General features: G+C 43.6%; 1 protein-coding gene across 1 annotated transcript; it reads right to left on the bottom strand.

Annotated features, from left to right (window-relative positions):
* Nucleotides 1-32,690: 32,690 nt before the first annotated feature.
* LOC135250247 (ephrin-B1-like) lies at nt 32,691-122,430 on the bottom strand. Its single transcript, XM_064326345.1, has 5 exons — nt 121,241-122,430; nt 76,234-76,511; nt 45,856-45,948; nt 40,693-40,818; nt 32,691-36,279 (listed from the first exon to the last, which is right to left on the bottom strand). The coding sequence occupies exons 1-5, from the start codon at nt 121,357-121,359 to the stop codon at nt 35,903-35,905; spliced, it is 993 nt and encodes a 330-aa protein (XP_064182415.1). The 5' UTR covers nt 121,360-122,430; the 3' UTR covers nt 32,691-35,902.
* Nucleotides 122,431-144,179: the final 21,749 nt, after the last annotated feature.

Genomic DNA, 144,179 nt, shown 5'->3' with positions numbered 1-144,179 from the left:
ATATTCCAGTTAAGTAAGGGATTTGGGTTTAAGTACTTTGCTCAGGAGTACAATGTCAGTGTCCCACCTGGGAATCAAACCTATAACCTGAGAGTTGCAAGCCCAGTTCCCAAGCTGCTGCCCAGCTCTCCCCAACTGCACTGTCAGAAGGCGATATATTTATGATGCATGGCATTGCACAAAATCAAGCTTGGGGTGCTTGTGCTTGGCTCAGATAGAAAAAAATATATATTTTCATGTGATTTTTTTGTTGTTTTTGGGTTTTTTTTGTTGAATCCTGGCCTATGGAGCCATGATGGGTCACTTTAAATAGACTCTTCTTACAGAATTGTGTTGTTGGCTTGGTATGCTGTTTATTCCTGGGCATCATTCCTCAGCCAGTTTTGCACAGTTCAACTCATCTTCATATCATCTGTATGGAATAATAGTCCGCCACATAAAAGAACAATTACTGGATCTGTGCAGTCTGCAAAGAACGGAGACCCATGAGAAGACTGTTAATGGTGTGCTGTAATTTACATTCAACGGCATGACAGTGTTATTATATTAGCTCAGATATGTTTCTGCCTGCCAAGACCAGGGATCTTTAACTATTTCAGTTTCCAGCATGTGGCCCCCCTTTCACTTAGTACCTGCATGGACTTGTTTCTTCTGTATTCTTAGATCATTCAAAAAAGTCAAAAGTCTCTGTTCACCTCTTTCCATGAAAGGACATAGCTAGGATAGTTTGTGTACTTTGTTTTCAGTATGATCTGGGATAAATTGTTTGAATGCAGCCAATAATTTTTTCCTTCCTGAACAAGGATTATACTATTTCATATTTCATATAATTTGGTCACATAAGCAAATAACTATAATTTAGAAACTGGTCTCATATACTGACAACATTTCCATTCTTTTTAACAGTGACATTACCCAACCTCTCACAATCAGTTGCAAAAATGTGACAGGATTCATACAATAGCAGTACTTGAGAACCTTGCTTTTTTAGCATTTAGCAATGTGTGAAACCTGGTCCTCATGACCCGCAACCCAATGAGCAAACGCTTGAATCTATTTATCTAGAGGGATGGAAATCTAAATCTGAGATATATTGGAGCTAACCTGGACTAACGTAGTCCGTTAATGTCAAACCATCTCTCAACCTTTTGCTCACTGGGAAGGGTCTCTGTACAACCAGATTCTGGCGAAAACGTTTTTCCACCTATGTGCTCCATTTATTCTGATCAAACTCAGCATATTATTCTTTTTAAATTCTAACAAACATCAAACATCGTCTTAGTCTCCTTCTCACAAGACTGAACACGTATCCACATGTATCCTCATAATCGGTCTTGTTGCCCTTCTCTTTTTTCTTCATAGTGTTTCTTTCTGTTTGGTACCAAGAAATTGACCCAGAAACTAATGCAGTTTTCATTTGGAGTAGGAATCGTATAATATATATATGTTGGCATTTATATTATGTAATAAATTATGTACTTTTTGTCACTTATCTTAGAATCATATCCATCCTTATGGCGTGCATGCTACTTTATTTAATGGCAAGGATTGGAGGAGTGGGGGGCGGAGCCCCCTGGGGAAAGGTCAGCTGGTTAAGCTGAATGCTCACCAGAAGAACGGAAGATAGCAGTTTGCGGAGCATGAGTTCTGCTCACGTGGAATTTAGGTCACATCTGCCACGACACAATGAGCAGCAAGCGCGGTGGGTGCGCTGGAGCAGCGCGCGATACGCTGTCGGCGAAACTCCGGCAAAACCGAGGTTTACCGCCAAGCAGAGTGGCAGACAAAAAAAACAAATAAGGGTTTGTCACAGCCGTCTCCTCAAACAGCCGTTCTGCTGATGCGCTCCGTCGACCATGTCCCCCAGATTAGAGGGGTCCCCAAAGAAACATTTCACAAGCCGCTGGGTTCGGGTACGAGCTGACATCATGCACCTCATTTGTTACCGGTGGCCCACAGAGCTGGGAGTCTAAGCTAGCCTTGCCTGGAAACAATGGAATAACCCCCCACCCCCCCCCACCCCCCCTCCAAAACACACCTGCGCACTTCTGTCTCTCCCCAAAAATCACTTTCTCTGCGTGAGACACTAGCCCTCTCCTCTCTCTGCAGGTATTCCTTTCAAAGCTTCACGGTACTCTGATATTTTTTACACAAAGTCACCGACAAGATATATGTTTCCTTCAGAAAGAGCAACTTGCCATCTGTTATCCTCCTGCACACTGAACAATGTATTACAGTATCTCAGCAGTACATCAGTTAAATTTCATTTTAATGGGGCTGCTGTTAGTCTCTGGTTTTTGGGTTAAAAAAAAAAAAAAAACAGCAAAAGCCTCAACTACGTCAACCAAAAAAAGGATAGTGCTAAATTGCAATCATCTGAGATTAAGGAAATAGCTACCTGCATTCCTGCTGCAAAAACCTGCAAACATTTCAGCTTTCGCAGAATGGAGAAATCTCCTTCCACATTACAGATTCCTAAACTGCCGCACCACACATGTGGGCTAAAGCACGATAAAATAAAAGGAAGATACTGAACAAACACTTTTCATCTCCGACTTAGGATCCATCTGCCAACGCAGGCGCTGTGAGCTGTGAATGCCAGGTCTATCCTGGAAGACCGCCAAAAAATAAATAAATAAATAAATCATGCCAGCGGACAAAGATTGGTTAGGCATGTTCCCAGTTCTACCTTTCTCTTTGAGAGTTAAAAAAGAGGCTGTTTTTCAGTACCCACAACAGCTTGGCACAGGTCTGATTGACAGATGGAACCCAGTAAACAGTGGACAGGGCATGCCAGTTGGGTGAGGGAGCTGGGCACTGTTCACCTATAATTGGAGGAATTGGAGGGGCTGTTATCAGCTACCAAGAACAGGGAGCCTCTGCCCACAGAATTCAAAACAATTGGAAGCACCCAAGAGCCTGAAATCCAATTTTGCCATTCATGTGAAAACAATCAAATCGCACAATCTCATATATCTATGATGTTGTGTGTGTGTGTGTGGGTGTGTGCTTGTGTGTAGACACACACATACGTAATATGCCTGTACACACACACGCAATTGCCCACACACTTACACACACACATACACATACACACATGCACACACATACACACACACAAGCACACAAAAAAGGAAGAAAATAGAGGCCTCTACAGTGCTTGTTTGTATGCTTAGAATTACGTGATGCCTTTACTAGGTTGCCTTTAGTTTTAGATTGCTCATCAAAGTATTTTTTGCATTTGCTGGTTTCATGGGGTCATGCTTGGTACAGTTATGCAGTTATGTTTCTCACTGTAATTCAAACGATTCTGTGAACAGATGACGCCTCTCTCAGTATGGTACTCCCAATGTGTTCAAAACCATTAAAATATGTATTTTTTTTATTCTGGATCAAGATGAGCCATATGGGATCCTGAGATGTGGTTTGGTGTCCAAAATAAGCTTCTGACTTCCAGCAGCCTTGTAAATGTGTTTTCTTGTGACAAAGCACAGTCTTGGGTCTAGTAAATCATGTTCATTAAGTCCTGTGCCCTTTGGTTTAGTATTTTACTATTTTATTCATTTATTTCTCTTTTTTCTCCTCTGGCAGACCAATAGTCTTGCGAGCCAAGGCAAGTGGCACTGCCAGCTAGCTTTTGCTTACTTTACCGTTACACCCTCTTTGACTCAGGAGGTGGACATATTAATTCACTGGCTTGGTGCTATTTTTCAAAAATCTTGGGCCTCTGTGGTCAGCTTTTACATTTCTTCAGGGGTTTTCAAATGAGATATTAACACACTTTATCTTAATAACACTGCATGCATCGGCCCACACAAATACAAAAAAATTATCACCATTACATGTTGTTTGAAATATAACTTTGTGACTCCATTACGGTGAGATCATAAGCATGTGAAAGTTCATTGCTGTCTGTTGATGGAGGTCATAGCTGTGTGCAACGGTCATGTAACTGCTACACCTTAGCGGTAGTACGCCTATCTCACATTTTGCAGAGATCGTTTCATGTTCCAACTCCCTGGTCCATACCTTTTTTGATAGTCTTTGAGGAAGGAATGACAAGCTCCAGTCCAGGAGGGCCACAGTGTCCTCACAGTGTTTTGAGTTTCCCTTTCAATCAGCAGTCTTGGAAACAAGGGGTGTGGACTCCTTAGCCAATCATGCACAGTAGACACGTCAATGGTGTAATGTGTTATAACATGTACAATTTACAACTTTATAGAGTGACACTAGTCAAAATGGCAGGCTGTGCTGGTTGGGTTTGTTTATTGTTCCCTTCTGGAACATTTAGAATTTAATTTTGTATTTTTATTATTTTCTCAATAGTGGCTAAGTGAGGTATTTTTCAATATTGTCGAATTAAAAACAGACCTGTATCATTCGTGCTGATATGTACCAGCTACCATTTTTTTGATGACATCATTCATGTTAATATTTAACAGCGCAAATTAATTTCCTGATAAATGCTAAAATTAGGGATTCGCCTTTTAAGTCAGAGAGGAAATGAGCCTGAAAGAGGGTGTGGTGAACATGGACGCCTGGTTCACAGTTGAACGGGTGTGTTTGTGAGGGGGGTTTGGCTCGCTGACCGATTTCAGTGCCCCGGTGGAGTGGGTTAATCGTGTGTGTACGAGACTCCCGGCCTCTCTGGAGAGACAGTCTCCCCTCCCTGCGTGGCGGCGTGACCTCGGCCTTCTCCTGCCCCGTTAAACGTCTGTTTCGAAAGCGGACCGCTGCAGGGACGTCCATTTCATAAAGCACCTTTTGTCCCCGCGACCTACTCCACGCCACCGAAGGAAAAAAAAAAAACGTTCCAGACCGTGAGGTATTTACTAGAGTCAACCTCCCATGGCTAGTGGCCATCAGCTTGGGACAAATGGTCCAGGTTTAACTTTCAGAGGTTGTTCCTGGGGTGCCTGGAGCCGTAACCCGATGAGGTAATGGCTTTACCAGGCCTCTGTGAGCAGCATGCCCCCAACTCCTGCGGCGAGGGACACAAGATGACAAAAGACTCTGCGAACTGTTCACCCTTCTTTCCACCAATCAAAATCCAGTGCAGATGTTACTGTAAAAAAAAAGGGTGGAAAAAAGTATAGATTTAGCAAGGAGGGGTTGGGGTATGAACTGATGTTCAGGTTCGGTGATAATAAACTCAGTGCATATTTTATCCCAGCTGAAGTCATATCAGCTGTTTTAAATGATTTCGATGTTATAACACAAGCGGTTGGTTTCAGACCTGTATCACGCGAGGGTATTGTATTTTTATCATTGAGTTATTGCAACACATAAATGCATTGTTGATGTTACAAAAACTTTATGTGCAAAAACAAAACGTAAAACAAATCAAATTTTCAGGAGCAGCAATGAAAAATAAACAAATAACTTATGGCTTAGTCACATGGGGCTTTGTCTTTTATTGCTTCCTTTAGTCATGAGATATTTACATTGCACGTAGCTGGAGATCTTTCCATTTTTGGCATCCAGAAAAAAAAATGCATAGTACCGAAAGCACATAGAAAATTAACCATTTGTCTTCCACTGTGACCTTGATTCAGCCTCTAAATAACAGTCCAGAAGAAACAGCCAATGGGTGATTTGACTGAAAGGCCACTTAGCTCCCTGCCCTTTGGAAATCTTTCATGGGCATTCAACCTATATTACTTTTCAGCTGGCTGTTAGGAAAGAATTTTTGCCACCGCAGGATCTCGCCACAGATATCTCACATGCAGACGGGCCAGTTGTTCGGGTCCATCGCTCCACACGGAGCAGGCATCTCAGATAAATGATATGTACACTTTTCTCATTTTTTTTTCTCAGACTTCCACACCCCCGGTTCCACCTCGCAGTCTCGTGTGTTCTTCTGACAGATCCCCTCGCCTCACGATTATGGCTTCCACATGTCTCCTCGTATGTGCTTCTCATAGCAGGATTCCACCCCAAAAAAAAAAATGAAGTTGACGTAAAAATGATGAATTGCCTTGCGGCCTCCTCGTGTCCACATTGGCATCCCTTTAAGGCCCCGTCTGGACAGACCAGCGTGTCGCGTGATTGGTGGCCCAACTCCTGCGGTCCATATTACGCATGTAATTGATTAATCAACTGCATGAGGTTTTTTATTTTTCTTCTTTTTTTGAAAGTCTGCTAAACTTTTTTATTCCAAAAATCACTGAAAGGGAAAACTAAATATGATCATATATTGCCATGTAAAGTTTTTATTTTATTTTATTTTATTTTTTCTGACAGAGTATTGCAGTCTTAAAAAACCCTAATAATAATGGATGCCTGAAGAGGTGCCCGCTCTTGTTTTACTAGAGTCCACTGTTTGTGGAGGAAATTAATAGTGCATTACAGCGAGGCCCCAGGCTGTGTTAGCACGGTGGGTTGTACCGTAGCATAGTGTCAATTTTAAAACACGCAGAGTGCAAGTGCTGGGCAAACAGACGCCGTCTGTGGCTGGGGTGCTTATCCCAGTCTGAGGGGCCAGCAGGTAAGAGGTGATGACTGAGGTTTAAAGAGCTCTGTGGACCACCAGCGCGAGGGAAGCATTATATAGCGTAGAGGAAGCGTATATCTGACATCCAAGATTGATTGGGGTCAGACGATGCAACAGGAGAAGAGAGGATTTTCTTTTCAAGATCCACCGCGGTAATCAGAGCTCTTGGCTCGTGGCCAAGAAGGTGTCGGTTACTAATTAAGGAATTCATACTTTAAATGCAGCTTTCTTTGAGCTGACAGTATCGGCCAATCAGCTGGATAAACTGCTGCTGCAGAATTATTCAAATGCGTGATCTGTGGCTTCCACGTCTTAAGCTGGAGAGAGCAAGCAAGCAACAGGAATTGTTACTTTAAAAAATAAATAAATAAAATATTTTAAAAAATTTAAAAAATGTCAGCCTGTCATCCTGAGATCCATAGAGTGTGAGCTATTTGAAAAGGAAAGCTTAAAAACCCAGGTTCTGGATTCCATTCCTATTTTAATGAGGCAAGGTGTTCCGGGATAAGAGATTTACAACGGTCACGTCTTAGCTGCTGTTTTAAGGGGGGGGGGGTGTCTTGATCAAGTGGGGCCTGTGTACGGCAAAGCACAGCACGACACCCGATATCACTTCAGTTTCAATACAGAAATACCAATTGTGCAATTGATATCACGTTGTCTCAAACTAATGGAGCACGTAATAATTTAATTTATTGCTGGGCCGCTTGGCCGTTGTCCTGGAGGGCCACAGCAGAGCAGGATTTCCACTTCTTTGGCCAGGAATCCCAAACTCCTGTCCTGGAGGATTGCATTGGCTGCAGGTTTTTGGAGGTTTACTTTCAATCAGAGCCAATGTAGGCCTTGGAGACAAGGTGAGTCAACTCTTTCGGTCAATCAATGTCTATAATTATGTGCTTGATTGGTTGAAGGCATCAAAAACCAGCAGACGCTCTGGCTCAGGCCTGTTTAAGAGTTTGAGATCCCTATCTTAGATCTCAAAGAATTTCTTTTTTTGTGGTGGGGGGTGGGGGGGAGGTGGTGGGGGGGGGGGACTTTATGGACTCTATCAAAACAATGAATCAGTCTGCTCAATCAAATAGCTAAGTAGTGTTTTCCCCAAGTTCCATTTTGCTTCAATCAGCCTGAGAGAGAGAGGCAAATGAGCTCCAATGAATTCTTCTCCATTCCTCCCTTCCTTTTCTCCCTCAAGGCCCTTGTACTGCACTGTCTGTATCTGCCTGCAGCAAGCCCAGTGAATTTGAATTTTCCACGTGGGGGTAGCCGGGTCATTTTCATATGTCTGCAATATTTCTATACAGAGGCTGTTTTTTTTACTGTCGTTCTTGTCTTAATTTTTGTTGTGATTTTTAAAACTGATCGTGTTGCGCGGCCAATTCCTAAGCTCGGGTAATGTTTGTTTATTTGTGGAGATTTTATATTTGTGTTGTGGGGACTCGGGAAAGTTGCGTACCTGCTGTTTTTAATAAGTTATAATAGCATTGTTGACCCCTGCCCCGCCCAACTTTCACAGAAGAACATTGGCAGGGATCAGGAAAACAAGTCCCAGCTGACATAACCCCATGTTTTAAAACCGCAGCATATAAACAAGGTGTGTGTGTGTGTGTGTGTGTGTGTGTGTGTGTGTGTGACAGTTTCATAAAATAATTACCAGTATGACTATCAATGAACTATATCAAATTAGATTATTTTAACAGGCTTTCATTTCAGGACTGTAGGGAGCGGAACAGCCAACAAGGCAATTTCAGTAATAGTGGAGGTTATTGCTGTGCTGTATGAGAGTCTTCCATGCTGTATGGCTTGTAGCCACAGAGGAAATAATGGGACTTAATAGGGCATCTTTGATAAATATGTCAAATTAATTTCTTCTACAACATGGACAAAGCTATTATCATTTTGATATGAAATATTCATATTTCATATGACAAAAAATAGGCCTAGATATTTATTTATTTATTTATTTATTACTTTTTCAGTATTCCCATATACCTCTGTTTTATATTGTCTCATTTTTAATTAAAAATTGATTAAACTGGTTCAATTCCTCCATGTAAATAAATCACTTTTTGTTTAATAGTTGCAAGAATTATTTTTGTTATAACAAACAAGGTTTTTGTGTGACGCGCAATATTTTATTTTTATTTTTTATTTTTATTTTATTTATTTTTAAAGTCAGTTACTGCTGAGTTTAAAGATGTGCTGTTCAGTACACTATGAACAGGTATTATGTGACAGGAATAATGTACAATTTTCAACATTGCAAAAGTAGTTCAAAGCACAGTTAGCACATAGGCTAATTTTCATCTGTAGTCCCTGCATAGATACCTATAACATATAATTAAAAAAAAAAAAAAACATTGATATACTACTAGACGTAATGCTCAAATGAATAAAGTTATGACAATGAGGTTATTTGATGCTTGGATGCACCAATCATTGTGAATAATCTGCATAAGCTCCTTGTACTCTGTGTTTGTCAGTTTAGTGTGTCCATCACAAAGACCTTCCTAAATATTTGTCAGCTAATTGCGGCAAATTCAAAAGTAAACAAGCTCTAATTGAAAGAATATTGCACATAAAGCATTTTCACATAACAAATATACTCATAAATATGAACATAAGTCATATGCCTGTACACACACGTGTGCTCACATACACAGACACACACACACACACACATACACACACACACACACACAAAATTCCAGTATTCTGCCTACACAGTAGCAGTCCACTGTTGAAAACACTAAACACTGTGTATTTTTTATGCCCCTCCAAATGTAACCCAGGTGTCGTTCAAGGCACATCTACGTCATCATATCTGCACTCCCCAGTCGGAACAATGCACTCATTGTTCCTTCAGAACTATTGGTGAACCTGCCAATAGAGAAAGCCGCTGAATAGCTATACCTGCTGATTATCCTGTATATTTAGCCTCAGCTTGTCCGCAATGGCCGCTCGTGCTCGCACAGCTCTCTCTGTCTGCCCACAAGCGGATGCATGTGGGAAACCAGCTCGGGCCCCATGCATCCAGCCTACTAAAGCGGGGCGCAATAGGGCCAAACTGGGGAAAGGCCAGGGTCAGAGGAACACGCTGTAGCACCCCGCCCTTTAAAAAAACAACCCCAAAAAATGTGCCTCATCTTGACATCTGATTCCTTTGTTCTACACTGTCTGGGTTTTTGTTTGTTGCTTTCTTTCTTCCTTTTTTGCAATAATTTCCGTTTTGGCAATTTCTGTTTATTTTCTTTTTTTCATCAGTGCCAAAGGGGCTGAGAAGGCTGAGCAGTCATCGCAGGCTTTTCTAAATATACACTGACCACTGAAATGCCACTGGCCATAGAAGCACTGTCCAGCATCCTGGGCTGGGTTTCAGTTCTCTCAGGCTGCATGCATATTATATTAAATATTATATGGAAAGAGGTTTCTGGCTTCCTCATGAGGTCCTTTCCATGTACGCTGTTTTGTTTGTGTGATAAATTATCATACATATTGCAGGTTTGCACATTATTATTCAACAATAAATTCAGTTCAAATGTGTCACATGGTAAGTATTGAGTTATGTGCATCATTGGCAGATTTTTATAAAATTCTTTATTTTATATATACTTTTTTTTAAATTTTGCAGCTATTGTCTCCCATTTTGGAAAGGCCAATTCGGGAGGGCACACACTAGCCTCTGATGCCACACCACTGTTTCTCTTCACTCCAAAGTCTACAGATTAAGCTGGCACAGACAAGGAGCTGCAGGGGGAAGATTCATACGCAGCTTGTGCTGGCAAACCGAGAGAGCCTAGAGGACATCGCTGATGCATGATTAGCCATGGACATCCCACCGACTGAAATCCTTCCCCCCCTGATTAGTGCCAATTATGGGCTGCTCTGCAGAGCTTCTGGCCACAGCCAGCGCTGGTTCTGTCTTGATTCAACACCAGAGCACAGACAGAACCCAAACACTAAGGACCACCCCGCAGACCCCTGTCAGAAATAGTTTAATATTAATAGTAACGATAATGCAGAAAATTTGTGTTGCTGTAATAATTTGTACATCTTTTAAAACATTCTGTTGTTGCGGTTAGGACCTTGTTTTTTTATAGCCTGAGGACACTGACTAATGATCAAAATTATTTTCTTCTTTTTGAAGGTACTAAGGTTGCATTTGAAGTGTCTTACTGGGGAAAAAACAATTATTCTAAAATAAAGGTGATTCAGGATTTATACTAGTATTGTACTATGATTGCATGGTGTGATAAAAAAGTACTAGCATAAGGAAACTAAGCTAATCAGATTTTTTGTGATTCATGCATTGGGTTTAATACTAATTAAATGAGACCCAACAGGCCTTGTATTCAAGTAAAATCAGGACTATGCGACAGAAATATTGTTATTGTCATATAATATCAATTTTAGGCTTATTTTTCCTATTGTGAAGTAAATTCAATGCTGAGACCTCTATTCAGGTCATGAGCAATCTAAATAATATGTTTTTTCCTTTCTTTTCTTTTCCTCATCCAGTCATTATTTAATGTTCAGTAATTCATTGTGACTCACTCACAGAGTTGTTTTCTTTTCATCCCAGACTCCTTTCATTGCATTAGTAGCACAAGTTTTCTGTAGTTTTTTTTTTTTTTTTGTCCTTCCACTTGTAAGGAACTTGTTTTCCAGCAGAGAGAGAAGGTGGGTGGTGTGAACAGCAGGAATCCTCCAGCTTTTCTGAATCCCCACACCACCCCACCCCACCCGCCTGTGGCTGGAATGCTATCAGAACCGCGAGGAACAAGGAGGATGGTTATTGCTGCCGCCCAGTGGGTTGCCTGGCAGACCCTGTCGTCTGAAACGTGAGCTTCGGCTTGCCCTCCGCTAAAAGCTCTGGTCTAGCACTGATAGTCTGATTCAAAGTGACAATGGTTTCATCCCATATGACACTGGAGGTTTGCAGCTGCTGGTTTTAAGTGTGTTTCCACGCTTAAGTGATTCAATAAAATCGTTGATTGGCAAAAAGGTCCAAACACCAATACTTCCAAGCCCTAAATTGACGTCTGATTAAAAGGAACCCACAAAAATGTCTTGGACTGAAGTCTGAGATCCCTGAAATCAGATTTGGGGAAGATGCCGGACTCTTCCATTGAACCTGTCATCCTCTTTTCCACTTTCACTTACCAATGAAAACATAGGCCTGGCTTCAATTGTTCAATTCTAAATTATTTGTCCTGAACTTTGAATTGCAAGTGTTAGTTTTAATATCAATATCAGAATTTGGAGAGTTCTCAATCTCCAAAAACTGGTCCCCATACAGTGTGTGAAGGAAAATGAGTCAATATTTTTTCCCTGCTTGGACGGGCATATATATGTGACCCAGAAGCCTTGGAGAGTTGCTTTGAAGGCCTGAAGTATTACCTCACATGGCCTTGCTCGAGCCCCGGGTGGCTCTGGATGTGTGAACTCCTATTTTAGAGAAACAATAAAGAGGTCCCTGTTTCCGTCGTGTGAACTGAGATCAGTCACTTGAAGGGACAATATTTTGTAATAGGCTTCATGTTTTGTCAGTGTTTTGCCTAGCACACTCTAACTAAAAACACATGGTGTGAAAAAGCAATAAGTTAAACCATAACCATAAATTTTATGTTGAATAGCTGTTTGCCTCTTTTTGGTGGGTGGGGAGGGGAGTCAAGGCTTACTCTGGCAGCTCTAGCCTGAGGCTGAAAGAGAATACTGTTAGCTCAACATTTTGGCACATTTGTGCCTAAGTATCATCCTCAACCCCCTGGCCATTATAACCAGCATAAAATTACACACCATTTCTTCATTTCTTCACAGCTATATTTTTGCCCTTCATTGGGTTGTCAGCAGTGTGTTCTCTAAAGTGAAGCTCAAAATCTCTAATTTTATTATGATTTATGTTATCTACATATATTTATATAGCCATTTTCTGGCATGCTGGTGTATGAGAAAAATGGGGTGAAGACTGCGGCAGGCTCTTGGCCAGCATTGATGATGTCACTGGATCATTAGTGCTCTTTGCGCATTGCTGGGATCCAGTGTCTCTTTCCTCCTTTTGCCATGTGACTGACTCTGATTGGTCAAACACACTGAGAATGTGATAATGGCACTGCTACCACATTCTCTGTGCATGTAAGTAAATCATGGGACCGTTACATGCAGAGACTACACATGGTTCCCATTTTCTCATCAAATCCAGCGAAAGCCGTTGTGGCAGCAAACTGTCTATCTGCGGAAAATCCTGTGTGCGCCAGAACATTGCCAAATACTTCATTTGAAATATTTTAGCCCTTTAAACACTCTGGACACTCTGATCTCTTAATTCCTGACCATTTTTAAGGGAAATAAATTCAATAAAATTCAGAACAAAATATTTTGCTGTGATTGCATGTTTGGTTAGTAACATGTTTTATTAAAGATTCCTAGAGATGTCTAGTGCAAATCTGATGTTATCATAATAATAGAGTTAAAATAATTTCAAATATATGTCGGCAGAAAACAAAGATCTTACTGAAACTATGCCTTTAATTTCATTTCAGTGGTCACTTCTTGTTTATTTTTTTAAATTCATGCATTATTCTGTCAAATTATTAAACGGGAAAGCACAAATACCCAGTCGTTACCTGCAGAACCTCCATTACTGCTTCTGGATTTGTTTAAAAGCATTGGCTCACATGCTGTTTGTTCAATGCTATGTGCACTGTCATTTGGTAAAGGCCAAGATTTAATGGAGACTAATTACACTTTCCTAATTTGTGAATAAATGTGACCAATGCTCGTCTAATTAATGCTCCACACGCCCTAACCTTGAAATAACAATTAATTGTCTGTTGACAAAACCCCCTGTGCTGGATGCTTATATTGTAAACACGATCATTACTCACATCTAAAAATAAGATAATAACATATTAAAGAAACATGAATATCATTGCCTGAGCATGGATATTTGTTATTTTAGTTTAAAGGCATGAAGTGCATGCATAACCTTAAAGCTGAACATTTTTTAACAGTAAGGTCAATTAACCCAGTGGTAAATCTCTCATTATATATTACCGTACTATATTAGAAAAGCTGGCCTTTCTCTACTTATATATTATAAATGACATGTGAAGTATCTGGTGAATGCCAGGATAAGCATCTTACCTTGATTAGAAACTGCAGTATAGTTAAACACAGGTTAAGGTGACTGCCTATCCTGTCAAACGTGTGCAATTGAGTGCCTGTGTCCATGTGGAATCTGGTGGGGTGAGGACATTCAGGGTGAAGTCACAGTGAATGTATTGAGGAGGATTCAGTGTGCTGATGTGCTCAGAGACGAATTTCTAACTTTGAGCCAATGGCAATCAGTCAAGCTCTCCTCGTAAACTCTTTCGTTTTTCTTCAAGGTCGTCTGAGTAGAATCTCGCACAATTTCTGGGTGAAGTACTGCTTTATCTAGAGACACGTGCCTTGGATTTGGTAATAGGCTACGTGGTGTACTGGTTAAGGAAATGGGCTTGTCAGTCAGGATGCAGGAAATCACAATTATTAAAAATGATGGGTTTTTTTCTAAAACACATTTGAATCGAGATTACCTAAACAGTAGAGCATGTGCCCCTCTGATCTTCACCCTGGTCTGGTGTCTCTTATTTTTTATTAATCTTCTTTTTTATGTTTCTTTAGTGCCACCTCTATAGCTTTTCGAAAGTTACAGTATATGACGGACATTTTAAATAGGAATTGATTGCACTCTTATTTCAGCCTTTGGGTAGAAACTAGAGGTGTATAGATCAAAAGAACTCTGTAATTACATTCCTGAAAGGTTCACACTTGACATTTCTCATTTAAGATGAGGCAGAAGATTGAAATGTTTTGGCATACCAGTGAAATAGTGCTATGTCTCATAATATTGTACATGTTATATATGGTTGGGTTCATCTGAAACAAAACAGTTTGAGTGTGAGAGCAGGAATGAGAATGAGAATTGACATTTTCAAACTTGTTTCTATCAAATTCACCTCACCTTATGTGAGTCTGCGTGTGTGTGTGTGCGCATCTCACTATTGAAATGGTTAGGAGAGCAGACATGAAGACCACTAACTTCCTTGGTATTTCAGATAGTCCCAGGGGAGTGTGAGAGTAGAGGAGGCAGGTGGATGACCTGTGAGATGGAGTTTAGGCCCAAGAGAGAATCTGGCTCTGCAGGAACAGAGGCGATGGTTCCATTCCATCCTGAGATCAACAGACACGTTTCCCACGGTGAGAAACGCTGTTTACAGGAGATCAGTCCACACATTGCAAATACAGCCCCTACCTGTCAGCTCCTTAACTTTTCCAAGATGGATTTTTTTTGAAGATATATTTAAAGGGTGTACTCTAAAAATAAATGCTTTAGAAACTGGACAAACTAAATTTGTCCTCTGGCTTGTTTTTTCAATATTCCATCAAACGCAAGATCATATTGGAAAAAACAGCGCAATGATTATGTGACTAGGAGTAAAATGGCAACAAAAAAAATCATGAGCTAGTCAGGTAGCACAAGTGTCTACTCCAAAACACAGAGGCAGTGTGTATGTGGAGTCTGCAGTGGGTTTCTGCTGAGTGCTGTGGCGTGTCACAGATCTGTCCTGACAGCCCGCCATTCACAAGGCGGAGGCGGAATGTGTGGACCGCACAGAACACATGCAGAGATATCTCTCCCTCTCTCTCTCCCTCTCTCTTTCTCTTTCCCTCTTTCTCTCTCTCTCCCTCTCTCTTTCTCTCCCCCCCTCTCTCTCTCTCTCTCTCACACTCACACACTCTCACGCACTCTCTCTCTCTCTCTCTCTCTCTCGACATGAATAATTACACCGCCTTCTGTGTTCTGCTGTCCAGTGGAGTGATTTCAGATCTTGTCTCTGTGGTGGTTAGAAGGTAAGGTTGCCACAGTGACCCATTTAAACTGTTGGTGGTGATGGCTGGAGTTAAAAAAAGAGAAGAATTTCTAATGAAAGAGGTGGATCGGTGCCTCTTTCGGGGTGCCGAAGAGATAAAGCAAGCCTGAAAGAACACCATGCCGGATTCTTAAGCACTTCTGCTGTGCAAGTTGTTAAAAATGTTGAAAAAAAGACCTATTTGAACGCCCATTTCACTCCAGTTCTGAGGCTCAGTGGGGTACAAATGCCTTTCCATGCCATTCAATAAGCCATTCCCTAAACCGTATCACCCCCCTGATGCCTCCGGGATATACTGCATAAGAATGTACTTCATCCACAAATGTGCCTCTTCTTCTCAAGGGAACTGAGACACACAAAACAATCAAGAGTAATGACTGGAAGATCAACCGGGAGGACTTACAGCGCACAAGAAGCTTTGCCATTTTTCACCAGAAAGTTTCAGAGCAAATGTACGTTCATAGTTTGGAGTTGTATTGATATGAATGTTTCATTTCCGTCTTTCAAGAAGCTACTTTCAAAGACCTTGGGATTTTCCGTGTGGTCAAATTGGAAAATACCTTTCGGTCTGGCTTAACTCCCACTAAATAAGTAACAGCACAGTGCTGAACTGAGAAAAACAGTTTGTAAATGGAAAGCTTGCTGCTGCAGGGTATTCTGCCGACCTGGGTCAAATACAAATACTTATTTGTATTTGTATTTGAAAATGTAGTTAAATACATATTTGAAGTATTTTCAAATACATTTACACATGAAATACTTTGTATTTGATGTATTTCAATTATTTTCATGGAAAACCGAATAATATTTTTCAGTGCATGCTTTGGTACCAATAAACCTTCAAGGTGAATGTATATTTCTGCACTGAAATAACTTTGACATTCTATGTTCTACACTTATCATTGGCAGCTGGCTCTCTCTTGTGGTTAAAATTAATATATAGCCAATTTTAGTACATAGCCTAAGGTTACGAAAGACACTTTATAAGAACGTTGCATAGTTTCATTGTTGCTAAGTTTATTAAAAGCTTTCTGATGAGACCGATAAAGAGTTTTATTTTTAGGATAAGATGATTGATGTTAATGTCTCAGCTGTTCTGTCTTCATTGGCCTTTAGAGATATGTAGCTGTAAGTAGTATGATTGTTAAATTGAACAAAATAATTATCCGTGTTTAATGTGTATTAATGTAGGGAAATCAGAATATGTATCATGCCTACCATCTTCAGACGACCGCTAGTCTTTATGAATGCTAGCAATAATCTGATCATTCCGATATATTGCACCGTAAGTGTAGATATACAAACAAAAAAAAGAAATGAACAATGCAAGTTCAAAACAATATTTATTTATATCATTTCTGTGCATTTTTACAAAAAATGATTGTGACATTCATTTCTTGTGGTATGGTAACACTGAGAAAATTCAGTTTCCTAGAATTTGTGATATATAAACTCTGCTATCATGTTTGATGGTGTTCTCCTAAAGTTCCCATAAAGTTTAAAGACCTGCTGAAGTGCAGCTCCATCTTTGTCCCCATCTGTACATATGAAAATCTTGCAAGCATGGAATTTTCTCACATTCCTGTGCTCTCTCTAATCAAACAGTTCTTTTTTCAGGAGCCTGTTTCTTTTTGCTGAAGTATATTAAAAAAGTGCAGTATAGCAACCGGTTCTCTAGAGGTTGTAGAATAGAAATGAATATATGAAAAAGAGGATACAGTAGAGGCTGTGAAAACCAGTCCTTGTTCTAAGAGAAAATATTTCTGTGTACTTAAAGTGACACCGAGAAGACTAAGTAACTCACTGTTCAAGGTTGTTCAAGTTTGTAGAGCACATTCATTAAGCATACAGACTGTTAAAGTGATTCACTTTTCTTGGCAGAACTTCTTGACACAACTCAAAATATGCTCCTGTATCTCCTCCTGAAAATTGCACCGTGACTCTTAATACACTAAGTTAATTAATATACAGCTGAATGTAAAAATTTCATATGATCCACTAAAAAAATAAATATATAAATAAAAAATACAAATAATATGACCAATTTCATGGTACCTTTCATTAAAGTGAAAATACAAGGATTCTTTTAATTAAACAGCTGGGCTGTAAGAAAGAAACAGAATAGAAATATACTGAAGCCAACTGTACCAATATGTAAAAGTCCCAAACGTTCAAAGAGGCTTTCTTACCTACTTACAGTATCAACCATATTGGTTTGTGTGTCTTAACAATACATACATACATACATACATACATATAATACTTTTTGTGGAGAATAACCAGCCAGATGCATATGCGTGCATGTATGTGCAATGCATGTGTACAGTATGTGTGTATATGTATACATATTCCCATGTATATGTATTTACAGCACACGTGTATCTGTGAGCAGATCTAGGAATGCATCACAGCAGAGGCCTGAGATAAAGATTTCTGTAAATCCAGTTAAGACACCCTCTTGGAAAATCAGATTAACGGGCTGAGAGACAGATCAGGCTCCCTGTGAGCTAATCTCCAAAGGAAGGCATCTGTGTTAATAGCGCCAAAGCTTCCCGTGCGTATTGGCTAATGGAATCTCACAGCACTTGACCTGACTTTTCAACATACAGTACCCAGCGATCATCATCTCTCTCTCTCTCTCTCTCTCTCTCTCTTCACTTTCTCTATCTCACTCTCTCTCACCTGAAAGGACAGCTCATCAGTTCATTCACAGAGCTGCTCTACGCTACCTGCTCAATGTGCCTCTTCACTGCCCTAATCCTGTCTGACCAATTAGAGCCCTTGCTTTGCCGTGTCCAAACTGCTCCTCCTCTCTGTGTGTATTTGCTTTCTGTCGATCCCTCTCAATAACACACATGCTCGTGCACACACACACACACACACAAGCACACACACACTTGGACACTTCCTCTTAACAACAGCATCACCAATGATAATAATAATTGTCCACTAAATAAATGTAATCTCCCTTGTGGACAATAAAGAACATATATCTAATGTAATGTCTGCATTATTATCTACCTCTCCATTTCAACTATTTTTCCATTGTGAGTTCAGTTTAAATCTCGGATAGTGTGCTAAATTATCTCCCATTAAAAGAGGCTAAAAGAGGATGAGGAATGTATGGGAGATCTTCATTGCTGATGTGACAGTGCTGTAGTTCCTCTGCAAGAGGTGCAATATACTGAAGCTTAGGGTGTTATTAACTCCATGTAGCATAGTTTATTACTGATTATCAATGTGTAAATGTGCAAAAGTGCGCTGTGCATTCATCAAATGGCCGTTGTGACAGCGCACTCTGATTGAATGTGCAAAGAGGACCATGTATAATGAACACAGCTATTTTAAGTTTGACCTTTGGAATTTTTCATCGCCAACATATTTAATCATCTTCTAATGTCGTTTTATTAAAAATGAATAGGCCTTGTTTTAATTGCAACTCATAAAAAATTCATGTCCGCATAATAAAATGGTGAAATGCAGGGGACGCCATGTCCACCTCCGGGCCCATTTATTCTACGCGGTACGCGACCTCCGTGGTGACCCCTGGGAAATTTACTAGGGCGGGGACCCTTCAGTCTCGAAACGTGAAGGCATAAATATGATTAAAACCCTAGCGTAATGCTTAGACTGAATGATGTTACTTTGCAAAATAACCTGGTTTAAAGTTGTATACATATTTTTTTTTCTTCTACTGGCCATTCAATAGCCAGTTGTAAGTTACAGAAATAACAGCAGTAATAATAAGTGGGGGGGGGGGGGGACACAGGTCCCTAAGACATGTAAACACAGGCATAAATTTGATATGTTTCAGATGGGGTAGTCCATGGGTACTACAGCAGTACTGCACTTGGGTAGCGAACCGTAATGTTCAAATTTGAATGCCCGCCTTCCTGACCTTCACACTAGGATACATTTTATGTACACTGTCGTGCTGGCTGAATGTCTCGAACCCAAACCCCAGCTCAGTGTTTTATGTCTGAATTAGACTCTGTGATCCCCTCCCTAAAGAGTCTCTCAGTCATGTCTGTTCTCTACTCAGTACCACTGAAAACCCAGTACAGACGGGACAGCCAAGTCATTGTCTATTTTCTGCCACAGACTGAAAACATACATGCTTACACAGCATCTTGGCTCAGCAAACACTGATGATTTATTATGAGTTCACGAGCCTTACCTATGTTTCGTCTAACACTATAAACACCATATCTTAAAAGCTGTTTTCTTCTGTTCTTGCAGGTTTATTTTTAGTTGTGACACATTGATCGACATTCTCTGCTCTTTGCTGAAATCTTTTGTTTGCATCTTTGCAAGGCACTCTGGATAAACAAAGGTTAGTTTCTCTCTCACACAAATACACATACACACACACACACACACAAACACACACACATACATACAGCATGGCACCTGCACAAATACATGTACAGATGGGAACATGCACACACAGCATTTCATATAATTAGAATCTGTATATGGAGTTATATGGATGCATCCTAATACTGTCTGCATGATGGAATGTGGGGCCTTGTGAAAGTGAAAGCTAATGTTTTAGGGATGATGTATATTGGGGCCGTGTGCCGGTTCATAACTCCTCATACAATTCAAGCATTTCCCTGAGATGATGCTAAGGAGAGCATTTTATGAATACACACACTGAAATGAAAGCCTGATCAATCAAATTTGGTATAGTTCATTGATAGTCACACAGGAAATAATTTGATGAAACACACACACATACACATGCACATTTATATTATAATAATAATAATAATAATAATAATAATAATAATAATAACTAAACAATTCCTGCAGAAATTGTGATGTGTGGTTGCCGCCAATGCAAAGTTGACTTTGTGCTGAACAGAGTGAACAGTGTCTGTAGTATGAGCAGAAACAGAGTATTGTGTATGTGCTATAATATCACGGCAACGAGGTGATTTGTGACACATATATACAGAGCTAAATTAACTCTTCATCAAAACTTGATGTGTGCTATGGTGTTCAAAGTGGTTGCTAGGGTGTTGCTAGGTGGTTGCTATGATGTTGTATGCAGTTGCTAGGGTGTTCTGGTGGTTGCTAGGGTGTTGCTAGATAGTTGCTAAGGTGTTTTACATGGTTGCTAGGTGTTCTAGATGGTTGCTAGGTGGTTGCTAGGGTATGCTAGGTGGTTGCTAGGGTGTTGATAGATGGTTGCTATGGAGTTCTAGGTGGTTGCTATGGTGTTGCTAGATTGTTGCTATGGAGTTCTTGTTTGTTGAAAGGATGTGGCTAGGTGGTTGCTATGGAGTTGGAGGCAGTTACTATGGAGTTCTAGAAGGTTGCTAGGGTGTTGTTAGATAGTTGCTATGGAGATCTAGGTGGTTGCTAGGGTGTTCCTAGGTAGTTGATATGGAGATCTAGGTGGTTGCTAGGGTGTTGCTTGGCTTGGCTTGGTTGCTTGGCTCCTAGGTAGTTGATATGGAGATCTAGGTGGTTGCTAGGGTGTTGCTTGGTAGGTGATATGGAGATCTAGGCAATTGCTAGGTGGTTGCTAGGGTGTTGTATGCGGTTGCTAGGGTGTTGCTTGGTAGGTGATATGGAGATCTAGGCAATTGCTAGGTGGTTGCTAGGGTGTTGTATGCGGTTGCTAGGGTGTTCTAGGAGGCTAGGGTTACGGTTACAGCTAGGGTTAGGCTTAGGTTTACAGCTAGTGTTAAAGTTAGGTTTACAGCTACTGTTAGGCTTAGGGTTAGGGTTACAGACAGGGTTAGGGTTAACGTTACAGCTAGGGTTATGGTAGGGGTTAGGGGTAGGGTAACAGCTAAAGTTAGGGTTAGAGTTACTGTTAGAGTTAGGTTTAGGGTTACAGTTAGGGTTACAGGTATGGCTAGGGTTAGACTTAGGGTTACAGTTCGGGTTAGGGTTAGAGCTAGTATTAGGGTTACAGCTAGGGTTAGGGTTAGGGTTAGAGCTAGGGTTAGGGCTAGGGCTAGGGCTAGGGTTAGAGTTACGGTTACAGCTCGGGATAGGGTTGGGGTTATAGCTAGGGTTAGGGTTACAGCTAGGGTTAGGGTTAGAGCTAGGGTTAGGGATAGGGTTACAGCTAGGGTTAGGGTTAGGGTTACAGCTAGGGTTAGGGTTACGGTTATAGCTAGGGTTAGGGTTAGGGTTACAGCTACGGTTAGGGTTAGGGTTACAGCTAGGGTTATGGTTACAGCTAGGGTTTGGGTTAGGGTTACAGTTACTGTTAGAGTTATAGTTATAGCTAGGGTTCGGGTTAGGGTTAGGGCTACAGCTAGGGTTGTGGTTACAGTTAGGGTTAGGGTTATAGCTAAGGTTAGGGTTAGGGTTACAGCTGGGGTTAGGGTTAGGGTTACAGCTAAGGTTAGGGTTAGGTTCATAGCTAGGGTTAGGGTTCGGGTTATAGCTAGGGTTAGGTTTAGGGTTACAGCTAGGGTTAGGGTTAGGGTTACAGCTAGGGTTAGGGTTAGGGTTACAGCTAGGGTTAGGGTTAGGGTTACAGCTAGGGTTAGGGTTACGGTTATAGCTAGGGTTAGGGTTACAGCTAGGGTTAGGGTTAGAGCTAGGGTTAGGGTTGGAGTTACAGCTAGGGTTAGGGTTGGGGTTACAGCTAGGGTTAGGGTTACGGTTATAGCTAGGGTTAGGGTTAGGGTTACAGCTACGGTTAGGGTTAGGGTTACAGCTAGGGTTATGGTTACAGCTAGGGTTTGGGTTAGGGTTACAGTTACTGTTAGAGTTATAGTTATAGCTAGGGTTCGGGTTAGGGTTAGGGCTACAGCTAGGGTTGTGGTTACAGTTAGGGTTAGGGTTATAGCTAAGGTTAGGGTTAGGGTTACAGCTGGGGTTAGGGTTAGGGTTACAGCTAAGGTTAGGGTTAGGTTCATAGCTAGGGTTAGGGTTCGGGTTATAGCTAGGGTTAGGTTTAGGGTTACAGCTAGGGTTAGGGTTAGGGTTACAGCTAGGGTTAGGGTTAGGGTTCCAGCATGGGTTAGGGTTAGGGTTGCAGCTAGGGTTAGGGTTAGTGTAACAGCTCAAGTTAGGCCAAAGGTTCTTCACCCTTCAACAAAAAGCTCTCTACCAAGTCCAATGAGGCATCCCGCAACTCTCTATGGCAAGCAGTTCAAAAGCTCTGAATTGCCCACAATAAATTCGATTTTTTCATAGACCGTGCACTGAAACTTTCCACAAAGTAATAGCACACCATTCCCGATGTTTAAATTAACCCTCCTGTTATGTTGCGGGTCAAATTGACCCTTTTTAAAGTTTGAAAATCTAGGAAAAATACTTAAAATTATTTTTTCAGTATGAAACTTCTTCTACTGGCCTTAATTAGTGTAATCAACATTTTAAATGAAAATGGTTCATTTCATGTATTTGCAAACCCCCCCTGTGTGGGGATTGACCCGGGAACATTTTTGCTGTACCTAAAAAATGAACAGAACAGGAGGGTTAAAGCTAAATTGGAGTTATTGTACACTGAAGGCATGTGTAACGCATGTGAGTCCCACAGGCCTCTCTGCCTCAGTGGCCACAGCTAAGCTAGCTAATGCACTCCATCATAGCGCGTTGTCCCCGTAAGGGCAGCTTTGAGAGAGACAAATGTGTTTATAGCGCGGGAGCGCACCATGCAGAACTGCTCCCGATCATCATCCGAAAACGATTTTTTAAAAATATATATATTGTTTTTTGAGGCAACTTAAAAGAAATGAGAAGCGGTTGCCGGCGGGAACGGGGCGTCGGGCAGAGCCTCGTGGCAGACGACACGCGCGCGGGGCGCGCGCGGCGCTCGGCGTCCGCGTGTGTTCGGCAGACAGCGGCGCGGCGGCGGCGGAGCGGAGCCGCTGCATGCTAATTGAACGAGCGATGTCTGGCGGAGACGGCGGGTCATGAATGGGCCCCTTTTAACGCGGCGGAGATAGCGCGAGGGGCATTATTTTTCACTCTGCCGACGTCACGAACGTTTTGTGATATGCATGGGAAATGCCCTGGGATGAGAGAGCTTGAACATGCACTCCATGCAGGGAGAGAGAGAGAGGGGGAGAGGGAGAGAGGGAGGGAGGGGGAGAGAGAGAGAGAGGGAGAGAGGGAGAGAGAGAGAGAGAGAGAGAGGAGCAGAAAGATTGCGTGAGCCTACACCTTCCCCTCTGTGACAATATGATACAGCGCAGAGTTTATAAAATTCAAAGTTGGCAACAAAAAAGTAATTTCACCGCAAATTTAAGCAGCAGTCTGACAGCACGTTGCTGATAAGCAGAATTTAGAGAGAGCCTTGTTATTCCTCTTCTTATTTATCTCTGTGTGCAGTGTAAGGATGGTCACTGCTGGAAAAAATCTTGCAGTTATGCCCTAGCTACTTCCAAGCCGTTTATTAAAACGATTTATTTTTCACAGGCAGCCCTGGCACTGCGCTCATTCAACTTGCATTAGTAAAAATCTGAAGCTGGATGGTCATAATTACAATTCCAAAAAAAGGGTAAAACTAAAAACATACACACAAACACGTGTGTGTGTGTTTCCTACTGCTTCTACTGTACCACACAATTGTTAAACTTCAATCCACAAGCCTCCCAACAAGCTTGTACTAACATCTGTTTTTTTGTTCTTGTTTTTTCCCCATACACAGGTTCTTTTTTTGCTGTTTAAAGTAAGGCTGAAAAAAAGCTTTAAGCACAACAATGCTGAGAAAACACTTGCAGGTAGTTTTCTGGAATCAGAAGTCAGCTTTGATTGCTACATCATGCATAAGAGTAAACACCAAACACAAACAGTATGATCTGGGCGCATTTATGGCATCATTAGCTGGGGTGATTTTTATGTTTGTAAATGCCCCTCTGCCCCTTTCCTCGCGTTTTTTTTTTTTTTCTTGTAGCTTTCTTTGCCTCGTGTTTGTTGTTCTTGATGAGTAGATGCTCTGTTTATGCCTAGTAATTAATCAAGAAAAAGCAATCTGACTCACACAGAAGAAAGTATACACAATGCATCTATAAAATAAATAAATAAATAAATCTGTGCGGATACTGAATTCTTAGATATCAAAGCAGTTCCAATTGCAATAGCTTCATTCATTCAAGCAAGTTTTTTCGTGTAACAGAAAATGGGTATTCATTGTCTCAATAAAATTGAGTCTCAGCATTATGCCATTTCATAAACAATCGGGACTCGTGCTTAGCTTTCAACAAATGAATAAAGTCATGTGATTTGTGCACCGAAAATGGGGAGCAAGTCAGCAGAATTGCCAGCCAGATAAGGCATCATCAGTCGCAATTAAGGAATGTGTGTTTTGTCATAGCTTATATAGAATCTGTAATGTAATCATAATGGGTATGTACTGTGTGGCAGCCTGGGGCAAGGACGCACAACAGAATTTATTGTGCCCTGCCGGCATGAACTTACTGCTTGAATGACATTTTTAGAGACCCCACTCTGCAGAATAGAAAACACTGGTTTGACGAGCATACAGTAGAAGTACAGCAAGATTGACTTCACCTTGCCTTCTAAGGTCATGACTAAGTCCAAACCATGACTGTAAAATGCAGCCCACATCATTATGGAACCAAAAAGAATCCGCTGGATCACTGTGTTTCCCTGTTTTATGGTCACTTCCTCCAAGAAGGGAATAATAAAGTTTGTTCGCAAATGAATAGAGTATTCAGAGTATGAAAGCAGAATGCACGCAGAAGTAAAACATATTCTGAATATGCTCTGCATGTAAACTTGCTTGGAGCCAGGCCTTGCCAGAGCCTTAATCATCCCTGATCAATTTTCGCCTCATAATCTCGGGCGTTTCTTACATTCCTGTGGTTGCATCACGTCTATTTCACGTCCAATTACCCGCACCTCAGATCTTCGCGAAAAAGAGAGCAAAGTTTATCACCGGCACCAAGATGCTTCGGAATACAGAGCAGCAGTGCGCATCTTTTATGCACAAGCCAGAAAACAAATGTTCTGGGACTCATATTCAAAATTAATATTAATGTTTTTTTTTTCCCCCCTCTCCTGATACCTCCCCTGAAAGTCTGAAAACACCTTTGGTGTAAATCATTCGGCATTCTGCTTTAATGGGAGGCGCATCAGCCATGCGAAATTAGGCGGGGGGGTCCTCCCTGGGAATTTAATTTCCGAGCCGGGGACGGTGTTTTTAAGAGCCTCGGAATGGTTTGTGACCAGGATGAGAAAATGATTTGAAGGGGCAACAACTCATTGGGTCCCCAGATGGCTTCCGGAGATATGTAGTTTTTACTGAGCCCAATCCTGGTGGAGCAAATTAAAGCGCGGGGGCTCAAAGTAAGAGAGAGCTAAGTAAGTTATCCACGCTGTCATCCACTCCACTCTCTCGCTCTCTCCTGGGGAGGGGGCGCGTGAGGGTATTTCGGCACAGGTGGAAGGCTTAGAAATCACGAATCCGGAGATGTTTCCTTTTCAGCTTTTACATCTCTGCTGTTTGCTGACGCTGCCCAATCTTATACTCTCCATGTGCACACACTTTAAATGTATACTGTAGGCAAGTTTGCAATCAAGCCCTGCCTTTTCAAGCAAACCAATGGACTTCAAAATCCAGGTATGTAGACTGATTATGCCTCTTCAAACAACATTTGGTGAAGAAGAAGAGTGATGCTTACCGTTTGTTTTTGCCTCATTTCTCCAATGAAAATAATGTGAAAAAAATAAGCTGCACCTTTTTTTCTAATATGATGAAGCATAGTCTGTCACTGTCAATTTCCCTTGCAGGCTTCATGTGACAATGAACAATTCTCTATTTGGAAGTAATTCAGTAATTTGACCTTACGGTATGTCCCTTCAGTAGAATAGACATGTGTGATGGAGTATTATATGACAATAGCACTGAGTTCTGAATAAATATGTGATCCTGTTTTTTTGGGATAATCAGATCACAAAGTGTCTGTTCTTTAGATTATAATATAGTTCAGCCTCCAGTTTCATTTGATTCAAAAGCTCGAGAACTCCGCTTTGGGTTGGCTCCTGTGCATTTGAGAAGAAAATATTGATTAGCTACTTCAAATACTTTTCAGTAGATTATTCCATTGTGGCTACTGAACTGATTTTGTGGCAGGAAAACATATTCTCTGGCTGCATATCTGAGCTCTGCATGTTCCATTAAAACCAGTCTACTGCCTTGCTGATTTTGTGTTCAGTTCAGCCTGAATCCAGGCTCTGATTTCCCCCTCAGAGCTCTCAAAGCGTTCTGTCACAGCCTCATCCACGGACATCTGGCCTCAGATGAAGTTTGAGCCAGACCTGTCTCTGTTAGGCCAGACAGAATTTGTGTGAAACATACATTCTGTCCATTATTATTATGGGAGGCTGAGCAGAGATTGCTCGATGGCTCAGGAAAAAAGAGAGACAAAAAAGCATTCAAACCGAGTTTGCTTTTACTGAGAGTGAGGCACTGCAGGCAGATTGGCTCAAATAGTTGCATCTGGCGGCAAAGTTATAGCCCTGAACTTTCCAACCTTGGTCCTGGAAGACCACAAGTTGTGTTACTTTTTTACTGATTGCTAATTTATCTGGTTTCTTAGGTCTGAGCTGGCTGTTGATTTTAATGGGAAAAGTGTATTCTTCTGAATCATGCCTGTGCAAGCCCGACTTGTGAAGTGGGGTGTGAAAAGAAGTCGTGGTGACATCACCGACTGTGGAGGAGAGCACATGCCTGTCTGTACTCTCCCATATCTATAACAGAGGCTGTGATGAACTTTTAACAGCCTAGAGCCCTGATAGGGTGGAGGAGTGATGGCGACTTGCTGGGAGCGATGTCTGGCGGAGACACCACTAACAATCACTCCTCTCCTCTATGCTCTTACAAGGAGCATTACCCACAATCCTCCTGCAATTGCTGTTGCTGTACAACACCACAATTAGGACAAGCTGCCACTATATAAAGAACTCTTCTACGTAGAGGTATTTCAGAAAAGTCCTTTCACAAAGGGTGAGGAAAATCTAGGCTCGTCAGAGCCACATGTTGTGTCAATAAGTCAATATCCGAGATATAATTTGTTATAATTTCTGAGCATGTCACATTTTATTCTTTTTTATTATTGCCTCGCAAGAGGAAAGTCCTGGGTTCACTCGGCGTGGAGTTTCTCCTTGTGTTCGCATGGGTTTCCTGAGGGAACTCCGGTTTCCTCCCACACTGAAAGACATGCATGTCAGGTTAGATAAACTCCCACAATTGCCGTTGACCTAGGCACTGGCCTCAGAACTGGAGTTGGCCCCTGGGTGCTGCACTGTGGCTGCCCACAGCTCCAAAGTAGCTTGAAAGTAGCTAGAATGAGTTAAATGCTGTAGAAAAATTACTAAGTAAATCCTATTTTTTTAATTTGAGCAGTTTCACTTTTCAGAGATTCCATGCATCCCTCTTGTGTTCCCACCTTGCCGGCAGCACAGTGGCCTCAATTATACACGTTTTACACCTGAAAAACACTTCTATGGAAATATACTCTTAGCGACAGGCATTCATCATTTAATAGTCGAGGCAGGTTAATGTGGCGTTCGTTCATTCATCTGGAAAATATGCCTTTGTTCCCTCTCTTCCTTCTCCAAGGAAACTTTGAATGCGCCGAGAAATCACTGCAGGGAATTTAAGGTGCCGTTTTGTTCAGGCTTCAGGTTCATTGTTGTGGTCCGTCTGGCTGTATGGCAGGGTTCACAGGCGCCGGCTCGGAGCACCGGAATCAGCCAGACAGTGGAATGTTCACATCATCTTAGCCTTGTTTCCTATAGCCCAGGGCTCAGGGTGGGGGAAACCTCAGACATTGGACTGTCAGGAGATACCCCAAAAAAATCTGTGGTTGTGGTTAAACGGGTGTTAAACTGTGCTCGAATGGTGTTAAAACCGCACTGGAACCACATGAACCATGATTCGATTTGATGATGTATTCCATGTCAGAGAGTAGGCATGCGGGGGTTCTATCCTCACTCTAGCATCAAAGATCGCCAAACCTACAGTAATTATTTTAATTATTCAACACCTGCATCATGATTCAGTTAGCCTGAGCTTGATTAAAGATAAATCATATGCTTTTACTGTTTTATGTAATGAAATGTATTAGTCATGGAACACACAGACATACGCACACATGAACACATACACACACACACACACACACACACACACACACACACACACACAGGGCTCTCTTGCAGTCCCCAAGCCCAAAGCAATAATGAGGTGCAGTTAGTTTAATGATTCATTTCACATTGGAGCTGCCAGGTGGGCCGGACCAGACAGAGGTTAATTACATCACTTCTAGGTTCAGTGATTGGTTGCTTTGTGCTTGGATTTCATTTACAGTGATCTCATTTCTAGATTCTTGGGAAGTCATCATTTTCAAGACCCCCTATCTGCTTGGAAAAACACTGTTATTTAGTACGTACATGACACAGATCGCACGTCAGTCATGAAGGCCAAGGGGAATACGCATTCTGACCCTTCTGGACCACAGATGAACTTCTGTAATCCCCAACACACTAATACAACTCGGGAGCGTTTCGTTGAAAAGACGGCGCCTGTTACCCCATCCCTCGTAGTGAGGATGCTCATTTTCCCCTGCCTCGCAGGATTTCACAGGCGGCGAGAAATGACAACAGTATGTTCTTGTAAAAACTAATTTCCCATTTTGTGAGTCCTCACAGAGATGAAACAATGAAAGCACAGCCCATTTTTAAAGCACCCGAGAAATATTAAAATCAGGAATACGCTACGCCCAGTCCCTCCACCCTCGGAAAAAAAAAACAAAAAAAAAACACCCACTCTTCCTCACAGCCCCACACTTCAGAATTGATGCAGAGCAACAACATCACAGATTCTACAGAGGCACCAGATAATCGGCTCAGAAGATTAAAAGCTCTCTACCGTTGATGCCAAAACATTCAGGGGCATCTGCTGAAAATTCATTAAGGGGCATGACCAAGAATCTATAAATTCTTTAATAACATCGCTCGGAGGTGTTGAGCAAACGCAGCACCTCAGGTGTGAAGCGAGCAGGAGGACGTTTTGAGGGTTGGGGGGGGGGGGGGGTGTTTACTGGCGGCGTTGAAAATGCAGGTACACTTCCCTGATGCTGCTTTTGTTGCTGGTCACATCGTTTTAAGATAGCGGTGGAACATCTGATTCCGAAAAGCCTCAGGCAACCACTGCTACCACTGCTTTAAAGTCCCAGGCAGTCTGAGCTTATTCCTCAATTACTTTATCAGCCAGACTGGACCCCACAGTGCAAGGGTTTTCCTATCTCAAGGTCTCAATCATCTCTCTTTCTTTGTTTTTCTTTCTTTCTTTCACTCTCTTTCTCTCTCTTATTCTTTTTTTTTATCAAACTGCTTTGTCCAATCAACTTTTACATTTCGTTCCAGACAGAATCTCGAAACAGCAACCGCAAATGACAACGTAAAATTAATTAGCGTAGAACACAAACCGATGTGTTGATGTACGAACGCAATCCATGTAGCTGCAGGCGTTTCTCAAACGGCTCGAGCAAAAAAACATGCTCGCCAACAGGGACCCTTTCTTCCGAGGGATATACTCATCATTTTGATTGGCATATTTAATTTCCCTGTGCATGGGACGCAAAAAATGAGAGAGGACACTGAACCGAGATGCACATTCAATAGAATATGGGGCACAATGATTTCTGTGAAGCTTTTTTTCCTTTCCCATAATTGAGGCTGTGCTAAAAATTTGTTAATGATTTCTTTGTTAGTCAACAAGGACTTTGACAGGCACTTGAGTTTTCAGAAGCTCCATGGAGAGTGAAGTGGCAGGCTTATACTGGCTTACTTACAATACCCTCAGTAATAATAATTTATTTCTATGGTACAATCAGCAAGAGCACTCTTTTATGCTTCCATGTGTCTGATGAGAGGTACACTCACATAATGCATTATAAAAAATAAATTAATTAATAAAAATACATACAGGTACACTCTTCAAAGCAGATACTCGCCGCCGTACAAACCCTGAACAAAAACCTGCACTGAAAACCACAATTCAATAAGCACGGCGCTTGGAAACACTGCCGGATGTGCTCATTGAACAGACTCCAGATATTGCTTTGTGTCAAATTTGTGGCTCTCTCTCTCTCTCTTTCTCGCTGTCTCTTACTCTCTCTCTCTCTTGCTCACTTTCTCTTTCCCAGAAACAGGCAGAGCTGTTGCTGATGTGTCAGGGATTTTCTGCCAACACAACACAACACAGCTGCAGAACTCAAGCCCGCATATTATACTGTGTGACGGCCCCCATGTGATCCATTCACACCGCCATCCCTGCTTTCGGGGGCCACATCGCCCATTCGTTGATTTCTGGTCCTGCTCCGGTCTAACGTTTCTGGCTGACCCTAATTCTGGCTGACCCTTGTTCTTGCAGAGGGTCACGAAGACTCTGGATAGGAGTAGCAATGGCTCGGAACCCCCCACTTCGACTCACTCGTTTATGGAAAGTTAATTGTTGTGCACAAGGCCTGATGGGAGAGGTCCTTTCCAGTTTGAGGGCAGGCCGTTTGGACTCAGTGATGCTGGTTCTCTTATGAAATTGTTCTGAATGGTTGCTTGTATGTGTGTGGTATCCGATTCTCTCCATGCTCGAACAGATCTGCACTGTCAAGCCAGATGAAATAACAACTGGGAAAACAAAAGAGCCATTCTCAGTTCATCGAAAAGAATGAGACATCATACTAAAAGCCCTTTCTCATGATACTGAATAGTTTTGTGGATCAATTGGTTTTGCATTGCTCTCTGTGGACTCAAATAATGCATTCAGCGCTTTCTTCTATCCAATTAATGATTAATGTAATTTAAATCATTTTTATTTCAGTATTTATGTTATTGCATAAAAAATAAATGTGCGCTATGATTATCTAACTTCATTGATGTTAAAATGATAATTGTTGCAATTAACTTCTAGCTATTGTGCAATAACGTTGGAGATTAATTAAATTGAATTTACAGATGCACATGTACACGTAGGAAATATTTTTTCAAAATGGTACAGACATCCCTTGAAGTACAATAAACACATTTCACTCATTGAATAAAAGCAAAAGAAATGACGACCATTTGACAAAGAATTCCATAGGAAAAAAATGTATTTATCAATATGTAATATCAGGTCCCCGTACGTGGCCAACGGAACGCTGATTCCATAGAAACTGGTTATGCTGAATTGGGAAAAGCTGCATTGTGAATGGCAAAAGTAAATGAACAGACATTTATGAAGCAAAATACAAAGAGACACAAATCCACTGGGTTTGTATACAGGTACATCAAACATAAAACTGTGTCTTCTGACATAAAGAAAAATCTAATTAACACAGGCGCATTGTGGAGACCAGAAGTGGACTGGGGAGAAGGGGGTATGCTTTCATTTGGCTTTAATTATGCTTTAAAGCCATTCTTCTTAGCTTCATTTGAACCACTCTATGTAACCACAAAGAGGTGTAAAAAATATGTGGTACAGTTATGCAGATTTTCTGTATTGAAAGTTCACTTCAAGCTGCCATTTTGGATCTCCACATTTCCACCCTCAGGTGGCCACTGAGGGTCTTCTGGTTCACAGCACGTCAACAGGACTGTCTCTCTCCCCTGCAGTCAGGTGCTGGCACTGTTCGTTACAGCGAGCTTGCGATAACACCGTGGCAATCTGTTAGAGGTCGAGAGGTCGTCCACCGCCGAACTTCAGGGGCTGATCATGGTGCAAGATAGCGCTTTCAAACTGGATTTTTTTTAAATCGGCAAAGCCACCAGCTTTGTAGGATCTGAAGGACACTGAGTCAGCTCCATCTTGGCATGTCTGGTCCCACTGTGGAATGCGATAAGAGACGACTGGAGCCAACCTCTGCCGTTAGGCAGCGGCCCCACAAATGAGCAACTAGAGGGTCCAGAGAGCTTCAAAGAGCAGTGACACATCAGCAGAAATAATACACAAGCTCGAAGGTAAGGGGGGAGAAACTTGCCCCCCATTTGAAATAGTGGTATGAAAATAATAAAATGGCCGCTACCACCATGGCAGCCCTCTTTCTGTTTACGTTTCCAAGGCAACAAGTGTTCTAAGCTGGTTTTTCACTTCTAAGAGTTTTACTATGGTTTCACTCGTATCAAGAGAATCCCCTGTGCCACAAGTGTCTCAGTTTAATCAAACGCACAGAAAAATGGAATAAACATGTTTTTTTTCTCTCAAACTTTTCTTCCCATGTGCCCCCCATCCTCACAACAAAAGTTGTGTCACTGAAACCATGTAAATAACATTAAAAAAAGAAAGTAAACAAACAAAAATCTCATATGCTGTGAACTTTAATGTACAGTTCTGTTAAGATACCTGGCACTTTAGACAGCTCATGTGTGACGCTCGGCCTCAGAGATTTTTTTCCTTATCTTTATTTTTATTAACAAAAAAATCAAACAAGAAAATAATTAAAGTTTATACAAAATGCCTTTTTAAAAAGACAGCTATTTACAAAAAATTCTGCATTAAAAAAATCTAATTTTATATTTTTTTCATAAAAGGGGTTCTAATAAATTCAGCTTTTAAATTCATCTTTTTCCCCACATATTTACACCATTTCAATTGTTTTTTTGCTGGATTGTAATCAATGGGATGAACAACATACCACTCAAAAAAAAAAAAAAAAAAATGAAATGCATGTTGAATCACCTTTAAGCCACAGTATTCCATTACAAGTATTTCAGAATGCATTTTAGAGGGAGAAAACCCAAAACGTGCAGATTAAATCAAACTATGAATGACTTTAATCTAGGCCAGTGCAGTACATTTTCAGTTGAGTAATCTGCCTTTCACTGAATAATCTATTCCAGAGATTTCTAGAACAGTCTAGATGTGCTATAAACAGACCCTCCATTGTGGTAGCATACATACGGCCAATTGATACCATATTTTGAAAAAAATGATGGGTGAAGCCTTATAAGCAGATAAATGTAGGTCGACTGTCACTAGTCCAACAGGCAAACCAAACAGCAGATCCAAAGCGCTGTTTCTTTCCCACATTGCGAATACTGTTGATGTATCTTCAAGGTAAGCACTAGGTTTTCTCTTTGTTAATTGAATCTAACTTTTGAAAGTCTGTAAGTATGTAAATTGGTAGTGGCGTAGGTAATGGCAGGCTGCAATGGCTCAAACCCAGGGCACAGAAGGCCTCGTTCCAGGCTTACTTCATAGATTTGGTAAGCTGTGGGCAACATCTATAGTGAGAGCTACCACATTATTTGATTTCAAAAGCCAGACACTGACAGGAAAAGCAAAGATGGTTGCAATTTCTCAGCCATTACAAAGATGTGGCAGCTAGAGTGAAACAGTCAGTCTTTTAATCTTTCTATTTTTCCATAAACACAAGATGGTCAAATAAGGGCAAAAATAAAGAACAGCAAACTGGAAGGTCATGTTAAGAAGGCTGACATTGATAGAGGATTCTGGGGGGTCATGTGCGCTTCCTAAGATCAAACCTGAGGCGAAACAGACTCATGTTTACACAAGAAATTTGGATATTTTGGTAGTATAAAAGTTCTTCTTTTGAACAACCTCCTTGTAGTAAAGAAATGAATGGTCTGTATTTCATTTATATGATCTATGTAGTCCATAATAATAATAATAATAATGATAATAATAATAATAATAATAATAATAAAACTATTGAGATTAATAATAGTAGAGCAATACAGATTTGTTGCAGGGTGGATTATGAGTAACATATGTTTATTTCTTGACTCTGGATTTACAACTTGAAATTGTACTCTCATGACTGTTTAATGCATCAGGAATATGGTTTGACCATTATCTGTCATTTTTCTGACATCTATCACCAAGAACCTGCTGAGAACCGAGCTAAAGCAGGTCTGTGGAGTGTTTCACCTTCGCACGCTCTTCTCCTGAGTGTATTTTAGGGAGACACACCCAATAAAGAATGTTGCACAATTTTAAACCCCCCCCCCCCCCCCCCCAAACCCCCAAGCCCCTCCAGCTGTGTATGGGTCATGGCTGATCACTGACGCAGGCTTACTGAGGGTGGGGGGAGTGTGATTGCCCAGCTCAATACCTTCCAACATATCAATGAGAATCATTCCTAGCCAATCAGCTTCCATAGAACAGGGAGTAAATGAATGTCCAGCCGCCATAAACGATTCCCACTGCATCTTGTCCCGTTCCAGGTCGACCTGTCCTTCTATAGCTCAAACAAGGAAACGTGCCCAATAAATGTGCTAGTCTTTCCCCAGATAACACCCTAATTGCTTCCACACTGGTGTTGTTTTTGCAGGACAAATTTGATCTTGTTATTGTTTCTTGCCACCAGGAGGACCCCTGGGGTCGGCAGCGGTAGAGGTGTGGAATTGCGGATCGATTTCGGTGCAGGGACGCACGTGACCCCGCCCCGGGTTTTATTTACGTTTCAGTGGCTTTGGAGTTCGCCCCTCATAGCCCGCCATCGTTTGCTGTTTTAATTAATAACACCTGCCGGCTTTTCTGCGGGAAGCCATGCGAGCGCCTTGAGGCTCCTCAGATTTTAACCGGTCAAATTCCTGAGCGAGCGTGACCGAGAAAGCCACTCAAACGGCTGCGACTAGCGGCCAGCGGCGGCTCGAAATACCCGAAGCGTGGACGTGCTCTGCCTGCAGCCGTAAGGAAAATAACATTTGCGTTTGCGTGACGAGTGAAGACAGCCTGTCCTCTGTTTAGATACTTGTCTGCTTAAATACGTGACCTTCTACGTAACAAACCTCCACTGCTAACGAATGAGATGAAGTGAAAAATATACCATTATATTGTATACTGTAAACATGAGAAGAGGAGGAAAAAAAAGCAACAACAATCAATCAACCAACAATAAATGTCTTACAAGCAAAGAAACTATTTTGTGAAGAAGGGAACAAGGTAACTTGCAATGAGGAAGTAGAGTGGTGAACACAACGTGAAATAGTATGGTCTTCAGCTGTTTGTCATCGCATCGTCCCCGGTTACCTGAGCAATCTCCCAACAGGGTCACCTTGGCGACGGAGCCCTCACATCAGTCTGCTTAAGCGGGGGGGTCCTTGTTACTTTTCAAATACACCGCACCCCCCTTCATTGACGCACTGCATACACATACAGACACTGTCCTGCATCAAAAGACCTGACCAAAATAAGATGGCACCTTTTTCCTAAGAGTGATACAGAACAGAGAAACTGTGGAAAACAAGAGGGAGAGGACCTGTGCCTTGTGTCCAAAAAAACAAGTTCATGGGGGATAAAGGTGCTGGGAGGGGGAGGGGGGTGAAGCAAGAGGTTGACCTCCGGGTTGGTTTGTTGACAACCTCTGCTCTGTTTCCCCCACACTTTCTCTCTCGGTGTCTCTGTGTGTTAAACACTGAAAGCGTCCTCTCAAGCCACAAGGTCAAGGTAGTTAAAAAAAGGTAGGCCAGAATTCCTTTAAAAAAGCAAACGTCCAATAAGCTATCGACACACGCTCTCTCTCTCTCTCCTTCTCGGATTTCTTCTTCCTCACACTTTGTAGTAGATGTTGGCGGGGCTCTGAGGAGGCATCTCCTGCACGATGTAGACGGGGTGCCCGTAGTCCCCGCTCACCTTCTCGTAATGGGGGCAGTAGTTGTTCTCTGTAGTCCGTAGAGGGATGATGATGTCGCTGGGCTCCGACCCGGCGTTCCCCGAGCCCTTGGGGCTGGCCAGCGTGCTGAGCGTGAGCGCCGGGGCCCGGGGCTGGCTGTGCTTCCGAGCCCGCTTCCGGATCTTGATCAGCAGGATGATCAGGAGGATGATGATGATGATGAAGATGACGCAGCCCGCCCCGATGGCCGCGAACAAGGCCGCCTTGGAGCTGAAGATCCCCTCGCCGATGTCGGACCTGTCGTTGATGGATTCTGTTGCGGAGAGGGATACAAAAATAAATCAGTGCCGGATATGAAAAATAGCATCGGAAAATACATGGAGTACAGTATCCACAGACACAGTTCCAGCAGAGACCACTCTCTCTGAATTCCATATGGTTCATAAAGCAGACATAATACCATATACATACAACATAAATATACAACATAAATAATTTGTAAGTGCACATTACTGTATATACATACACGCATACACACACTGGGCTCTGTCTGTGAGTAGGATTAAAGCCTGATTACTTTACACCATGTGTTAGAGATTTCCAGACGCGGAAGGGAGGGGGTGTGCGGAGGAAGAGAAGGCAGCAGTCTCTCATTAGATGGAGAGGGCCCACAGACGAGCTCCAATTAGAGACGACAGGACGGTTTCCCTTGCAGTACCCCTGCCTCCCGCGCGACCGTGACAGACGCATCACTTCCTGTCCTGTGCCGTGCCGTCAAATTACGCGCTAACACTCCTCCTGAAAGTGACAGAAAGATGGCTTCCCCTCCCCGTCTCGCTCGAACCCCGAACAGAACCAGGGCTCCACAGTGCTCCCATTTTAGCAGCATTTGCTCCTGAAAACTTGTGTGTGCCAACTGGAAAAATGATTTAGGAGCACATCTACTAATTGGGAATGCATTATTGCGCTTCAAAATTTTTCAACTTTGGATCAAATGTGCTCCTTGGAAAATAAATGTTAGCGTAGAGCCCTGGGAACTAAATCAAGTTCACCCAAATCCAGGAATACGAAAAAAGCGAATATGGTGGGAAACTCCTGTGAAGCTTTGAAAGTGGGCTGATTTTATGCAGTCACCTGCGACTGAACTCTGGATGAAACTATAAAACTATGAACTGAATCCTTGTTCAGAGCCATGCCTTCCTCTCCCCCCGTCTTTATTTCCAACTTTTCTCCTTTATTAACCTTGCATCATAAGCCCACTAAATTATTGTCTTTGAAACGCATGTAGATTTTCTCACACTGGGAATTCTGCCTGCACAAATACCATTTGTACATACATAGAAAAACGTTATATATATTTTTCCCCTCTCTCAGCAGTTAATGCAGTTAGGCCACCTGCAGGTAAATGAGGAGCAGATTGCAATGGTGATATTGCAAATTAGCTTCCAAACACATGACCACGAGCGATTCTTTGTGTTCCTCTAACACTTTGACGCAGTTTCGGGTGTCAAATTACCCATTTATGCAAACGCTTTTGTTTTCTGCTGGTGCTGGACTCTCGGGGAATTTCCCCCCAAAAGAAAACTGGTTGTACGTGAGCTCTCTCTCATTTAAAATTGGTCACACTGGAGGATTTCAGTGAGTTTTCATTGCACTGGAAAGGGTAGATGAGGACTTAAAACATACTGCATGAACCAAGCTTTTGTCAGTTAGACTAGAAAGGGTGTGTTTCAAAATTAATCACCTATAAGATCCCCTTCAGTGACACTTCAGTGACAGAGGAACCTCATATAAGGGGAGGAGCCACTGATCCACAAGAACCAATCAAAAATTATTAGTAGAACATCGGCTGAGGGAGTAGTTTGGATATGCAGACAGCCAAATGATACGTCAATTCATTGTCCGCTAGATCGGGGTGTCTAATAATGTACAAAAATTAAAAACATAAAAATTTGTGAAAAGTGTTCTACTTAGTTATGAATTTCCATGTGAACTTTTATACCATTTTGATGTTGAGCACAACACTACCACATGAAGCTCTGTCACACAGAACACTGCATTTTGCTAATGCTGCAAGCTGAGCTCGAACAAAAAATAATGTAACCTAATTTAAATTTTAAAAATTGGCCTCCATTAGGAGCCCACTAGGTACACTGGCTGAATTCCCCTGAATCATCATTCCTTGTTGAACTAGATTAATATAATAAATTATTTTGTGATATTTTGTTAAGTATTCTGGGTCTGACCGTCTGCCCAGAGTGCAGTCCTACATGTCAGTGCTGGATGAAGTCAGTTCCCTTCCCCGGAGAGGGCTGTAGACGCCAATGCAATTTTCTTTATTTCCTTATTATAATTGTTATGAATGCAGGCATTCCGCAGCTGTGAAAGTTGTTTACAGCGATCTGCCTTGGCTCGCCCCTGCTCCAGCGGCCTCGGTGCTTTTCCCCGTGATTTGTGGATCCGGTCGACCGCGGCTCCCATTAAACACGCGTCTCACCTCTCCGATCCGATCACTCAATCGCTAACCGCCGTAGCGCTGCGGCGGGAAGGAAACGGCCGGGGCTCCGCGCTCGGAACGCGGGGCCCCGTCACGCCTCGGACGCGCTCGCCGTCCCTCCCGACTTCCCACAATGCACCATGACTCGCTTTTCCCCCTCCCCCCTTAAATTCCCCAAGCGAGTAAATGGTAGTCTTTAATAAAAAAAGAAAATGTCACTTAGATGGAGCTGGAGTCATTTTGAGATGTTTCTTGCGTGTGTTTGACTGAGCTTCCTGGCTGGCTACACTGGCTTTTGTGTGGCTTCGTGCTGCTGTGAAGGTGTAGACCGGCTGCAGACAGCCATGATCGAATGCACACTTTTATTGCATTCCTCTCTGCTCCGGGGCACGGTGAGGGAGGGGGGGTGGAGTTGTCGGGCTCATTCTGCCTTGCAGGTTGTTATGGGAGCTTGTCTGGATTTTTGTGTCCTTAGGAACATGATGTTAATGATAGCATTAAGGGCTTAAACTGGTGGCCTTTAAAAGGCCTTCAGATTTAACATAGCAGGCCTACGGCACTGTGTCTGTGTTAGTTAGGGGAAGGGAGTAAGGGCAGAAAGGGAGGGGCTAATTGGCTATGGGCCGTAGTATGGATGGAGAGGGAGGGGCCTATTGGCTATGGGTAGTAGTATAGATGGAGAGGGACAGACCTATTGGCTATGGGCCACAGTATGGACAAGAAGGAGGTGCTTATTGGCTATGGACAGTAGTATGGATGAGAGGATGGGGCTTATTGGCTATAGACAGTAGTATGGATGAGAGGGAGGAGCTTATTGGCTATGGACAGTAGTATGGATGCAGAGAGAGGGCTGTGGGAGAAGTCTACTCCATTTGTAGAGAAGAGAAAGTCCTTTTAGGCACATCTGATCTTGATTTGTCTCTCAGTAGGCCAAAATCTCAGAGGGGGGGGGGGGGACTCAATATTTGTGAGCTTAGATTTTTCTTTACTTGGCTCAGTAAAAAGAAAGAAAAAATTACAGTGTAGCTTTAGTGAGCCACATCTCAGCTTCCCCCCACAAAAAAACAAAACAGAAATGAACACGTCTACCATGCAGATTTCAGAGAGCCCCCCTGGACTGCTTCGAGCTCGACGAGGGATTCTAACAGCCTCTCAAAATCTTATCCGCCACTCTATCGCCGTGCCACAGCCACGCTTTTAATTTTTCATTATCACACTTGAGTTGCATGTCTATCTGCACAAGCGCTCCGCATAATTAAAAACTAGGGCAGACCAAGTATCCCCCGACCAGATAATAAGGAGAAGTTTTTGAAAAAAAAAAAACAAAAAAAAAAAAGCGAGGGAAAATGGGGAGGGTAAGAGGCGAGGAGAAAGAGCAGGGGGGGAGAGAAAGAAGTAAACTATTTAATGATTATTTGCTTCAAGTGCTTATTACAATCACATCGGAGCAATTTGGGACTGCATTGATGTGCGTAATGGACTCAGTCATAAATACAGCCACAGAGGGAAAATTAAAGCCTGGATTGAAGTGCGGATCAAGTCTGAAAAATCAGATAATTAAAAAAAGGAATCACTCGGATTCAGATGAGTCATTTTGTTATTAAAGATAGCCGAGGCATCAGTGCTATTGTTTCTTTTTTCTTTTCCAAGAATGATTTCTTTTTTCCCCTCTGCATTAAAAAAACTACCCAAGTAAGTACAGGGGGAAAAAAAGTGAATTAAATTTCAAAGACCACCTCCTGGTCCTAATTTTGAATGTTTCCCTTCAGCATGAAAAATTTATGTTGCCCGTATGATCTGCATAAATGCATTCATCACAATCTTACAGTACCTGGTTACTTACTGTGTGTGTGTACAGTATGTGTGTGTGTGTGTGTGTGTGCGCGCGCATGCATGACTGTGTGTGTTTGTGTATGTGTGCGTGTGTACATGTGTATATGTGTGTGCATGCGTGTGTGTGTGTGTGTGTGTGTTTGTGTGCTTGTGCATGTGTGTACATCTGTACGTGTGTGTGTGTGTGCGTGCTCAAGTTTGTAAGTCTGCTTGTGTGCATGTGTGTGTGTGTGCGCGTACGTGCATGTGTGCCTATGTGAGCCCAGACATCATAGTGTGACACACTGGTTATGAATCACCCCCTCTCGCCGCTATTTCAGCTGAAGCAGCTGTTCCCCCAAACCCCAGCAAACTGGGCCAAAGCCAGGAAACTGGGGCGTGTCCAGGTGCACTCACCTGTGTTCCCTGGCTCCACAGGCCCCTCTTTCTTGGCAGGGCTGGTGGTGGGGGCTTTCACAGACTCGTCCTTCCCGTTTCCTGGATCCTCTGTAACCACTGGATCGTGAACCACTGCATTTGGGTCTGAACCAGCATAAAATGCCAGACAAAAAAAGGACAGCAGAAGATACCTGGTTAGCATACGGCACGCAAACATTCAGCTGTTATCCCTGTAGCCATTAGCCCTGGTAATGCTACTAATTAGCAAATCGCTAGTGTCTTAATTGTCTTCTTCACTGACAATTTTATCCACAGGTACTAGGCTGCCAGGCTGGGAAGAGTATTTTTTTCAAACCCAATATTTAGACACCTTTATGAATTTCATAAAATTAAAAATGAGACATTACCTTAGTAAAATGTACAGGAGAGAAGAAAAAAAAAGTCTTGCAAGCTTGAATGCCATTTCACAAAAGCTTTAACGAAGAGCATAAGAAATAGTTACGGCTACTTGTCACTGCCACTAAAACTCCCTGATTGTTACAACGTTAAAATATTTTACGGCGCATCTCTAGGGTGCTGTATACTGAGTCGAGAGCAACACTTACAGACATTGGCTAATAAGAGAAACCGACTCTTGGAAAATGGTCATTAGTGCAGGTATGTTTCACCATTTACTCTCTCGACTGGGGACTCCAGGATCCCAAAGGAAATGAATTTAATTTGTCATAAAAAAGGGAAGCCATATTGAATAAAGTGCTGACTGCACACCTCTCCAGGCGTTTACATTCCAAGCATGACATTTAAGAGCATACACTATAATCTTTAATTCAGCCCCTTTTTCGCCAAACTAATGTCAGTTCTGTGAAAGATTTAGCAGCATCTTGGGGTTTATGGTTAAGGGAATCGCAGCAGCAATTTTTTTCACGACGGCCATTTTCTGCTGGCGGCCATTCCGTGTTATCACACACATGCCCCCATCTGGATACTTTGGTTTCATTTACCCTGCAAAGTCTTCAAAATTGCAGTCCAGAAGCCGTGAGCAGAAACAACCTTCTCTCTCTCTCTCTCTCTTAGTGGAATAAAGAAAGATTCAATTCGCATATCTAAGTAAGAAGAAATTCCTATTTTTTCTTCTGCTTTGCACAAATATTGTATTACTTTGCAACTTTATTATAAAAAAGTGAGACCAATGTAAAAAGTAGCGATTCCTCATGTACTGTAAGTGGGATGGTTGAACTGGACTCTCTCCATAGTATCAGTATGAAGCCAGTCAGCCAGAGAGATGTAGTAACCCATGATTTATGTGCGCTGTGGGTTCTGGGCTGAAACCGGAGCGTATTTTTGTGCTCCGTCAGGAGGAACAAGCTACGCGCCGGGGAGACGACACACTCCAGTGTGTCCTCGCGCTGCTAAATAAGCCGTCCTTTCCGTGCCGATAATCCGCGACGTTTGGCCGCCTCTCACGCCTAGCGGCTTTATTAGCGCACATCTGCGCTTCGCCCGGACGCAAAGCGCAGGACGTTCTGGGAGAACGGGCGAGAAAACTGCCACCGCTTCCAACGGATATAAGCTCCATTCCACTCGCGGAATGCACAAATACACAGACCACAGACTGCTTCTCCCTTTGTGATTAGAGTATGAAGAATCTGTGATTATTATGTGTAATTATAGGCGTTCAAACAAAATAAAAAATGAGTCCACAACCAACATAGTAGTTGATTTCCCTAGTAATAAAAATGCACATTTTGCATTTTTGAAAAAAAAAATCAATTTCTATAGTTGTCTTTTGCATTTAGCTTTGACCTCTGTCCAAGACGTCCTTCTGTCTCCCTTTTTGCCATGGTTCTGATGGCCATGCACACAGGGAAAAGAAAAGAAAATGTAACCGATTTCACACACTGTTACCATGTAGCCTCCACTGTAAATAGCTTTGTTTTCGTGTTTGGGCAGCGGCTCAATCCTTAATGAACTAGATTAGACAAAAATGGTGGCAAAATCAAAGCCTGCCAAATGGCTGGATGTTTATTGGCTTTCCATCACACAGGTAACCACAGGGACGTGGGTAATCTTTCGACTGTGGCTGGATATCCGTTTTAAAATGCAGTTTCCTGTTTTTGAAAATAGTCCCTATAAAAACACACATGTTTACTTGCCTTATATAAATATGTCGGGGTGGAAGTTTAACAGCTCGACGGTTTGTTTCATGACCGGGTGCGCCACTGAACTAAAATGTCTTCTGGCATTTTACTACCGTACCACTTCCCCAGGACATTTCTTGGAAATTCACACCCTGATGTTTTTTATACAGATATATAATATTTCTGCTCATTTAGTGGAAAGCCCATAATATTGATGTATGAGATTGTTGCCTGTGATAAAAAAACGAATGGTGATAGAGTCAGCGTTTCGGCTGTAACTCAGCGATTCCTGTTTGACTGCATGGCCCGCCAGCATAGTAGCCCAACAGTAAGTCAACACTGAGGGTTGTCCGATCGCTTGGCTTGCCTGTCAGTGCGGTGCATACGTTAACTCTGATTTTGATAGGCCTGCCAGAACAATCAATGTCTGATGTCCACTGGGGCTCAGTTAAGAACAACCTTGTTTCCCTTCCGGTTCTCTCTGTCTCCAATGCGCAGGGCTAATTATCTTCGAGGACATCTTGTTTCCTTTTTTGTTACCGGGTTTATCTTTCCTTGATAAATGTGGGAGGAACAAATTCCGCCTTTTACAGATCCAGTGTGAAATATGTCTGCGGCTTAATGAGGCCCCTACTCTGCCAGATTTCTGGGCCGTCTCACAAAATACGTCTGCCCTCCCGGCGGCAGGAGGAATCGTTTAAAAAACAGTTAATTTTCTCCTCTCCGCCGTCTCCGCGTCCTGTGCAATGCATCACGGTCGCCATGGAAAGCGAAAAGGGGGCTCGCGTTCTTCGCCGGGATACCTCAACGTCTCCCCAAAAGGGTGCGCAGCGGGGCGTTTCCCAGCGAGCCGCGCGTCGCCGGAGCCGAGGGCCCGTGAGAACGGGCCGCATTCCGCGGCTGAGATACGGAGCCCGCTCACAGCCGTGGCAGAATGGGGTTAAAGCGATCATACATTCACTTTTTTCCCATTGTTTTTCATTATTCATGCAGTTAATGGGGCCAAATGGCTTGTATCCCCCGCCCCCTCCCCCCCTCCCCCCACCACCACCACTCCACCACCCAAGAGGGGGGAGAAAGAAAAAAAAAACCTCACTCCAGCAACTGAAAGGGAAAAGGCTACTCTGGGGGGAGAGAGTTAAGGGGGGACAGTAAATTACAGTTAGTGTGATTTGAGGCAGTCGGATAGTTTTTGCTCTTTATGGGTTTTGGTGGTTTTTTCCAGCTATCTGGCCCCCGTCTGGACCTGAGGACGGCAGCGGGAGCTGGAGCGATGGTCGCCCTCCTCTCACGCAGCAGAGAGACCGCAGAAGGTTATCGGCTCGGATCAGACCACCCTACACTGCGGTCAGCGGCAGGGCCTGTGACTGCGCTCTGTGGTCAGCGGCGCGTGTCAGTATCCCTCCAAGGCTCGGCCAGCTCCCCTTCCTGTTTCCCTTGCCCTGGGTTGGCTTGCCGTGTATCTGGGAGAGGACCTCGGAGGATGTGGAAGTCCATATGAGCAAAGCGCTGAGGGGGGTGGGGGGGGGCAGGACACGTGCGGAGAAATGATGTCCCCCCCCCCCGCTCCTCCTGACCTCGCCCTACTCCTTCTGCTCCTCCTGACCTCCAATCAGCTCCCTGAAGCAGAGGACACAGCCGTTCTGCTTTTGTTTCTGATCCTGTCTGGGAGGAGGAGTAGACCGGCAGCCGCGGATGGCGTAAGCACAGGGACCGGCGTGCACTCTGAACACCTGAGAAACGAGCAGAGCCGCTGCGGTCCGTATGGAAGAGGGCACGGAACGCCAGCGCGGATCAGACAGCAGCCATCACCGCGCGCATCACGTCCTGACCCACTTTACGCCCAGCGCTGACACCTCCCCCTCCCCCGCCCCACCGGGGACCGCTGGGTAATCAGAGACCCAGTTCCAAAGGCGGCGTCGGAGCCCGTGCCGACTGCCAGGTGGCAGGGGCGTGACGGAGGCCCCTATCAGGCAACCGGGACAGTCCGGAGGCGCCCCTGCACGCACCAACTCCCAGAAACAACAGGCCCACCTCCCAGAGTGCAACAAGTGAATCTGGCTGCCCACATTTTAACAGCTCTGGGAAACAAAAACCCAATATGTATACAGTGGACAAGAAAATGGCACATAACATGAAAAAGGCAAATGCGGCCTCCAAAACCTTGTTTTAAATGTACGGAGAGATTATATAAAAATAATAAATCTCTTTTTGAAAATAAGAGCTCTTTTTTTCTCATCCGACAGATTGTAAATAGAATTCTTCCAAAAACAAAGCTAAAGATTAAAAAGCGAGTTTTTATATGAAATGAAGTCATTGGGCTACCTTCCACCATCAGTAAGGGGAGATGGGGGGGTGGAGTATGCACTGTGAATTCCAGACCCTTGGGTGACTACTTTAGGAACAATAGCTTGTGAAGTCCATGGCTTTCAGTCCACAAAGCTCACATTATCAGCCAGGCGTTCACACACTCCGGAGAGCTCCCATTACGGTGCACACCATTTCAGCGTCCCTCCTGGTTCAGATGAAGACCTCAGCGTGCGATTGGACACTCATTGGACACAGATGTTATCACGCGGTTCAGAGCCAAGGTCTTCGCGCTTTGCCGCGGCCCACAGTAAATCAAAAAGACCCACGCAAAGTCTAAAATGAAAACTGGTTTCGCAAATATCAAGTGGGCCTATCATCCTAAGATTTTCGGTGTCATACATGCACAATTCTGAATTTGTATTTTCAAATAAATATATGTTATTAAGTTATTGTTTGCAGTCGTTGTATGGTACAGTACGTGATATATTAATTTAGGGACAGCTATTTTTAAATACCACCCTATGGATTCTATGCATAGTTATATCTGATAAAAATCTCACCAAAAGAATATGTATCTAGCGATTCATACTTTGCAATAATAATAATAACAATAATCAGCAACAACTATACACTCTCAATGGCTGACTAGATGGAGTTAACTGTTATTACTCCTTCCTTAACAATTAGTGAACATGCTGTGAATCAATGACTGCTAATTAAAACTGTACGTTACCCTGTCCAACTTTCATGATGATTTTCATGGTGAGGGTGTTGCAGACTCCGCCCTCTCGGTTCTCCAGCCCCTCTAGGGTCCCATTGGATGTAGCTGCAGAAGACAAGTCACATGACCCAGAGTTAGAGAAACGCACACAAATCCGCATTGCTTCCAGCTTCCAACAATTTTTATCAAAAAAAAGAAAAAAAGACAATTGAAAATGTACAAGGGAAAGCTTGAACTGATATGATGTGTCAGAAAAGTGGGGTTCACAAGCTAAAGACCTAAAAATATGGACCGCAATATGTTGCTTGTTTATGCGCAGCTGAAGCAGTGGCATTAACAAGGTTTCGAGGACACCGCTAAGTAACGACAAAGCGAACGAGGGAATTTCCTGCAGTTCGTAATGAAAAAAAAAGAGTCAAGCTGAACCAAAAATGATTTCAACCATTCGCTGCGTTATGCTCAAGAGAAAACCGTATCGCTGGATCAGACGAGTCAGCGATAAACAGCTCATTACCGCCGCGCCCATTATAGGGGTTCCTGAAGCATCGGATGGGAAGCTGGGGCGCCTCCATCTCGCAGGTACGAGGGGCTCCCCGGGGGCCCGCGTGTTTACGCTCACGCGTGCACAGGCAGCGCGCAAAGCAGCAATCAGGGCTGATAAAAGCGCGCGGAGCCTCCTCGCGGGGGCCGCACGCAGGTATCGACTCTGATCGTGATCTCATCCCCGGGGGGGCGTGCCCTCCCCCCCCCAGCTGCTGTAATTATGATTCAGGCCAGAGCGACAGCCCTGCTCCTAGCTCTGTGTTAGCGTGAAGCTCTCTCTATCTCTTTCTCTCTCTATCTAGCTCTCTCTCAGGCTCTCTCTTTCTCTCTCTCTTTGTTTCTCTCAGGCTCTCTCTCTCTCTCTCTCTCTCTCTGTCTCTCTCAGCCTCACTCTCCTCCATCTGCGACAAGCTTAAACACTTAAACTACGGTTTTTTTTTTGGTCTTCCTTTCGCTGAGTGAATTTTACTGAGCATTCTGCAAGGTGAGTCATGCCAGCAGCAATTATAGCAAGCTGCAAATGCCTGTAGCTTAGCGCTGCTCCGTCTGTACGGTCTGTAATTAGTGACTGGGTGGCACAGCAGGCTAAAACCCTTACTTTACAGAGACGCCCCCCCACACACCCACCCAGACCCCTTCCCTCTCACAACTCAAAGCTCAATGTAATGGACAATGTCTCTCAATTGGGAGTCTGTTCGAAGTGGGCTGGGGGGGCCCGGGGGGGTTGGGGGTCTTGGCAAGATCTCAGTAATACCCCCAGGCCCAAACACAAGGAGCACCCACAACCCCACCCTCCCCGTCAGCCTGAAATTTGCTGTGCTCCATTATTGTGAACCTCCCCCCCATGTTGAATATTTTCACCTTCAATCCCCTCATTTTCCCAGCCTTGTCCACCATTCATTGCCTCGCATCCATCCCTCTCTTAAAACCACCCCAAAACCCCATTCCAAAAAAATAAGAAAACACCCCTTACCCTGCCCCGCCCCTCTCCCTCTCCCTCCACTCGAGCTCCGTCTGCCTTATTAACTTGTCCAGATTCCATCCCCAATTAAAGTGTCGTGACAGAGAAGCCATTTAGAAAAGTGGTCAGCTAATTAGATCCCACTCCAGGAGAATCAAAGCCCTCTCTTTGTGGCTCTCACACAATAGCTCAGGGAGATGAGAACCGGGAGAGCCGGGTATCGCCACAGACAAGTGGCCACAATCCCCCCGCCGCCTCGGCCCCGGGAGAAAGGAACGCTCGTTAACCTCGTGTTTCTTTTTCTTCCCTTGACCCCCCTCTACCCCCCCGGCCGCCCCCAAGCCTTGCCTCCGATAAATCCACCCGCCTCCCCCCCCACCACCCCCGACACACAGACACCACCACCGCCGCCGCCGCCAACAAGCTCCCAGCATTCCTCTTTCTTAGGTTTTCATTTAATGAACCTTTCAAGAGTGGGATTATACAAAACAGGGGCTTTGAAGATCAAGTGCATTTTCGACGTGTTCTTTCATAGCTCCCGCTAATAGGAGACATGTCACGCTCCGAGTTTCTGAGTTCAGGCATCTTTTGCTTTATCTGCTTCTTATGCGCGATGCTATTTCTGCATCATTTTCAATAGCCGCCTTTTCACCACCTAAAACACTCTCAGTCGAGACACAGAGGGAGCGCGGCGATATATACTGCATGATAATATCGCTGTTTTTTTAAATAAAAAAAATCACTACTTTAAGAGAACGAAGTATAGGGTCTCGGCATTTATACAAATGGAAGGTGAATGGCAGCTCCTGTAACTATGGAAATGGACATTCTGGAACCCTTCCACGTTCGCCTCACTCTCTCTGCACAGGGTTCTCAGTTCTCTAAACAATGTGGTTAAATACGGTGGCTACAATGCAAAAAGGACTACGCGGTGAAACCAGCCAATGTTGTGAATCAGCGGAGTTCACTCTTGCCCCTGGAGAGCCCCCGGGCGTAAAGCTTTGCGTTGTTACTCAGCACTTAATTGGTCAATTTAAGCAGCTGATTACACAACTTAACTCACCTCTTGTGGTTTCTTTGGTCAGAACTGGTTGCTGATTTTACAGCGAAGACAAAAACCGCGCTTTGACCAAGAGGGCTAGGCCAGGGTTTATTTTTGTTTCATTTATACACTCAAACTCAGTGCCGGTGTCAGCACTTGCTTGTGTTACTTAAAATTGAAATCAAAGGGCACCACACCATATCATAGCTTCCCTGATGTTTACATCCATGACATCAAAATGATCCAATAATTTTTTTTTTTAAGTCATCAGGAAACTAGTCACAACTACATTGATACAGCACACCCACAGCGCAGTTTAGGGTTAGTAGTGTCTTTTAGATGGAAGACCATGTTGCACGTTATTGGGCTAATTTTACAGTTCAGGGACAGTAAATACAAAAAAAAAAAAACACCTCTAGTTTTTCTGGTGAGCCAGGCTGCCAGGTGCCAAGAGGGATTTTTAGGATTCTCCATGGATGAACCTGAATTTCATCACATCGCACTAGACCTGCACATTAACATGGGAGGATACGCCTCAAAAAACCTTCAGACCTTCAACCGCCGGTGGTCACGAAGGGGAAAACCGGGGAGCCCAGCGTCAGGTAAACGGACGCAAGCAGCGACGCCGACCCGACGCGGAAAAACCCGCTGCTTGGCGCTCGGGGCTCAGGATTCCGGCCCGGTCCCGTCCACAGCCTCAGATTTACGGCTTAAAATCAGCAAACGTGCATTAATGAGAGAGGGAGTAAGAGAGAGAGAGAGAGTGAGAGAGAGAGACAGTGAAAGCAGTAAACAGCACAATGATTCATGATGAAGGAAATGAAGCAGTGGGGTAAAAAAATAAAACATAAAAAAATCACCTGGGTGACCTAATTTTCGCAGACAGGGGGGGAATAAATATAGAACGGGCCGGGACGAGCGAGCGGCGTACCCACACGCCTGCTCCAGCCTGCCAGCCGCCTCTATTCCCAAAGGCCTGTGCCTCCTCCCCCCCCCCCCGCCCCAACGGCCAACTTCACCCACTCCCCCTCCACAGCTCGGGAGGAGAACCCGAGAGGGGGGGGGGCTGAGACGGAAGCCAAAGTGACATCTCGCTTTCCGCGGGGTCCGACAGAGCGGAGGAAGAAACTCCTTTTTTTTAAATTCATGGATGGCGTCCGGCTGCTGGTGCCTCCCCGGCAACGCGCGTAGCGAACCCGCTAACCCCACGGTTCCGCCTCATTCCACATGTAGAACCGCACACCTGCTTCTCACTATTACGTTTTCCACCTTTTTTTATTCAGCGCTGAATCTACACTTACTGGGAAACAAACATGCAGAATGATATTTTATTTTTATTATTATTATTATTACTATTATTATTATTTATTTTTTTTTAGTAGTCAGAAGGACAGCAAAAATGTAGAGGGGTGAACGGAGGGGGAGGAAGAAACGAGGAAAGAAGGAAATCAATAGCTAGCAGCAATTACCCACTGAGCCCGTCATGTCGTATTTGTCGTTTTCCAAATGGCTCTTTAATGGTCTATTAGCAGATGGGTGGGTGGTGTCGAGAAGGGGGGGTGGGGGTGTGGCCTTCCCCCTAAATGATGTCATCACTATTAAGAGGCAATGGGTCTGGGAAAGGTGCCAAGACATCCCCATCCCCCCCACCCCCTCAAAACTCAACCATATTGTGATGCACAAAGCGAGGAAGCCACAGATCTTCCCAGCAGTAAGGCTAGTGGAGATGATGACTCTATTGATTCAGAAGCCCCGACGCCCCCGCCCCCCACCGCCCCCAGAAACGCAGCGATGGGATTCTCTCGCTTCTCACACCCGCCGCTGTCGCTGCCGGGTAGAGGCCGGCGCCATCTTTCTCTCCCGTCCGCCTAAACACAGCAGTAATTATGTGGGAGGAAGACGCTGGAGAAAAAAAGAGCTGGTAATCCTGTAAAGTGTGTCTAAAATGCGGTTTTATCTCGTCTCCGAGCGTGTGGTGCTCCTCCTCGCCCAGGGAGTCGCGCTCCGCTCTGCTCCGCTCGCTCGCTCGCCCGCCCGCTCGCCGCGTGTTATCCATATTACTCAGCGGGGGGGCGGGGGGCGGGGGGCGGGGGGCGGGAGGAAGGCCAGAGCTGCGTAACATGTTTCCATCGGAACCATCTGGGATCTGAACCCGCAATCTCCCCATTTTGAGTCCATCCCCCGTGCTATCTCATTTTTCCGGAAGGGGGGGGGGGGGGGTTCGAACCCCGCATCCCCTGAAGCTCGTTTTTAAAATCAGGAGGCATCTCAGGAGACTGGGTGTGAGAGAGGTCCTGATATAGGGCTGGTAGAGCCCCATGCCTTCTTGCCTGCCTGTGACCAAACAAGAAGAGCAGAGACTGGGTTCCTTAGACCGTGGGTGCATGCGTGCACGTTGCATTGCATTTACGTCATGGCATTTAGCAGATGCTCTTTTCCGGAGGGAATTTTCTTTTTCTTTTTCTACCATATGCTGAGTGAGGGAAGAACCTTTCTTGACACTGATGATGGCTTGAGTGCTAAAATGGCCGTCTTTCTCCTGCTTAAGTGAATTAATAAGGAGTATTTGATGATGTAAAACATTTTCTTTTGCATGTGAGATCTATGCCAGGTTTTATTTTAGGGTCTGTTGTTGCCAACATTTTTTAAATGCCAACTATACTGTTGAGTGCAGAGGATTTCTGCTCTTTCCGGGCTGTTTAAATTAAATTTAAGCATTTACCATTTGGATAGACTTATCCAGGGGAACTTACACAACATTTTTTTAAATATGCGATTCATTTATAAGGCTGAATATTTACTGAAGGTTAAGGTTTCACCATTGCTCAAGGGTAAAATGGCAGTTTTCGATTACCAGTGTCCCAACTGGTATTCGAATCCGCGACCTCAGACGTCCCAGTTCCTTCCCAGTTCCCTAAACGTTGCTCCCAGCCGTTACCCCGGCAACACCCAACGCTCGTGGCGTTCCGCCCCAGTAGCCGCACGGCCCAAACCGGGAGGCTGTGGTCTCAGCCGGCTCCCGAGGTCCTGCAGGCACACGTGCAAACGCTCTCTTCCAATCTGTTTCCCCCGGCAACATCCACGCCATTTACGCGGTCGAATCCCACCCCAATAAAGAAAAATAAAAGGTGTTAAATATCAGGGCAAGGCTGCGTTTACAGGCCTTGGCGAGAGCTGCGAGTTAAAAAGCGCCTTTCGGCGGGCGATGCGGTCTGAGGGTGACGTGCGCTGCTCGCAGCTGGGAGGAAAACGGCCAGGAACAGCCCTGTGGGAACTGCAATCGCCCCAAAAAAACTTGGACTCTTCATCTCTATGTTTGGTGCTGCTCTCAAAATATCAGCGAAATTCAAACCACGGGAGACCCTCAGTATTCTTGTATTACTTTACGCACATTTTGTCTTTGGACTGGAAACATTCCTGCTTCCCTACATTAAACAACGTACCTTTGGTGCAAATCACTCAAAACACAATTAAAACAGTCATAATAGTGGAATGCGACCAGACGGTTGCAATTTTCACACTGATGCTAGGCCATTGAGCAGGGTGAAGAATTTAGCAAGGAATGCTTTCAGACATTTTCAGCCTCGCAAATAGATGTAATGTAACCTATGGCAATGCAATTGGCCCTGGAAAGGAGCCTGAATTGAGCAAATAGAAGCTTCAATGGCAGTTAAACAATGCTACACATGGGGAGGGTGGTATTTCCCAGGGTGCACCGCTCTCCGTGTGGCCCCTCTCCTCTTGTTAGTGGCGAGACACTCCCATAACAGCTCGTTAAGTCTACTGACGCCTTCCCCTGGATCAACTAGAAAGGAGCCGTCAAACCAAGACATGCAGAATTGGAAAGACCACCAACCGGTAAGGCTTTGGGACCGACGCACATAAATACATACACAGACACACGCACACACAAATACACACACAATTATTGAGATGAGGCAGACCAATCGAGCTTTGGTAACAATGCACATATTTAAGTACACGCAAGTGTATTCACACAGATGGGGCAATATGCTCTACATTTTGTCCAATTCTGTATACATTCCCAATTAATAACCATGGCAAAGATATACGTGAGGCACTAAAATCCCCAGTTAAGGGGCCTCTGGAAGACCCAGGAACTCTTGCATACGTGAAAGCAGTCTGCAGCTCCTGAACTGAGGGGGCAGCAAAAGAACTGAACTTCCTTTCAAAAAAAAAAAGCAAAAGCCAGAATGCAGTACCTTGTGACACCCTGACACATTTATTCTATTACGATTCAGAAATGAGCATGTTCCTCTCCCAATCTTGCACGTCTTCGCACCTTTAATTAAGCAAAAACCTGTTCCCTCATGTTCTCCCTGTCTATTCCTCTGGCAGACAATCCCTTAGCAGGCAAGCACAGTCTTGTCACAGTAAGGTCTTTATCCTCCATTAAAAGAGAGCTGAAACTGGGGGCCTGCTCACAGCCTGCCATGGCATTGCATTGATGAGCCCTTTTTCCTGCTCTCTAGTGGTGAAAGGTCACTACTGCAGGAGCTGCTTGACCCACTGACTCACGACTCACTGTGCGAGACAAGGGGGGACTCTCTAATTTGGTGGAGGAAGGAAGGTGGTTTGGGTGAATGTGAAATTAATATGTGATTCAAGCAGGGACACAAAGACAAGACAGCTTCATTTCTCGCCCACCATAAACGGCTGCATGCAAGGCTGATGTTATTTCCTGTGGCTTTGTTTTCCACGAATGCAAATCAAAACACGCATCCAGCGTGAGTTCATTCCTGCCACCACAGGAATGGTGACAGGAATGAATACGGGGAGGTGAATCAACAGCAAGATTCTATGAATGTGTTAGAAATTGCAGCCTGAAAGTTCTGCTAAATAGACCTGGCATTTTCTAAAAGCAAGGTGTGCCATTAAAAATAAACGCGCTTCCAAAGACGATATCCCAGCATTAATCTCTAAAGAGAAAAAAAAAAGCATTTCAGACTAAACCTAGTAGCAGCTAGATTGTCTTGGGGGATAAACAGCTTAATTATCTGAAAGTCAAGGCATTACAGGATTTTAATGCCAACCAAGCAATCATGCCTTTGAGAGAACCTGTGTTAATGGTGTTCATTGATGTGAATCATGTGTGCAGAAAGCCGGTAATTACATGCATATGTAATTGCCAAAGATTGCATGAGCATACGTGCAAGTAAGTGACTCAGTCAGTCGCCAGAAGTTAAAGTGCCAAAGGGCCTAATTTGTGTCTCCCATGTGATTGGAAAATCAGCGTTTCCTGTCCGTGAACGGCATCGTCATACCGTCTTTGTTTCCATTATGGATACGGCGGTAGACTCTTAAAGATTCAATGTGGAAAAACCGTGACAGGTTCAATGGAAACAGGTGAAGTTCCATTCCCACACTTTTCTACTATGGAAGAAACATTGCTCATGTCTGACATCCCAGAATACCCTTGCACACCTTTGAGGTAAAAAAAAAAAAAGAACTTTCATTAAGCATGTGCATCATTCACGCTCCCAAGAGTGACATGAGAGTTTCCTTCATGGAAAGATGGACATTACTTTGGCAGTGACAAGTCCATAGGTCATCAACACTCTAAAGGTCCAGCCAATCCAATAACAGCAAGCACTTCGAAGCATCTTGACAAGAACCGCGATGAGCAGCAGGCTTTATACGAGCGAAAGGGTTGCTGTGAACTAAACTCCCAGAATCCCTCTGACAAGGAAGGGCTGGGTGGAGCCCGATTTCTCCTGAAGAGAGAAGGTGGGTGTGTGTGTGTGTGTGTGTGTGTGTGTGTGTGCATGCTTGAGTAAAATAGTGTGTGAAAGAGAGCAAGAGAACAAGAGACACAGACAAAGTAAGCTTGATGCACAAATAAAACAGGGCATGCTCTTCTGATGCGCACACAGAACACGCCAAACTGATTTCTTTCCCCCTCTAAACTGTAGCTACAGCAGAGAAGCAAGAGTCCATTCCAACAAGACTCTGTTTGTCTCCACGGTCTGCACCCTAGTTTTAAAAACAAACAAGCCAAGACGATCTGGCCCAACATTCTGAGCAGAGAGACATCTGCTGTGGCATGGCCCGGCCCGGAGTGAAGGAGGGGGGTGAGGGGGGGTGTTCACTACTGCCCTGGAGCCTTGGCGTCACAGAGTTAGGGCGGATCTCTCTTCAGCCCACGCCTTGGGAGAAGGGGGGGGGGGGGGGGGCTTGTGGGGTGAGGGGTGCTATAACTCCTGGCCGCCCTCCATTAGCTGTAATCAACAGCAGATCCCACATTTTTTAGGGTCGACAGTGAAAACTCCGGCCCGTCCGCAATTCCCCCAACGTACCGTCGACCCGCTCCGCAAGCGACATTATCACCCAGCCCCCACCTCGCGGTGCTAACGAGCACTTATTCAAAGCACATGGCGGCACCCCCCCCCAACTGACCGCGGCAGGTGTGATCCGCCCGCGGCTCCTGGGGCCGCGTTTATTTTTATTTGCTCCAATCGTTTACGTTTTAAAAGTATTATCCGGTTAAATGACTGAATACTTTGCTGACTTAATTCAGGTTAAGTACCTTCCTCGAGGGTATTGCCACTGGGAAAGTATTCCAGTGTTTTGGGGGACGTATCCAGGGTTTTTGTCTTTCGCCTCGCCATTTGTCACGGTTTCCTGGTGTTCATTCAGATTAACTTGCATTTGTGAGCATTCAGACATTTTTCTGTAAGCTACTTGTTTGCCAGGAACATTTACTAAAATAAAATTAGAGTGAAAATTCAGTGAAATAAAAATGGTATCAACACATTTATAGAAAATGAGCAGATGGGAAGGAGTTTTATTTTCAGTTTAAAATACAAAGATGTCAACGAGGTGGTAAAAACTGATGAGTAGTATCTAGCTGTTTATGCTTAGATTGTCCACATAGAGCGCTGTAGTTACACGTATTTATATGAAGTCTGTGTCTTTCCTTAATCTCCTCTTTCTCCATTAGTAAGCTAGCCAAGCGCACGTAGGTCCAGCTAAAACCATCTGTCATGCCGGGGCTCAATTAACATTTGCCCTTAACTTTGATTCAAAATGCCAAATCCGAGCTTTAGCTGACATCTTCACAAATGTGCTTTGACATGTTCAGTGATTGACTAACTTAATTTGTTTCCAGTGAAACAGAACTACAGTCAGGTCCAGAAATATTAGCACCCTTGATAAAGATTACTAAAAAAAAAACCCTGTACAATATAAACTTAAAATGAAAAAGGGAAACGTATGTTATATTGTACTAATACAATTGTTTGGAGAAAGTGTTCTGTTTTAAGTTATAATTTTCCTTCCCCTTTCAAAATCTTCAATTCAAACCAAGTTTTTGACCAAAATGTCCTTGCTAATTATTGCAAAGTTAGAGCTTGGGAAAAAATGTAGATTGAGTCCCAGCCAAACTGAATGTGTTGCTGTAAGGCCTCCCAGCCATTCTCCGTGTTTGTGACAGTCTTAGCAGGAGTCTCATTGTGCGAGAGGCTTGACTACCCCTTTCTTCACAGAGGACACAGAACACAGTTTGTAGTAAGTGACCATTTGTGGATGGACATTTAGTTTTTTTTTAATTCGCTCAGGATGCGAATCTCTTCAGTTTTGGCACCCTCCGGGTAGCCTGCCGCGGGACTACCACAGACGGCTGCGAGCGCTCGGCCGCCAGCGGCACAAAGACGAGTCGTTAAACGCCGCCGCGAGGCCCGGGTTCAGAGAGCGGCCATCGCGGCACGGGAGAACTTTTCCGCGACAGTGGCGAGAAGCCCAGCCCGCCTCAAGAAAAAGGGAGAAAAAAAAAACGGTGAATGAAAAAAGAGAGTAGCTGGAGACTGACTAGCTCGGTAATGCATTTTAACGATTTTTTTTTTCCACCTGATGCGTTCGCTGACCCCAACCACCCCCCCCCCCCCCCAACCACCCCGACGCTGCCGAAAAGCTGAAGCCAAGACAGCAGGTGAGCCTTAGGACACGGTTGGACAGAAATGACTTCAGAAATAAAAAATGTTTTAAAAACATAAAAATGCATAGTTAAAATATAATTTATACACTCATTCAAAACCCCAGCAACTAAATCTCACAGTCTTTCACTTTAAACTGTTGAGATTATGTTTGTATGTATTTTTTCACCAATATTACACCGATGCACTTGACATGGTCAGCAATAGTATGACAATGTGGGATGCTTTCTGACATCTCGAACACAAACAACATAAAATCTGTCAGCCCGATACTTAATTGAGCAGAGCAACATTTAATAGATAAAGACATAAATACGAATTAGTAAACAATTCATACGAAATGTCTTTTCAAAATGGATTACCTTAACTCAAACGATAATACTTTATGGCAGAAAAACAGAAGTCATGAAAGGAAATAACACAATAAATCAAGACTAATATGCAACTTAATGGGTTTGAATTCTGAATAATCTTAAACTAGAGAGAATTTAATTACGGGGAAGGTCTGGCTGTGTTTTTTGAGGTACAGGCAGGATGATGGGTGGGGTTGGAGAGAGACAGAGAGAGTTCAGACTGGGGGGTGGGGGGATTGGGGGGGGGTTGTGTCGGGCTCCCCGGCTGCCTCATGAGATCAGGAACAGTTGTCCAACCCCCTGCCAAATTAAGCCGAGGTTTTGGAGAGATTTCAGCACTGCAGCGAGATTACAGCTCTCTTCAGCTCCAGCAGTAATATTGAAGGTGACCTTTAAATCCCGGGATTGAGCCGTACCATGGGATCTGGGAGCCGCAGAGCCGTGGGCGGCAGTTCGGGGGTCTAAGCAGGGCAGGAAATTCCGCTGTCTGGTCTTACCGGACTCCGCGAGATGGGGGGGGGGGGGCACACTTGCAGAACCAGAACAAATCTAGTACAGTGGCGCCTCCACTACTGCTACCACTATCAGTTTTAAAATATTTTTATATTATATTTCTTAGCTTGCAGATGTCCATATCCAGAGCCATTTACACTGCTTAAATTATTATTTTTTCATACATTCAATGACAGGATATAGATAATAGAGTTCAGGTTAATTACTGTACCTTGCTAGAGGTTTCAGTGGCACTGCCCCCACAGGTGATCTAAACATGCAAACTCTACAAACCCAGTCCCTTAACCGCAATACAACACCGCCAGACAATTGGATGGAGGATTTGGATGAGATACAAAGAAAATTGGTAAAAATGCCATCTTAAATATTTTAGCGAGAGCTCTCTTCTTCTTTTTCTGCGCCGAAGAGTAGATGTCCTAATGCGATTTTAATCCCCACTAATTTCAGATCAGCATTTGTCTTGGCGTGGCAGCTTGAAAAGGTAAACAAGCCTTCTCCACAGCTGTCCGACTCTCTCCCCGATGAAAGATGAGAGAACGTCTTCGGGGCCGTTCGGACCAGAACCTCTCATCTGTCTCAAAGCCTAACACAGCAAATCCTTTCTTTTTTTTTTAACGACATAAAATGATAAACAGAAATTCCGTTGGCCTCTGCTCACATCCAACCCCTATTTCATCATTCTGAATAACCCGCGGATGTGCTCGGTAAATGATTAATGATGGAAAACAAACACGGGGGAAAAAAATGCAGGTCATTTTTTTTTTTCCTCCCGCATTGTCAAATCTGAAACACCTAATTTCTTAAAGGTGACCCCCTCCGCTGCTACGCTCATGTGCACGACAGCTGATCAAACTCACACCTTCTCCAGGTATTTATTTTTAGTTTTTCCTTTTTGTAGCGAGCTTTAATAACACACCAAAGCCGCGCCCCACCCCGCCCCCCACCCCCCACCCCCCCTCGTCTACATCCCGGAGTAAAAAATGGTGTGCGAGCAGAGAGCTGGGGCTCAGGAGCGGTTGGGAAACGGGATGCTGGACGGGATTCCTGTGAAGCCCGCGTCAGTGTGTTTTCAGATGAAAAGCATGCGGCGAGCACGCCCCTGCAGATTGACTTTGGCTGCCTCTCCTCTCCCGCTCCTCGACCCCGAAGGCTCTGTGCAGCCGAGAGACGAGTCGTCGGGGGAGACGCCGTCTTTTCTCCGTGACCCTCCGCCGGGGGTTCCTCCCACGGAGCCGGGGAGTATCTGCTTTCGCTTCAGAGGAAACGTTCGGGCAGAGTTTCCCATCATGCATCGGGAGCCGCGGGGGAATTGAGTGGCGAAAACGGCAATTTTGGGAGAACAAAGAATTTGTTCAGGACTGTCCTTTAGAATGCATTTGTTTTCCTCAAGGTTACGGTACCGGATTTACAAAAAAAAAAAAAAAAAAAAAAAGGAGACATGGAAAATTACTTCATACTTTCCTTCCACAAACATAAAAACAAAACAAAAAATGCTACAAAGCTATTGCAGTGTTTTTGTTTGAACAGTTTGGCAAGGTCTATGCCCTGACCCATAAACAAACAGCGTAGTCAGGAGCAAGAGATTCCAGCTGAGATAACTTCAAATTCAGTATAACTCAAGCAAGTTGAGTCAGTTTATATTCTTTCACATTAAATATTTAGGATAATGTGTGTATATGTGTATATACGGGTGCATGTATGCATGCATGTTTGTGTGCAAACCACGCTGAAGCCTTTTAAATAGTAATCCCCCCTTTGGAGTATGTGTGTGGCATCTACCCGAAGAAAGCTAATTGAATTGGTCGCTTTGTATTCCACAACAGGCAATTAACAGAAGATATGCTTTCTGCTCCTTCCAGTTCCAGCTAGGTACTGGATATAAATTCCAGGGGGGCCAAAACTACCTAATAAAGAGACAACCCTTTTCAAATAATTGCTACTATGGTTTTTTAAGTGCTGTTTTGGAAAAGAACAGCCTGCAGCATTAGACGTATCTTTTTGCATACCTTCACACATGAAAAGAGTATTAATGAAAGCCTTTCTCACTGGATAAATTCCATAGTTTCTCAGTTTTCCTCCAGGAAATATCTGGTATCCAACATCATAATTTGACTGATAAAAAAGCCACACAGGTATACAGCATTTAATGCATTTGTCACCAAGGAGACAGCCAGGAAATAAGAACTGTGCCATACTGAAGCTGTACTCTAAACATAAGCACCTCGTACCATCTGTCCAATCTCGGAATTTGTGTCATTCTCATAAATAACAGAGTGGGCTATCAGGGGAACATAGTTTCTCCGTCCTTCTTCAGACTGAGACCTAGGTATCCTCCATCTTATGTTTTCTTTTGATCTGTTTACAATCTTTTTTCATCTGACAGTAATAATCTATTAAGAAGGTCGGGGGTGGGGGGGTGGGGGGGGGTCATTTTCTTCCCACATCGACAGAGTGAGAGAGGACCCAAATGGAATTCTTCCCTTCCGTGGATAAATACAGCCCGTGTGACCCGTGAAGTCCGCCCATACATCACGGTCAGTTTAGCGTGTTCGTGGGAAGTCACGGCCAGCGGCGACTGACCCCCTCCCCGCGGCGGAGTTTAAGGTCGCGGCGGAGCGCGCCCTTGGAGCGGGCCGCATGAATAAAACATGGCGGCCGGCCCCCGTCTCTGACATCAGCGGAGCGGCGGGCTGGCGCGGGCCGAGGCGGCCGATCGGTAAATCCCGGCAGGAATCCAATCAGCGGCGGGGTAAGCCAAGCAGAAAGACAGAGGACAGTGCATTAGGGACGAGCGGCGGGGGAAAAGAGACTCTTCAGCTCTCAGCCCTCTTTCAGAGTTCAAAAAAATAAACGTGCGCGTACACGCACACACACACACACTCACGGACGTGCACACACACACACACACACTGGCAATAGTGCAACCCCTAATAGGTCCTAAGACTCAGATTTTATGCACATATCACAGTAAGGGAACGGCAGGGAACTGTCCTTGGTCAGGTGGTCAGTAAGCAAGCAGGAAAACCAGTGTAGAGATTGTAACAGTAGTGCTAACGTGCTAAATCAGACCATCAACTAACACAAATGGCCTCCCAAACATGGAATCACTGCAACACACAGAACCTTGTAAATGACTCGATGTATTTTCTGCGACCCGTCACACAACGTAATGTAACCAGTGTGTTTAAACATGGAATAAAACAGTAATTTTGAATAGATGATAACATAACTGCATATACTTCTACAGGCACCATGTTTACTTTACTAAATTAAGCAAATGTCTAAATTGAAGTTTGTCCGGTTGCACTGTAGGCGGGGAAGAGCATGCCAGCATATCAATCAAATTCTATGCTGAGCATCAAGAGAACCTGAATGAATGATAGATCATAGGGCTGGTTGTACATAATGCTGGATATTGCTAGGCAGCTGAAAAGAAAAAAAAAACTTGACAGATGGCCTATTGAAGAGAGAGAAAGTGAGCAAGAGGGAGTGAGAGAATATGTGTGGTGTGTGTGTATGCATGTTGAGAGAGAGAGAGAGAGAGAGAGGCAGAGAAAGGGGTGAGAGAGAGCAATGTGTGGTGTGTGCGTGTGTGTGCTGAGAGAGAGAGTGAGAGAGAAAGAGAGCGAGAGAGAGATAAATCTTCCCTTGTGTTTCTCCAGGAGGCATCTGTAATGTCCTCAGTGACAGCAATATGAGTGTCTGTAATTTGATATTTCAATCAGAGCTGAATAGTGTTTGATGGTGAACACATGAGAGTGTAACTCCAGGGCTTTGGAAGGGGGGAATGGTGTGTGTGCGTGTGTGTGTGCGTGTGTGTGAGTATGGGGGGGGGGGGGTTGGGTGTTCAGCTGAGCCAACTGACTTCACTCATCTCTCATGACATATGAAAGTGTGCCCCCAGACTCTCTATCCTTTTCATGTTATGAATTAATAAGTGATGGATCCTTGAAGAAGCCTCTTCACTGTGTGCTAGGCACTCCTGGCATCGCACGCCCCCAGGTCGGCCACACCACATCCAGGCCTAAACCCACAGCTATATGCTTCTCACGCAAGCAGCATTACATCAATCAAAGAGCCCTTGCCTCCATTTCACAAGTTTGTCCTAAATCAGAGCACCGGCAGAGAAAGCTCCATGGTGGGCCACCCCACCACCCCCACCACCACTGGCTCCAGCTGCAATCTCCCAGCATCCAGCATCAAATCAGCCATCTCTTCACACCAAATCATTTCCTTAAAGGAAAATTTTATTTGCCGATTGTTATGGCGGTGATTCATAACGTGTCATCGCCGATTTTATTATCGAATAACGTTTCTGCCTCTTTCGTGCGTTCGCAGACCGAGCTACAAATTGAACCGACGCTCGCTCTCTGACGAGCGGCAGTTGGACAGACGCATGTTTTGCAAACCGCGGTGGGCGCGGAAGTAGCCTCCTCATAACTACCTCCACGCGGGATGCCTCCGATCTGGCAGGGAACGGAGAGCGGAGGAAATGGGGTAAACGAGGGGCGGCTCGTTAAACTCCGCACCGAAACGGCCCCGCCCGCTTGGCCTCGGCAAGCGTCCATATTGTAAAAATATAATACGGGCACTTGCTAAACTATTACCTATTCGTTTATGATCAATGTTATAAAAGCAAAACATTACAGGGATGAAGTGCTCTGTACCTCCGTTGGCTGGTCCAGGTCCCTGGGCTGACTGTGCTAGCACAGGGTGAGTGCCAACCGCTGTGCCTGCTGTGTATCAGATATAGATAACTGTGTGTGTGTGTCTGTGTGTGTGTGTCTGTGTGTGTACTGCATGTATGTGTGCGTGTGTGTGTGTCTGTATGCGTGTGTGAGTGTGTACTGTATGTGTGTGTGTGTGTGTGTGTGTGTGTGTGCATTTGTACTGTGAGTATGCGTGTGTGAGTGTGGTTGTGTGTGTCAGTGTATGTATGTGTGTGTGTGTGTGTGTGTGTGGGTGTGCGTGGACGTGGTTGTGTGGGTCGGTGTGTGTGTGGTTGTGTGAGTCAGCGTGTGTGTACTGTGTGTATGTGGTTGTGTGAGTCTGTGTGTGTGTGTTCTGTTTTTCCTTTCCCATGTCTCTCACTACTTACACACCTCTGTCCTTCTCACAGCACTTCATACTCACGACCAATCAAGCGCAGCCTGCCTCCAGCCAACAATGAGTTATGAACGAGCCCCTGCCATGACAAGCATTTTCCCAAGAATTATTCTTATCGAGGACACAGACCAGCTGGTTTACTGCCATGATTTACACATCAAATACCGGTTAAACATCAGTAATAGCACTCAAATATATTTTTCCATAGTCTTCTAAGGAAATGATTGACAGCAGTGGCATTACAGGTCATTTTCTCATTTCAGATCTTAATCTAATGACATTTAGAATAATGCATTCCTCTGCCAAACAAGTGCATTCTTGTTTTGTTAGAGATACAATCTGTTATTTTTCTTTTTTTTACAACATTTCCAATGATTTATTGTAAATCATTTTGTTCCGCAAAGGTGGATTACTGTGAGCCATGGGCTCCAAAAAGCCACAGCACCAGCCTCTGATTGGCTCAGCTGTCGCAAGGCCAGCCAGCCAAGGCCCAAGGCAGCGCAGGGATTGGCTCTCATTTTGTTTTCTGCTCATCAGCCAATGGCCATCAGGTAAAAACCATTGCTCTCCCCCGTCATACATTATATTACATTACATTACTGGCATTTAACAGACGCTCTTATTCGAAGCGGCTTTACACGCAACTTTTTGTATTTTTACATAGCAGCCATTTTGGATGTTCCCTGAAGCAATTTAGGTTAAGTACCTCGCTCAAGGGTACAACAGCAGTGTCATACCTGCAAATTGCACCAGCAACCTCCAAGGTTACAAGCCCAATTCCCATTATCCCATACTGCTGTCCCATCATGCCTTCACCTGTCCGTCACACATATGCGTGCACACACATTCACACACACACACACACATGCACCCACACACACACACACACACACACACAAAGTTAAGTGCTCGCATAAGGGTTTGAAATTCGAAAAAATCCTGCATAGTTCCAAACAAACTTTCTCCCTAGGTCTCTGGTAGCTCAAAGGCGACCTGTGGGGCGCTTTTTAAACAGACAGAAAAGGGAGCGTTCTACATGCTTCTGCCCCACAGATTTCGCCTCAGGCTAAACGCGCTCCCTTTATTTTCCCTTCAGCTCCTACGCGGACATGCTAAACTCACGCTGCTCGCCGCCTCTGCTCCGGCTTTCACTGAACCCATCGGACCCACATGAAGAGCGATGCGGCTGGAGCGAGAGCCTCGCAGATGGGGCCATCAGATCACCATCATAATCTCCAGTCCAAAAGGAGAGCTTGGCCTCCAGTCATAAGCCATGTTTACAATTAGATTAAAAATGGAAAGCACATGTCTAACCCCCGAGTGTTGGCGTGAACGAAGAACCAAGAAAACCGTAGTTTGGGGGAAAGGCAAAAGTAAATATGCTTCCGCTAACCGAAACAGCCATTAACAGTGCCAGGGGAGGGGACGCCATCAGCGACCGACAGAATTAGCCGCTTGTACCATAGAAGTTTATGCGTTCTACCGACACTGCCAACATGTGAAATTGATTGAAACAGAGCATCTGTGATTCACCAATAGCATGCAGAGATCCACAGTAACTACCAAAATAGTACAGGAGTTAACCCTGCCCAACTGTTAAACAAAGTGCTATCTAAATCCTCCTTTAGTCCAGCTGAAAAATCATCAGATTCAAATACTGCAAGTTTATTTTTAAAAATAATATACAATGGACTCCTCCGTTATAAATAATAACAAATATGTGCATGTGCCCGCAGTGTAAACAAATGAAGGCATTTACTCATTAAGGAATTAATAAAAGCGTGTACAACCAATGTACATTAATACACCAGTTTTAACCACCTATTATTGACGCTGCAATTGATCCCACAATCTCACTTAAGCCTCCTGGCGAAAAGCCACATGATAGATCACCTCTGAAGAGTGCAATCACTTACAGGATACATGCAAGTACTGCATATCTGCATACGAAAACGAATTCTGGAAAAAAAACCTGATTGACATTGGAATGTAATGCAGATAAACTGTAATTTGCGTTATCTCCTCTAAATGGATTTGTGTGGAATATAAACGCACACAGAGAGGTTTATCATGCCAGCTGTTTCGGGGGCTGCTTCTCCACGGTCCACGGTCCACGGTCCACATTAACAGCAGATTGGCACAAACGCGTTCGCTTTTCATTCCTCTTCAAACTTAATAGAGGTTAATAAACATGGAGTCATGGAGGCAAATGAAGTAAATGAATTAGCAGGAATCCAATGGTGTGCTTGGTTCCTCTTTAAGATCACAGGAGCGCTCAACCTTAACAGGGCTTATGCAAGTTTTTTTCTTCTTTCTTTTTTTTTTGCTTATGCTTTTCATTTTTGTTTACTGAACGAAGAGGCTAAATAAATGGAAATGTGTTCCTTCTGTCGCCTGTTCAGTGAACACGATTTAAAATAGCATTCTTGGCTTCAATTCAATCATACCGCTAAAACCTATGGGGGACCGAGGATCTTGCCCCTGAAGGAGCTGGAGTCTAGACATCTCTGTGCACTCAGGAACCACTTTAGAATCTGTGTGTGTTTCGGAGCAGCGCGCACAAATTAGCATTTGTATGTTGTGCGACCGCTTAATAAGGTTTGTTTTAGATCCCACGAGCTGAATATTAATGACCTTTCTCTTTTTCTCATTTCACAAAATCAGACTGTGTGGGAACACAGAAGTGTGTGTGTGTGTGTGTGTGTGTGTGTGTGTGTGTGTGTGTGTCCATTTGTGAGACCGTGCATGTGTGTGTGTGTGCGCGTGTGTGTGCGTGTGTGTGTGTGTGTGTGAGAAGGGAGTGTGTGTGTGTGTGTGTGTGTGAGAAGGGAGTGTGTGCGTGTGTGTGTGTGTGCATGTGTGTTGCATGTCTGTGTGTGTGAGAAGGGAGCGTGTGCATGTGTGCGTTTGTATGTTTCTTTCCTTTTCCTGTAAAGTATACGGTATTTCTCATCTGTGACCTCAACAGAAAACTTTTGAGAGTGGAGTCAAACTCTGACCTTTAAACAGGCCTAGCCTTTGAGTCTTGAGACAGAGTTCAACATTTCACTCCATGACTCCAGGTGTCTGAGCGTCTGATTTTTTTTTACAGAGATGGTGGCTTTAATCTGCCAAGCTTCAACTCGCCAAAATTACTCATTAAGAAAATGCTTGTCTCTTTCTCTCTCTCCCTATCTCTCCCTTGCACGCTCTCTCTTTCTCTCCCTCTCTCTCTCTCTCTCTCTCTCTCTCTCTCTCTGCCCCTCCCTCACTCACAGTGTTGAAGGTATAATTTTTCCTTTGTATTGATTAAAAGGTGTTTATGGATGCTGGCTCATGGATGCTGGTCAGGCTTCCAGATAAACCAGCATTGATTAAGCAGGGAAGGCGAAAAGATTATGATAAATCCTGAGTAGAGCCGTAATGAATGAACAAACACTTTGAGACAATTCCAGTTATATAAACCCGGAATGCCCCCCAAAACCGCCAGCCCCGCCCTCACCTCCTCTCCCTCCCCGTCCGAACGAAACAGCAAGCTGGCCCTTTAAGAGTGCTGCTGTTTTCAATTTACAGTAAACACGCCAGCCCGATTCCCCCAGCTAGCGCACTGCAGTGCCACGGTTCAGCCACAATATTGTCCCAAGAGAGAGGAGGAGACTTCAGTTTTTTTTTTTTTTTTTTTTTTAACAGAGCTGCTATTCATGGAACTATCTGCCTGGGGTTATTGTCTGGCTGTGACAAGACGTGACTGACTGGAAGACTACCCCCCCTCCTCCCCACCCCCCCTCCACCTCACCTGTTCATTACTGCCAGAGGTGTCAAAACAGGCAGCTCCTGTTAGATCACGAATCAATTTCTCTTGCAGACAGAGAGAACCTGGTAACCCATCTGATCTGTCTCCTTCACATACAGGGCCGCCGCCGCTGCTACTGCTATTACTGCTACTGCTGCTTAGCTGCTAAATTATCTCGGCTTTGCAGGAAGGTGTCTGTCCAAAAAACTCCACCGTCACACACAACCAGTTTTACTTCTGCGTGCAATGGCTCGACAAGACAGCAAAGTCAAACTAATAAATAAGCAAAGCTAAAAAATGAGGATAAGGCAACCGTTGCTGCAAGGACCGGAGACTGCAAGTATCTTTCACTGGCTTTGCATATATCTGGAGAGGGGGGGGAAACTGCAAAACTCTGCAGTGCGAAGCAGAGACACAGAGGAGCGCTATATTCTGAGGAGTGTGTTTACGGTCGAGTAGCACCGGCACACGGGCCATTTAGACCCCGGAGCTGAATTCACAGAAATGGATTGTGCCCCTGGCAGCAGAGGGATACGTTACCCTTCTGTACATGTGGAACGACCGCAAGCAGTTCTGCTTCTTTCTTCTCTCTTTCCCCTCTATGATTCATGGTGTTTTGCCCCTTTATTGTTCATCTACCACTCATCGCTCAGGAGAACAAACTCACAGCACTTGTCTCAAATTCCCCAAACTGCCACCGCAAAAGTTTTATTCAGTGTTCGATGCCCTGCCCAGGCCATTTTTAATTAGATTTTTTAAAACTTCTCTTACATAAGAATGTTGGCCACATACCGCTTATACGGAACATTATAACGCTGACAGGTGAACCCCCATTTCCCTGTACCACAAACACACACATCACCTCCCCGCTGCCCACACCTACACCCCCGAACCTATGACCTCACCCCCTCCCCACCTCACCCTCGCATCCCCCCGAGACGAATGAATCCCTGTGGCTTTTGCATTCCTCGTCTACGGCATTATGAAAAACTTCAACAAGAACCACGTCCAAATCAGGCAGCCAGGGCGGGAGGGCTTCAAAGTGACAGCAACATGCTGTAGATTAGAATCAGATGTCCGTGCTTTAATGCGACCCCATTGCTCAACTCCCACAAGCACCATGCCCCCCCCCCCCCTCCCGCCCCCACCCCATGGAAGGGTCAAGCTCAAACCTCTAAGTGAGGCATCTTCTGCAGCCTTGCCCCCAGTACATTTACTCACATACCTCATAAGGAATTAATGTTTACAGAACTACAACTTCATTACGCCAGTCTTTGTTTTTTTTTTTCCAAAACAATTTATTTTTATAAATTTATAAAAAATATATTAATATATGTATTTTGGCAGCTGGTTATTGCCAACGATGAAACACTTGAGTGCTGGAAGCACACCTAAACAGTGTGGGGGGGGACACACAGTCACCGCTGCACCCCACCCACACGTACACCCACCCCAGACGCTTTGACAGTCTCTGATAACGAACTCAACACTCTCTCAACATTGAGTGCGGCAGAACATTTAGCCCTATGAGCACATCAACCTATTTCTCAGAGGTGCTCACGTAACAAGCCTGTTTTGTGCTTTCAGACCTGGAACAAATAATTACTTTAAATTATTAACTCTTTACACACCAGTGAAGGTCCTGCAAATTACTGGCAGTTTTAAATCTTTTTTTTTCCCAATAATCAAAAAAACAATTTGTTTCCTTTTATGTTTGGTTGATAACGTGTTTCATAAAGCATTCTCAGCAGTAAAGTGGGCTGACAGGACAGTGGTCTATTATTCTGACAGGAAAAAAGTCCTGCTTTCCTACTATCATTTTTTAAAAATTCTAATAAAGTGTTCTACAGTGTTGTCTCCAGGATGACAGGTTTCAGACTCACAGCTAATACTTTGATGCCCACACATTTCTCAAGAGCTGATTTCTCTGAAAACAGTGAGCGGAAATCTCACATCGTTTTCTACTAAAGACGAAGGCGAATGTGTGAAGCCGCGTGATAAAGGACACACAGAGTTCCGAAAGACGAGTCCCAGCTTTCCACGCGCGCGAGGGACACAGACCGCCCCAATCTCCCGCTTTCAGTCTGTTTGCCATTTAGCAGCTTCCCCAAATCCAACTTTGGATGTTCACACCGCTCTCCAAACAAACCATTCTGTGCTCGGGAAACACAAATCCCATCTCCGCCCAGCCCTGAGCAAACTCGGTGACAGTGATTGGGGCTTTGGGCCGCGTTTAGCGCCTTCCCGAACGGATGACATCACCGGCCGGCCTGGCGTCTCCACAGATTTCCATGACGATGCCCCATTTCCACGCGGAGCGTTCCGGGGGGGAGGGGGGGGGGGGGATTTTCTGGGCCCCATCTGGGCCAGATGCGGTGGGATCCCGTCCATGAATGTGACAAGGCCCGCCGCTGCCAACTAATGCTTCTCCTCCCCGTTAATCTGTAAATAGGGATCTGCAAACCTGGCATGAGTTTCAGCGCCGCGTATGGCGAGGAATAAATCAGAACAGCCCGGAGAGATGGGGGGAAAACACTTCAACAGCTCTGCGTCATCACACGAGAGCATGATCCGCAAGGCCATTCCACTCCTTACCACCTCACAGATGAGATAAAGGAGACAGGGTCTGCACGCAGGCAGCTATTTGGAACAGAAAGTCACCAGTTCACCCTCCAGAAGTTTCTCTGAGTTAGACTGAGCCGGCTCGGCTTGGAGGATGCAGGACGTTTACCAAGTTTGCTACATTTACCAATAAACACACATAAAGCTGCATTTGCATTGTGTTTATGTTGGTAACTGGGACAGTACTACATCTTGTGCATACAAATATCATCCAGTGACTTTAAATGGTTTCTACACCAGGTCACAAATATTAAAAGATAACTGCAGAATCTCTACACTGGGGGCAGTATACTACCTATACTACTACTTTGACTACTACTACTACTACTACTACTAGAACTACTACTACTGCTACTGCTACTGCTACTGCTACTACTACTACTACTACTACTACTACTAATAATAATAATAATAATAATAATAATAATAATAAGAAGAAGAAGAAGAAGAAGAAGAAGATATTCTTACATATACCATATGTATTTATTTAATGCTTTTCTTGCACATGTGAAAACTGCTTTAAAAAAATGAAAAAATGCCTACAGGTCACAAAATATATGAAAAATACAGTAAATGCATTTGATTCGCATTGCAAACTGGGCCTATCGTGGCATCTAGAAAAGGTGATGTCACCCCCTTAATCGATGTGACCGCCAAAGAGCTCCAAGCTGAACTCCAACACTGCAGGAGGCGTACCGGAGGGTGCAGAACGAGTTTAATTGCAACCAGCCTGGGATTCTAGGTCATTGGAGAAGCATAAAATTCAGCCTTCAGTCCTGTTTTATGAACTGGAATACTGCAGTTTTGACAGTTTTGACTCTTTGCAAAGTGGGGCACGTGTAATAAAAAACATATCAGGGATCCTGGTTTTTATAGCAAGTGCGATGATCGACAATGTAGCACAAGTGTGTTTGCAAAGCAAGGTTTGATATAATTATGTTAGCCACCATTTTAATGTCCACCTAACTCAATGAGATAACATGATAACTTCAAAATTTGTCCAAAAAGGTGTGTGTGTGTGCGCGTGGATATGCATGCACGTGCGTGTGTGTGTGTCAGCGTGTGTGTGCATGTGCGCGCGTGTGTGTGTGTGCGCGCGTGTGCTTAAAATTACTATTGCATTTCCAGGTGAAGACAGAGCACAATTTAAAGGGAATTGAGTCTCCTCGTTTTAAGGACCTCATTAATCGCAGGGCTAACTGCAAAGCCCGTTTCGCCTGCTGCCAATTTATATTTAATTTGATCTATATGTTCATTAAACTACCGACTGTAAGCCCAGAAAGCGCACCGCGTCTAAGAGTGGAGAGTTAAAACATCTTCAAAGGCATAGGAGGCAGAAACACAGCCTCTCGATGGGAGGCAGAAGCGCCCCCCCCCCCCCCCCCCCCCCCCCACCCCCGGACTCACCGACAGGCTTTGCTCCAATGCGCCTCCATGTTCCTGAACGCTCGGGCGGGCGAAACGGCTCCCACAAAAGGGGGCCTTCATGCAGCCGCCACTCCCGGCGTGCGGGGGGAGGGGGTGGGATCAAACAGAATCCTCTCCTGCTCGCGGTCGCGCGCTACAGGGGGGCTAGGCCCAAGCAAAGGTGCGTCATAATTGACTGCCATTTTCGTTTTCTTTTTGTGGTTTTTTTGGTCAGGGAGGGGGTGCTTGCCGAAAGAGCCACGAGCGCCAATGAAAGAGGAACAAGCTCCGGGGTGGGGGGGGGGGGGCGGGCACCGGACCGTCTCAGCATCTGTCCTCGCGATATTGTTCTGGGGCCCTGGCTCGTCCTGTCTGCTTCACAGTTGAGTCCCCAACATTACGTACTGGACTGCTGCAGCTCGACCGAAACATTAAAATCCTTTGTGATTCAAACTGGAAGAGGTAGAGACGACCATGAAGGAAGCGTGCGTGCAGATGTACATGTGTGGGTGTTGCGTGCAAGAGTGAGAGTGTGTGTATGCATGTGTTTATGCGAGTGTGTTTGTGTGAGAGTGCACTTAGTTGTGCGTGTGAGTGTATGCGTGGCCTAGAAGGAGATTTAACTCGACACACTGCTTTGAGGAACATCAAGTTTGAATGCGGAGAAACAAACACATTGATGCAATGAGATGCTATTTTTAGCAAGGCGGGGGAAATATCCAGGAATTCTCCAAACATAGAGAAACCAAATGCTACGAAAACAGATGTCCTCACGAAGTAGCCTAATAGCGAGCTTCCATGCTGTATACAGTGCATTATGATAATGATGATTCTAACGATAATCGCATATGACCTCACGAGGACAGCTATAAATGGGCCATACCCTAGGAAGCTTCAGCGGTTTACAGTTACGCTGGATGTCATCTGCGATATGCAAAGCATGAATTGATACAGGGGGTGAGCTGGCACTTCTGAGATGCGCAGATGGGATTCGTTCACATATTATTTGGAAAAGGAGAATGAGCTCATGAGAAATCACAGGCACTGCAGGCTCAGGGAATTAGGACCAGGCCGGAAAACTAGGATGGATGGATGCAAAATTTCAACACTAGCCTAGTCATCGTGTATTCTTTGCAAACACGGAATTTAAATACCATAAAATAATTCTGTGATGTAAAGCCCAAGCTGGAATAAGACTGGGAAATGTATGATTTTTTTCATTCACGTTTACTTGCATCTGATATAGGCAAGCGCATATCGGTGTCTGCACAAAGACAAGCGGGTCAAACTGCATTGATTGAATCAACCACGAGGCTGCAGCTGGAAAAGCAGAGGATATCCTCCGGGCTCATGGGGCTAATTGAAATAAGAGCAGCATTTGATCAGATGACCCACTGTTCTGGTGGGAGTTTTAACCTTGACCTTTAATCCTCTAACGCTCATTATGCAGACCGTCCTGGTTTCCTCCACACGCCGCAGCCGTCCCTACATCACAAGAGCCTCGGGGCGCTGTGCGCGCTGCCCGGGCGATGACGCCTTCGCCGCCTGGCCAGAGAGGCGTCCGTCACTTCACGTCATTTTCAGCGGTGGAGCCGGCGGAAAAGATCGGCTGAGGCCGGGGCTCAACGGGGTGGCGGGGGGGTGGGGGGTGGTCGGGGGCAGGTTGCCGGTGGGGCTTAACGGGGTAGCGGGGGGGGGGGGCAGGTTGCCGGTGGGGCTTTAGGGGTAGCGGGGGGGGAGGGCAGGTTGCCAGTGGGGCTTAGCGGGGTAGCGGAGGGGGGGGGCAGTTGGGTGGGGCTCAGTGGGGTAGCGGAGGGGGGGGCAGGTTGCCAGTGGGGCTCAGTGGGGTAGCGTGGGGGTAGGAGGGGGGAGGCTGTGGGTGTGTTCGCCCACTCCCTCGCCTGTCTGAGGGCCAGCTGCATTGGGAAGGTCCTGACAGCATGGTTCCCCCTCCGTGCCTTTCCAGAAGAAGTAAACGGCAGAAGTAAAGACAAGTAAAGATAAAAAAAGAACTGAAAAAACAGAGCAGTAACACAGCAGGTGAGTAAGGAAAGTGAAGTGGAAACGTGAAGGGTACACACTCAAATCCAGCATAAGGACTCACACCCTCATCTTTTTACCCTTCAGCAGAAGACACTTAACCTGAATGCGCTTCAGCTAATATCCAGCCGAATAAATGGATGTTACATTTTTAAAAGTGTGCGCTGCGCAATTCACCATGCATAATGCCATCTGCCGTAGTCAGTAACCTCAAGCAGAAGAATGTTTGAAAAGCGGTTTTTGAAAGAACAGCGCACGACCAGGCAGGGAAAACACAGACCAGGGAGAGCATTTTGTTCCCAGGAGCATCAGACTTTTTAACAGGACCGATTCTTCAATCAGGCCTGACACTGGTTCCTTGATCCCAACTGCCCCCCCCCCCTCCCCCACATCCCAACCCTAAATGGGCCAGCCACAGTTAAGATTAGTGGGTAACAACCACTCCCCACACACACACACAAACTGATAAAGGATGAGGGGAATATAAAAAAGAGTAAAGAACATCTTTGGCACACCCTGGAGAAAATAAGTATAAGGAAAGGATGGGAGAGAGGAACTTTGAAGGGACAGAGAGAGAGACCAGCCATCCCTAAAAGGAAGTGAATCACGGACAGCGCTGGCCAGCCCAGGCGTCAATCCCAGCATTCGCAAGCTCAACCATCGGGAGATAATCTGGCAGAAATAGCAACGAGGTCAGTCATCGCCCCCTTCCCGCCCCTCACCCGCTAAAACCGCGTTTATGGGGCCCGTCTGCGGCCGCGGCGCGTTCTCCCGCTGCCTCGCGGAAACAGCTCCAGCCGCGGTCACAATCACTTCAGACCGCTCCGCGGCACCCATAAAAGATCGACTGTCTGTGTCGATTTGCCCTGACGTGTGAGCAATGCCCTTAAAAATCTAGTATTTTTCTCCTCTTTTTTTTTTTTTTTTTCTAAACATCGATTTCATCATGCAAAGCCATCTTCGGGAACTGACGCATGACTTGTTTTTCTTTGCTGACTTTCCTATCAAGGTCAGTACGAAAATTGCCACAGGGCTTTTCATCCTGCGTTTCTCCCTTCCTCCATTCTGACCTTATCATAACAAAGTCATGTGACCTTAAAACGACAGGCTATGCAAAATGTGATGACTAAGTGTCATCATTTTTTATGTTATTTTTTACAAAGCCACATGAGAATTGAGAAAGTGTATACAACCCTGTGTATGAATTAAAAGAGTTTTCAGGACTTGTGATCTTGTGTAGTTGACAATTAATAATAAACTGAATATAAACATACACAGCTCATATACACATACAAACATACATGATTACGAAATAAAGTACTATAAAAATATCTGACGCGAAAGGGTTGATACAATTAAAACTTGATATTACTGGTTTTTCCGCATAAGTTGAGGCTTTCAGTAACAGAGCACAAAAAGATTCCACATTTTTTTTTTAAAAGAACACGTAGAAGAGGTGCCAAATCCAGTAGCCTGCAATCCTCAATCACCAGCCGATGCAGTGAACACAACTGAGCAGCACACATATTAAAGAGCTGGAAGACTTGTGGTGCCTGGACCAGCTGAGGGTCAAAGGTCAACAGCCAAAGGTCAGGGTGGCCTGTCTTCATACTTCATACTGACATATCTGTCACAACACCGCAGTAACGGTTTCGCATTATTTTCTACTTATTTAGTAATCACTTCAATAATGACATCCGCACACATAGTGTAATTAAATGATTGCAGTTAAGCTGCATATCTCCGTAGCGCACGCACATCATTACTGTTTCCAAGATTTTTATTGCAGTTTTATGATAAGTGTTATTTCATTCATTTGATTAACACGTTTTGCACACCAAACTCTGAATTATCTGATTTCGTCAATTTGATTAAACACAATCATCAGTTAGTGTCATGTCAGTAATATTAAACAGACACTGCACACTGTATGTGACAGGTCCTCGTTAACAACTTGCATTCCGAAACCAGAAGCCAAACAAGGAAGCTGATTGATACAATTAATCAGACCCAGAGAGTCTCTCAAGCAAAGTACAAGTGTGTTGCTTTGAGTATTGCATATAAACAGGTGGGAATAGGTTGAATTGTAGAGAACATCACAGATAAGTATATCATCCTTTCACATTTACTCAAGTTTCCAAAAGACAAACATTTTTCAATGTGTGGAGCTACACGAGGCTTAAGTATGCCGGGTAAAAAGCAAACAAGCCCTTTGTGACAGGCTTGATATCCCAGCTCAGCTAATGAATAAAACCAACACGGTTTATACATTTTCCGAATGTTTCTAATCAAGGCACTCTTTTTTCTGGGGACCCTGCTCTGTTTATTCTGTTCAGGAGAAAATTCAGGAGTGGAAAAATGGCTCCTTCATTTAAAATAAGTCACGTCTGAAATGCTCTCTCAACAGGAAGGCTAAAGGGTTGGCGCCGCATGCTTATATCCTAAAAGAATCCTGAGCCCCCAGCATACAGGCTGCAGAAAATAGGCCCAGGTCCTCGGGGCTACAGAGGAACCGAGCACACGTGACAGGGCTAACGTTCGACACCAGCGCGCTTTGAGTTTCCCGAAACACCCGAATGACTAGAGCCATTATGCGCCGCGAAACACTCCAGCAAGCACAGAGCTTTTCGCACCTTCGACTCGCAGGGCGCTTCTGATTAGTCGCAAGAGCCCAAAGCCACAAATTATTTATATTAAGTTTCCACAGCGGTACCAATAGCATTAGCACTGTCACATTCATCATTTTTGGTGGAATGGTCAAACTTTGTACTCGAAAGGGGAAGGTGGGAAGTTTTGAGAAACCCCAGCATGTTGAGAAATGTATCTGTCCGATGGAAGAGCCTCAGATCAAAAAGGCAAAAGATTAAGAAAAGAAATGACAAAACTAGTCAGAAACCGTCTGAAGTCAGCCTGAGGCACCCCATACACAGAGGCAGCCAACATCGTCACATGACATGGGATCACAGTCCCTGATCTTGCCTTATGATGTCATGATGTGTCACAGAGAGGCCCTTGGGACTGGATTAGATGGGGGTATGGGTAATCAGCCCTGTCACCTGCCCTGGCTGCCATGCAACACAGAGAATCAGGACAGCTCAACCTGTGTTGACCTATTTGTACCACGATCTCAGCAATGGAGAAACTGATTGAGCCTTGAAAATATGTTTATTTTATTCTTTTTTTACAGCTGAACAAGAGACAGGACCTGGCCTGAAATATTTACCAAATAGGGCACATAATTTCACATATAAATATGTCACACATTTCTAAATTTCAGAGATATTTATATATTTTTATATCTACCATTTCAATAAGATATTTGCCTTAATATTTGCAAATATTTACAAAGAAAATTGCAGAAAAGAGCAACACATACAAATGTTTGGTGTTTGCAGAGATAATGAAGATTTGTCATTCAAAGCCCAGACTCGGTTTCTTGTTTCTCACTCACAATTGTGTTCTTATAATCTCATGAGAAAATAAACAGCAAAACTGTTTTTACATGCTGTATTTATGTTTAACATGATGGGGCAAAAAAAGCACCAATTAAAAAAAAAGCCCCAGGACAACATTTCAATGTCTAACGTGTTATTGCAATATCAATGTAGATTAACCGCGTTTGATCGTCTGTACGGTAAGTGAGGTGGCCTACAGCCGGCACAGGTGACGCATGCTGCCAATAAACACCACCCTTGCCTTTCCCCCAGGGGACAGTGGCTGAGCTGATTCCAAATTTTTCAGCGTTACACACATACAGTAAAGAAAGGCAGAAATGCACTTACGCACCTGCTCATTAAACACGCCAATGAGATTCCGTGAGTTCCCAGTTGTGTTAGCACTAGCATCCTGTTTGGACGCTTCATAACTACACATTCACTGTCACTGTGTGTGCACTGACCTGATAAGCAAATCAGGATGAGTATATTCACCAAATAAAGGAATAAATAACAAAATAGGTTGATCACATACAGACAGACAGACAGACAGACAGACAGACAGACAGACAGACAGACAGACAGACAGACAGATAGATAGATATATAGATAGATAGATAGATAGATAGATAGATGGTGACTCACAGGTGATGTAGTAGTTGATGTTCTTCTTGAACTCCAGACCCATGTAGTTCGGACTGAACTCCTGGAATTTGATGGTGAACTTGATGTCCTTCTCGGGCTTGTTGCAGTTGACCAACACGTTGGGGTCCATGATGGTACTGCAGGCATCAGCCTGGTTCTTCTTCACCAGGTACAGCTTGTAGTACTCGTACGGCCGACCCACGTCCGCCTTGGGGCAGATAATGTCCAGCTTGTCCCCGATCTCTGGGTAGATCACTAGGCCCTTCCCCGCCTGGAACCTGTAGCACACATAAGGGAGAGGAGGAGTGGTTAGGCCAACAGAAATCATGTCATCAAACCTTGTTTTTCTATCATCATGGAAATATGGACAGTCTACCATCTCCCAGACTGATTTAGCTTTCTCCGGTGATGTGACAAGTGCCATCTTTCTGATTCAATACTTATGAAACAGGACAAAGGATCAACAGAGAAGCAGACCTTGGTAGAACCGCAGTGGAACAACAGGGGATGGGGTGATGGGGAACTTCAGTGGAAAGGTCAAGAGGTAGAGACCGTAAAGAGATAAGCAGGTAAGCGGTGCGCACTGAAGGATGAACCTTATCAAATATATTATTCATGACGATAACTGTAACCATAAATAATGCAACAGCCTGCATGCTCAGCATAAATGGCAAACGGAGTGGCGTGGCTGATGTACGGTATGCATCAGATCTGCAGATCTGCTGTCGTGTCCATGCACTTTCTAAAATGCATTCACGGAGGCTCCTGTGACAAAGACAACTGCCAGGGGCGAGACGTGTGGCACAGCCCATAGGAGAGCCTACTCTCAGCCATACATGATGTAGCACCCCTAACCACCGCCCACCCCCCACCCTCCCGGCACCAGATCCCTGCCATGGCAATTTCTCAGCTGCGGTCCCTTTTCTACCTGTTACCCTCTCTGCCTCTTTCTGCCTGTCTGAATAAAGCAAAACAAAAAAAACAAACAAAAGGAGGGTGGACTCTCTTGCTTTCCTTCTTAAAGAAAATAAATAAATAAATGACTGCCAGTGAGAGTCTAAGGTTTGACATGCAGGTCGTAGCCGAGTGCCTGTAAATCATCCTTTAAAAGGGCCACAGACAAGCAACCCCACTCGGCACGGACAACTGAATAGATTCCAGAGGACTGTTCAGAGGATAGGACAAGTAGCTGTTGACATTAGGCATTCCTCGGAACAGTTTCACACCACAGTTTTGGGAATACACACTGGATGGCCCCATGCTAATGGTTACTCGGCTATCATGCAGTAAATTACCCAAATTGTTCATCTTAGAACATACCTAGCTGCCCTAATCCCAGACTTGCTTTGAGGAACTCCCATGTTGTGCATTATTCAGAGGACTAACATGTGAGTTTCTCAAAGCAAGTCTGGGGGTCAAAGCACTGGGGGAATTGGGGTGTGTTTTTTTATTTTATTTTACAGAATCCTCTGGGCTGCAGCTTCACAAAAGGATAATGTTTGGTCTTGGCACTGGTCTTTCAATTTCTCCTTCGTGTGATTTCTTGAGTGCCATGCCTCAAATAGCTTTAAAATGTAACATAAATGCAGGCCTTGCAATCAAACCCAAGCCTGGCTCCAAGATACAAGCCTAAGCCTGTGAAACTGACCAGAGCTGACTGCCTGCAGTGCACTGCTGTTAGTCCAGCTATGAAGGAAGATGGTTTACCCACTCCTTACACCAAAACATTAATTGCTTCCTTGAATTTCAAGGCCTTGAATTCACAATATCAGTTCCTAATGTAAATGTGCTGCTGGCAAGGCTCTTGTAAAGCTGACACAAGCCTGGGTTACTGTGGCAAAACAAGTCTGAGTTACTGTGGCAAAACATGACTCATCAAAGATGCAATCCAATGTCAGTGTCAGCCACATCAATGCCAGATCCCTTTAATTAGCCACTTCACTTTTCTTTTAACTGATTATTTCAAACTGTTCATGTTTGAATGAAAGGATTATGCATACACATCCAAACAGACGCAGAGTAATAAAAAATAAATGCAGTGACGGAAAAAAAACTATCATACAACAACTGTCCAACAACTAAACTGTCCGTGTTTCCTATTCACACAGAGTCATTTTCAATTTAACATTTGTAACACCATTGTGGAAAAAATACTGAAACCTGCCAGCAGCACACACACAAAAACACACACACAGTACTAGCAATGAAACAGACATGCATTCCTCCATTGTCTGTGTGTGTGTGTATGTGTGTGTGCGTGTGTTTGGGATAAAACCAAACTAGCAAATGCTGGACTCGTCATCAGAAAAAGAGCACTTTGGCCCATGAGTAATGATTCTGGAAGACATACTGAAAATGCTTGATTAGAATACTTTCATTTGGAAATTTGCACCCACCAACACAGCACCACAAACCCAGGCCTGCAAGTTAGTCAGCCTGCCCTGACATGCAGAGTGAAGTCTCTCTTTGACAAGTTTTACTTTCTTCCTGGCTTACTCTACTGGTTCAATTGCCAGCTTTTATAATTTGTTTGTTTAAGAAAAAAATACTTTGTGTGTGTGTATGTGTGTGTGTGTGTGTGTGCATATCTTACTTGTGTATTCTAAATAGCCCTGCATGTTCCCCTTGTGGTATATTCTCAGAAGAAAAAAACTGATTTAATGGGGATGACATACAAAACACATCCACAAATTAGAGCCTGGCTGGTCTTTTTCCAATATTGTGTTCTGGAATGTTCTCTTTAAATATACTTCTCAGGAGGGGCTTGCTTGTTTCAGTAAACAACTGTGTTTGGAAAAAGAAATCAACAAAAAAGCTTATTATTGCTCCTCTGTTTCTCTCTGTTTAGGCTATATCTCAAAATTCACCTCTCCTCCATCAACTTTATTAACATTTTAGTTCATGCTGCAACAAAAACAAGAACAGGAACAATAAAAAAATCCATAACAGTAACAGCAGCGACAGAAAACAACAAAAATCCTTAAAAAATGTATCTTATCAAACACATGATATCTAAGCAGATGTCGAACAGTCAACAAATCTACTGCAGCAGAATTGTTCTGCCCCTGATAATGTTTAATCTGAGCTTATCGAGCAGAAAATGGATGATGAAAAGTCCGCCCTTGAACACAGATGGCATTCTGTGCTTCATCTCTAAAAGTCTGTGTTCACATTTTTCCATCCAATCCACAGCAACGTGATTTTGAAACATTGTAATTAAGGATTCAAAAAAAACTGTGCACTTCACAGTTCTCTGGGCTTCTCGGCACTTTAGGGAGTTTCCTTGGAGAAAGAGAATGAGAAAGAGAAAGAGAAGATATTGCTGAAAAGTGGTACAAACGTTTTTGTTCCGGTAGAGGCGAGGCAGAATTCTCGGTTTTGGTATTCAGCCCAGGTTCAGATATCAACCAGGTATGATGCTGGCTGCCGTAGTTACCCGGGCGACTAACCCAGACAGGTTGATGCCATCAGTTTGATTACAGCAGAGAGGACATTGTGAATGCTATGTGCTTCTATTAGCATGCGTGCAGCTGTATCGCATGAATCTAGTTTAATGCTGTACACGGCTCTTCGGTGGCTTTAGTTCAAACTGCACCCTTTATTACTCATTCATCCTTAGCACAGTACCAGCCTCTAACAGATGGAGTTCAGATCACATCTTTTCCATGTGTGATCTCATACCACGGTACGACACTAATACTTAGGGAGAAAAACATTTGTTCCGAAAATAATCTCTTGCGTCTGGTCTGAAGAACATAAGAACAGTAATATTTCTGCAGCCTGATAAGTCAACCAGTTTCCACAACCCCATGTTTCACAATAATGTTATTTTGTGCCCCGTATTAACTTGCATTTCACGGTCGATTCCCTTAGAATTAGGTCACACTGCTGTGGTAGCAGAACTTGATGAAGCTGCTTTAAGCTTTGTACACTAGTTAAAAAAAAAAAAAAAAGACTTTTAATAACACGTATTGGAACAAACGCAACACAGCTTTTAGGGCTTTTGGAAAATCGGCTGTCATTCTTCAGAAATGACACTGCAGGGATTGTGGCTTTGGATTGGGAAAGTGGAGAGGAAATAAAGAGTTATCTCGTGGGCCAAAGTTCGCTGAGTGCAATTCTAAATGACACAAGTTCCCAGAGGAGCGGTGCTCTGCATCGGCACAATTACTATCGACTAGCTTCCAGAAATTTCATACGAACAGCGCTGTCCCTCGGCCCATTACAACCAGAAGAGCAGGGCATCCAAACTCTGTAGCCAGCACAAGCAGGGATATTGACAATCACAAATGTTCCCTTTGCCCAGGGAAAGTTGAGCAGAATCCATTTTTTTTTCTTTCCTTACCATCAATTTTCTTATTTGGTAATAAAAAAGCAAACTCATTATATACTAAACATCCTTCATGCGCCAAAACTAGCACCATGTTAAAACACACCCAGTCACGCAAGACTGTACACAAACACACACACACACACACACACACACACACACGAACACGAGGACAACAAATTTTCCTGGGCTGCTCTAACATCACAGCTGATTGATCCAGACTTTTCCCCCTTATCACGGAGAGCAGAGCCCAGGAATCCCGGCAGACGCAATCTCAAATTCCCGCAAGAGGCTCTCCAAAAAACCACCGCGAACCTCTGTCACTTAAGCCCCCTCTGATCTTTCATGTCTCCTTTAATTAAATAGACCGTCCCCTCGGGAAGCCCGGGACAGACGCACGCCAGGCCTCCTCCGGTATCTCCTCTTCAGCGCGCAGCACTGCTTCCCAAACCCGTGGACTGTGAGAGGGGCTGGAGATGGGTCAGAAGATGCACTTGCAGCAGATGCTGTAAATCCTACACTTTCCATTTATATTCACACTAAACAAATTGAACAACCTACTTGCGACATGCATGGAGTTTTACCACATGCTGAAGATATCTTAATTCCGTGTTTGAACATGGCGGGCACCGTTTTTAATGAGGCGAGGAGTCACATAAGATGTTTCTAACCACGGCACTAAAGATGAATTCACCAAGGCATGAGATGCTTCTGCTCATTACGTGAGTCGTAGGTTCGGAAAGATTGGGAATAATTCTACGACGGCCAACGTCCTCTTCGAGGCTTGTCAAAGACTACAGTGATGCTGGAAAAAACAGCCAGAGCCCCGATTCCTTTTATAGTGTCCTGCGATGCAGATTATTGAAAAAACAGACATATGAGCTTTGAGGCTCAGTCCTGGTTATTGCTTTCTATTTGAAGGTCATCTTATCCCCTTCTCCTTTTGGGCTCTCTGTAGTGTTTGGAGCCATGTACCAAATCCTGCCTCTTTCACAAAAACACAAGTTTCACAAGTAAGTGGATTGACATGAACTATCAACACAGTGACATTATCAAGGCTAGAGACATTTAGCCCAATTTCTCCATGTCATCAAAGAAGTATCCAAACAAATACTAACTAAATACAAAAAAAAAATCTAAATAAACTCATTACCACATCTTATGCAGCCCACAAATTTTCTTTTTTGAATTCATGAATATTTATTTCTGCTCAAAGACACCAAACTTCCACATGTTTACCGTATACTTTTGATGTAAAAGCTCAGACACGAAGACCAAAAAAAAAAAAAAAAAAAAAACATCCAGAAAGTGAAGCCGGCTTTGACTATAAAACATGCAACTCTCTAAAAGACTTTAAAAGCCCTGCAGTGAGAACCTGTGGCTTGTATAATGTCGCTGAGGAAGCTGGGACCGTAGGAGTGTAAATAAAATGTCAGCAGTAAAGCATTAAATATTTAAGATGCAGAGTGCATTGGCTTGTGCCCCTGTGCTTTATCCTAGGCCGGATGTACTCTCTCCGGCAACAAATTTACCGGCCCCCCACCCTTCTCACAGACTCAGAGCACACGCCTACTTTGCCCAGCATTTACCCGCACAGTCTTACAGTCTTACCGAGCACATACTTAAGTGAGATTAAATTAAGACGGTATCGGTTCAAAGGCTCCTCGTTCGGGTAGCGATTTGCTCTAGGATGGGATAACGAGCGAGCCGCGATATTTCCTTTCACGACACGCAATTTTTCGGCTTGCCCGTCTTTCTGCCCCACCGGTGGACAGGGGGGTGACATGTCTCCACTGTGAAACAGAAAACCCGCAATTAGCTTGTCTCAAATACCAGAGCAGACAGCCAGATGAGAGGCTGTAGGAGGGATTCGCCACATTATCGCTGTTATTTCTCTTTCATTAGACAGTACGTCTTGTTAACTACAGTTTAAAACCAGGAACAATCAACATCAGGACTTAGTGACCTGAATTAAATATGTGTCTGATGGACATCCAAGCAAATACGTTCATGCCAGTGGCTCAATTAATGGTGTACGTATAGTTTTCGATTTTTTTTCTTCTTTTTTTGCTTTCTTGCCTTTGAATTTCTTAAATGTCTCAGTTTCTCAGACAAGTAATATAGCCTTCAGCCAAGCTGCCATAGATTTAAGTGCAATTTAAAAAAGGATACAGATACGTGAGAGGGTAACCAGTCTGACCACATTGTTATTATGAACAATATTTGTCTATCACGCGTACTACCCTAAAACACCTGTCCAAGTCTCAGGAAAGTAGAAATCTGAGTTTATCCATGAAACATAACTGTGTCATGCAAGTTTGCAGCAAACTAACAGCAACTGTTTGGATATTGTAACTGCTTCCTTTCAGAGAAACTCCACACCTGTGCTGGAAGGTTGGAAAGAAAATGTTATGCCCTGCTGTGCCATCAGTTGTCAATTGTTGATAGAGCAACTAGCTAAGTGGAACATTACTTTAGGCATAATAGCCAAGAAAGCTTTCAGATAACCCGCATAGCCTGAAATGAATCACGATAAGAAAGCCAAGCTGTAATGCTTCACATCCAGAGTCACTTCAAAGCTTGTTTACTCATCTACTGGTACAACCCCAATTCTGACTCTTTCCTTGGGGTTTTTATTCTGAAATTCCTTTCAGCAGCGTGTGCCCCCATCTTACACAGTTCCCCCCAATCTCTCCCACCAGGAGGGGTAGGCATTCTGCTCTTTGGGACACTCTCTCGCCTCGGTCATACCCCCTCCGTTGCCTCTCTCTCCCGTATTGCCCTAGAGCCCCTGATGTGTAGTGTTGCCTCCATAGCCTGACTCCTGTTTTCTTTGCAGGTCCTGGTCTCCGCCTCTCTTTAGAACGCTATCAGGTAACTGCGCTGTAAGTTTCTTTATTGTTTCCAAACCTTGCTTTTTCTTCTCCTTTTATCATTTCTCCCCCAATGGGAAAGGTGCAGAGGCCACCGTAAACATTCCTCTTCACAGTTGGCAAATAGCACAGTTTTCTGGTCAAATTTTCCAAAAGCACAAAAAAAACTTCATCTCTCATCTCTCCCATGAGAATATTTTAACTGGGACGACCTGAAATGCTGATCATCAAAGAAAAGAAAGCAACAACAACAACAACAAAAACAAACAAAAAAAAACACCTGGGGCCTCTCTCATGTTTTAAGTCTAAACAGGTACAGTGTGTTGAAACAATAGACCCACGTAGTGTGTGTCTGAGTGACTGGCCTTCGTTTGAACTTTTGTTTGTTTGTTTCTTAGGTTAGAGTTCAACACCCTCATGCAAAAATTGTGTTTGTGGTATACACCCTGGCCACACCCATTTACTCACTGCTGAGCTTGTCCCGCGTAACTACCGCTCTCCCTCCCTAGCCCCCCCTATTGGTGACCCGCGTGCGCTGCCCTTTGTGTGAGGGCACGGAGGAAACCGGGTGCCAAACTCACAAGGGTGTGTAAAGTAAAGTGTATTTGCCTGGCTTCCACCTGTGTCCATAGACAGATTACAGAAATGCAAATGTATGCAATATGAAGAGAGAAAAGGGTTTCCCCTGGGGCTGCCGTGATAATATTGTTTATGGCTCCCAGCTGCGTGGGGTTAGCCTATCTGCTGATATCTTATCAATAAAGTACCCTGCCCCCTGATTACAGCCCGGCTTAAACTTTTGCCTCCCAACGGGCCAGTCAAACAGAATTGTGTTTGAATGCGTTTCAAACAGAACAACTAATTGTCTGATTAGCAAAAGAGGGTGAGGGGATGGGGGCAAGGGGGAGGGGTTGTTATTCCTTCCCTCAGTCCATGGTCATTCTCCATACCAAACTGGGCTTGATTATCTCACGTCGCCTCCCCACACAATCTTCATGGAAACAGCCCGAAAGCGCCAGAAAAGATTAGTCGCTTTTATTAATTTAGAAAGAAAAGAGCAGACAAAGTAGGGTATACAGCATGTTTTGGAAAGTAATGAATATTAATTAGGAAAATTAACATATTCATCAAGCACATTCAACAGAAGCCATCTGATTCACTGTGCCATCTAACAAATCCTCTCATGTATTTTTTTTTTGTTCAACCACAATTTCTGCTTTGCAGGAAATGAAAACAAAAATGTTTATCAGTCATCTTTTGTCTGTGGGGTTAATCTTGCCCATGTAAGTACAGTAAATCTCCTTTCTGTTAAATGTAGTTATTAAGTATATCTCCACTTCAAACACAGCCTCTTCCCACAGTCCCAAAACACGCTGTCTAGGATATAGGCGTCGCTAAAATTGTCCCCTTCTTTTGTGAGCGCCTGCGCCTGTATGTGCGTGCATGCTTGTGTGTGTGTGTGTGTGTGTGTGTGTGGTGTGTATGCCCTGAGGTGCAGCAGCTCCAAATGAAAATAGATCTGCCTCGTGTCAATTTGCGAGCGCAATCTCTGATCCGGGGTTTCTGGATCGAGGAACCAACTTTAGCATAAAAACCGTTTGCGCAACAAGCAAAAAAGGGTGGGGGTGGGGGTGGAGGGCAATGATGTAATGTTATTAAATTAAGGAGCGTACTCCCCCGTGGCACCACAGGTTGTCTCTCACATCTCCGAGCCACTCGGCGTCTCTTCGCTGGGGATTGGGCCTTTGCATACTGAAGTATCGAGCCTTATCTCCACGGCACACGCAGTCGCATAATCACCCAAGAGACCAACTGCGGTCCTCAAGACGTGCAGCGACACCAGCGTTCCCACTGACTCTCATCTCTCAGTTTATCAATACAGAAACGAGACCACTCACAACTGCAAATTTTCCAGCACACTGGAGTTAAAGTATTTTCTATTTTAATCTTTTTTTTTTTTTTTTTTTTTAATCAAACCTAATTAATCCAAGTCATGTTACTTATAAAAATGAGAGTCTAAAATAGTATACACCAGCTTTGTGTTTTTATTTTATTTATTAATTTTAATGCTACAGACATTATCCTCCTGCTGGGGTAATTGGAGCCACTTGAGATGGAATATCTACCCTTCACTGTGCGAAATGGAGGTAATAAAACTACCACGTAAATATTTCATTTGACGCTGTTACAATTTGAAATGAGCCAGCTATTCCAACTCCTTCCAGATTTGCACAAGAGTGCACATTTCAAGATATTTCACTAGTTGCATCACTCTTTTTCTTTTTTTTTGAAAGTCCAAGAAAAAGAAAAAGAAAAAAAAGAAAGATTTGAAAAATGTTAAAAAGGGAAACGGCGTTGGTGATTGATGTTAAATGTACCAGGTGCTAAGACCAAGCTGCTGCAATATGTGTGCACTCTTTGGCCTCAAGAGAAAGTCTGCCTCGAATGTGCAGGGGGTTAAGGGCCCCATTAATAAACTCCGGAGAGATAAGAAGAAACCAGCCATCCTTTGTTCCCACCTCTTCACTTATTGGGGCCTCCGACACACTTTAAACTTTAAACCCACTTTTTTCTCTCGCGAGGCTATTCAGGCCAAACAGGACACAAGGCCTCATTCTCCCCCCCGCCCAATTGGAATTACAAGATGCACCAGTCAGGCATAAACAAGTTGCCATGGAAACGCCGAGCTTCTCGGCTGATCCCCCTTCTCTCCTGCCCTCCCTCTCTCTCCCGCTCGCTCACTCTCCCTCTCACTCACACGCAAACACTCTTGCTTGCTCGCACACACATGTACGCTAAATAAGTGCACACAGTGCACTTGAGCAGGATGACTTAATCAGCTAAGGTTTGTGTGTAGATGTTACTTTTAGTGACCGAAAAGAATCATAAAAATTTTCATAAATGTTGGTATTAAATGTTCCTTGCCGTAATACAACAGAAAAGTAATAAAGTAACAATTTAGTATTTGTATTATCAGAATTAATTACATTGCTCATACATGCACCTGCATTTTCAAAACATGAAATAATCATGTAAGTTGCAAATATACAAAGCCCTATTGGCACATAAAACATAAAATGATGATCATGATGATGATAATTATAATAATAATTATTATTATTATGGTGTTTTTTTGTCTGTCTATATTGTAGTGGTGAAAATTTTTTCCACGTTTCTCAGGTCTCAGGTTTGTACAGCTGTACAGTGTTGTGTAGTGTGTTATGGTTTTTCTTTTTTTTCTTTTTTTTAGCTCAAAAGTACCAATGGAAATTTCAATAGAAATACACCCACCAAACACATAAAGCAACAGGCATGCAGTTCATGCTCACCCCCCACCCACCCCCCCCCCTACTCCACCAAGCTTCCCCTTTCCCCTTAAAAATGCCCAGTGGGTGACCACATCACTCGGTACATTGGTCAGACCTATAGCCGCGTTTCCACCAAAATTACCCGGAACTTTCAGTCCCAGGAACGACTTTACCAGGAACTAAAAGGTTCCTTCAGCCAATGGTTGTCTGCGTTTCCACCGGGGTCTAAAGTACCGCGAAGAATAGGCAAATTAGCCCACTGACGTATGAAAAAGCGACGTTGTCGTCGGTCCATCTGTCATATGATTTCTTCTGTAACCCCATTCTACCACCGAAGTAGCCTACATTATTTTCTAATAACCGGGACAGCCCGGAGGGGTTTATTCCACTTATATACAACGAGTTACCAACAATGACTATATATGGTTACTTTTGTATTTATTGATTTTCATATATCCTCTCAAACACATTCATTATGTTTTTATACGAACATTCGCTTTCATGTCTTGAAATCCGAAGCGACAGAATGCATTCACATTTATATGTATAACTGGCAACAACAGGAGAAAACATGCACACGTTGCAAACAATTTGCTGTTTGATTACTTTCTCGTCGTCAATTCCATATAGGCTAATGGCAAAATGAAACGAAAACTCGGACTTGCGTGAAAATGTAAATTAGTAGTGGTACAGCCACCGTTTGCTTTTCTTCGAAGTTACTGCTAGCCGAGCAGCTAAGTGTGCCCTCCAGATGCGAATCATGCACCATAAATTAGTCCATAGTCTTCCTGGTCTTTTCGTGGAATTGAAAAATGGCAGTAAAATTGAGTAAAATTACGGCAGTCTGAAAAAGCTAAAGGGAAGATTACTAGAATTAACCTGTTATTTTACCCTAATAAAAAAAGTGCGGAAGGTGATTTCCAGTTTGCTTGTACTGTATCACCAATGTTAATTATGCAGAACTACCGCATACCTCACATAACTGTATCAAACGTTTTGAGTCAATTACAACGGGCTAACAAAGAAAATCCGGAAGAAAATATTCAGCAACCGAATTAATCCGTTTGAATGTTTTGGTAGCCTACGTAATATGCTGTCCCAGCACGAATGCTTAGCATTTTATAAAACGAATACTAAAGCAAGAAAAGAACAGAAGAGCACACGTTATAATTCCAAGACGTTGGCAGGCTATAACCAAAACTAGGCTACTGCGCCGCATAACATACAAGTTTGATTTGAAGTTATTATGAAAATAAATTGGTTTGCCGCTGCATATTTTCAAACATGGCGGGTAATGGCGGAAAATAAATACAACACAAATGCTACGAGTACTCGACCAATCAGAAATGTTCAGCGCTGCAAGCTCCACCCAAAAGGTTCCTGTACTTTCGGAAAGTACTACCCCCCGAGCAGGAACGTTTTGGGGGGTAAAACAAAGCCCCCAGAACTAAATTTAGACCCTAGTTCCTGCGGTGGAAACGCACTGAGTTCCTCAAAAGGTTCCTAGTTCCGGGGTATAGTTCCTGCGGTGGAAACGCGGCTTATGTCTCTCTCTACCTCCCAGCCCCACCCGTGTTTGTTTACAGTACACTGGATGTTTATGTTACTGTAATTCAGAAGGACTCCATCTCGCTGACGGGCCATCCAGAGGAGACTAGGGCCACTTGCAGATGGCATATGAGTGCACATTATAGTAACACACTGGGGGTTCGAAGATGCGGCTTGTGTGGGGGATCCACCCTGAGATTGCAATGGAAAATATAAGTATGTCCATGACCCAGACTCCAACAGATCGATCAATGATTGAATGCACATTTCCTTCGTTTTACACATGGAGCCAAGTCTAGCAAATAAAGGTGTATTTTACATTCTGTACAACGTCCATGAAATGCCCTACAAAAGAAATATATCAAAGTTTGTTTAACTATCACCATACATGCATACCAAATCTATAGCTGACACCCAGGAACATCTTAATCCTAAAGCCCAAAGCTGTGTGATCTTAATTATTTAAATGACAAAAGTGACCCGAAAAACAGCCTCCTTTTATTCCCTTTTTTTTCTTTTTTTTTTTGCAATTAAACAGTAAGCCCTCCCCCATGCCTCCTTCCTGCATGATTTCTTATTAACTTCACAGCGAATCATTACTGCAGCATTATGCATTTCCCATCTCGACGCAAACCACTCTGTGAAAATAGCAGGGGGGTGGGTATTTCCAGCCTTCTCCGCCCCCTTCTTTTTTCCTACAACAGAACACGGGATTTAGACTGACTTGAATACAACCAATTAAAGTGTGCGTTTTACTCCCCTTTTGTTCGGCCCATGCAAATGAACTTCATTCACACTTTTTTTTTTTCGTTCATCCCGGCCACAATGCTCTTGAATTTGCTGCGGGAAAAAAAAAAAAGAAAATAAAGAGGGAAAGAAAGAAAACTCTCGAGCGAGAGGGATGGGGACGGTCCTCCATGCCCGGCCCAGATATGTGCGCCCCTTCGCCCTCCCCCCTTCATACATTCCAAGAAAGAATATAAGCACATGATTTGGCAACCAATGCCACCCCCCCTCCACCCCACAGAACTGCTGTGTCGATACAATGGAGCTACGGGGTGCGGTGGCAGCCCCCCGGTGCCCGGCTCGGCTAGGCCTCAACCCCCGCCAACCGCCGGCATTCACACCGCCCTCCCCAGGCCTCACGCTGGCCCGGCGGCGAGGAAACACTCAAAGCCGGGTTTTTGTGAACCCAGATACGTCCCCCCCCGACAAGCGTGCGGAGGATACCGCTGAATGGATGAAAGAATAAAAGAAGAAGAAAAAAAAAACCATATGGTGCAAATTGTAATAAACTGATTTCTGCATCTCGAAAGCAGCGTGAACAGACCCCTTTTATTTCAATTAGAATTAATAACTTTTTTTCTTTCTTTTTTCTCACAGACAAGCTAATTTGTCCCCGCTGGATTACAGCACAAGCCGGTGAATTGAATACCTCACGCTTAATATTCCCTTTATTTTTTTGCGTACAAATAATTAGCACCGGTGTTGGAAAGTTCTCCTCTGTGCCAAGTCAGGGAGTTTGAGGGGTGTGTTCCCTTTCTGCACTCGTGACAGCTCACAGCACTCACAGAAGCACAGACGCACACGCACACCAACTTTGTGGGGACACTTGGGGTTCTCTGAGGACCTCAAACACAGAGAGAGACAAGTTTTTATTATTATTTCAAGCAGAACAGACAGTCCACCCTCCTTTCATGTTTTTGGCTTTATTCAGACAGATAGAAAGCAGAGACGGGATCACAGCTCAGAAGAAACTAACCCCCACCCGTGCATGGAGGCCCGTATAAGCTATTCCAGAGTGTGTCACTCTACAGACAGCACCACACATCTTGCCAGGAAAGTGACTTCTAAATCAACAACACTGTTTTAAAAGTCTGTAAATTTGGTACTAATAACCTAATAACCTAAATGCAAATAAATCTCATATTGGTACAGGCCATCCCCTTCGAACCAGCGGACCCACCCTCCTGCCCCTGTTCTGACTGCTGGCTGCAGGCTCTGTGTAACAGCGACCCCGTGTCGAGCATCCCCTTCAGATGAAGCACTTGCCTCTTTTCAGCGTTGGAGTGCCTTAGACACGCAGCAATTATCCCCCGTAACCCGGGGACATGGGGCAGCGGCTAATTTATGGCCCTCTGTTCAAACACCTAAGAGTCAGTATTCGGTGCAGCCCACTCAAATCTCCGATTCAGCGGGAAAGTGCGTAAGTCTGCACTCGCTTCACGCGCGTCTCTCCAAGGTACCCAGTGAACACGAAGCTCCATGGAGCTCCCTGACCTCAGTCCCATAACAGCGATAGACATGGCAAGCCTACACCCAGAAAAGCTACAAGAACAGTTCACCAAATATGTGAGTCGACCAACAGAAGGTGGGCAGTGGGGAAAGGGGCTGGAGCCAATCCATCATGGGGCCAACACACCATTCACTCACACATTCATACCTACAGGCAATTTACAGCCTCAAATTAGCCTACTGCATGTCTTTGGACTGTGGCAACAAAAAAAAAACAGAAGTACCCAACAGAAGCCCACGCAGACACTGTAAGAACACGTAAACTCCAAACAGAAAGGCCATTGGTCAGGATTCAAACAACATTTTAATGATGCTAAAGTTGCACACACCAGACTAGAGTTAGCCTGTCACTCAAAAGTGGCTACATGTTGTTTCCCAGAACAGGAAGTGCTGCAACTAATCAGCCTGAAGTAAAAAACGGTAAATGAGAGAAAAGTTTTCCCATTCATTACTGACGTTCAAAAGAAATCAGCAGACAGTTGATAACAAAACTGCAACAAAGTATAAAACGGTGTACGTGCAGTGTTTTACCAATTCTGAACAGATACACACATATGCACGCACACACACACGCACACGCACACAGCTACACTCCTCTCCCCCCACCCCCCTCCATCACATCTGTCGTTATGCGCTGGAGAAAAAACAGGACTGACATCTTCCATCTCAACAGAGCGATAGCCATCTAATCCCATATTCCATCCGGATTAGTCCAACCACTGATGGAATGAGAGGGGAGGTAAAGCAGCTACTGAGTCCAGCTGTGCTGGACAAGTGACACCCTTCACACAGTTTAACTGGAACTTCGGCCTGACTTTTTACAAATGGTTTATTTTTATTTATTTATTTATTTTGTTATTGTCTGGGAGGCAGCAGAAGATAAATTCGCTTCTGCCATCTGTTAAAGAAATCACTTCATATCTTGACACAAAGTTATTGCTTTAACAGTTGAATCATAGATTTTACCGTCACTGACGTCAGCAAAAAGCATAACTTCTGCACGACAGTTTGAGACCAATCCCCCCCGATTCCCACTGTTTTTCTTCGTTACTGTAGCCATCTGCAATGCTTGAAAAATGAAAAGTCAATTTGAAAATGGTAAATGAGAGAAAACAGGTGTAAATGACTAATTTACACAATTAGCATAGTCACAGGTCCAATGTGACTTGAATGATTAGGGTGTAATGTTATTACACTGCATCAGTGAAACAGGGCCAAAATTTGTACACATGGCAACTCTGAGCCAATGACTTATGCACTGTAAGGGTCAGGGAACTGGAGCTGCAGGTTCAAACCCGGGGTGGGGCCTTGAGCAAAGGTACTTAACGTGAATGGCTTCAGTAAATACTCAGCTTTGGAATCTGAATGCGATATATAATCTATGCAAGACTCCCAGAACAAAGGAATTTTTCAACTGAGGAAATGAAGTGATACAAGCGTTCTTCACCAGTACCGTGACCTGGACACAGCCAATAAGAGCAAAGCAGCAGTAAAAATACTGTAAGGTCTGAGCCAAAGGTTTATGCAGTCTGGGTGGAAGACGTCGTAGATACTTGAGTACAGATGCATTGTGGGGTAGCTTTGATTGAATGATTAAGTAATCAAATTTTAACAGCAGAAAAAATGTAATTGAATTACTTCATTATGAATTACTTAAAATGCAATGACCTGAAAACATCTGGTCTAATCATCACAGAAGCATATAGTTACGTATTTACACTGTCAGCTGAAATGTGAGGTCAGAAAAACACCTTATCTTTTTTGGTATTTCTCAAAAATGACACAAAGAATCACGCGGGTGTTTTGCCAGTAGGCAGTTTTGTTTGACTTTCAACACAAAACTTTTATCATCCATTCTCACAGACAGACAGTTTGCTTCAACTGACAACAGGAAGTTAATTTAAGGCAAAGCTGTTTTCTTTTATTATGGTTTTCTTCTTTGATGGATATCAATGTACAGCTTTAGTCTTATAGGAAATTGTGCTAACATACTGCGGCAAACTCGGATAGACACACACACACACACACACACACTAAACAGTTTGATGGAGTGAAGCGAGAAAGAGAAAAAGGGAAGGCAGAAACAGTAGAAATTGATCAGAGGCAGTGTTTCACTTTTGACAGTCTGAATTTAATCTGAGGGCAGGGAGAGAGAGTAGCAGATAACAGGGGCCCCAAGTTTTTAAACAGGTTCCATTATTAATGTGTCAGAGGAGGGACCGTTGAGAGAACAACAAACCACACGAGCAGCGTGATAGCCCAGTGTTTATCTAGTGTCTACTGTCAGCTGCCACGTCTCCCAGTGACGCGGATTCTCCCTGTTGCCAAAATCAGAATGTGATTGATGTCTCCAGGGTGCCCAGTCAGCCTGGCCTGCTTCAACAGGTGCAGAGAACGTTCCCACAGACCCTCCCCCTCGCCCCCAAAAAGGGGACGTGCTGGAAGCAAGGCTGTGAATGCTCTTTATTCAGTCTCCCGCATATTCTTTCTCTTCGAGAATCGCAAAATGTGATTTTCTCCATTTTGACCGCATGGCAGGAGGGTACGCTTGCGGCTCTGAAACCAGTCGTTCCCCGGGGGGGTTGCGGTTTCTAACGAGCCATGCATCAATTACGTAATCACCGGCGCCCCATCTGCGAGGCGCAGGAAACGGGCTGTGAAACGTCCCGTCCAGGTTCAGATTTATTCGGAGGCGTGTAAAGAAAAAAAAAAAAACAACCCGCTTGCCGCTCCCTGTCGGTCTGCTTAACTGAAAAACAGGCGGGTCAGACATGAGCAAAACTCTGCGCCTGGAGCTCCGCTACGAACACCTGTCGGGGGCGGAATGGGACGGGGGGGGGGGGCGGGGGGGCAGCGGGGGCTGGGGGAGGGGTGGAGGGGTGGAGGGGGAGTCCTAGTCTGACAGATGAATATTTCAAATGTTCGCTAGCGCTCCTCTCCTCCGTCCCTTCATAGCTGTGCTCCCGCTGCCTGATCGTTACGCCGCATTACAGTCCCGCCGTTTGGCAGATGCTCTTATCCGGAACGACTGGAACACGAGCGCCAGCGCCGAGACGAGGAACCGAACGGCAGCGGCACTCCGCGGGGGGAGGAAAGCGTAGCCCCGAGAGGCCGGCGGTAAATCGCAACGGCTCTAACCCTCCGCCCGTAAACTAGTCGACTGTCCTGGCACGCGTTAGCTAATAAAGTTATACAAATAAAAAGGGCGAAACGCGTCAGGCTCAGCAAAGCGAGTCACGGCCACGTGAAAGTGACACGGTGCCAAAGAGGGCTGCAGTCAAACCCGTGCTTCTGCTCAATCGCTCAGAAGCCCAGTTACCCGCATACGCATCGGCCTGCGGTTCCCAGACTGTGGGTAGGGACCCAGTGGGAGATGGCTGGATGGATTGTAGTGGGTTGCAAGATGCCACACAAAGAAAGAAAAAAAAATCTGTGCATAAAATGCTGCATCTGCTACATGCAGTCCACAGTAGTTTACGGGGCACGTGCGGTTGTTCATACAAATTTTAAAACACATTTTAATTGGGTACTAAACGATACAGCATATGCCCCCCAATGCACACCAAACTTTATCTGACATTCACATGCTTGGTCTGTGGGCGGCAGCTGAATTTTCCACTCTCCCCGCCTTATAGAATCGAGTTGCCTGTTCCACATTTTAATCTGCCCTGCAAATCGTTACCTGTGTGCAATTACACCCGGGCCCAGCAGAGAGTGGGTGCTTCTGCAAATGGCAAATCATGAACTTGAGCAGAAAGGTTTTACGACGCTAAGCTCTGGGTCTCCACCCTCACTTTCTGAAAGTCTCACTGTTTAATCTTCTACCCAAGCCCAATATATGGCAGTGAAGCTTGCCGCAGCAGAATTTCAATGACATTTCGCAGACTGCAGGCATTATATGTTGAAAGTTGGAAAGAGAAATGCAAATTGAAAACAGGCATCCCTATCCGTGGTCCTAGATCATTCCTAGAACATCTTTGTCCTTGGATTCTTACTCAGGCGTTTACAGTAATGGGATGAATCAGAAACCAGGAACAATTATTATCACGTGAATAATTGATTGCAGAAATAACCCCCGCGGTCTGCACTTAAAAAACTGCTGGTCTCGCTATCACACAGACATATTATCCTCTCCCCTGGAGGAGACGTGGACCTTTATTTCGCAATGATAATGCAAGTCTTCCACCCTGCAAGAAACTTCTCATCCTTCCTGGTCTAGACAGCCCCACAGGCCAGGAATAGAAGCCAGCCTTCGCCTGGAAACACTGCGCTATTTTTTTTTTACCCCTCCTTCCAAACCTGGCAACCCACCAGCATGGCCTAACTGGCAATAACTCTCCCGAACGCATCAAGAACAAATCAAGAGAGCTCGTAAATCCTGATGTTTCCCCAGCCCAACTGAATAAACATTTTACTGCCCCCGCTGTGTCTGTCCCTCCCTCCCTCCCTCCCTCCCTGTCGGTGTTAAATATCTATCTCTGTTTAAATTAACTGCCACAAATCACATTTGCCTTGGTGTTCCCGCACAGCAGAGGAGACGGTGTGTCCTCCCATTGCTCCCTGGACACACACCTCCTCTCCACCCTACCGAAACCTCCCCGCTGCTTCTCTCTCCCCCCCCCCCCCCCCGACCCACCAGTCGGCCATGAGCAGGGGGACAGGACCACGAGTCAATAAAAGTAGACAAAGCTCCCCCCCCTCCCCCTCAACCCCCAAAGAAGCCTCAACAGCAACGTGCGGATGCCAGCCTGTTCCTTGTTTCTGGCTCGGAGTCAATCTGGCCACGACGTACTCTGTTCTTAACTTATGTTCTGACGGACGGATTTAAGAAAACTGTTGCTTTTTCTGCACTTCACACAAGACCACAAATCATGGGCTGGACGGTTGCTGACACTAAAGAAAGTAAGTGAGCGCATAAAAAGACTGGAGCATTTACTTACAATGGTAACCCAATATTAAGGACAGGGCGAATCGCTGCAATATTGAATCTGGCCTTCTCACTGCAGAAGACTATTATTTTACGGAAATAAGCCAACACCGACAATATAAAAACCTCGAGCCATTGAAACGACCGCCAGAAAAGGCTAACAATGCGAAACATTCTGTGCTGAAAAAGCAGCGTAACAGTCTCCTCATTATTCACACGTTTCAGCGGTGTGTTTCCAAAGCAGTCCATTGTGTTGAAAAAAACACTATCTTATCCAAATGTTCTCATAGTTTAACAGACCTGCTGCAATTTAGGGGCTGCTGTAGGTACTTACAGCAAAAAAGAGCTCAAATCCAAGCAGCAAGCCACACTGAATCTCAATTCAAATGGAACAAAATGCAGGGGGGGCCCCACGTTATACCAATTAGCAGCAATAACCGTTATCTTAGATAAAACTAATCCTCCACAGAGCATAACCTCAGAAACACATCTAAGCTGTGCAATAAATTCCCCTTTAATGAGGTGGTAAATGTGGAAGAAGAGAGTTCAATTTGGATGAAATAGAACAGGGTCTTTCTTTTTAAATAAAGTGAAAGTTTGCTCAGTTTGGAGCGGTTGATTAGTATAATTGATTGGAAAGGGTCTGTCGTTTCCATGCCAGGATTCTACTGGTTGCCAAGAAGCATTTGCTCCAAACTTCATTAACGTCATCATGAATATTCAACACGTTCATTGTGACCTCAGACCGGCGCACGGTCCCAGCTGCTCTGTAATTGCTTTGTATCTACGAGGAGAATAAATTCTACCAGAGAATAGCGCCCCTCTCAGGGTAACATTCTTGCTTTGAATTGCCTTTCAAAGGGGAAAAAAATAATTGAATTACCATTTTATCTGGCACCGCAATGGACAGACAACTCGGCCACATAAATAAATGCTTAATAATAAACAGTGTACATACGCGTACGGATATAACAAATGCATATGCAATACAGCTATGTTATCACGTGCAGGGAGAGTGTAGCTTCATTGCAGCTATTTTATCATTGATTTGGCAACTTTTCATGAGTTATAAGAGTCTCAAATGACTGACTCGAACCAATTATTTGGTGGAAAGTGCTTCCGATACAGGAATCAAGCGTTTGTGATTGGCTTACCAGCCTGTGACAGCGTACATTAGCTTTACCAACCGAGCGTTTTTGTGTGCAGCCTCTTCCTCCCCCGTCGGTAATTAGCGAGTCATTCATTTAAGAAATGCATCACATAACCGCGGTGGCAAAATGAAACATAAAGAATGGCGCGCGACGAAGCCTGTGGGGGGGAGCGTTCAGTGTGCCTCGGGGCTGACTCCCCCGCTGGAAGACTTCTCGAGTCCCCGTGAACGAGCGCTTAACCTCAGGCCCCCGCCTCCGCACCTCCGCACCTCCACACCAATGAGCCTATTTACACTAACAGTTAAAACCCTTAAACCTGGGACAGAGCGCTCCACCGCAGCCGTTCCGGCGAAGAAAAGAAAAAAAACCTGCCACACAAAGAATTGATTATATAAATGAGCTAAGTAAGTGCTCGCAGTCGAAGGAGTACGCGTCAGGTCCGCGCTTCGGAGAAATCGGCGCCATTATCACGCGGAAATATTTCCGCCTTGCCAGAAGGAGACGTTGGCCGTTTTTTTTTTTTTTTTTGCGATGATAAAGCATGTTTAATTCCGCTCGGTGACATTCTAGCCGCAGAGAACACTCAAGGTGATGGAGGCTGCTCTAACCTGGGGGAGCGGTCCCCCGGTTCTGTCTCTCTTAAAAACCGCATTCCCCAAAGAAAGAATCGTGCCCCTACACGCAATAGCCATTTGTTTCGAAGGTAGTTTTATTTGTACGCAGCCGCAAGGAAATGGGCTTCTTTTTTTTTCTTTTTTGAAGCGGGTGGCAGCGAGAAAAACCGGAGCGCTGTGAGAAGTCCAGCAGTGAATTGTTGCACCTCGGCAGCCTTGAACTCCAATCTACCATAGACGTTTTCCCCCGACTGCGCAGACAATAAGCGTCAACCCGCGAATGGCCTGCTCCCAATTCTAATCTCCCCTCGACAAGTCCGGGCAGTCATCTTCCCTGGAGCAACCGAGCTCACACTCCTCACTGGGATCCTGGATTGGCCGTTGGGAACATAACGACCTACTCCCATTGTTATGGAAACCCCACTCAATACTCCCTCAAAAAAAAAAAATCGTTTCAGGACAAAAAATTGTACGAACACCCGATGCAAGGGGGATGTTAGACCCCTGCCTCACAGTCCCAGGTGTGGATAACGCATGCAAGAAAAAAATGCAGTCAACACCTGGTCCTGAACATGTCTTTGCAGCGAAAGACTTGAAGTTGAACTCAAGGCTATGTTTTGAAGAAGCCCAAGGCTAGCACAGGTAAATTAACATTACAGCAAGCCACTTAATCTTGGGGAAAATATTTAAGGAACTTAGTCCGTCTGACAGGTTGTCATGGGGACAAATTTTGATTGTGGAAGTGAGAAAGAAAGCAGGCCAGATTCCCAAAAGTATGCACTTATTTTCCCAGAGAACAGCACCTCTGGCTTCTGTTTCAGGAAGCTTTAAAGACTAAAAATACCCAGTCAGGAGTAAACGACACAAATCCGAGTTTCAGGCCCTCTTCCACTGCTGCAAAAATATAGGCAGATTCCGTTCTTTTGAGAGCAGGTTGTTTCAGTGAACACAGAGAGCACACTGTGTTCAATTTAAGTCAAATTCAAAGTAGCAGACACTGGAGGTATTTGTTCACGAGTGTACAAGGATAATTGTAAACACATTATAATAATAAAAATAAATAAATCTTGACTTGGCCTATCTGGTTGCGTTATACGCTTGTCAAAAAGAAAGAAATAATTCTGACCTCAAAAAATTATTTGAATGAATTGAATCTTCAGTTATACTCTGTTCCCCCCCCCTCTTTGAGGCAATCATATTGCGAATATCAAAAGACTGTCTGGATCGCTCGCTTGTTGTAAACAGCCAGTGCTTCCTGCCACATGGAGCGGAGCATGAAATGCGCCATGGGAACAGTGTGCATTTGAAACGACAGCCTGTCACTCGAGAAGATGGCTCCATTACTCCACAGGCAGCGGACAGCAGGCCCCGCCCCCATTTATGCCCTCTGAAGATCACAGGAGCTCACTGAACTTTTCGGGGCAAAAAAATGTATAATTGTATTGTAAAATAGGGGGGCGGGTATATATGTGACCTTGTCAAATTTAAACCCCCGGTTGACGGCGTGTAAGCTCTCGTCCTTTTGTCATTGGTTAACGAGGGGGGTGGACCAGACTCCTTCTCCGTCCCTAATGTTAATGCTGTCGACGCTCTCTTCAAAAGAGGAAAGGCCAGCAGTGCAACGAAGGGCTGTAAGGCCTGGACAGTCCTTTCCATCCGCGAACCTCAATGACTCCTCCTGTTCCCCAACCCAAAGGCAGAAAAGAAGACCGGAGCTTCAAAGACAGACGAGAGAAGGACGAGGGGGGCTGCTGTTCGGTGTCCCACACGTCTTTCAATGAACAAATCACAATATGGCCAAAATGCACCAGACGCCATGTTCACACCTGCCCCAGCAAAGTCAGCCGTAACTATCTCTACCAAGACAAAGAAAAACCTCACATTATTCAATCAGTCATTTTGCTTGTCCTTCATGACTCAGGCTGGTGCTCCACAGACACATGGAGTAGTTCAGCTGCTTCAGTCACAGCAAATGAAGGAATGTGTTCCAGCATTATTGATTTTGAGTCATCCAGACTGTCTGTGCCCATGACCCAGTTAATGAGTGATTTTCAGTAACCCACCCCTTATTAAAACCTACAGACATACACTAAAATGTCATTTTACGTAGATTAAAACAAATGCACACCATAGCTGCTGCAGTGCATGCAACAAGTGGAGTGTTTCATTTGATTGTTGTTTATGTCACTGCAGTGTGTTTTAGGTGCACGTGTAATTAGATTTTTTTTTTTTTTTTCCATATGTCATCTCGAAACCCACCTCAACCCCAGCCGTAAGCCACCAGTGGGTCTGGGAAGCACTGACCTACAAGAGGCAGTCACAGAAACGCTCATGTTTGGCCTCTCCAAATCTGTAATTACATTGTGCTGAAATGGTTAGAAAGGGAATTACATTTAAATATTTACTGGAAGAACAGCACTTAAAATGGAAAAGAAATGTCGGACAGTGCTGATTTGTATCAAAAGCGGAGTAAACTGTTTGCTTGATTCCATATGCAAACATGTATTCACAAGACCATTCCCACTGCTAATGTCAGACAGATATATAATCTGAGTTCTCTGTGCATGTTTAAAATAAATACACATCCTTCTTTTCTAAACGGTCACAGATGCGGCCTACAATAATCAAAGTGACATTCTGTTTGTTATCTTTCTTGTTATAGATACCCTGTTGTGCTCGTATAATGTCATTTTTATGGTGATGATAGTCAATAAAGTCAGATTTTCAGTTGGTTTGATAAACAGCTATACTTTTTGAACAGAGGAGAGTATGTGTACATGCGCATGTGCATGTGTGTGGGATATCCTTCTTGGCTGCCGTGGTTACAGTCTACAGTATATATATACGTAAATTATAGGTTTTCCTAGGTGTGCCAGAAAATCTATTTAATCAGCATTAAATCACAGAGCAACTTCAATTTAAACAGCATTATATAGCCATCTTCAGATCTCCCTGGATTAGTGTCAGTGCAAACTTTAAAAAAATTAAATACTAAAAAATAAGATTCAAAGAATGTAATATGTAGTGCACATGCAAATGCTCTTTGTCCTTTTACAGCCATTTTTCTACAGTTCCAGATATTATTATTATTATTATTATTATTATTATTATTATCTGCCTACATAGCATAGATGCTTGAGGACATGCATGTAATTTCTGTTTGGCCAGTGAAAAGTAGAGAGACATGCCGTTGGGGAAGCTAAATTATCACATGTAACAGCATGTGCAACTGATACGCTGCCTTAATCTTCCCTAGGGCCTGACCGAAGCGACACCTGAAACTCCCCCTCAACACCCCTCAACACCACCCCTACCCGCCCCCCACACCACCCCCGAAACCCAGCACAAACACCCCCCCACCCCCGCAGTCCCTTCTTCTGAAACAGCTGCAGTCTTGGTGAAAAGACCCGCCTAGGGACGCACTATTCCTGACCACTTGACCAGAGCACACAGGCCCGGATTGAATCAACGATTCCACAGCTTGGAACGACAGAGTTCTATCAGCAGACAGCATAGTTTTTAGATTTGAATTTTCAAGACCCATAACAGCATTGTTCAGTGTTTGATCTGTTAACATGATTATAAAAAGCTATTTAGGAAAAAGACACGTGAACGCATACTCCCTCGTTAACACTTTTTGCTCTGAAAAATAGAAGCTAAAACCTGATAATTCCAACCAAGATCTAAATTCATTCTTTATTTTACAGTTATTTAGTGTTTCCTTTCTCATAAAAAACATACTTTGGCAAATACATTTTTGACATTTACTGAACATGCCAAACAATGTTCCTGAAGAAAACCTAGACCAATCCTTAATAGGGTTTAAGTAAAAAATTACTAGCAAATGTTGACTGAAAGCAGGTCACATGGGCTTCGCTGACTGGGTAGTGAAAAATCACATCTTCCTGTGTGATGCATAAGGCATTTGCCGGTTCTGTGCCATGCCGAGATCTAGGTCCAGAATGTTCTTCCTACGGCACCTGACAGCACTGCCCTTTACCAAGAACACACTGCAGAGGAATGGAGGCCAAAATGGAGGAAACAGGTATTCCCCATCCACCGAGCGGCTGTGTTTCACTGTTGACTTTGGAAGGTCAAAAACACGAGTTGCCAGAACATCTTTAGAAAATGAAAGGAACCGGCCGCAAAATGCCAGCTGCAGCCAGCACGCAGGAAGAAAAATGCTTCACAAAGCAAATAATACAAATCACATGCATTTATAATACATTTATATGCTACATTTTTATGGAAGTCCATAACCTTCCATCCTTAAAAAAATGGTACATTTGACCTGCAAAGCCAGTAAACATACTGTATCCCTGGTGATCGCAAAAACATCTGAGGTCTGCCAGACAAACAGATGTTGGACTGCGCTCTGGAGGGTTGAACCTGCAGAACATCCCCACTCTCCTTTGAGCTGTTCAGCCTAATGGCCCCAGGTCTTCTGGCAAACGACTGCTTTTGTCATGTCAAGTGCCCAGTACAGTCACTGTAACCAGGTCTCCTTCATCTTGCATGACTCAACAAATACACCCTCAATGCTCACACATGCTTTGCCATGGCAGACCAGTGCGTGTGTGTGTGTGTGCGTACGTATGTGTGTCTGTTTGTGCATGTGCGTGTGTGTATGCGTGTGTGTATGTCTGTGTGTGTGTGAGTGTGTATGTGTGTATGTCTGTGTATGTGTGTGTGTGAGTGTGTGCGCATGCATGTGTGTGTGTGTGTGTGTGTATGTGCGTGTGTGTGCGCATGTGTGTGTGTCTTTTTGGGGGTGGGATCTATCAAGAAAATGGTTCTGCTCAGATGCCCAACAGCTATAATGAAAACGGGTTAGCAGGCAATGAGAGATGCAGGGGACTGTGGGGGGGAGGCAGGTCTGGAGTAAAGTGAGGAAACTGATCGCCCCCTTCCCCCATCCCCAACACCCCCAGCTGTCACTGTAATAAACTCCAAATATCCAAATATCTGCCCCGACGGCTTGCACACTTCCTTAAAGGGCATCCTAAAGCTTTATTTTCCGGAATTTAGAAGCCGGCAGAGGGGGTGGAGGTGGGAGCGGGGATGGGGGTGGGAACAGGAGTAGAGGGAGGGGGAAAAGGGCTGACTGGTAAAACTCAGCAGGCTATTTGCTGCAGTTACCAAGCCAGACACACAATGCACCCAGGCTATTTTTCAAATCGAGCCCTGTAATAGAAAAATGTTAACACGCTGCCTTAACAGCCCTGGACAGGCAGCTGGTAACCCCGATGCCAGTACAATGCACCCAGAGACTTCCTGTTTTCAGAGCAGCCCCACGCTTTCTTAACCAATTATTTTGTCGGGTTCGGTTTTGAGACACTGGGATTGCTAGAGGGGTTAGCGGGGCGAGCCTGCGTAGGATTCAAAGCACATTCAACGAAGTAAGTGAAACACGTCAAAGAAGGTCAAGACTTTCTTGTGGGTAAATCTGACAAACCGAAACAAGATTTAATCATTCATTCAGAAATCCATTCTGGAATGGCCCATCCAGTGTTGAGGCAATGTGAGACACAAAAAGGGGGGAGTGGGGGATCGAGGCAACACCTGTTATCCAAAATGCCACAGGTGCACCCCCTTCCCATGATGCCCTGCTCTATCTCACACTAATGGGGCGCTATGAAAATCCATCCCAAATTCAACCATCTCCAGCCCCATAATGCACTGCTTTGAGGGATGGAAACAAACACAGTCAACTGAATAGTGTACAGTACAAATACAGAATATCTCCCAAAAACATACTTACAATGTTCAAAAAATGATAGAGATATAGGTTGCTTTGCAGGTGGTATGGAGGGACAAACCACATGAAAAGTGGTGCCCAACGTGTTTTACATATGAGATACATGCATGCAAATCCATGCTTCAGATAACATGCATCTGAAATACTGCTCATCACTTACTGAGTCTAATCACTACCCATTTCCTGAGTTAATGGCTCACATATTATATAAACTTTGAGATGTAGGCTACGTTGTATTTTATTCAAGTTTATTTTTAGCCAACGACAACTAGGTCACAGCAACCATGGCAGTCACTCACAGATTTTTTTTTTTTTCATCCGTCAAACTAAAAGGGGACATTATGCACGAGCTAAGTCCCCCACCCCCCCACCCACACAAGCGCACAGACAGTGGCTATGGTGGTTCATCTTGTAACCACAGGATTGGTTCAATTCCCAAATCCTGAGTGTGACACAGCTGGTATGATCTTGAGCAGGGCACCATTCAGTGCTATAAATTTGAGGTAAAATGTAGAGGGAAAAACGTAAGTTATGAAAGTCACTCTGAATGAAGGTGATGGCTAAGCACACAAAGGACATTCTGACTTCTTATATTTTTACCACTTATGCTGTAAACACAGAATTCCAGTGGCAACATAATAAAGGTTATTATTTGTTTTTCCATAGGGGAAACAGCTATTGTGACCCAACACAAGTTCAGGTCACATGGCAGGGTTAGGGAGGAGGGCATCCACTACTTTTGTACAAATCCCACAAAAAGATTAATAAAAATTTTATGTTTTAAGACTCACAGCAGGGGTGGGGAGGACTGAAAAGCATTCGAAAGCATAATTGTGTCTAGCGTCTAAGCACTTCCCAGTTCACGTGCAGTGTCAAGAAGAATTAACAAAGGAACTCAGGATCGCAGCTTAAAATAACCCTTTTCTTTTTTTTAAGCTCCCCGGCATGCAGCTGCTCATGTGACCACCTGGGTGACCTCAGCGAGAAACCGGTAGGCCAAGGGGTCAGGTCCATGTTTGCGCCTCAGGTGATGGGAGGCGAAGCTGAGGCCCGTTTTCGAAAATGCGCTCCCCAAGGGCCCAAAGCAACAGGTCGCATTTCAGAGCGAGCCCACGTGTATATGTAACAGATGAATTAGGGGATAATGAGGATAAAACTCCGGTCCCCAAGGGCCTCAGTCTACTCTTACCGAGCCCTAATTAAGGCCCCAAATCTAACCGTGTTGAACATTGTGGGAAGCAGAGACAATTTGTCTACTATTGAGCCCTTTCAGCAGTGCAATGCCAATTACATCCAGTGTTCAGGTCTGAGAAAATGCTGCAAAGTGCCAGTTGGTTTATATATATATATATATATATATATATATATATATATATATAATTTTAACAACATGTGTACTGTATAATAGTTGCCATCTCTTGCACATAATGACAGAAAAGAACAGGACAGACAGGATTTGGAATAAGTGGCTTAATGCATTATTCAGGCTGAGGCCTATTATAGTGATGAGAGCTTTGTTAGCACCACAGCCCTTAAATTCAGCACTTTGCTTGTCTGACAAACTGGAACATCGTTTCGGAACAGGGGTTAGCTGGAGATTCTTCTTGGTCAGGCAGCACTATTATAGAGCCTGTGTACCACAAGCAAAGTCCGTCCAAATTTCTGTACTCTTTTTTTTAATCTTCCTGCAGAGCAATTTACTGGAACTTATTATTATTCATTCAATGTTTTTGCATATTACCCATTTATACAAATGGGTGTTATCTAACTAATATATATTGGGCACGCAGGTAAAGAATAACTGTGCTGTGCAAGGGATTTGATCCAAGAACCTTCTGGTTCCTTCATTTTGACAGCTTCTGTAGTGCCAATTGGGGGATTCCATAGATGCCTCCGGACTCTGGTGGTGATCGCTGTGCCTTCTCAGTGCCTCACGCTCATGCTTCTGAACCTTGGCGCTCCGATTTGCCAGTCCTCCTGGTCCTCCTCAGACCAGCTGATGTACAGTGAAGGGGATGGGTCATGGCCAAAGAGGGGATTACATGAGGTAGCTTATCATCACAATATGGAAGTTAGCAGCTTGCTCTAAAAGGGAGAGCAATGTTAGTGCCAAGCAAATGCTGTAATGGACAGAGTGATGGTGGCGCCTCTGAGCTCTAACAGGGGACAAGCCAACGAGTTAGCAGTATGAGGCTGTCAGCACAAACTGGCTCAAGCTTTTGGCTCGACCTGGCTGGCCTAACTGGAAATTCAGTTACTGAGGGCCCTGCTCATACAGCAGGGCTAGCCATCCCCATAAATTGTCCATGTTCTTCACTGTTACTGTTCTTCTGCCAGAAGAACAGAGACACACAGGTAAACACATAGATGTATAACTAGACATACTGTTAGAAAAACAGTCAGACAGACAGACAGACAGACAGACAGACAGATAGATGGATTCGACAGACAGACATACAGATAGATAGATAAATAGATAATTTCATTATATAGTTGGTGCAACTGCTCAATAAAAACAAAATAAAATGGCATTTTTATCAGAAGAGATTTGTAACCTCGGTCAAGGACAGCCATACAGTGATTTGGTCCAACCACTGTCGAGGAATCCACACCGAGGGTTCAGATGGTTTACCAACTGTATTTGGGACAAACGGTTTGATCCTAGGGGGGGTTGGGGGATGGGTTGCACACGGTGTCAGTGGTGGTTCATTGACACCCCCCCCCCCCCCGTCACCCCCTCTCCCCCACCGGTAATATCCTTCCCCAGTAGGATTGTGAGCAGACAGTCATGAGAACCCCTCAGGGAATGCTGCGTCTTCATAACCTGTCATATTTAACTCCCCAAAAAGAACATGTTGAGAGGAAACTGGAGCCAGGTTTGGCAGGGCCCAGACTTCGTGCTGTTTCCTGAAACTTTAACCCCCCTCGCTCGGAGCGCTTCCAAACAACTGCTTTTGTTACCGAGGATAATCTCCGATTGCTGGCCCCTATTGTCTTTGATTGTTTCTGAAATGCCTTGGTCTGAGAAATGAATAGCAGGCAGACAAAAAAGCAAGAAAATCCGCGAACATCTGACTCCATCAATCAAGCAGTCAATCAAAATAATTCAATTACAGGACATCAAATCCTTCTGGCTTAAGTCCCACGTATGCATGCCGGCAGACAAATGCAGCTAAGAGCGCGTCTATACTACAATAGCAGCAACTCCACATACCTCTCCACAATCTTTCTACTCTCCCCTTTACATTTTTCATCTTATAAGAATGCATTCAAATCTAGACTGCCATTTGCCAGAGCACACACCTCTAACAACCATAACAGAGATCATTGTGGCACTAAAGTTGACTCAGTTCTTCTTTGTCTCCAAGCCTCTCATATCACAAAGGCTGAACCAAATCTTTCCATAATGGTTTTATTTATTTGGTTATCTTGTTCACAAACAGACCGACAGAAAAACGCACAGTGCTGGTGACATGACCTGCCCAGTCTGTCTCCTCACAGCCAAAAGTAAAGTCCATTATGATAACTGGAAAGAATGCATTTGAATGTGCGGGTGCTAGAACTTACATATTATCCGTTAAATCCAAAAATGTTTCATACTTGAATGAGCTGACTGAGGTATGCAGAGGGGGTGGAATAAAGGGGGGGGGGGTGGTAAGTTTTCCGGATTTGCATGTAACATGCTTTTGGGTCCGGGCCGGAGGAGTGAAAAGGGGGAGAATTTGGGGGGCAGGGGCGTCCCGGGGTGTGGCCATTGAGCCAGTCCGTCCCAGCTGCCAGGGCTCTCGGCGCTTTGGGCCCAATGTGGGGAGTTTAACAGCGTGACTTTTAATCCGACCCTTTTCTTTGCTACTCAGCTAAATCCACCGCCCCCCCACTCCCCCACCCCCCTCCCCCCTCCTCTACACCCGTCTCTTAACATGAAAACAAGCGAAGCCAGGCCGCCAGGTCCCCCGTGGTACGGGTTAAGAAAATAAGCACATAAGAATACACAATCATGAGAACAGGCCATTCAGCCCATGTAGATCTGTCATTCACCTACAGAGGGAGAGAGGGAGGGAGAGAGAGAGAGAGAGATCTGCAATTCCCACCCCATACATATACAACCTATTTCCTAAACATTCATGGCTAGTTCCTCAAAACTCAGATTCGGTTTCCGATTCATTTGTTAGTCACATTTAAAGACATGACACTTCCTCTATTGGTGTGACATTCCATGTACAGGTAACATGACAAGTGCAGAACCAGCCACATACATTACACTACATTACAATCGCTTGGCAGACGCTCTTATCCAGAGTGACTTACTGTACAATAGAGCAATTAAATAATAAGACAAGCTACTGTACAGGGAAATGTATTCCAGGTCATTTTGGAGAATACGTATAAAATATTACAGAACATGTCTTTGGATAAAAACACGGATGGCACTTGGAAGAAAAGTGATTCACGAACCATTACTGCTGCTTCTTATGGCAACTATCCTTCCTGTTCTGCTGACGGTAACCTCCGGGTGCTAGGGGGTGGCTCCAAACTGATGAGTGGTGAAATTAGCAGTCTGTCCTCACCCCTGGGGCCACACTAACAGTGATGAAATCCCACAGACTGTGCAGTGATACCTCTGCCCGTAATGATCTCCCTGAATTTCTCCTTATTTAAGCACCAGACAGATCAGGGGCCGGTTTTATGAGCAATAATGGGGCAGTCAGCGAGGGTCTGTCTAGCGCCGTGACACAATTCCGGAGGGTTCCGCCCAGTAGGACGGGATGTCGTCTACTCAATTAGACCCGCAGGTCGGGAAAAAAGCAGGGTTCTAACAGGCTTTGAGACGGCTGTCACACCCCATCCATTCCACGGAGATACCCCCGTTTCTGTGAGTCACAAGGCAGGGGAAAAGTCTCACGATGCCTTTTAAAAAACAAACAAAACTGCATTTAATAAATAAATAAAAATGAATCAAATTTCCGCATTTTCTGTCACCCCCTGCCTCCCTTTTCACACAGGGAGACTTCAAATGGCTGAACAACAGCCTGATTACCATTCCGATTTTCCCCCATTTTACCTTAACCCCACCCTACACTGTGCCTGGTTCCATCCCATTCCCTCCATCACTCTCATTGCCAAAGGCCTGGATCCTGTATGAGACAATACAACACAGGCTGGAGCTACCTCCACTATGAAAAGACCAATCACAGGTCAGGGGCGGGGTCTGTGCAGGGCCAGGAGAAAAGTGCCAGGGATCTTTGCAGGTTGTTGCAGAAGGCTTTCATCGGTTCAGCCCAAGAGCTGTCAGTGTACATTACAGTAATCTTTGTCCTCTTCACAGATTAAAAACGACAGACCTTTTGGTTTTCTTCTCTCAGAACAGGACAGGAAAAGATGAATAATGTATAACGATGGCAGAAGATCACTCCTGGTTCACGCAAGAATCCCACAGACAGGCATGTTGTGTCTCCCCACCGCCAAAAAAGAACCACCTTGGAGTGAAATCACATGATGCAACGGGGAAGCACAGTCATACGAACTATGCGCTTGCCCTATCCGAATGACCCAGGCTGCTGGGTGGAACGGCTATGTGTTCAACCTTTTCTTCTCCAATATAACATCTATCGCTCGGCACGGACTCCTGGGAATATCTGCCGTCCTGAGCTACTGTAAGACACAGAAAAGGAAGGCCTAGCTGCCATGTTCCAGCTCTCTCAGTCATTTTGCTGGACCAAATTAATTTTGTATTATCCCTACTGTTTACTTGAACTGCTACATATCAAGTTCACCCAACAGCACCTTGTTTATAGCCTTTCAGAGTTAGCTTGAATTCCTTTCAGGTAAATATGAACTCACAGGCTTTTAATGACTCTTTTTTTTTTTTTTTAAACACGATGAGAAATAGGATACAGTTTAGCTTTTTAACAGGCATGCGACCTTGTCACTTGCACCAGCAATCACGACAGAATCCAACCGAAAACCCCAGCCTCCAAAAGTATCGAAGCCTGCCATTTTAATTAAACCTCCTGCATTTGTTGCTCAGCTTGAATTCCCTGAAAGTGAGCACATGTGACTTTAATTTAAAACTGATTTACAGTACGCCCACCGAGTTCAAAAGTATTATAAGATTACAACAAGATGAGCACAAGAAGAATATCAGTTCTGACAGTGGCGTTACAAACGTGTAATGAGAGAAATAGGGGAGGCCGCATGTTTTCCAAAGCCTGCGAGGACTCGGGGTTCTGGCTGCGGGATTCAGCATCTGTCTGTTAGAGGGCAGGGCCCCGTGTCCACCGGCCAGCAGCTCCGCTCACTCACCAAAGGGCATGCATCCAAAACTGGAAAGGATCTGACAAACATCACAGTATTTGTCTTTATCAAAGCCATGTTTGTGTGAGGAAAAAGATGAGGAATGAAAAAAAAGTCTACACCCTTGAGACGAAGTAGGCCGTGGTAGTAGTAGTACTAGTACCAGTATAGCAGTAATAGTACAGTATTCGTAGTAGTAGCAGTGGTAGTCGTGTAGTAGTAGTATTAGTAAATTAGCATTTATTTGTTAACATGCGTTGCATAAAGATATATTCGCCTGACTCAGTTCATGTAAAGGCAAATGATCTTGAAACCATAATTCCCCAGATGATAGTAAAGGAGGCCGTGGTTCAGGACCAGCTCTTGCTTTTTCCTATTAGACGGATCAATGGGTTCTGATGAGAGCGATCATGAGACTTAAGTGGGTAAAATTCAAACCTTCCTGCTCTGCACTACTTAATAAGTGAGCAGTAATCAATCCTTTATTAAAGGTGGCCTCTGTACGTTGTGGAGGGGGTAAACACTGGAAACAAGAACAGGCTGCCATTTATTTCTCTTGTTATTTGGTTGTCAATCACAAAGCTCTCAAGTCACACCCATCAGAAGTGAGCTATATGTTTGCCGTCAATCGCACAGATTACTTGCCAGCGTCCTCCATCTCGTGAATTTCAACAACATCTATCTTGCTGAGTTTGCAATGTTCTAGACATCTATCAATTTAAAGAAATGATTTTATATTTCTGAATGAACAGTTTGACATCTCACCTCATGCACAGTATGTCTCACACCTCTTACAACCCTAAAGCTTTTATTCTGCTATGTACCTGCTCAAGCCTCCAGTCGATTTTGGACAGCTTTAGGCTGGGGACTGCACATGTTAGGAACAGGCTAACCTCTTGACATGTACTTTATGATGAAAACACAGGGTGGGAAAAATGCAATTAGCCTGAACATGCTTAAATTTATTTAATAATAATCTTTAAAGTAAAATTATACACAAGTAGCTAGGAACAGTACAGTACACGAGTAGCTTCAAGGCCTTGTGTCTGAAACCATTCTTAAGGCTCAACCCAGGGTGACAAAGATCATCACACTTAATAAAACCCATCATGAGACAAAATCTGATGTGTCAGGTTACTAGACAATGAAAAGCCTAAATTATGCACACGTTCTAAGAATTGATAGCCAACTGTTTGCAATCAGCATTTGAGTCTGGGTGATGGGGGCCAATTAGGATGTATTTATTAGCTTCAGGACGGGAAAATGGCCTCCGGTCCAGTCCATAAATTTCACAGGTTGGAACAGAGGTTTTCACTTTTTCACAGGTGGTGGCAGACAAGGCCGGAAGGTGGCTTGACCCCACTGACCTTGGCGTGTAGGTGAAAGAGCCCAAACCTTTAAAAACCATTTCCCCAGCCATCGGAATTCATCTCAGATGGGGGTGCCTGGTTCCTGCAATTAAGGGAGCTTAATTGCAGTTCTATTTTATTACCTACACATGACTAAGGATACGGCGGCAAATGGCGGCGAGAGCACAAAAAACTTGAGAAGGATGATGAGAACAGCACATTCGGTCCCGCAAGGCTCGTCAAACGGGCCATTCATTACTCGCTCTCAGCGAGGCGTGATCGCAATAAAGGAAAAAATGAAGCTTATTCACTGTTTAAAGTTTTCCTCTCGTGCGCTGCCTCGGTTATATTGCGTAAATGATTGCGAAATAATATCTGCTGCATAGACAGGCCTAATACAAATCTACCTCATTTTATCTGTATGGATGACTAATTAACTTCCCCAAGTAGAGTGCCTCTGCAAACTGGATGAGAGATTTCCTCCAGGAGCGGCGTCATAGAATCGGCAGTAGCTTTCTTTCCATTTGGGTTACATTTACACGGCATTGCATTACACTCATTTAGCAGACGATCTTATCCAGAGCAACTTCCAGTTTAGTAAGGAAGGGAAACAAGGCCACTTTGTAAGGCAGGATGGGGCTGCAACTCAAAGCAAATCATCTTCCTACCACCATACCCACATTTAAAACTCACAGGTGTCTCTGAGATAAGACTATTTCTGTACACCGGGCTCATAAAAAATGACAACAAAGAACTCAGCATGTTTGCCTCATCATAGCCGAAGTCTCGCGTTTTATTCATACTGAATACCTGCCAAGTGACAAATTCAAAAAAAAAAAAAAATGGCATGCAAAAATGCCGTGTGGTTGAAATGCAAAATATATGTGTACTAATGCCTACCTAGAGCCCTCTCAAACTGACATGAACCTTTGGATTTTTCTCGAGTTTTCTGTTTGTTTTCATTGATCCATTAGTGCGAACTCCAACATTAAATACAGGACCGCTCTTCAGACGCACAGTGGCGAAGCTTGACCCACGAGTATGCTTTTATCTGAACTAATGCAACGTGAATAAGGCATCCACACTTGACCGCAAAGTGACTCTTGAATAATGGATGGTATTTGACATTACCCGCACTCCTGCCGGCATAGCATGTTCACTGTTTTGCTTGAATTAGTGACTTATTAAACACTTGTGGAATAAGGGCTGGTTGGCATTTATAACCACAGAGCTCGGTTGCTGTGTGGAGAATCAGCATTATCAGAAATATCCATGAAAAACCCCTTGCTCTCAAAGTGTCAAGGAAACAGGTACAGAAACTCAGCAAGATATAATACACAGACACCCACACTCTTTTCTTGCAGAAGATGGCAGGAAGTTTCACACTTTCAATTCTTTATGTTACACTGTAATACAGTGCGATGCTGAGATGAGAAGTCGCTTTCAAAGAAAGCAAGCCGCTTTCAGCATCCGTTTGAATTAAAAGCCTACTTCCTAATTTTTCCTCTTAATTTCTCTAACAGAGTGCAGGTATCCATGTCTTTATGGTCATCATCCATGCAGTCGTATGACTACTGGTTAAAATCCTTGGCCAGGGCAACCTAAAACACTTCAACAACGCAGCTGACATGCACAAAAAAAAAACTCAGCCTTGGGACAGGAAGAAAGCTCAAGATGAAAACACAGAAAAAAATAACTTCACATAAAGCACAAAACAACTTCTCTGTTGTCTTTTATTTCTAACACAAAATGTGTGGCTCTAAATAAATAAATAAATACCGTGACTTTCTATGGTATTCTATGGTACCCTATTATATAAGAGAATACAAAATGTCACACTCATTGACCTATGACACAACCTGGTATTGAGGTCACTGTTTTCACTGTTTTCTCTCCCTTCTTATAAAAATACACTTCCTGTTTGCAAGTCTGAATACTGGAAAAGGTCATCTCGAAATAAACATTGATTTTTTGCTTCATAAAGAGCCAAGACATTTTAAAAGTCTTACGTGTCCAATGCAAAAACATATTAATTTACTCTGAACTCAAAAATATTATTCAAAAAACTTTAAATGTCACACCTTCTGCATACTTCTATATACTGCCCTTTTGTTCAGTGGTTTTAGAACAGAAAGAGCTGGGGTGCAGGACCATGAAACAGACCAGGGCCAGAAATCTACTCAAAAGACTTGAACCCTCGAGACACCAGTAAGATTCCTAAAGATTATTCACAAAGAACAAAAATATTCTTTCATTAGATTGTGCATTTTTACATTCTGTTGAAAACTCTCATGGACATTCTGGATTGTGTAAACATTCTACTGTCATCATAAGAGTTAAAGTATTTCAAGCACTTATTTGATCCAGATCTGCTATGAAGCTGACTGGAATGCTCCAACCACTAAACCATATGGTCTTCTTATCCCTACCACACCATTCAGCTGACTGGGATATCAATGGTGCATTTAACAGAATCTTCGCAACCATAGACCCAATACCCCCTGACTACATAGTTTGGCCTTGGATACTACTACATACAGAATGAACACACTAGATGCTCGCAGATAAAAAAAATAAACACACACACCCAACACCTCCACGCCCACGATAACCATTTTGTGTGAAGCAGTCTTTCAGGACAGATGCCCAAGTCTTTGAAACAACCCCAGCTGCCCAAAATATCTCCAGACTTAGACGCTCTCCCGGGCAGACAGACCAGTTGCTTTTTCCACAAGTGGAATATTAGTTTGCCTCTAATCTAACAATGCCTGCTTTTACTTTCTGCTTTATTTCTGGGTTAAGCCATCCTTAGGTGGCTCAAAGTCCCCCTTCCCCACCCCCCCTGGTCTTTGTAATCAGATCTCCATCCCTGTGAAACGTGATCAGAAGCTACGTGAAGAGAACAGAGGTGGGGGGGGGGGGGGTGAAGAGGGTAGGTGAGGGGGGCAAGGGGGGGGGGGCTACAGAACAAAAACCCTTCTGTGGCACTTCTCACCAGAGTCCCGCTCCCTTTAGTGAACTCCACGTACGCGGAGGGGAAGTTTATTGAGGAGCCGGAGGGCCCAGCGTCACCCACAGACACCGTGACACAGTTAATCCCGGAACTGTCACTTTTAATCACAGGAACGTTGATCGCGAGGGCACAGCAGAGGCTGCAGCCCCGGTCTTCTCCGGGCCGACTTAAAACTCAATAACCCCCCCTGGCTTATAATGCATAACACGGGACCTGACCTGGGCCCGGACTAAGCCTCTCTCTAACAGCAACACCGCGGAACTGCGGTTTCTGCTAAACTTTGAGAAAAGCCTAATTAAAATGCGAATCGATCGTGACTCCTTTTTGTAGCATTAGAGTTTCTGTACTCGGTGGCTGAGTGTGTGTGTGTGTGTGTGTGTGTGTGCGTGCGGGGGGGTGTTTTCCAGCTCAGAGGAGACGTTAATGAGCAGAGTGTTCTCAGATGGAGCTGGAGGGAGCCCGCGCGGAAGCACCACGCGGCTCCGCTCGTCTGTTCCCCTTCCCTTTCGCTTCCCGAGGAAAAGGAATAATCGGCCCCTGTGGGCATTGCTATGACAGCTAATGGGCTAAAATATGTGCAATTTAGCCACCGAGTTGACTTGGAGCAATTATCCCAAACTACGAATTACGGGCATTAGCCCTTCCATTTGCGCTGTTGAAAGTCCGAAGAACACTCGCGGCCGTGTAATCAAGCCGGCCTGCCCGTCACCTGTTAAACATAATTATTCACTAATCAACTCAAAGGAAATGTCACACTCCCCCACGCTCTTCAGTATTCCCAGTAAGAACCATAGGAATGATCCAAAACTGGGCGGATCATTCTAAACCAATGGAGAGAGGAAAATACGCATAATTATGGCAGCTGGACGGCTCATTCGGTTACGGGGGCACGCGCAAGCTGTGGTGCACGGATGAGCCTCGCGGCATCGGACCGGATCCGGACCCGGACCGTGCCAGCGCTGTCTGCGGCCGGTAGCTCCATAGGGCGACGCCCACTCCGCGCCTGCATCCCCCAGGGTACGGGAGGGCTCAGTCGGACAGGGATCCACGCTTCACCGCACTCGAAGCCCCCACTGGCCGAAAAGACCGCGCGTTAGACTGCGTGTCAAAGCCGCGTATGAATGGTCCTCCTCCGACACCGCCCTGCGCAAGCTGAGCTGAGGTCCGCGATGCAAACAGAAGCAGCTGTTGGGCACTACCCGTTCCGGAGAACCGCGGATGTCTCTGTTGTTCTCACAGATTTACAAGGTGGTTCATGCAGGGAACGTGGCTGCGGTTGCAAACAAGTCAGACATTCCAGATCGGGCTGGGAACTGGATATATACAGCCCTGCGTTGGGTGGCAGATTAAACTCAATTCAAATTAATTAATTAAATAAATAAATAAATAAATAAATAAATAAATAAATAAATAAATAAGGACATGTTTCTTTTTCCTCACAGTTAGCATTTATTTGCTGCCACAAAAAGTATTTCATAATGCAGCTGAGAATGCTTTAAACTAGCAAACTTTTACACTGCTCTATAAATTAACTGTGAAATTTTATTGCAGGGGGATGGGGGTGAGGGTCTGAGGGTGAACAGTAAACCCCAAAATGATCCAGTAACACTGAAATTGCACAAAATGTTGCCCATTTTAATCCATAAATGTGCAGCAGACTCAATACATTTAACACTTTTTTTGGAAACAAACACTGCTTTAGCTGTAAAATACTGCATTAATATAGCATACTGAATTAGTTTACAGCCAGCAGAGCAAAATGTTGCAACAGCAAGCTTTTCTCTCTATATAATTTATAATCACCTCTTTAAACGTTTTGCTAATCGTGTATGCATTTAACAACCTTGCACATTTATGCCTTCAAAACTGCCAAACTCAGATAGTAAGTGATGGGCGGATAAAAGCAACAGTTTAAAAGCAACGCTCAAAAGAAAGCATCATCATCTTGGCAGGTAGTGTAAAAAAAAAAACCCAGCACATCCCCACATCCCTCCAAGCAACATCTTCTCTGTCTGAAATTAGATCTTTCACTCCTAGTAAAAAAAAGTTGTTCCTTCTCATCCTTATCATCTTCCTGCTTCTGGGTAAAGTTGAGTTGCTGTTTTCTTTTTTTTTTTTTTCTTTTTTGAGGGGAGAAGGAGGGTTGAAATTAATCAATCCGAGTCCGCTTTCCCATTTGGGTTAAAGGTGTGGGAGGACACGGGCTGAACGAAGGTCCAGGATGACAAACTGCGGGCTGGGAAATAAATATAACTGGCTGAAATACCTGCTCAGCAGCCCCCCCGAAAGCATAACTCAGGGTCCCGCGGAGCATCTGGCTCGAAGGGCTCTGCTAGATTGGATTATTATTGTTTCAGAGGAGCAGGGGAAGTGGCAGGGAACCATTCATCAGTTCAAAAGCAGCGACGCTACGCGCCGCGGAGCCAGAGCAGGCTACGCCGCAATGCCAAAGCAACGAAACGCCGTAACTCCCACGCCATTACGCTGCGACCGTGGCCCAGTTTAAAAACGAGACCGTCATAGCCCAGCATTTAGGCTGCTCTTTCCCCTTACCCATTAGGCACTAAAACAACTAGATACTGGATGAACTAGTTCAGGTTGAGTACCTAGTACAACGCAGCCACCCATCAGGGATTTGAACCTGCAACCACTTCATTATAGGCCCAGTTACTTAACCACGACACCTCCACTATGATCAGCTTCCCCTGTCCCCAAGCACATGGCCCCGGATACAATCAACATTTTTGCCATGCATTAGATCACGACAGTTTATTTAATTTAATAAGTTAACTGAATGATATTACAATATTTTGATATTAAAAAATATATGAGAAATACAAAACAGTGTTCTTATATGGGCCTTGAAAGATCTTAGGCTTCACTAAATGCTGGTGGTTGCCTGAGCACACCAACTGTGATTAAATTAATACTAACGCTTTGTATTCTTTTGTTAGTTAAATTTGAAGGACGAATGTTGAATAAATCCAGATAAAATTCTCGTTTGTTGCACAAGCTGGTAAATTTGGGAAGGACAGCGCTCAAACTAGGCCAAGTCCGCACTCAAGCAAGCCGAAACGCACCCCGTCTGTTCCACGGCGGCTCTGGAACCAGCAGCCGCGGTAGCTGGCAGTATTAAAATTTCCTGCCAGATTTAAATGACCATAAATCGGTTTAAAGCACTTTAACAACTTCAATTCTATTAGGAACTTCGCAAATCACCTTTGCTAATCAAAGGCAGGCTTTTTTTTTTCCCTCCAATCCCCCGGTCATTCGAGCTCCTCTTGAGAAATTAGCCTTAAATAGGCAACATCAATCAGTCTGTAATCAGATTAGGCTCCCATCCATTTTCCCCCCTTCCCTAATTTGCCTTCAGACCTCGCTTTCTTTTAAATAAGCACAGCTTTCCCCGCTGCAACTGACCTTATCATGAAAACTCGAAAGTTGGTGTAACAACATGGATTTCAGTGCCATTAATATGCATTGTAAACACATTACACGGATAAGGCTAAGTACACTAACCAGATAAAAACTCCCTACACCCATCACAAATAAATAATGCTTAACTATCTCTATGACATGCATTAGCTGACAAAGACATAGGGCAGAAGCAGTTAGGACAGAAGCATTAATTTTAAAAATATATTAGAAAATTCAACATTCTTACACAATGAGCAAATGGAAAGTACCCTAAAATTATTTCATATCTACTGTAGTGTAATTTACTTTATATTTTTACACACGTTCTTGCCGTTGTACACTCCACATTTAATCATTTCTCTGGAAATGTTTATATATATATATAAACTGTCAGACCTCCCTTACAACCTCCATCCGAGAGTCTTTTTGTCAGGAAACTACAGTGCGCCTACGTAACTGAAGAAACCAAGCAAACTGCTCAACAGTTTGGCTCATTAAACTCGCTGCACACAGAATTCAACACAGCAGAATCCCGCAGGTCACACCTTACAAATACCAGCACCCTGCTGTGTGCTTCAAGGCATGGTCCTTAAAATGGCATCTGCTTAATTGCCTGAGTGCAGGTTTTATTATATAAATAGCAGTAGCCAATAAGATGTACGAGTAAAACACTACAGCACATATTAAGTCTGCCACTGTATATATATATGTGTGTGTGTGTGTGTGTGTAAATGGAAAGCTTAAGGCTTTTAAAACTTTAATTTCCACCGCAGAGTGAGTATTAGCCAAGTGAGAAAATTTCAGAGTAAATGTGCCACAAGCGAAGGAAGGAAGATAAAAAAAAACACATTTTCATCTCCGCCTTCAGCATCGTCCAGTGCAGCGTTTTTACGCCCCGGACCCCACAGAGACGGGCGTCCTTAAAAGGCCTGGGTGCCTGTTTACATAAACTCCGTCGAGCAGACATCTCACAAGCCTCCTCTGGGGGGATTTACTGGCCTGAGAAACAGCGCGGCGTTACTGCACACGTCTGTTCCGAGTCTGTTTGGATATCTGCAGGCCTCCCACTGGATGATCAACTACGGCCGTAAAATCATTATGGCCGACGGGAACAGAGCAAATGTTTGTTCAGCAGCCCTGCAAAACAGACATGTCGGCCCATGCAAACCACCCTGCTGACATGAACATGGCAACACCATATATGTGTGTGAGTGTGAGTATGTGTCTGGGGGGGTGCGGGTGTATGCATGCTTGTCTGTGTGTGGATGGGACTGATAAATATCAACATGAATAACACAGCTATTAAACCTAATGGCTAAAATAAAAAGAAAATTAAAAAAAAAAAAATATATATATATATATATATATATATATATATATATAATGTACAAGGGTTTTAACTCCAGTTCACAATGATTTTCTTCATGAACTGGGCATGCCTAATGTTCAATGATTCACAAATGGTGCTTCAACTCCAAACAGTGATTTTGAAACCTTCAAAATCATATCTTCACAGCAAAGTTTTCTTTATAAAATAGTAACAAGTAACCGTTTTTTTATTTTTTTGAAAAACTGAAAATTAAATTTTATGAACATGAATTCATCAAATAACTTGTCAATGCTAATGAAAATGTCAGTTGCACAAATGGTAAATAAACTCAATGTTCTCAAGCAACAAATGTTCTCTAAATTATATGAAAAGAAAAAAAAACACAGAAGGTCATGTTTTCCACAGCAAATGCTTCATCTTTCTATTTCCAAGGAATGTAAAACTAAATAAACAAATGAATGCAAGCCATACAAAATATCCGTTTTAAAAGTGTTCTACTTCTTCAGGCATTCACTAGGTTATTATCTAGTCCATGGTGTCATTATCTTGGTGATCTTCACACAAAAAACGGGCTTAAATTTAAGTGTCGCTTCTGATGCTTCTGGGGGTCTGTAATGTGGCAGAATCATCACATTTCTGTGTGTGTGGGGGGGTGGGGGGTGGGGGTGGGATAAAGAAATGGAATGCCACTTGGTAGGATGAGTAAACACTTTGGGTTGCTTGAAAAAACAACCTCCAACTGCTGCAAAAAAAATCGGCCCTTATTTTCACACCTGCCCTCCTGCCATTCAGAACAGGGCCATATCGCTGGAGCCCTGACTGTATGCCTGCAGATTTCAACATGCTGACAAAAGCCTCTGTGCGCGATTGTCATTCGACTGTGTTAAAAAGCAAAAAAACTGATGAATAGGATGCTGGCAACAAGAACGCACGGTCTCTAAATGCACCTAATCATAAAGATTGTTTTACTGCCCATGTAGAGAAAAAAGCATAAAGTCGCATGTTACTCAAGTGTGTTACAATTTGATTCTCTTTCAATATTAAAAATATTGTTGTAGTAGGTAATCACTGAAAAGTGCATTTGCCTTGAGTTTAGTGTTAAGTAAGTTAAGTAAATTTAGTGTTAAGAAACGCCTAAAAGATTTCCTTTTAAAAGGACAGATTTCATCAACACAAAGCAGATTTGGGGAATTTTAATAGCAGAGGAATGAGCTTAAATAGCACACAGATACCATACTGAGACTGAACTTTACAATTCCAGCTTGCCTGCTACTTTGAAAAACTCTTAAGGATAAACTTCTGCTTAAAAAATGTATAGTTTGCTGCACTAGAGCTACTAGTAATGTACGACCTAAGCCACAAAGCAGCTCTAAGTTGATGGATCCTACAGTTATCTCCACATACAGTACCAAATGACTTATTTTGGCCAGTGTTTAATTCTGACATCAAATTTAAAAATTCACAAATAAATAAATAAATAAATAAATTACGAACGTGCGTGTGTACACACGTAGCTTATGTGCACACATTAACCATTTTACTATTATTGGTGCGTAATCTTTTGTTCAACTTCTCTACACTGATTAGCATCGAATCAATAATTAACTTAGAGAAGTACAACACTCGTTTTTGCAAAGTTTATATATAATAAATGATTCTCTAATGTGTAAAAAGGGAACAAATGATGTTTCTGATATTGATTTGAATGATAAAAGCTAAACCTCCTTTGTTTAAAAATGCAAAATGTCGTCTGGATAGTTAGAGATATGGACAAGTATGCAGTTGCATACTGAGCGTTAGATATAAATATTTATGTGATTAAAAAGACAGCACCAGTCGAGACAGGGATAAAAATGAACTGAAAAGATATCATCTCTAAAATGTATTGTCAATTATACGCAACGGAATCGAGAAGTGCCACATGATCACCTATGACTATTTGCCTACATTTCAAAGCATTTCGGGCACACGCTAGTGTTCACGGAAACATTAAATCTAAATGTGCTGAATATCAAAACGTAATCTTAAGAATAATATGAACAGTGCAAGTGTATAACTCGAAAAATATAACGAAAAATATAATCGGACAGCTGAATTTGTCAGGAGCTGACAATCACGTTTTCATAATGCGCGTCAGTGCATAGTTATGTCTTCGTTGATTGTTAGAAACTCAATCGATGTGTGATTGATTAGGCTGGCAATACAAATGTTCTGAACAGCAAAAACGGTGGATGAATTATGAACTAGCTAGGCCCGATAGCTCACCTGATGCGCTGCGCGCATCGCGCCGTAACAGTTTTGGTCAACCCACCAGTTTTGCGCATAAAATAAAATTGTGGGATTTCCTCAAAAATAAATAAATAAATAAATAAATAAATAAATAAATAAATAAATTTACTTTGTGCCGACAGCTCGTCTCGATTAATGTTGTCGTGTCACATAAGCAAGCAAAATTTCGACACAATACAAACATGGACTATGTTTTCATAAAGCAATATTTACTAGTCCGCACTGAAGTATAGAAAATAACGAGGAAGAGCTCCAAGTATGCAAGGCCTTTTGCTGAAACGGTAGACAACTTACGCTGTAATCAGGCGCATGATATTCTTAAGAAATGTCAAAAATCGAAACGCTTGAGGTGTATTTTTGGGGGGTACTAAATATGAACACGAAGTCTACAACTGCCATAATGGTTCTAGTTGCCCCCAACATCTTTAAGTTTGCAACGTCCCGATCCCAAACCCACAGTATGTATTCGAGATAGATTCATACAGAATGCCAATGGAAAGAAGTCACTTACTTTGGATTTTGTGAGCTCCAAATAACCGACTCCAGGGATTTTGCAACTGGTAGCGCTGATCTGCACATGGCAATCAAAATCCAGAGGTAATATTTCCAACAGCAACCCGCTCCAGCCATTATCACCGAGCTTTTAGCGGTAACGCGACCGATCTTCGCAGTAATTCTGTGTTTCAAAAGAGACGGACACAAAGTGAACCCAGAGGATTTACCGCCACATGTAGTTTGATTTCTTTCGCCAACAAGCAGAAGACATGAGCAGCGGACGGTGAATGGAAATCCGACTTTCCTAAGAACTGTAAGTGTTCCGTTTTGCACGCGTGTCCTTGATTAAACTGCAAAGCCTTGGTGAAGGTACACACACAGTAGCGATGCCACACGGTAGCGAAGTGAAACTGGGGTTTTATTGAGATATTCTAAACAGTTTCGTAGGCATGTTCACATCAGTTGTCAATGAGACGGGCGGGTCGATTTAGATTGATTCAGAAAGTTCTTAAATGCAGTTAAATTCGAAGAATGTAGTTTTCGCACTGGTACGGACGTAGAGCGATGTACCCTATCTACCAGGTAGCGTGCTGTCAGTTCTCAATAACACACAAAATAATATCTTTCACTGGGTTGTCCTTCGTTTTATTGGTCTTTTCTTGAAAATATGTGCACATTCAAGGTGTGTGCTGTGTACTAGCCTCTGAGACTAAATTGATAATCCCATGTCCATCCCTTGGTTATGCCAACTCCAAAATATTCGTTTTATCTCTGTCCAAAGTGCCTCTTCCTCGAGGTATTCTCCACATAAGACAAAGGACGCTTATCTCCGATATCCTTAATGCGTTGGTCAGAGGTTACCTTTCAATATTCCATTCCCATGCAGTAAATTTCCAACAATTTTAATAATTGCAAAACATCTCCCTCCTCGTCTCACTTTGTGTATTACCATGCGTGCATTGCAATCCACACCAAACCGCGTAGTCCAAAAGGCAACGTTGTAGTGACAACAAATCGCGGCAAATTTGTTTTCAGTTTCAGGTGAGTGTCGAAAGCTGTTCCTTCCGTTTGATGTGCAAAGATAAGTAAAAAAAAAATAGTATCATACAGTCACAGCTGCGGCTCCCTCGCTTCCCTTTACTCTGAATATGATCACTGTCACATTCTATTCGCCCGCATCGCTCAAACTGCGCCCTCCTCACACGATCTGCAAGCGAAATCTGATGCTCCAACGAATGGAGGACCGCCCCTAGACTTCCAACCAATCACAGCGCACTTTGAGGTTCTCATCCAGCGTTATGCAGTTCCAATAGATGTAATCCGGGCCGAATTAACCTGCAAGGGTATATAAAAACGTGTTTTCTTTAAAATTTCAAAACTGTTTTATGCCAGAACTGTCTCTTAAAGGTTTATTATTATTCTTTAATTTATTTTATATTTCCATTTCTCTACTTTTTTGGCGGTAAGGACGTGGGAAATTTTCCAGAAATAAATTCTGTGTTTTGTATCAAACAGTGGACCGTAATCTGTTAAACAAACCTGTTGGTGGTTTCAGCCTTTTTTAAATCACGTTTATTTATTTATTTATTTATTTATTTATTTATTTTTTACGTGTGTCATTTATGACTATGACGGTTATGTTGTTTCAGACCTAACATCTAATAACGCCTTGTAAGAAACCAATAAAAGCAAATGCAAATCACTCTCTAGAAAGCACAAATTTACTTACAAATATGTTACTAATCTGAAATATTATTGTTGGTGGATTTTTATATATATATATATATATATATATATATATATATGATATTGTTTTTATTTTCGTAAATTAAACTGGTCATTTCTCGTCCATGATGTTTCCAGTTTTGTGCAGTCAATGCCGCCCTCTATCGGCCATTAGAAAACCCGCGCGAGAAAATAAATACAAGCAAAGTAGTACTGTCAAGCAGTTGCAATAGAAAATATAAACAATAATTTTAACGAGTCATAATGGTTCCGTTTGTTCGTTGCAGATATAGAACGTTTTGTATGTTCAGTAAATTCACATTGGATTAATATAATGGCAGCTGTGTGGCAAAATGGATAGGGAGCTGGGTTTGTATCCTATTGCGTGTAGGTTTAATTCCCAGGTTCGGAAAATATCGTGATACCCTTGAGCGTGGTACTTAAAATGAATTGCGACAGTAAATATCCAGCTGTATAAACTGATGCTATGTGGAAATTCTGTGTGAAAAGTTGTACAAGTCTGTTTGCATAAGGACGTCCGCTAAAATGTAACTAATGAGCATCTGGCCTAAATTTCCATTCCTACCATTGACACTGACAGTGATACTGCTGGGTTTGTTGAACAATAACCTAATGAGCAATCTGCTGTTTTATTTTAATGTAGACAATAAATCTCAGGAACTACAAAAAAGTTCAATCCATTTAAAATCAATGTTTTGAATGTTGTAAACATGAGTTTGGGACATTAGAGCTGTCCCAAATAACTTTTTTCACAATAACTTAGGAAGTGTATCATTAATCAAAACTGTATTCTCTTTGATATTCACTTTATTTGACATGTCACAGGTATTTGTTTCATAATGAGACAGCAGCTGTGTGATCAGGTTTGGTGTGCTTTAGTTTGTGTGTGTGTGTGTGTGTGCGTGCGTGTGTGTGAGTGTGAGTGTGAGTGTACACAAATTTGTGCTATGAAAAACACCAAGCTAAATGCATTGGCAATGAACAGAATCTTCTCATGTGATTTAAATGTCCTAGCAAAATACTGCAAAGGCAGCACTGTGCTCAAGTTTTTATTAGATTGAGTATTTGTGAGTATACAATTAACAGACCAGGGCAGCTGATATATGCATAATATTGTACCGCTGTTTTATGCAGCAATTGCATTTTGCGAGTTCCAAGTCTTGGGAATTCAGACCTATTAATATAGTCTATCTGTAGCATCTTTGTAAGCCTCAAAAATAGCTCATGCCATGCAGCTTGTGTCTGATTAGTTGCTCAGGGAAAAGATTAACAAAAAAAAAAAAAAAGACATCAGTAAGGAATTCAGGGCGAGAAGACCTAGACACTCAAACAGATAAATACAGCAGACAGGAAAAACAGACCTAAAGCAAACTGGAATTCAGACAGGGAAGGGTGTTGCTCACTCAGAATGACTTTCTGGAGATGTTTCAATAGAATATACAGTGAAACTTAGCCTTTGTACTGTTTTCCTTAAATCCATTAAACATCCCCGATGCCACAGAAATGAGGGTAAAAGAATATAACATTAAGAATATGATAGTGATGTGAAGCAGTAGTTCACTTGAATGGGGCAGGAAGGAGCAGTGACAATGAGCACCCTCTTTTAAAACAGTCTAAAAATAGTGTCTTTATGTCATTTTTTCAGTTGAAATACAACAATTTAATTTGATTGGATGCTTACGGCGTCTGACAGTGAATGCCCCACAGCTGCTACGACATTGCAGGATAGCTTAATTTCTGTGACACCAACAAACAAATGTAATCAGGGAGAAAGGAAAATAAATAAAACATAAACGTGCACTTAAGGCGCAAGGACAAGAGTACCTTGTCTAGCCTTGCTAATTGTTCCTCTTATCCTACCCTACTTAGCACTCCGGTAATAAAGTAATGAAAATGGCTTGGGAATCCGCAGAGAAATTGGGTGTGGCCACCCACGGCATGTCACTGTGTCAGCTCATTAAACCGCTTTAAGCTGACATCTCAGCAGCGTTGACTTGATAGGTAATGTGAATTTAGCTCTTACAGAATAATGCGGCGCAGAGGTGACTGAGGCTCAGCGGGAGTCTTTGCCATTCTCACTCGTCTTAGTGTCGCTGGTAATATTGATATAGCACGCATGCAGGGGATCAAGGTTCCTTCCTGTCATGAATTTGAAGGAAGCTGCTTTGAAGTGTTACTTCTGTGAATGTGCTGTGTTAATGAACGGGCTGTGCAGCAGTGTGTTCTTAACGCTACTCGTTTGGTATTTTGATCTTGAAATTAAGAAAAATGTCCTAAGTCCCAGCGTTTCGCTTTGCACGTGAGCGCTGAAAAGAGGCAGAAACCTCCTGCTGCCTCCTGTCCAAGGCATCACGAACACTGCAGCCCTGGTGTCACCACACTATGAGGTCACAGCTGTTGCCACCTGACCTCCCTTCCCCCAGAAATCTCCGTAGACTTCCGGTCAATAACTTCTGTGGATCTCCATAGCACTTATATTTAGCTAGTTTGGGGTCACATTACAACTGGTGTTTCCAAAAGCCTAACAGCACAGTGACCGGATGCTTTTATTGCTGGGGTATTCATTGGTTGGTGGCCAGTTAGGAGCCATAGTACTGCATTATGCACTTTGCATTTGGAGGTTATGTCATTACTGCCCAATGTCTGAAGTGAACCCGTGTCCTACCTGTATGTGTGCCTGTTTGTCTGTGATAGATGACAATATGAATTTACTTTCTGAGGAATAATAAAGTATATTCATTTTCAAATCAATGCATTTAACGAAGGTACTTTGATCTTGACACTCATAAAAACAAGATGCCACATTTAAGCTAAGTTTGCATCATTTTGTGCCTTTATGAGTATGATGACGACGATAATGATGATGGTGATGATGATGGTGATGATGACGATTATTATTATTATTATTATTATTATTATTGCTTCTGCTACAATCTCAGATTTTACAGACTACTCATTTAATTTTATCTCATCATGTTAATCTGAAGATTAAAAATTCACACTAAGTGTTCTGCTGAACGGTGTGACAGCAGTGTGACTTTCAGGCACACACCATTCTGGTTATAATATCTGTTTCCTTATCACCTGCTACATTTCTGCCAATAAAACAGATATTCACAGCTAGAATACTGCCAGTAAATATAATTGCATTGCATTAACAGTATATAAACAATCACTGTAGGAAGAGTATAGCTCTAAAGCAATTGGTTCAAACTAACCACAGGAGACTACTTTTAATTACAGTTTGACTACACTGAAGTAAAAGTATATTCCTCGTTCTTGTGCTTTTTTTTTGGCTAAACGTCATACGGCACAAAGGTGTACTATATTAGGCCCCTGTTTAATTACGCTTGTTAGCTTCCATAACCATTGAAGAATGCGAAACTGCCATAAGCCTGGAGATGCTGAAACGCTGTTATCTTTAATACTTAGCTAGCAGATAGTCCGTGTCAATAGTAGGCCAGTCGTTATCTCTGAGAGAGGATCAGCCGGTGAGAGGAGCATGTGGGGTGGATAACCCTCTCGTTCCAAGGGGAATCAATATCACTCACATATTAACCGGTCAGATAGCATATATGATAGCTATCCGTTTACCAATGGAAGTAGCTGACCAAGAAGAAATGTATGTTTAACCTAGTGAAGCATACATTACATCATCAGCTGACAGGAGTAGCTGCCGGGTCCATATGGGGTTCAAATTCCTGGCAGATACCCCGTCAAAGATTATATTGTTTTTGAATGCTCGAGCTCATCTTACTTTATGCTTGAGCTCATCTTACTTGCCTTTGGACAAAAAACTGCGAAAGCTTTGTGAGTGCACAAAAATGACTTCATGGTATGTGGAATTTCACTGCAAACACTGACATGTAATAAATGTGTTCTATTTGAATGTAACATCTTATCTTTAAAAAAGAAATGTTCTTCAGTTATTACCTGAATACAATCGGCTTTCCTCAAATTTTATTCACAATTCAAAGATTTTGTTGTTGTTCTTAAGAAATAGTTGGCATGAAGAACTTGCACTGGAAAGTTATACTTTGTAGTAGAAATGGTAGTGGTAGCCGTCATAGTTGTAGTAGCAGAGCTGATCCCAGCATGCATTGGGCCATAGGCAGGAAAACACCCCGGACTATTCGCCAGTCCATCACAGGGCTCATACACCATTCGCTCACATACTCATACCTAGGGCCAATGCATTTCAATACAACCGGAGTACCCGAAGGGAACTCTCACAGTCATAGTGAGAACATACAGACTCCACATGGAAACACCCCGGCTGGGATTCAAATAAAAAAGAGAAGATGAAGAAGAAGGAACATTAGATTTAAAATCATGTATTACTTTTGTCTTTAAGTAAAAGATCCTTAGGATATTTGCATGTTCATATTTAAGTTAGGCTCGGCTATTTATAGCACATTCCTGCCAGCCATGATGAGAAGTCCTTTACTGTGGGGTGATGACTGCTGAGAGGCTGTGACCCCAGATGCCCCCTCTCCCTCTGCTTGTCCTGGGTCACTGCCTGGTCAGTCACAACTGGCACAGGGTCACTGGACTCAGCAGGACAACAAAAACATGTACTCCTGAAACCAGTAGAGCACCCTTTTCCCACTGTAGAGCTAAAATCAGCCTGGCTTATTATGCCCCTTTAATCACTGAGACCAAGCTGTCTCATTAGTGCCCCTTTCCCACGGTAGAGCTGGAACCAGTCTGGCTTAAAACACTCCTTTCAGAACTGGAACCAGGCTGTCTCATTAATGCCAGTTCCCTACTGTAGCGCTGCAACCAGGCTGTTTCTCTAATACCGGTTTCCCACTGTAGCGGTGGAACAAGCCCAGCTCATTATATCCCTTTCCCACTGTAAGGATGGAACAAGCCCTCTGCTTTATACTGCTCTAGAGCTGGAACCAAGCAGGCCCGTTGTACCCCGTTACCGCTGTGGATGTGGAATTTTGGTCATCTAAAGTGTCATGAACATTATGGCACAAAAAGGTGGGCCTGCACACTGCCAGCAGTTGAGGTGAGTTTCTGTCTTTTGCTTGGCACGCCTGACTTGGGAAACTTGGCTCAAGACCCGCTCAGCTCTTGTTTTAGGAACTGGTTGATGAGCGCCGCTTCTAGCGAGACCCGATCAGGGGTCACGCGAGTTCTGTTGCGCGTACCGCTGCCAGTGGATTTATTTTGAATACTTACCACTGAGATCAGGCTCGGTGGAGGTGTTTGTGAAATCTAACGTTAAACCTAGATGTTTATCTGTGTTTGTTTTTCAGCGCTCTGAGACCCTGTGAAAACACATCAGCCAAAGTAATCAGCAAGAGGACTTTTTCTATGGCTGCGTCTATGTTTTTGTATCTTGTTTAATCCTCTATGAAGCCAAGCATTGAAATTGAAATTGATTCTTTAAACATCTTTTAAAAGAGTTTTTAGAGAAAATAAAATCCATACTAGCTTAATTTATTTATTTATTTATTTATTTGGATTCTTTTATTTTGCAATTTGGTATAAACCAAATAATGGCTTGACAGTGAAGGACAATTTAATATTTAGTACAGTTGGGGTAGACTGGGGATATCATTTTACAAGCTGAAGCTTTTTTTTTTTTTTTTGCATGTTCCCATTTGGCAGCTGTGTAGGAGGAAAACTGGGCCATGTTTTAACTGAGGAACCAAACCACCGTGCAGAAACCCACCAGCATTTTCCTCACCTACTGTTTCGAGTGACACTTCAAAAATATCATTCGACTTTGATTACATGCCTTTCTTACCAAAGGCAACATAATGTATGTTGCTTTTGATACAAATAATGTATCAAAAAACCTGATGTTTTATTTATTTATTTATTTATTTATTTATTTACTTACTTACTTATTTATTTTACACATTATCCATGTATATAATGCTGGCTGCATACTAAAGCTAGTTAGGCCAAGTCTCCAACTCCATGGTAAAGACTGGAGGCCTCTGATATAAATTATATACAGGCTACTGGGCCTTAATCAGTATTTTTCCAGGTGTTCTAACTCTATCTGTATGTCCGCATTTTAACACCGCATGAGATGATACGCGTGGAAACAGACCTTTGAGGCGAGTTAAAACTCTGTCACAGTAGCTACAGCTTTCAAAACACCTCGTTCAGATATTCAAATATGCGTGAGCTACCGTTAACCTCCCCCCCCCCCTCAAACCCACCACCTCTCTCCTGCTGGGGGACACACACATCACCGTCAAACAGCAGACAGGACAGACTCTGACACCTGCAGGGCCTGCCAATCACCCTGGAGCTCGGCGGATAAACAGAAGCTCACACCTGCTGTCCTCTTTGCCAGCTGAGAAGACGAGGCAGTACCCTAAGGGAGCCAGCGGGAATTTCTTCAGCGCCTCACCCAAACTGAGCCTGGGGGTCCAAATGAAAGACGCCATGGAAACGGCGCTCAGTCCCGAGTTCCCTCATCAGATCTGTAGTCTTCAGCCATGTCATGTTTTCCAGCCACCCTCATACATGTAATCGGGTCTGGCTTTATTGCCAAGAAGTTGCTGAGCATTGTAGGACCTGTGATTGGTTGTGACATTAGTGCTTAGAGAGCAGAAACTGTTATCAGGCCAGTGATTGGGTCTGACATTAGTGCTGAGAGAACACAAACTGTTAGCAGACCTGTGATTGGGTCTGGCATTAGTGCTGAGAGAACACAAACTGTTAGCAGACCTGTGATTGGGTCTGGCATTAGTGCTGAGAGAACAAAAACTGTTAGCAGACCTGTGATTGAGTCTGGCATTAGTGCTAAGAGAGCACAAACTGTCATCAGACCTGTGATTGGGTCTGGCATTAGTGCTGAGAGAGCAGAAGCTGTTAGGAGGCCTGTGATTGGTTTATTCGTGTGAGGTCTGAGATCAGACTTGAAATTGAGGGGCACTGCAGGGGCCTGGTCAGTCACATGTGTTTACTGATCAAAGAAGTTCAAGATGCTTCTTTTTTCCTACAACAGCCAGAAAGAGAAATGGGTTAATTTCACATGGCCTGTACTTTCTTTGCTTTTTTCCCTACTTTCCCTCTGAGCTGCTTTTGACATCTGATACGGAACTGACAAAACTGGATTCTTCTCTCATTAAAACGCTTGCGTTGTACAGAAACAAAAGTTTGAAAAGCAGTCTGCAGGGTCGGGTTTCTGTAAAATGCAGTCATTCACATGTCTGGAAATAACAAAACATCTGAAAATGGGCAATGAGTCAAGCAGCCCAATCAGGCAGACAATCTGCTTAACAGACAAGGTCCTGTCAGCTCAGTTTGGCAAAAAAAAATGTATAAACAGTCGCAATCAGCCAAACTATGATTTATTTTTTTCTCAGTAAATAAACACAAGGGTTCATATTTTTTTCCAGCAATTATATGGTAAAATGCTACGTTATTTCTTTTGGTGGCTGTATTGATTCTTAAACACTATGTCCTTCAGGGATTTTTTTGTCAGTTTACAAGGCCCATCAAACCTTGTTGAATGCAACAGGATAAAGGAAGTGCATGGCTTTGTTTATCAACAATTGGAGGTGAGTAGGACAGTGCAGAACTTTATTCTTAACTTTCTCACAAGACTTCTTAAGTCTGTAAGTACTTTGGATGTGAAAGTAGATGCTTTTCCTGGTATTAGTTTAATAGAAGGATCTCATATCACAATCCTAGATGCCTTGTAAAGAAACGCTAATGTTTGGAAGGAAGGCTGGCTTATGACACTCCACAATGGTGTACATCAGGGTTCATCTAAACACTTTGAGTGTTTTTAGGATGTGAAGTCTTAAAAGTTAATTTGTTGAAGCCTGGGCTCTGAAGCACAAGAAGTAATGTCTCTCATTGTGGCTTCTGGGGTTTTTTTTTGTGCATTTACTTGCTGGCTTGTTAATTTCACATTTATTACGAGTCCTGGTGTGACTCATCTTAAAAACATATTTAATCTTTAGTCTTCAGAATCCATTAACTTTGCCAGTAGAGAACATTTTCTTTCCACGTCCCTTGTGCCTATGATTTTACAATAGACTAGCTAATGGACGGAAATTTTAAGAAACACAAAGGCGAATAAAGAAGGGAAAATGCATACATTTCAAATTGAAATCAGAGAGCGACACACACACTCTCACCACACTTCCTCAGATTGTTTTTACTTTTGCGGTTTGTGTGATTGGTGATCGAAACAGTGCTCTCATTCAGAGGCAGGAACTGGCATGGCCATAATCACACAACAACGTGTGCAGGAGCTTAGGCAGTCGATGTCCGCATTGCCCCCACCATCGCCCGCCCCCTGCTTTTATCATACAAAACATCAGCGAGCAATCAGGTGTACTTTAATTAGAGAGCTACAGCCAAAACATACTGGGTCGAACGAATATAATGAAGGGAAGTTAGTCATGTCTCAACACTGTGAATCAAGACTGGGCAATTTGAAAGGATTAACTGGAAAAGAAACCCAAGTAAACACCCAGCTTTCTCTGCTACCAGTGGCCAAAACACATCACTAGCGCATATTTTATTTCACGGAGTAATTAAGTTAAAAGAAAATTTCATTCGGGAGTACCTCAGGAACTATTTTTAGCCAGCCAAAATAATATTTACATTTTAGCCGGCCAAAATAATATTTACTTTTTAGCCTTTCCAAAGCAGCGATTTCCATTTTGTGTTGACTTAAACAAAAACGCTTAGTCTATTTAAAAGGCCTGCGTTGCTGCCCTGAACACCACTAATGGAAGTGTGGTGACTGTGATGGTCAAAATATTTAAAACAGCAACATTAAAAATTATTATAATTGCCTTGTGTTTATTAAGCCGTGAAATGGTATAGCAGGTAGCCAGCACTCTTCTGCTAATGTTTCCACAAAGACCTATTGTTCGTGTGATATTCAGATTCTGAAAGCAGTAGGTGCATATGTAAATATAGTTAAGTATTTGAAGAAATTATTAGCCACAGGTCCGTATTTAATGTACAAGCTTGCCTGGTGATACTGTGTTGTGGGCTCTGTGAATGGCAGATCCATCATGGTGCTCCCTAATTTCATGCTACATATGCACTGTCACTCAAGTGTTCCTCTCTCCGTGGAAAATGGCCGTTTTCTGCTTACCGTTCTCTGGACACGTTTGGTGGAAAATCACAAAAGTCATTAAAGAGCGAGGCTTAATCCCAGAATGCAAGTCAAAACGAGATCTGCACAATTAAGAAAGTGTTCATATTGCTGCAGAGTTAAAAATGGATCTAGTGACTGCTCAAAACAGGTACTACTTTATTTTTAAATATCAGTTAACATATGCATGTCTACTGTATCAAGATCTTATGTATAACTGTAATTCAATTAAAACTGCAGTAAGTGTTGGAAAATGAAGTGGAAAGATATAGTTGGACTTACCACGCCAACACATATAAAGGTGACAGACAAATGTATCCTGAGAACCTTTCCGAGGGTACAGTTAGTTGCAGAGCCACCACATGTGCCTTGCATTATGTAGACGAAGGTTATTACATACATAATATATAGAGAATATTTCTAAAACCAGTATCACTCTAGCTAAACATGGATCTTTTTGATGTAGCAGGGAATCGTCTCATTTTAAATACTGTGATGTGTAGGTGGCAAATAGCAGCAGTGCTGAGCAGTGGTTAGGGAGCGGGACTTGCCCAGCGAGTAAGCACCTATCAGACCACCATCAGTGCTGGCTGGCAGGCCCAGAGCATTTTGCAAATTGACATTTTAGCGGTCTGCCACAGGCAGAACCATTCGCCAACTATTTTGCATTATTTTAATGGCTGATCCTCATCTCGCTTCTCTGCTTTTTCTCCAAATCGGTCCGCTAAAGGCCCAGTTAGCAAAACGCCGGGGGACGTACGACAGCGCTAATGACAGGCCTCTTGTGGGCACAGTTTATTTTCTGGCTGGGTAGCACCAGAAGTTTTTTCGGGTCCCCTGTGGTTGCACCCACTAGGTCATGTGCTTTTTGTAAACAGTCACCTGCAGTGCTTTTTAGGATAAACTGCGGGCAAATAAATAACGTTGAGATGAAATAAAAACACACAAGAGTGAAATACTCAGCTGAGCAAGTCCTCTGAAGTCACGGCTCGGGGTGGAACAGCGGAAACGAGCGCCGGTTTTCTGTCCCCTAGAGCGCGGAAGAGACTCTGCGTTATTACTTTCAGTGAGGACATTCAGGTGCTTTTCGGAATGTGTACTCCTGCTTTCCACATCAGGTGCCCCAACAGGAAAGCAGAGACGCGGGTTTAAACACTAATGGGTTGCAGAGGTGGAGGTGTGAAGTTTGGATATCAGCACGTTAGCGTGTAAGTCGGCATTTGGTCTCCATTGGCGGCTGTCTTAGAACCAGGCAGTCCAGGGGTGATTTTCAAAGAAAATACGCTTTTTTTTGCTTCAAATGTATGTGTGAGTGTGTATATATTTAACTAACACCATATTGTTTGCAAAACAACTCTACAAACTTAATTGGTCTTTTAATTTCTTTTTGCTTTTGTTTTTATGCCTGCAGTGGTAAAAACCGCATGTCTTCATTTCACTTTGTAAGGCACCATATATAGCGGTTTTACTGTAGTGCTGTAGTGGCGTTAACCACTTGGTCAGAATCCCACAAAACTGGATGTTTCCATCTGGTCGCCTAATCACGCCCTTACATCTGCTACACAATCCCTTCAATTCCACCCACCTCTGATTCGACAAGTCATCACCGCAAACGAGAATAGATTTCTCGCCTGCCCTACCTGGCTAGAACGAAGCAAAACAAATAAAAGTTATTTCGGCCAGACCCCGCAAAAAGAATTTGTTTTGCCTTCGGCAGAAGCTCAGATTTCTGCGATAGAGCACGTTTCGTCTTAAATCCATATTTTGCGTATCATCGCGCACTTGCGGCTCGAGCGCTGTCATGGAAAACCCATTTCAGACGGTCTCCCACCGGCGGTATACGGCTCAGCTTCGGGCTCTGCTCGTTTAATAGGGCCGAGAGAGTGGAGCTCGCGATTCCCCGGCCGCACAGAGGGCAGTCAAGGAGAACAAAGTCATCAGTTAGAGAAATAGCACAGATAATCAAGCTCACGCCCCTCAGGAGGGATCCGACTCGATCCTGAATGCGTTTCCCAGAAGCAGCTGCGGAAGGCCGTGCGTATGAGCCAGCCCGGGCCTTGATGCGACCAGACAGCCTAATTACAGCCGGGCTGAGCGCATGCCACAGCGGCCTGATGAATACCGAGGGGTGTGGCGGACATTTGACAGCCTGCGCGGCGAAGATAAACATTGCCGCACTTCCTCCCTCACCGTTCTTAAGCCGCTACGAGCCAAGGAGGAAGTCTCCGCACACCGACTCGACACAGGAATGGTGATTTTCATAATAAGAGTATCGGCCACTTTTTGCAGTGGAGGGCCATGCAAGCAAAGATGGGGAAAATGAAGAAAAATCCATCTGTCAAGTCATGGACATATATGTTTAGCAGCACACATATTGATATCATACTTGGCTGACGGAATTACAGCATGGGAGAATGTATACCAGGAATGTGACCACAGGCTGGGGTACATCCATTAGCGCAGTAGTTCACAATCCTGTTCCTGTAGGTTTTCACTTCAAGAGCACCTCCTTCAACAGCGAGTGATCTCATGGAGCTGCTAATGACTAAAATCAGGCGTGCCAAATTAGGGTGGAAATTAAAACCTATAGGACAGTATATCTCCAAGAACAGGGTTGGAAACTGCTGCATTAATGTCCCACAGGTGGTTCACAAGAGGAGTTGAGGTGGGTCACAAAAATTCATGAGAAACTGGCTTGGCCTACATTACCACATTTATCAAGTTGCACTTTCCATAGACATTCAAAGCAGTCAATTTAAATACTGTACTAGCTGCCAGGACTGCATGTGTCACTGTGTGCGGAATGGTTTGATTGTATGCTTTCCATTTAAATTCCATATTTGAGTATATTTATATTACTTTTAGCAATGGCAAAAAAAGGTGTATATGTTAATTGTATGGTCCATGAGATTGGAAATCACTGTTCCAAAGAGTCAAATAATTACATAAAATATTTTAACCAGTAAAATTCCTGCAGATTGCTGAATATTTTAAAAGGCAGATCTATTTTTCGTCACATATTCTGAAAGTTTTTTCTTTCATATGATTTAATGCTCTGGAAAAGTGTTTTCAAATTTGACCAGCTTTGAAAGATTTTAAAGTGTTTCACATAATCATTTGAACCAGGCCTGCCCACAGTCTCTCTCCACTGTGGGGGGAACATGAGCAGCTGGGTTTCATTTGAGTTCTTGTACACATTGGTGGAATCCCACTGACTCTGTATCCTGGCCAGTGCCTATTCATCACAGAGGAGTCATGCACAGCCATACAGAACACTGTTCGGGAGAATTCCCCACAGTTCAATAACCGATTTAATTCATATTCCCTTAGCACTCATTAACCCCCCCAAACCCTGCATTATATAGTGTGATTGGTTTAGGTGACTATACTCATGGACAAAAAGTGTTGCACAGGAGATTAGGGAAAACCTGAAGATTGGGGGGGGGGGGAGAGATTGATTCATCTTGAGAGGGAGATAAATAATATCACATATGAGTCTAAATCAAACAAACATGTTTGCACTCCTGGCTATGCTGCAGCTGATTTTTTTTTTTTTCCTTTTTTATAAAAGCACACATTGTATTTTTCAATTATATTTCAGCTGACTTCTAAATCAAAGTTCTTTGTGACAGATTCTTTCGCTGACTGTTAAAATACAGTCTTCTTGCCTGTTTTTACAAGGCCACAGCTCAAAAAAAAGGATGACTTTAATGCACCTATTATAGTTTTTTCCCCAAGTACCACTGCAGAAATACAGAAAACGGAACAAAAGAAATGCAATAAGTTGAGGAAAACTAGAGAGATGATGTTAAATGGATGCTGCGAGGATTGGAGTTAAGTGCTGTTTATGTTGATGAAAGGGCTCTTCCACTGAATTCTGAAGGCAGGAGAAGCAAAAAAAAATAATAATCTTATCAATCGTGTGCAAAAGACTAACCCTTATGCAGGCATGAATTAGGCTCCTATCACGGGGCTTCTACACTGAGTCAACAGAGCTTTCTCCACAACCAGCCATAGCTTTTGTACCGAAAGAAAATCAAAGTAAACAATTTTTTAAAGCTTCAATTGTAATCATATTTGTGCAGTCCTTCGGCAGCCAGAGGAACTTTCTCTCCTTATCAGGCTTCCCTGTTTGTTGAAACTCCGTTTGTGGGAATATCTCATAAAAAGAGACGTTCTTGGCTTTGCGGTGAAACACTGTATAAACACAATAGATACAGTGGAATAAGCTTCACTTTAAGGACAAGAATGTGGAGCTTAACTAACAATGCCTATTATTAGCATTGGTTTCTAAATCCCTTAATTCAGCTAGAGGTAAACTAGGTAAACTAGCTTTGAGATATATTTGAAGTGTATTTACAAAAGCCAGTAGAAATATACTTCAAAAAGGCTGGTTGCAGACATCATATTCCATTATAATTAGGCAAAAACTTCAACCCTTCAATGAAACAACTGTTCAGGCAAACAGCTTTACCACTAAATTTAATCAGGAATTCACTTATTCCCTATCTTAAAGGCCACCTATGGTTTGACTCAGGATGCAGAATGTCCGTTAGTTGAGGTGTTCTTGGTCCTGAATGTCCAGCCATCTCAACTCTTCCTTTGACGTCCTTCTTTTGATGCTTACTACACTCTTCCAGGAAATGCAAAAAAATGCAGCATGTCAAACTCCTCTGTATATAAACATAAAAAGACAATGGCGAGGTTAAGTCAGGGTAATTCTTTATAGACATACCCTGGGTGCATTTCAAGATGTGTTTATCAGATTGATGTCCTTCCTGAGAAAGACTGCCCACTTGCTGCTCTGCGATAATATCATCTCATCATTGACATGAGAATAAAAAGCTGAAAATGAACACTGCCAAAATATTATTGCGTTCATTTTATAAAACCTCAGGAATCCATTAAGAAAAATTTGCATTCTCAGAACATTCCCAGGATATTAGGAAAATTAAGGGAAATATTCTCTGCACGTCCATTCATCCAGTTTATTGGATGTCTGTTGAATGTTATCTTTATGTCACAATGAACAGTGCAGAAATGGCCATGGAACATTATTCAGTTTTGTCATTCAAGTTAAGGAGGCATTGTGGATGGATGGTCATTCGTGGTTATTTTATCAGGAATATTGGTAGTGCCAGATTTCATTCAGCACATTCTGAAAATATAGCTGACGTATGCTCCATGATATGAATATTTTTAAAAAGTAAATTATATACATCAGGGGAGTTTCACAAATATGTTAGGGAAACATTTCCATCATAATTTTATCACGCAGCCAAACAGCAGTCTAACCAGAATGCTCCCCCTGATTCCTGAACTTTTAATGTTAGCTGTGTTCTTTTTTGTGGGGATTCAGAAGCCCACTGCTAGCATTGCTTGACAGGCTCATACTGGCTGAAAACGTCGGCAAAACCCTCTGGAGTGTGAGCTGGAGTCCGTCTGCTCTAGACGAGGAGGAGGAGGGGTCAAAGGTCAGGCTGGAATCCCAGCGGCTGCCCTCAGGCCTGTAATCTAACAAGGCTGCCCACTGGTTCCAGACGCTTCATAATTCGTCCAGTCGAACCCCAGACCACAGAGGCATGGGGGTGAGGGGAGGGCGCGAGGTTGGGGGGTTAACGTTTTAAGGCTCTCACAGAGATCAGCTGATCAACAAATGCCACTTATTCTGTGGGCCAGCACAAACTTCCCCCCCTTATGCCTTTGTTTCAGTTACCCTGCCGATCACAGTGGCTCTGTGTTCCACAGTAGCAATCAATCATTCTGAGCAGAATATGCTCTGTAAACTCTGTCCAGTGGTGTGGTAACTGTGGCTGAACATGCAAATCTACCCATACAGACACAGTCTGAATGAGACCTGTCTGCTATCATCTGGTTTTCGCCTGTTTCTGTCTGTCCCCACCCCTCCCTCTCTCCCCCATGAGATAAGTTTCGTCCGTCCGTGTTTCTAGGACCCGATCAATATCAGGCCTGGGTCAGAAACACATTTGAAACACTTTTAACTCTTTGACTACGGACAAATTTTGAAAACACTCCTGTAGATGTCTGACATTTTCAATGAAACATGCCCACAAACGAAAATGTAAAATCATGTAGAAGAAGTACATTTTCAGAATACTGGTAAAAATAGATGCCTCTTTTAAAAATGATCAGTAATCTCCAGGAATATCACTAGTGCTGTAAGCAGAGGTGTCTGACTCCAGACTTGAATAGCCATAGCAGCAGCTTGTTTTCAGTGTATTTCAACCCTGAGGTTATTAAAAGTCCTTGACTGGCTTAAGTCCACATACTTTGTTTTCAAGGCCTAAATCGGCTGCTAACTGCAACAAAACCACTAAAACATACACACACCGCGGCACTTCAGCACTTGAGTTTGACACCCCTGGTTTAAAGAGTTAAAGTATTTCCAATAATTATTTAACCCAGGCCTAATCAATGCCACTTCCTCTGCAGGGCAGCAGAATGATAAGAAGGCTGTCACTGTTTCTAGATGAGCACGTCGACATGTTGTTTTTAACTGCCTTTCTGGATTAAGGCTCTGAAACCCTGTTTCATTTCTCGGCAGATTTCGCAACTCCATTCGAATTGTTTTCAGCAGCCATGTGTCACAACCTGAAGCCAAGCATTTGTGTTTAAAAAAAAACAAAAAAAACATGAAGTGTAACCATTGTGCTGTACGTAACAGAGAAAACTTTACCCCGTGAACCCCCTGCGGCCGAGCAGAGGTGGTGTCGGAGAGAGAGAGAGACGTGTCAAGTTAACCCCGTTTCGCTAATGAGGCAAACAGGCCGCGGCAGGGATCAGGGATTTGCCTGTCTTTTGTAAAGCCCCGCGAACTTCAGGGTAATCGCAGCCCTTCTGAAGAGTGAAGAGGAGAAAAGGCGAGCGTCTCTGGGTTTGGGGGTTCAGGGGGAGGGTTCAGGGAGGGGATTCGGCGTGTGGGTGGGGGGAGTCGGAGAGACAGTGCTCTGCGCAGTCTGTGCGGGGGTAGAAAGTGACAGCGTAATTACCGTGCAGTTAGGGTGTCTGCAGACAGGCCTTCTCTCCGACTCCGCTGCTCCAGGGCACAGCTATGGTGTGCGGTACAGTAACAGTGCGTGCCTCACAGCCATGCTCACACAAAAAAAAATCTGTGTTCTGTGTCCTGTCACCAGTGCCGGGGCCGAGAGGAATGCAGGGCGTTTACAGACGACATCCTTGGGCTCTTTTTCCACTCCCCCTCGGCTGCCTACTCTTTCTTTCCATCTTAAGAATATGGATAGTTCACTTTCCATGTGATTCTTTTTTCCACATTATTTTCCTGTTTGTCTGTTAATTCTGTTTACTTCATTTCATCCTTCGAGTCTTGCTTTAGGCTTTTTTAGCCACTTCCTTCATCATATAATGGAGGCTGTTTTCCATCATTCGGGGGGGGGAAGAGAAACGTGGCATAATGGTAACGGAACTGTGCTTGTGATTCCACGGTCGTGTTTGCCTCAGTAAATATCCAGCTGTGTAAACGGGTTGTATGCTAAAAAGAATGTAAGCTGTGTAGCAGATCCAGTGGTTAAGTGACACTTGTTGGAGAGCTGAGCCAAGGTTCAATATCACCGGAATGCCATGTGAGCTTCATACTTCATCAAGAGTATATTTTATGTGAGCAGATTATTTAAGGAAGAATTTTTTTTTTTCTCACAGTGTTTCTACTACAATTTAGCCTCATTCTGTAGCCACCCAGTTTTTTTTTTTTTTTTTTTTTTTTGCTTTCCACACAAAGACAGCATGCATTAAGCCATCACTGTGGGTGTGGGAGAAGAAGGCGTCCTTCTCTGGTGGCGTGACACACAGATAATGTTCCCCTCAGGACCGGTACCCCGGTCTGCATCACTGCACATCAAGGACAGGATCTGTGGAAGAAAAGGCGGGTGGGGGGAGAGGGGGAGGGGGATTTGAGCGGGAGAGGACGGGCTCAGACCGGGGAGGGGAACGTGGGAGGCGCAGCGAGGATCACTTTCCCGATAGCGAGGGGGTTCGCCTTGCACGTTGGCCAGCCTGTGACCCCGGAGGTGAAGCCTGTGGTCACTTAAATCCTTCACCTCATATTTTCTTTCTTTAATTCACTGCGTATTGCCATTCATTGGATGAGGGGGAAGAGAAAAAAAACAGGAAACGTGGAGCCAATGTTTAGCTGTGAGCAGACTCAGATCCCTGGAAGTATTTCATACAATTAGAACAAAAGAGAACTGGATTTAAACTGCTCCAAAATTTCCAGCATGGATGAGATCACTTTGCGTGTTTTTAAAAAGAAAAAATGTCAGTCAAGTTTACCCTTTGTAGCACTGTCTACTAATTTTTTTATGAAAAATGTTTACTTGGTTACAGTTACCTGTGGGGAAGGTCTAATTTCCACATCAACCAGAAATCTATCTCTTTGCAATAAGTTGTGCTGGAGTTTTCTTGTGTGGGAGAGAGAGGTAATTCTGTGCACATACTTTGCCCGATGCCAATTTGTTCCTCAGCTCCCCTCTACAAGACAGCCTCCACATATCAGCACAGTCCCAACAGAGGTTATTTGCAACAGCAAGAATAGCATTCTGAATATCAACTCAATTGTTTATGAGTCCAGACAGTTATTCATGATTTCTATTTACAAACTTGTGCTACATGCATTATCATGTGATCACAATTTGTCATAGGAATAAAAAAAGAATAAGTTCATGCATAGTACATTGAGATTTCAGATGACCTTGCAGACAAGATTTTGGCACTGCTAAGAGGCATTTGAAAAACTGTGGGATATCTTGTGAAGTTACAGAGTTTTCAACAAATGGTTTTGGTTCAAAAGTGGTTATTTTTCTTTGCATTTCACATTTGGTCTCCTGCTTGGAGTATCTTTTTTTATTTTTTATTTCACCACATGCGGTGATTTGTTTCAAAAACAAATCCTGCAGAGGTCTGTTGAATATTAGAAATATCCTGGGTCCATAAAAATCAATGAGCCAACAGCCAGCCGGAGTTAATGTCTCCCACACAAGCCGCACGGCGCAGGAGAGTAACAAGCCAATTCTGAACCACTTTACCCCGAACAAGAAAACTGAATCAAGAGTTACAACTGACAGCAGATGGGTATCGAAATTCAATCAGCGTCGCTGTGATGTAATGCGGCGGGTTCTGCCGGACACGGCAGAGCGGCGTGGAGCTCTTTAAGGCAAAACTGCAGCCTCAGATGGTGACAAATCATCCGATCAAAAAAGCAGCAGGCTGGCAGGTCTTAGAAAAAAAAGGGAAAAAAGCAAAGTAAGTAAGACTTCGTACATATGAGCTGGAAAAATAACAATAATTAATACAATTAGAATTGCATTGTGGTTGTTGTTTTTGTTAATGGTGATGATGATGGTGATGATGAGATGACAATGATGATTTAGCATTGCCGCTATTATTCTTGGAGCGGTGATAAAGATGATGATGATAGTGATAATTGTTATTATTCATTCATTATCTAACCCGCTTATTTCCAGTCAAGGTCACATGGGAGTCTGGAGTCTATCCCAGAAAACATTTGGAAAGAGGCAGGAATATACCATAGACAGGTCACCAATCCATCACAGGCCCACACTCCATTCACTTGCACACTCATGCCTATGGGCAATTTAGCCTCCTATTAGCCTACCTGCATGTCTTTGGACTGTGGGAGGAAACCAGAACACCCAGAGGAAACTCACTTGGACACAGGGAGAACACGCAAACAAAAAACATTGCAACAGTTGTATTTATTTATTTTTTATCTCATTTTATTTTTTGTTTTTAATCCCAGCAGCTGCACAAAGTACCTCCAAGATTCAAGGTTTCTGCTACTGCTGCTAATCACCATAATGCAGTTCCAGGATACTACAGATGTTGCATCACTGCATATGCTGGCACGGTAACCTGTCTCTGTGGCATTCCATCCTTTATTCCAATGCAGACTGCACTGTCAGACAGAACCTTGCCTAATCTGTCTGAATGTATAATTGTGAGAGGGATTTCAAAAAAAAAAAAAAACTCAGCGTTTTTCTGGCAACTGATGTGCAACCACATTAGCAGAGGTGGTAGAGTTTATCACGGGAAATGATTTCCAATGTATTGCACAACGTGGAATGTTAACTCTTGTCTATAACCATCAAATGACTTCAGTAATGTATTTAAGGGTGTTAAGGTTGGAATTGTTTACGGGAGATTTAAATCTTGTATATAATCTGTCTGGAATGCTGAAGAAGGAAAGACAGGCCTTTTTTGTGCCCTTACTCTGGGTTACACTCAGGGTTGTCAGACCAGAGGTGTGAATTTTCTCCACCAAATGTAATCATTTTAGATGTAACAGAAGAGATGTTGCAGTTTGCAAATGCATAGGAGTCAATGCTTTTAAAGGGATGTGGGAGTCTTGAAAATTTGTATGGGAGTCACATGAAGACAGGGAAGATTTTGAGGAATATTTAGGGTTTGATTTAAAGTCCAAAGTAGCCTTGGGAAACCATGGAAACAATTTTAGTTCAGCGCATCTGTGTGGGGATCCCCAAGCTTAGGCTACCCTTACAGTGGACACATTCTCCATAAGCTATAGACATGATAAATGAAACACGTACCCAGCCCCACAAGGAAAAAAAAATGATATGTGTTGCTTTGTATGTTCCCATACAGCTGACATTGTGCCTAATGATGTCTTGAACTGATTCACTGCTTCAGAGCTTCTGCGGTAATGTCACCTGGTGCCCGGCTTTCTGTGCTGTTTTGTTGCCGGTAATTTGGCCGCAGCACCCTAAATCATGGCTATTGAAATACTCTGTGAAGCTGATGCCTACGTGGCCTGCTGTGCCAGCCTGGCAGTGCAATATCTGGCTGAGCAATCTATTGTGAACTGACAGAGTGTGAGCTCATGTGGATGTTTTATTACTGCGCTTGTATTTTGAAAAAAATAAAAACACTTTTATTTAACTGAGAGTCAAAGTTAAGTTTTATTTATTTTTTTATTTTTTTACAATATCCAGAACAGGGTCTTTTATTCTTCAGCATAATCAATCAGATAACAGGACAGCCTCTCCTGAATCACGCTCAGGCCTGCCATCGAATGCATCCGCCTCAGGTACGATCGGCCTTCAGCCAGCCGGAACCCACCGCATCAACAGGCTCTACTTTATTAGGCTGGAAATCACCGCGCCCGCCATTGCCAAATACTTCACATTTATTATACTGATCAGTCCATAAGACAGGAACAATAAGACAAATGGCCATACATTTTAACGTTCCACTTACAAACGACTTCGATATTTTGAGTGGTATACTGTAAGGTGGTGGTTATTTTATGGGCTGCTTGTTTTAGTGTTTCTTATTTATTCCTCACTTTGTGAAGGGCCAGCATGCAATACATAAAGAATTTCCTCACATAATGAATTCAGTCAGCCATTTTACAACTTTTTTTCACAGGCGGTGTCTGGTATTACCGCTTGGGCTGTCGGCTTACCGCCCGCAGCATCAAGATTTAATCGGTCGGTGTAATCAACTTAAAAACCTGATGATGCTGACAGTCGGGTAACGTGATTGAGTGGGATGATTGAATCGCTGGGCCCATCCTCTCCATAAACCACATTAACAGACGTGACCCGTGAATGATCGCACTGTCACAATGATGCACGCGTGCGGGTCAGTTCAGCTGTATTTACAAGCCCAACAGTACAGAAATACAGCAAGACTTTGCAACCCGGGGTCCTGGAGAGTCAAAGTGTGCTGGCACTTCATTGCTAAATTTAAAGTTGTTTACGCAGCTAACTCACAGTGCCTAGCTTCATGGGTCTGAATTAGTTGCTGACTCTAAGATTTAATAATGACACTGGGTAAAATGTTACCTTTGTGCATTGTGGTACAGTCCACTCCCGTAATACAATATTTTACTGGAATCAGCAGGCTGCCATCTGCTAATTCCAGACCAAATAAAACTCACTCTTTTATAAGATCGCAGACAGAAGTTTAGTATGTTTATTATATTACATAGCCATTAAGTAGCTGAAATACGTTTATTTGCAAACATGTTTCTACACTTCAAATGTATCATTCGGTAGTACGGTGTAGCATGGTGTTACAGGTAAAATACCCTTAGTGAGAT

Source organism: Anguilla rostrata, chromosome 3, assembly GCF_018555375.3.
Source record: "Anguilla rostrata isolate EN2019 chromosome 3, ASM1855537v3, whole genome shotgun sequence".
NCBI classification, from domain to species: domain Eukaryota; kingdom Metazoa; phylum Chordata; class Actinopteri; order Anguilliformes; family Anguillidae; genus Anguilla; species Anguilla rostrata.
The sequence above is the reverse complement of the archived record's forward strand: the minus strand, read 5'-3'. Positions and strand labels throughout refer to the sequence as shown.

Coding starts and splice junctions, on each gene's coding strand:
- LOC135250247 (XM_064326345.1), bottom strand. CDS start 121,359: ATGGCTGGAGCGGGTTGCTGTTGGAAATATTACCTCTGGATTTTGATT. Junction 45,949..76,233: donor CATCAACTACTACATCACCT/GTGAGTCACCAT, acceptor TGTCTTCTGCAG/CTACATCCAATGGGACCCTA. Junction 40,819..45,855: donor CATCATGAAAGTTGGACAGG/GTAACGTACAGT, acceptor ATGCTGGTTCAG/ACCCAAATGCAGTGGTTCAC.